Raw genomic sequence first — 144,179 nt, forward strand, 5'->3', positions numbered from 1 at the left:
CCCCACTCCAGTTCCCACCTCACTTACCAAGCTGCCGCCTCTTGGGTTGGCTCCAACGACAGTCAGGGGAGTGCAGACACCTTTTATCCTCCTTGAAGTTGCTTGACATCACCTGGTTCTGCGCTCAGTGACTCTCATCTGCCCTTGCTTTTACGGCCAGACTCTCTCTCTGTGTTACTCTTCTGGAGTCACTTTTGTTTCCCCAGTGTCCCTTCCACTGACTGGAGTCTAGCCTTTTTCCTGTGGCGTTGCTCCCTGCTTCTGGTCCTGGTTTGTCTGGGATGGACGGGGTTGTGCCAGGCACAGGATTTTCAGTGCAAAAATTAAGGAAATGCCAGGCAGAGACAGATATGTTGGCACCCTACCATGAGCCTTGTTCTGCTTTTAGTCCTGCGGCCACCCTGGTGTGTCCCTGGCCTCTCCTGGCGTTCCTGTCTGGGTTCTGCCCACCTGACAGAACATGCAGTTATCTGATCTTCAACTTCTTGCACCTGAGTCATGGCATGTGGCTGCGACTGCAAGAAGCTTAAATGCCCACCCCCTCCTTCTCTTGCAGCTGAACTCAATCTCTTCATCAGCCCCTACAGCTGGATTAGGGAGATCCCGGAGTTTCCTGACTGCCCTTGAGCAGACCGTCCCCATCCTCTCTACCCCAAGAGGACTTGAGCTACCATAACACCAGGTACTTCCACCTTCTCCAAGGTGTGACAGGCATGAGGGTAGCTGAGTGGCTCTCCAGAGGCGTCGCTGTGATAGGCCTGTAGGGTAAGGAAAAATGTCAGGCTTTTCTGCCCTCTCGCCATCAGGAGAGATGATGGATCCTTGCGGTCCTGAATGCATGCCTGATGGCGGGCACCTGGAGTAGGTGTGGGCAGATGTAGATAGGATTCACCTGGGCTGAGACTGGGCTGTTAGGGCGGCGTCACGGGGACGCCAGCAGAGGCCAAAAGAGAAGCCGAGAAAGAAGTAGCAGAAGCCGAGAGAGAAACAGAAGGCCCGAGAGTCCAGATAGAGTGAAGACTTGCTGGGGGCTGGGAGGCCTGCCAGCCTCCCGGCCCCCCAGCACCCCTGCCTGCTGTATACCAGGTAAATCCCAATAAAAGACCTGCAAAGCCACTGAGGACTCTGACTCCTCCTTGACCCAGTCTGCTGGATCCTAGAAAACCTGCTCAGTGTCCTATTCCTGTCCTTAACAAGGCCCCTGACTGAGAGGGATGTGATGAGGCAGGGGCTGCCTGGACGTGTTTGAAGGCAGAGAGAGTCCATGAGCCCAGGGAACAAAAGATGCAGATTCCCAGCCCTCCTCCCATCATGCCACGACGCAACAGTTAGATAGGGTCTAGGGGGTTGGCACCTGGGACCAATGACTGTGTAGGCCTCTGGGCCCCACATGAGTCTGCTCTGATGAATGAGTAGTTTCTGACGTCAAGGGTTCCTTCACTTATCAGAGCGGTGATGAGAGGGCAACAAACGTGTGTGATCAATAGCTACATGTGTCACTGTAAGGGCCGGACCAGGCCACAGTGCAGGTTTTCTGATCCCATGCAGACCGGGTAAAGGAGGAGTCAGAGTCCTCAGTAGTTTTGCAGGTTTTTTATTTGGGGTTCACCAGGCATATGGCAGGCAGGGGTGCTGGCTGGGGGGCTGGCAGGCCTCCCAGCCCCCAGCAAGTCTTCACTCTATCTGGGCTCTCTAGCGTTCGTTCTGCTGCTTCTCGGCTTCTCTTTCGGCTACGGCTTCGGCTGCTACTGCTGCTTCTGCTGGCGTCCCCCTGTGACGCCGCCCTTAAAAGCACAGTCTTAACTCAGCTGAATCCCATCTACCTATGCCCACACCCTATTCCAGGTGCCCGCCATCAGGCATGCATTCAGGACAAGGATCCATCATCTATCCTGATGGCGGAAGGGCAGAAAAGCCTGATATTTTCTTTACCCTACAGTCACAGAAGAGTTGACCGAGTGATTCATCTCTCTCTTATTTTTATTGCAGTAGATATTGATTACTCTTTTTTTTTTCTCCAACTCTACCTATTCCCATGCTCCAGGGCATTTTATGTAGGTCAAAATCAGAAGTTTCTTTGATAATTAAGGCTGTGACTTACTGAGAGATTGTTGTTATTCTGAAAAGGGAATGAATGAGGTGACCTATTGCAGGAGGAGACAAAAAATAGTTATATCTATTTTGGAGGCGGATTTGAACCAGAAGTGGATGTTTTTCCAGGTGTGGTGAGTAATGGAACCCAACACCATCCGCATCCAGGGGTGCTGGACCTTTGATGGACTGATTTGATCATGCAGTAGCCCTGGGCACGAACACAAAAAAGTCATATGCTTATTCTTCTGAGAGTGACTTACTGGATACTTATTCTGTGCTAGATGCTGTTGTAGATGCTGGGATTAAAAAAAAATGAGGAAAACATGGAAACCATTGCTCTTATAGACCTTGTATCTTATAGTAGACAGACAGAAGCCATAGGACAATATTTGGGCTTTAGTCTGAAGTGTTAAGTCCCAAGAAAGATCCGACCAGAGGAGTGGGGGTTTAAGTGGGTCACTGTGGCCTCTGTGTTGTGAATGGAGAGTACAGAGATAAGAGCTGAGCAGAAAGACCTGTTAGGAGGCTGTTTTAAGAATCCAGGGAAAACTAAACAATATGCTGTGTAATAACAACTGGGTCGAGGAAAAACTAAAGTAGAAATTTAAAAAACACATAGAGTCTAATGAAAATGAGGACACAGCTTGTCAGAATTTAGAGGATGAGGCAAGAGTGGTTTTAATAGGGGGGCCTCCCTGGTGGTGCAGGGGTTGAAGACAGCGCTATCAAGCTATGGCCAGCCACTGCAGCATGAGTTTGATTCCCAGCCGGCCAGGGAGCTAACCCACATGGCACAGCAGACCTCTCCTGCCTTGCCCGTTGCTCCCCTCAGCAGTGTATTTCAATAAATCTGCCTGTTCTGCTCCCCACTCTGTCTCTGGTAAATCCTCTCACCCCCCAAACCTCTGGCTCACAACCCAGTTCTTGTGTGCATAAATAAATAATTTTTTTTTTAAAAGTGGTTTTAATAGGGAAGTTAATTGCAGTACAGGCCTGAATTAAGTAACAAGAAAAATCACAAATAAGCAACCTAATATTACACCTAAAACAAGTTGAAAAAGAGCAAACAAGACCAAAAGTTGGTAGAAGGAAGGAAATAATAAAAATTAGAGCAGAAATAAAATGAAATAGAAATCAAAATGTTCATAGAAAGATGAACCTAAAAACTGGTTCTTGAGAAGATTAAAAGAATGGGAAATATTTAGGTAGGCTAGCAAAGAAAATAAGTGAGAAAACTTTGATTTTAAGAAACAGAATTAGAAATGAAAAAGGAGACATTATACAGACAGCATAGAAATGCCAAGGTGACTAGAGATCATTATAAACAATTACATGCTAAAAATTTTATAGTATTGAAGAATAGATACTTTCTTAAAGCAATGATACTTTTCTTAAAGCAATAGATACTTTCTTAAAGAAAATTTGAATAATCCAATCATAATTATGGAAATTGAAATAATAAAAATCTCCTTAAAAAAAAATCCAGGAATGGATGGGTTTATTAATGAGTGTTATCAAATCTTTAAAAAAGAATTTAAGTACACTTTACTCAGATTATTTCAAAAAATTCAAGAAGAGGAATCTTCCTAATACATTCCATGATGCCAAATTTACCCTAATAGCAAAGCCAGATAAAGATAGCACAAACGAAGAAAACTATAGACTAGTATTTTTTATGAATATCGATGGAAAAATTCTCAAAATACTAGCAAATGAAATTCAACAATATATTACAAAGATCGTATACCATGACCAAGTGGACCAAGTGGGAATAAATGTAAATGAAAACAATATACTATATCAACAACAGAAAGGATAAAAACCATGCAATAATAGCAATAGATGTAGAGAAAATATTTGATAAGATAAAACACCTGTTTATCATTAAAATTCCTAACAAGATGGGAGTAGAAGAAACCTACCTCAATATAATATAGGCCATATATCACAAACCCATAGTCAATACTATATGTATGGCAAAAAACAAAACTTTTCCTTTAATATCAGGAATAAGGCAAGGATGCCCATTGTCACAACTCCTGTTTAATCTACTACAGGTTTTAGTTAGAGCAATCAGACAACAAGAAGAAATCAAATGAATCCAATTTGGAAAAGAGGAAGCAAAACTTTCATTATAAACAATTATATGCAAATAATGATTTGCAGATAATGATTATTATATATAAAAACCCTAAATATTCAAAAAGCTTTTAGAAAAAGCAACTGAATACAATAAAGTGGCAGATTACAAAATTAACATACAAAAATCTGTTGCATTTTTGTACACAAATAATGAACAAGAAGAAAAATAAAGAAGAAAATAATTCCATTTACCATTGCATCAAAAAAAATTAAATACCTGGAGCTATTGAGAATTTTAAAAACTAAGGAGGTGAAGGATTTAATACAATGAAAACTATAAGACACCACAAAAAGATATAGAACAGGTCCTAAAGAGATAGAAAGATATAGTGTTCATGGATCGGAAGGATTGATATAGTCAAAATGACTATTTTTCAATCCTTATTAAAATTCCAATGCTATTCTTCAAGGAAATAGACAAAAGTACTAAAATTTATAGCAAATTGTAAAAGAGCTTTAATAATGAAGGCTTCATATTATCTGACTTTCAACTACATTACAAAACAATAATGAAAACAACATGATAGTGGAATAAAAATAGACCTGTATCAATGGAAAAGAAGTCAAATTCCAGAAATAAACCCCTGCATATGTCAGTAACTAATTTATGACAATGAAGCTATGCCAATACTCTGGAGGAGAAAATTTCTTTATCCAAATGAGAAAATTGAAAAGCCAAATGTTAAAGAATGAAGTTGGGTCATTCTCTTTAACCCCATGCACAAAATGAATTCAAAATGGATCAAATACTTAGAGATATAAGATCTGCAACAATAAAATAGATAGAAGAGAGCTTTGGTGATACATTTTATGACATGAATGACCCCTATGCAATGGAAATAAAAGCAAAAATAAACAATTGAGACTACCTCAAATTAAAAAAAGTATTTATACAGCAAAAAAAAAAGATTAGTAGATTAAAAAGACATCCTACTGAATGGGGAAAAATATTCACACATGACACAAACAACAAGGAGTTAATAGCAAAGGAATAAAAAGAACTCGCCCAACTTAAGAAAAACAAAAAAACCTAAGCAACTCAATTAAAAAATGGGCAGCGGATCTGAAAAGATAACTTACCAAAGAGTAATCAGAAGGGCAGCAGATGTATGGAAAAATGCTCATCATCATTTTTGATAGGAGAAATGCAGGTCAAAACCAAAGTGAGGTATTGTCTCACACCTGTGAGACTGGCACACGTTAAAAAGACCTCCAATGGCAAGTGTTGGAGAGGATGTGGAGAAAGAGGAGCCCTATTTCACTCTTGGCAGGAATGTGAACTGGTGCAGCCACTTGGCAAAGTGGTCTGAACCTCTCATAAAAATTAGAAATGAAAACACCAATCTCACATGTGGGCATTTATCTGACAAATACAAAACCATCAACTCAAAAAATTATATGCTCCACAATGTTTACTGCAGAATTGTTTATAACAGGTAGGACCTGGAGCAACCTAAGTGTCCACTGATGGAGGATTGTGTTGATAAGTTGTGGTATATACGCATAAGGGAATACTATTTGGCCATAAGGAAAGATGAACTGTTACCATTTATTGCAAAATGGAAGGAACTTGAGAAATTATGTGTAGCAAAGTCAAAACAATAAAGACAAATATTGGGGGATTTTATACAGAGTAAAATAAGGAATCAAAGCACAAGGTTGACAAAGCAAAATATAAACCAGCCAATATTGACAATCTAAGTGAGGTTTCTGAGGTTAAGAGGAAGCAGGGAGGGAAAAAAGGTCAAAAGGGTAGATTGTGGGGGGAGAAAAAGCCAAAAAGTTTTTGAATGGGTTGTAAAACAAAGGCTAGCAAAGGAAACTGAGTCACCAAGGAATTAGAATTGATGTTTAATCTCTGCTGGGGACCAGTTTGGGACAGTAAACAAAGGACTTCTCTGAATGTAGGGCTGTGATTAGGGGCCCTCAGGGCCCATGCACATTTTCATTATATTTAAAGGGGTGTGAAGAATAAATCAAAATAGCAAAAAAAATTTCTCAGAACCTATATCTACATTCTTATCTTCTTATCTAATAGAACTTCAGGAGCTGGCTCCATGCACTTGTTCCCCCAGGCTACCCTCTGAAATCCATCAAGAAAGAAGTTACCCTGGACAAGGCCCACAAGAAAATTAGAATGAAAAAATACCCTTTTGCAATTCCAGTGAAATAATAGATCTGGAAAATGATTATCAGTGGCTGTTAAAACCATTAGCCAAAATGTTATTTAAATTCTTTTACTTTGTATCAGGTGTAAAAATTAGAAAATCCATACACTGGTGTTGAAAACGTCTTGCTATTTCCCAATATCCAGCTGTTACCCAATGCCCATAATAAAGACTATTTTCCTAGCTTCCTTTGCAATTAGTTGTGGTCATATGACTAAGTTCTGTGAGATGAAAGCAAAAACACGTGCTAACATGTGGTAACCACTACAGCCTTCCTGTCAACTCTTGCAAAAGAAGAGGAAAAAAAGAATCCAGCTGAGAGGTGACACCAAGGGTTTAGATTTTGGATATACTTTGAAAGAAAAGCCAAAGAGAGAAAATGTAGGGTATAAGATTAAGGGGAGGAATCAAGGATGACTCCAGGAATATTGGTCTGAGCTATTGGAAGGATGGAACCCCCTGGAGCCTGGAGCTGAACTGGGAAGGCTGGGGCTGCCTTTTTTAGGAGGAGGGAGAAGTGAGAGTTATGCACAGAAATAGCAGAACTTCTCTGCCCCCCATTTAAGGCAGCGCCACCAGCAGCCCATGAGGGTGTGTGACTTAGAAATGGTGTCCTTTCCTTTCTTGGACATCGTCCCATATTGGGGCACAGCTTGTCAAGGGGAACATTATCTCCGCCAGCCTGAAGCCTTTGTGCTAAGAATGACCTTCACAACTACAGACAGAGCCCTGCCTGAAGCCACTTTGGGCATATCGGAAAGATCCCCAGGCAGGATGGGGAACTGGGGCAGGTCGGTAACTGGGCCAGAGGAAACTGACCTTAAAGAAATAATTATTCACACCGCTATGCCATGCTTTGTAGTTAACTTCATACTTATCTCAGTAGCTATATAGACCTGTTTTCATGAGTTCATTAAAGGTACTAAGGCAGAAAAATGTTAGGGAGCATTGTTGGTTTTAGGATTAAAATGAGAGAATGCTGTTTTGTTTTGAAGTTATATGATCTTCTTCCATTACCTGCTAAGAGCAGATAAATTCTATATTAAACTCTCTTAATAGAGCAAATCAAAAACAGAACAAGAATGGCTTTTATTCTTTTCCAAATGTCTTATGGTGGCACCGGTGTAGGACACTCAATATATCTGCTTTGTTTATCAGTTTTTAAAATTTGTATCCTCTTATGAATTTGTTTCTTTGTCTTAATATTTGCTTCCATACTTATGCTTTTTGTATTCTTTCTTTAAATAGAACTTTAGAATTGAATAAGGCGCCAGATCCCCAAAAACCTCCCGGTCCCCCTGGTCATTTTTCCTCTCTAATGGTCTAATAGAGATCATCAACAAGTTTAACATTATCTCCAACATAAAGCACATTTGTTTTTGTTAAGAGAAAGGATATATTTCCTTGCAATAGTGTCTTACCCACAGTTAACAGCAACATGTTAATGAAGGAATATAAAACAAACAAAAAAATGCTTTGAAGAAATTGTTTCAAATTTAAAGAAATGTTGTATCCTCATTCACACTCATGGTTTTCTTTAAAAGGGAACTCATGACATGAATATTATTGAACTCATGAATATCATAGAGTTTATATTTATAATCCCATTCAAGACTCATAAAGACCCTCTTCAGGTGGTACTGTTATCTTCCATTTTATAGGTGAGAAGATTTATGTGTGCAGAACAGAAGCGAGTTGCCAGAACCCCTCAGATAATATGTAGGAGAGTCTGAATGTGAACAAACAAAAGCTAGTTTGCTTCCAAAATCTGTGCTCTCTGATAAGCAGTGTTCCTTAGACCACTCTGATGTGGAACTAGAATTCTACAATCCAGGCCAATAGTCTCTGAAGGGAATAGGTGTACCATCTACTCTATGTCTCAGTTCCTTCTAGCCCTTCTTCATGACATGTCTTCACCAGTGGTCCTAGATCTGGTACTAGATAAAATGCTACTTAGATAATGGTGTAAGAAAAAGTTTGGGGAACAGGGATTTCTGGGTGGCATCCAAGATCCATTAAATCAGAAAGTCTGTGGGTTAGGGCCCAGAAATATATTGTTAGCAAGTCCCCAAATGGCTTTGGTGTGCAATTAGGGGACCACTGATAGATCCACATTCTAATGATAAGACTAACCTGTCTACCTCACAGTTGGCTTTGTCCACCATTTCCAATCTTCCCAATTTCTTTCCTTTACCCCCTCTCCTTGGCTAGCCTTAGATTGTGCTGAACTCTAACTCCTTGTAGCTTTTACCTGCTGGGTCCCATTCTACACTTGGACTTGCACAGAACAAGTCTAACCACTTGGCCACAGTGGCAACCATATAAGAACCAAAGCCATATATGTCCCCCAGGCTTTTCTTCTCTAGGGACAATATTCTGAGTTCTGTCACCTGCTCCTTGCATTATTTGGAGTCAAGTTATTCTATCATCTGTGTTACATTCTCAAATATTTGGGTGGCCCATATTTCTTTAAAACATCGAACCCGAGATTGCATGCGTTTATCTTTTTTGATTGCTGAGTAATATTCCATCGCGTGTATGTACCACATCTTCTTGACCCAGTCATCTATTTTTGGGCATTTGGGTTGTTTCCATAGCTTACCTATTGTTAATAGTGCTGTTATAAACATAGGGGTGCCAGGTGCCCTTTTGAATTAATGGAGCCGGAAGGGATCATGCTCAGCAAAATAAGCCAGAAAGAAAAAGAAAAATACCAGATGGTCTCACTCATAGCAGGAATTTAGTAAACCTAAATAAGGGACCAGGAAAAAGACTAATTCTGATAAAGTAAAAATCAAAATCAACAAGCAACCCTAAACCAGAAACACACTACGGGGTGGAGGCGGGGGAGAAGGAAGTAGGATCAAAACAAAGGGGGGTGGGAATTGTATGGGGACTATAACCAAGATGAAAATGCATACATTGTGCAAAAATGAAAAATGATGTAAAAAATACATAAAATAAACAAAAGTGCGATATAAAGTACTTCCAAAGCTAATACAAAAAAACTGTACAGTATTAAATTCTCATAGAGCAAGGGGCCTCCCTTGTGGCACAAGGTATTAAGACACAACCTATGAAGCTATCCGCAGCCACTGCAGCATGAGTTTCATCCCTGGCCAGCGAGCTACCCACATGGCACAGCAGACTCTCCTGACTTGCCCGCTGCTCCCCTCAGTAGTGTATTTCAGTCAAGCTGCCTGTTCTGTTCCCCACTCTGTCTCTGGTGAATTCTCTCAATACCTAACCCATACTTCTGGCATGTACCCCAGTTCTTGTATGTATAAATAAATAAATCTTAAAAAAAATTGAACCCCAAACCAAAGTCCATATTCCAGGCATGATGGGGCGGGCGCCATCCAGCGGGGATAATGTCTTTCTGATTCCAGACCCTACTTCTCCTTGCATGCAACTTGAAATTAGATGAGCAGCTGTAGGTCAGAAAAGGGTGGGCTTCTATGGAGTTTGGGCTTCTCTGAGGTCCATAGTTATCCTCAGTATATGACACTGGCAAGTTGGGTCTCCAAAGTCCTCAATTGGCATCATTGTTGAACTGCAGCCAGGATTAGCACCATAGATTTATACCCCCTGGATTCCCTCTTGACACATTCAGCTCTTTGCCCCAGCTTCTAGATATTTTGGATGTTGCCTGTTCCATCAGTAGCTGAGTGTTCTGAGTGTTTCAGACTGCATTCACACCAAATTCTCCAGACCACACAGTGCTTCAGAGTTATTGTTGTTCCACAGATCTTTATGCAGACAGTGCCATAATATATCCTTTGGTAACTGTATGCACAGTAGAGTCTAGATAGATATAATATATAGATGCAATGGACACAATTGATGTCCACCCAAATCTCCTCAACCCTTTTTTGCCGGTTCTGTGTATCTGTCTCCTACTTTTGTGTCCTGTGATTCTCATAGTCTGGACCTGTGACCTTCAGAGGATTTTTCACAGACAGCAAGCTTCCTTCCCTCTATGGAGTGGCACAGTGCCCGAGAGTTAGGGAACACCTCAGTGCCTAACTCTCTACCAAGGAGTGACTAACTAATGTAGGTGCATAAAGACTCAGCTCTTTGTCTGGAGGCAGGACTCACTCTGAGGTTCAGTTTACACTCCCGAGCTGCCCAGGAGATCAGGCAGGAGCTGGAAGGTTTTGTAAGATGCACCTTTGCTTGCTGCTTCCCCTTCCTGCATCCCCATTCCCTTCCTGGTTTCTCCTCAATAATCCCTTACACAGGAGTCCTGGACTCAGAGTCTGCTTCTGGTAGAAGACTGACCTAAGGTGACAGTCTATCCTAAGTAGGCATGTCAGGTATACATGAGGATGCTTACATAAATAGTGCAGAGCTATTTCATTAAAAAAAAAAAAAAAAAAGCAAAACAAAATTCCCTTTATAGATGAGCTATGTACTTTTGGTATAGATTTAAATACACATATTACTAATATTTTAATCAGTCCAAATGGGATTTATTGGCCAGTCACTAACTCAGTAGTTTTGGGGCAAATCTCCTAAATGACTCAAGGAAGCACCTGGCTTACGAAAGGAGACGCTCTTTGTACTCTATTGCTCAGGAAGGCCCTGAATTCCTTTATCATTCCTCACCTGTCTGACTCCTCCCCTTCTGTTATTACTATTGCTATTATTTTTTGACATTGGGTGGAGCCTATTTCCTCTTAAAGACAGTCACCAGGAAGAACTCCTGAAAAAAATAAACAGATGTGATTTCCTCCTTTTACACCTGCTGCAAGTGCATTGAGCTACTTGCAAAAAGTCAGAAGCATGCCCTCGGGGGCTCTAAGATGTGCCCCTGTGCTTAATGCAAGATAAAGAGATCACTTGTCCTTCACTCCCTCCATCTTGACTCCTCCCCTCAGAAAGTATAGAGGTACCAGTTGACTACTGACTAAGGTGACCTACAATTCATATAAATCCTTCAACTTTCAGTTGGTCACTAAGTTATGTTGATTTTCTGCTGTTCGAATGCATCTTTCCCTCTCCTTTACAGCTCCACTTGACTGCCCTAGTTCAAGAGCTTTTTAAGCTCATACAATGCCATTTCAGTAGACCCCAAACTAGTCTTCCTGCAGTCTCTGCTTTCCATCTGTACTCCCCTCTCTGATCATGTCACTGCCCTGCTCTCAAACCTTCAGTAGCTCCCTAGCACCTGCAGGTCCATTCTCAACTTTATTCAAGGCCCCCTGCAATCTAACCCCACTCGACTTTGCTTTTGGCTATTCCCTCCTGCCCTGAAGTTCAAGTTTAACTGGCTAACATACATTTTTCTGACCTCAGTTTTGGCCTCTCAGTCCAGAATGTCTTTATCTTTTGTTCCTCATCCTTCAGGGTCAGTTCCATGCTGTCTTCCCAAGACTTGCTCTCTGCTGCAACAGTAGCTCAGATTCTCTTTTCTTCTTCCCACCAAAGCGCTTGGTCATGCTTCAAGTCTGACTCCTGTCCCAGTGTAGGAGATCAACTATAAGTACACAGACACGAGAGCCATCTTGCCTGAGACTGAAGTTTAGCTCTGCCACTTACTGGCACTGGGAACATGGGCAAGTCACTTCATCTCTCTGTGTTTTGATTTCCTCATCTGCAAAACAGGGATATAATAGAATCTTCCTTATTGAGTTGCCGGGAAGGTTAAATAAGTTGATACATATTAAGCCCTTTGAATACAGCAAGTGCTGTGTCAATGCTATGACTAAGTACACGTCTCTCTGCCCAAATGGATTGTGAACTCTTAGAAAGCAAGGGCTGTCTTACTCATCTCCGTGCCCCAGTGCCTGGCACATGGTGGGTGCTTGGTAGGTATTTGTTTAACGAACTAACTTGCTATTACTCTACCAGTTGCTCATTTGTTCATGGATTAGCTGGTACACGCTGGATTATCTTCAATGAGCTTGTATCCCCTAGAGTGTGCCAGCAGTATGTGCCACCCCCTCTGTCTAGACAGGCTTATCAATTCTGTGTATGTATCTGGGTGATTTGACTTGTGCATGGGTTCCTTTTAGTATGTTTTCCTTATCTTTAGACCCTGTTCTGTGCTTCTCAGGCAACCTGTGAAGTTCAAGTTTAACTGGCTAACATACATTTTCCAGATCTTCTGACCTCAGTTGTGGCCCCTCAGCCCAGAATTGGGCTTTATCTTTCATGCTTCCTCCTTCAGGATCAGTGTATTTCTCCATCTACCTTATCCATAGGGGCTTTGTAATTCAATACCCTTGCCCTTGGGTGGGAAATGCATCCTCTGTCTACTGCAAAAGTTTGGGAGAATATGTCAGGAGGAGGGGGAAAAGGAATGCTTCATAGATCTAAGAATGAGGTGGGCATGGAACACCAGGAAGCTTGGCATTAGGTGGGCTCAATGACCCTGTGTCCTTGACCAGTGATTCAATTCTTGATTGTTTCTGCCAAGAAGTAATGATAGTCCCTGCTTCTCAGGACTTTGCTGGGGAAATGGATCCCACCATAAATCTCTCCATAGCAGATGCTGATAGAGAATTTGGAGAGGGTTCAACAGAGACCAAAAAGGAAAATTCAGAAAGCAGAAGTTGGGAGAATCTGAGAGGGTAGTCTAAAAGATGGGATGGTAGAAGGAAGTACAAATAACTGATTGATTTCAAGAAAATAAAAGGCATTTACACAGATATTAGACTTTTCTACTCATCTGTCCTTCAGCAGAGAAATGTAGCACAGCTCTCAGGAATATGTCCCCATTACTGTAGATAAGAAAGAATCACAAATGAGACAGTGATGTCACAACTCCTACTTCCCTCCAGCCCAAACAGTGATACTGCTCCATCACCAATGCCTAAGAACAGCCTAGAATAGCAACCTTGAAAAGGAATAGCATTACGGTCCACACCAGAACCCTATCTCTGTCCCTCTCACATCTGCCCTCTTCTAACTCTCAAGTGCTCAGACCAAGGAAGACTCCTGGCTGAGCAGAAAAGCTCAGTGTTTGATTTCTCTTTTGAAAAGAGTCAATCCCTTTTTAAAATCTCCTTCTCCCAGAACTCTTCAAAGAAATCTGTGACTGACTTCATTTTTTTACTTTTTTCTTTTATATATTTTTTACATCATTCTTCATTTTTTTGTACAATGTATGCTTTCTCCTTTCTATTCCAAATTCATCCTTCCGTTAATTTCTCAACCCCTCTTGCCTTCCCATGTCCTTGCATCTGCTCCTTTCCCGCTTTCCAGGGGCTCTTCGCTCTCTTCTTTCTTAAAGTTCCTTATGTGTTGACCCGGCAAGAGAAGCTAGGGCATAAGCTGGAGTCTGACACCTGCCCTAGCACACCACCCACAGTCCTTACCGGTTGGGACTTTTGGGGGATTCTGACTGCTTCAGCTGGCAAACTGCTCGGAGACCTAGCCCACCCTAAAAGCTCATTTGGCAAGGATTTTAGTTTCTGTTTTGCTTGACCAAGAGTATGTTGAAATATTGCCCAGTAATATCATTTCTTCATTCATTCAACATTTACTTGCACTTGCAACAAGTCAATTACTTTGTAATATCATTTCTGCACCCATTCAACATTTACTTTGCACTTACAATATGTCAATGACCATATCAGGTACTGGGCAGGCAGACTTGTAAACAAGATCCAGTTCCTACAAAGGGCTCACAAGTTGGTATGCAAATTGCTGCCTTTGTCATGAATCATAAAAAGTGTGAGAAGTATTAAATTGGCAATATGAAAAAGATTCGGGTAGATAGAGGAGAAATGAATCCATGGACTACCTTCTCTCAAATGTTGACTTTGTTTTGGGTGGTCACTTGGGTGGTTGCCATAATATAAATAAACACAGATGATGCCAGTTTGTTTTGACTCTGTCTGAACAGCAGCCCATTTCCTTTCTCTTCTTGGCAATGAAACAAAACAATAATAGTCATTATCTCTTTCTGTTGAGATAACCATGTGTTATCTCTAACTAATGTTGACTTTCAATGGTCACATTTTGATTACTTTTATTTAAAGGTGGTCACAGCTTTTAGTCTTATAAAACTCATCCAAGTAGAGCACTGTGTGGAAGTGGGAAGGGAGGAGACTGCTCAGGAATGATCTCTTTTTTAAAGGGTTGATGGACAGGATGCAAGGAGGGTGTGGAAAGTGTACTAAAAATGCCTTAAACCTCTAGTTAGAAGACTGAAGGTTTAGTTCCAGCTATTAACCTGTCTCTGGGCCTCAGTTTTCTGATTTGCAAAATGCAGATGATAACAATATCCACTTTGTTGGCCATGGTGAGGATTTGATGAGAAGATGCATATAAAGGGTTAGAATTCAGGCACCGCTGAGGTGATGATGCTGGTGATGATAGAGATGGTAATGAAAAGGGTGTGAGACTTTGGAAAAGTCAATTATTTACATTGGCCTCAGTTTCCTTATCTGCAGAAGGAGCAGGTTTCACAGGATCATTTGCAAATCTGTTCAACAACATTCCTTGAGCATTTTCTGTGCTGATGCCACACTGGGGGGTTGAGAGAAGAAACTGCAGAAGCTCACTATTGGGGAAGGAGACACACACAGACATAGATGACTAGCAGAAAACAGGCTCCCAAAGAGCTGTTATGAGCATAAGCAGTTAGGGTAGGGGGATCCTGGAGAGCTTGGTGGCAAGATTATGTTGAACCTAGGCTTTAAAGGGTGAGGAGGAAAAGATTGTCTTTTCCTGTTGAAAACACTTTATCCTTAGGATACTTTATCCAAACTTTATAACTAAGCCCACCAGGTTCTTCATGAGCTGGCTCAAAATCCTGCTCCTCCAAAGGAGGGCAAATCCTCCATTGACACCTGGCACTGTGATATTTTCAGTTCCTAAAAAATACACCATACCATCTCTTGCCTTTCTCCTAACTTTGCATTTGCCAGTTCTTTTGGCTTGGAACTTTCTCCTCTCTCTATTGGGTGAGGGGTTGGGGGAGTAGCAGGGTGAAAAAGCAAGGAGCTTTTCCTTGCTTTCCTTGCTTCCTAGGTCAGAGTGTAGGTTCCATCCTAGCTTTGACACTTACCAATCAGTGGTGTCCCTGCTGTGAGGCTCAATTTCTTGGTGAGTCAATGTTTTTGTCTGCGAAATGGGGATAATAATGTCTGCAATAATGAGGATGAAGTGAGGTGATACATGCAAAGTGCTGGCCAACCTGATCACAGTAATCATTGAGTAAATATGAGCAGTTGTGATGAACACTGTACGCCTGTTTGTCCACTTGTATTCGGGTCTGAACTTAGTCATTAACTCCACTGGGAGTTTTCCTACACTGGGTAACTCCTACGACCACATTGCGTGCGCTCTGTGTGTCTCCTCTTAAAACAGAGCACTGACAGCTGTCATTTTGGGGTGACTTTACCAGACTGCAAACTCCATGAGGACAGGGTTCAGTCAATTGTGGTGGCCACTGGGACTGATACATGGTGGGCACTCAATAAATACTGAGTGAATGGTGGGGAGGGGGGCCTGAAGTTTCGGATTCCAGGGGTGTGGCTAAGTGTCCTGGGGTGGGCCATGAGGCTGGAAAGGCAGGTGGCAGTCAACAGAGGACGCCTGGGAGGCGAGTGGGTTGAGGGCTCCTTCTGGCCCCGGGCACGGATCCCAAAAGGGCTCAGCGCCCTAGGGAGAGAACCGCGCTCAGCTCCAGCGCAGCCTGCGCCCTGGGGGAGAAAATGCAGCCAGACGGGTCGGACGGGCTCGCTCGGGCCCCGCCCCCGACTCCGCCCCCAGGTCCTGCCCCGCCCCCGCCCCGCCCCGCTGGCCCGGCCCCTCGGGCGCCCGCCTTGCAGCAGCCAGTCTCACCGGCCCGCGCAGCCCCCACGCAGGGCGGACCCCGCGCGCTTATTCTGCCCCGGAGCAGCGCAGACACGAGCCCGCTGCCCACAGCCGCCGCGGGATGCTGCGCTCCACGTCCACCGTCACCCTGCTTTCGGGCAGCGGAGCTAGGAAGCCCGGGGCGCCCAACCGGAGGGTGAGTAGCTTGGGGCGGGAGCCGCTCAGCTGCGGGGGTCTTGGGATGGGGACGCAATGGAAACGGTTTCTGGCCCCTGACACTAACTCCCCCATCCCCCCAACCTTGGGCTCAGTTTTCGGATCCTGGCTCAGCTCCGCGAGACAGTGACTTTCCTGCACACCGGCTGGAAGGGCCTGGGGGATTTTCTGGAATCCCCTGAGATTTCCTCTCCTCCCAACCTCCTCTGTTAAGCCAAGTTTATTGATGGCACCAGTTGGAAAAGGAAGGGAGACACTTTTGCAGTGTCCCTATCTTCAGACTCGAAGATAATGTATGTCTTTAACACACAAACTTTCCTTCTTCCAGCGATTGAAAGAAAGAGTCACTTGTGTTCGCAGATGATAGAATAACGAATGCTAAAGTGAACTTAGCCAAGGCAGGCTTCTCCTTACGAGTCGAGATCAGCAGCTGGTCACCCAGGAGCCCAGTTGTGTGGGAACCGGGTTTATGCAAACCACTTTTCTCTTTCTGGTTTAAATATAAGTACCATGGCAGCTGGGTCTGCCCTGGAAGCCCTGGGCACCATCTCCAGGGAGATTCCTTTTTGGAAGCACCTGTTTCTCAGCATCTGTTCTCACCTCTCCAGATGCTCTGTGGAGGAAGTGCTGGGTACACGCAGGCTGCATCTTCTCCTTTCAATGTCTCTTCCAAGATCAGTATCCCAGAGCACACTGCCAGTCCCCGGGGTTGTGGGTTTTTAGTTCATTCATTCGTCATGATATTCAGTACTTATCATTTGGTGCCTCTTTTTGGTGGCTGAGACTTCTCTAATCAAGTTTCTGCAAGGCTTAACTATCCAGCTGGTTAAGGCCAAGCCAAAGCCCCTTTTGGTGCTCCTGTCTGTTTTCTAGTCTTGTAGACTTGTTTGCTTTTACAGACGTCAGCAAATGACTGGTCAATGCCTTGACATGCCATCTTTCTTTAGCTCTAGAAGAAAGGCATTGTCTTTCACTTGGGTGTGGGCCAAGTGATGGATTCTGGGGTATGTGTGTGTGTGTGTGTGTGCGCTTATGTGTGTAACAGACTCAAGGGTCACAGAACCCTGGTTATCTGGTCATTAGCTTGAAAAAGGAAGGTCCTCGTTAGATGTAAGTGTGTTTCTAACCACAGTCCCAGTCTCACTCTAAGATGGACATTTGCCTTTTTTTCTAAGAAATCATTCTCAGTTGAATGCAATTGTAATTGAGAAAGAATTACATGTGTGGTAATGTGTGGTACCAGAGTGCCTGAAATTCTCTAAATCCCACTCCAGCGGTGGGGCTGGTTGGGTGACTAGAATGATATTGTGGGTGAATGCAATGTGACTAGTTTACTAGATAACCTTTCTGAAGATTTTTCTTTTCAAATACTTACTTTTGAGTATTTCTTTAGCTTTTAGTGCTTTGGTTTCTGGCATAGTGGACAAACTATTCAGAAGGCTTTGCCCTTTGAATAGGATGACAGCAATACTTTGGACTGGAGGGCTCAGGGCTCTGATTTGGACCATATGGGGGCCATTCTGAGCACACTGATATTTGTTCTGAAAGATGAATCTAAAGGTTCTAAGTTTCCCTTTATGATTATCAACTCTGATCATGATTTGCAAATGTCACAGGTACTGTCTGTGTGTGGAAGGGCCTGATTGGAAGCTGTGATCTGTAATTGATTCACATGATTGATTAATCATCATTAGCTAACTTATTTAACAACATTTATAATTCTTTCTCTGTGATGCAGGGCTTAGAATTGGGTCCATGCTACCTGTAGACGCAAATGTAGCCATAGATACCATAAGATACAAAATGATAGTTGTTGGGGGTCGGGCTGGTAGAGCGCTGGCAGAGAGAGTTGGGTGGAAGCTAAAAGGAAAGGTTCTTCCCAAAGCTTCTGAAGAAGGCTTTCCCTCTGCAGGTGATACTTGAGTTTAGTCTTGCACGATGAGTAGGAATTTGTAATGTAACTCACCTTATTGTGATACTGAAGAGGGGGAAATCATTAGTCAAAGTGTAACTTGGCATGTATGTGTAACAACAGCCTATTAAACCTACTTTAAGGTAAAGCTCTTATTTTTTGAAAAACAAGAATTGGATCTCTTGAAAGTGAAATGGTAGCCCAAACAAGTAATCATGAAATGTGATGCTGAAGTTGAAAGTTTTTCAGTAAAGCCTGCATTGTTCTCTCTCCTTCCTCTCTGATGTTGGACAAGTGATGGTCTTGAACAATAACATGTTAGCCATTAAAAGAGCATTTCTGTTTCCTTCAAAGTGCTTACCAAATTAGGGGCTGCAGGGAAATCAGGCTGTGTGGGTCTAGATGTTCAAGCCAAACAGAAGTGATGACAGCTGACGCTGAGCAGGGAGTTCTGTAAGTTAGCTGCCAGGGCGGTGTGGCCAGTCCAGCCTGTCACCAGTTACCCTTTGTTCCATGGCTGCCACCTACAATGTGAACTTCCTTCTTATCTGAAATCATCTCTCAAGGGGGGGAAAAAAAAAAAAACAGGTGTGAGAGTAATTTCTGTCATTCGATAAACAAAGCTCCGTGAGGCATTTATGAATACCAACCAGCAGGGGTTGTGAAATTAAAAAACAAAAGTCTCCCTCCAAATCAGTTATGCTCTAAAAATAGTTTTATCTATGGCAACAGCAGGAAGATAAATTGGCTGGAGAATAACCATAGCCAGAATGATGACCTTGAAGAAAAGGGGAAGGGGAGATATTTTAAAAAATGTTGGCATTGCTTCATAATTTTGAAAGGAATTTTGTCAATGCAGTTAATCCCACTGAAAGAGCCTTTCAAGTGAAAGGTCAGTTCTGTGGCCAGGTTGTGTACTTTGGGAGAAAGCACGTGTTGTCTTGTGCAGCAAAATATTTTTGGTTGAACTGTTCAGCCCACATGGTGTGGGACATAGGACTGTCAAGGGTTTCCTCCAGCACCATGCTCTGTTGATCACAAGAGACTATTGGCTGGTGTTGCTGGTATTGGGGCCCCTCAGTGGCATATAAAAACAAACAAAGCCCAACAAGGCCACAAGAATAGGGCTATCTCCTAGCTGCTCTTGCTGATATTTCTTTACATTTGGCACAGACTTTCATGCGTTAAAAATCTGGAATGAGCCTGCTGGTCATTTGATGCATACTCTCCCACGTCCCATTTCTGTTTGATGGGCTCAAAATAAACAGCTTTCCTTAGTTGGCCTGTGAATGGGGCAGCCAGGTGTTTACCTCATTTCCTTTTCCTTTTCGCAGAAACACCTGTGTGCATGACTTCATATCACTCTGTGGGCTCTGAGGAAGGGACATAGGCTGTGGTGGGACATCAGCACCTGGTGGAAGAAAGTTGGCTGCAGTATCCACCAGGGGGCAGGGAGCCTTCTGCACCCAGAAAACAGGCTGTCTCCTCACCATAGCCCTCTTGAACCAGGCTCTGCCAGGCCAGGTTTTAGACCTACAACTTCAGCTAAACTCTGTCACTAAACAATAGCTTAGAAAAAATGTCTCAATCTTGATGCTTTGATCCTGCTGTGTGAATTATGATGACTCCAAAGGAAATTGGATTTCCTTCCTCAAGACAGAGGGAGTGGAGTGGGGTTCTGGGGAAGAGCTGCTTGGGTGGTCTTGTCCAGGTTTATCTACACTGGCCATCCATACCCAACAAGACACCTGGAGGCTGCTGTTGCACTGAGCTGCTGGTCACTTGAGAAACCCTTCTAATCTCGTCAGCCTCAAAAATTGTTGTCTAACTGAGTTAGGGGGCTGTGGATCCGCGCTACCTAACCATGGACCAGGTGGAGGCGTAACTTTCACAGGTTACGTGCACGATGGTGTCGGAGCTTTACATGGTGCACGCTCTCAGCCTAAAACAGTCCCAGGACTTCTCCAACACACAGAGGAGTAACACAGCGGTGCCCTCTTTCTTTGCACGAGTGATATTTCTTAAATGTCAATCCCACTGTGGACTCTCATTTGTTCCGTGAGGTCAGCATGCTCTTTCTAAAATGCAAAATCTGGTTGGCTGATTTCTCTGCTGTACTTCCCTAGTACAACCAGGAGAAAACACACACTCCGTGGTTCGGCATCCAGGTCCTCCTGATCTGGCGTTTGTCTCCCCTGCCCTACCTACCCCCACATACTCTTTTCAGATATACCAAAGTACTTGCTATTCCCCAAGCTTATGTCGAAGCTGGTTTTGGCTTCTTGCCTTTTTCCATGCTTCTCCTCTGATGACAGTTCATTTCTGCCCTGACACCCCTCCATCGCCCCCACATCTTCCACGTCCCCTTAGAGGGCTGTGTCCTCATCATTGCTTATATCTCTTACGAGGAAAGGTTCAGGGCTCCTCCTTCCCCAGACCTGCTCTAATAGGTGCTTAAAAAGAGTCTCTCGCTGGTCTTAAAGGCGCCATGCTTAACATTGAATTGTCAAATGAGGAAACAGGAAGAGAAGCTGGGGATGAAGCCAGCCATCACCTCTGACCCACCTGGGCAGGAAACAGGTGACAAATGGATGGGAATGCTGGCCCAGGTGAGGAGTCTGACAGTTCTGGGAAGGCCTCCAAATATTCTAGTAGTCTCATCCTGTTGCACAGCTGGAGTTTCCATTCCTTTGGTTTACTCAGTGGTTCTCAGCCCTCCTGGAAGTTAAACTGTCTATGCCTAGGCCCCACTAAGGAAGGTCTCCAGGTCATTCTGATGTGCAGCCAGCATCAGAACTTCTTCCTTAAGCATCACTCTCCCTTTATAGCTTCCTTGAAAATGCAGTTACTTTTGGGGCCATGTTCCAGAAGGTTTCTTTGTGGAGAGGCAGGCTGGTTGAGTTGGAATGGGGTGGGGGAGGGGGTGGAGAGGTGGAAGGTTTTTGGGGGGAGAGGGGGCTGGAAGGAGGAGAGGAAGTCACATCACTGTAGGTTTCACTGCTCGATTTGTGAGCATTCATTTACCTGTGCATTCTCTGTGGACTTTGGCATTCTGTGCCTGGTATAGAAGTGAGCCAGCAAGAGCAGGAAAGAGAGGTCGTTGTCCTCCTACTCATGAATTTTGTCTAACTTTGCACCACCTGGAAAAAGAGCCCAAGTATGTAGATCAGTGTTCCGCATGCTACTGCCCCTGTCCAGCCCTCAGCCTATTCTTGTGCCTCTGAGCTAGGAATGGTTTTTATAGTGACCTACAAAGCCCTTTACAAGAAAAACTTTGTCCTGCCCTGATGTAGATAAGCAGATTTGCTGAGACCTACTCCAGACTCGCCATGCCCTATTTCACACACAGCCTTTCTGTCATATTCTAGAGATTTTATGCTTGGGTTGAACAGATAGTGGAGTGTCTGTCTTCCCAGCCACACCCACAGGGGGCACACCTTCTGTTAGGGAGAGCTGGGCAGGGACCCACTGTCACAAAGTGGGCCAGGCCCAAGAAAATGTAAATGCATTTAGCTAATTTCCTTAGGGAAATTCATCTTTGTAAACTGATTAGCAAAATTTTCCCTGTCACCTCCCTAGGTCACCTTCTCCACCCCTTTTTATTTGTAATGGGTAGATTTTCCTTCAGTGAGTCCAGTTGCCTGAAGCTGAGAGCATGATGGCTCATGGATTGATCCCCAAAGTCCTAGATGGAGGACCCAGCCCTCTGCCTTCACAAAGTGGGTCAGAAATCAGGCCCCAGAGGACCCTCTTGGCTCCCAGGTGCCCTAAGTTGCAGACAAGGGCTTAGTTGTGTGTTTGTTTTTGTTTTTTGTGGAGGAGGTTTGAATGCTATCTGCCCCTCCCTTATATTCCCTCCCATGGGGATTCATTTGAAGAAATGGGAAGTCTGTCAGGGGAGTTTCAGATATATTCTTATTTTGTTTTAGTTTAACCTAAAATGAAACCCATACTGACATTTATTGAATAAGTGCCTATTATGAGGGTATACTAGGCTGTGTACTGTAAGGGCTACAAAGCAGTTGGGGTACAAAGCTTGCTTCATCTTTCCCCCCGTCTTTCTCCTCCTGTCTGAGTTGTTGTGCACAGAATATAATAGGAGGCACTCAATAACAACAATTGAATCATTGAAATGAACTCAGATTTGAGTGTTAGTTTCCTCTTCCAAAAAGTCAAATGGTTCCCTGTTTTCTTGCACTAGTGCCCTTGCTTCTCCATCAAGCATTTGTAGATTATTAGAGTTTGGCCTCCACCTATTTGTCTGTTTTTCTCTTCTACTCTAGCATAGGTAGCAGAACACTTAGCCTTTCTCTGAACACGCCAACATCTGGGCCTTCAGCCACCCTGGGAAAAAAATCTTTTTGTCTGTGATTCCGATGATGGATTCTGCAAACCTCACTGACCTGAAAGATCCCTGCTGTCCTTCTATACCCAGCTCACATGTCATCTCTAGGAACCTTCTCATATACAGTGGTGTGTCACTTATTGATGGAGCTATGTTCTGAGAAATTCATCGGTGTGCAAATTGCATATTGTGAGATTACACACACCGAGATGGTATTGCTGCTACACACATAGGCTACATGGTCCAGCCTGTTGGGACCACTGTTATATATGTGCTCTATCATTGACCAAAATATCATCACGGTGATACATGGCTTGACTCCAATCTGCCACCTCTGATACAGTTAACAAGTTTGTCTTTTCCCCATTTCTTGCAATTCCTTTTATTGGCTGAGGGAAACTGAGGCTGGTGTTTGGTAACTCCTCCAGTTAACAAAATTGTTCTCCTTCCTATATTCCATGGCAATAAAGAATACTTCCAGAGTGCCTAATATGGATTCTAAGCCTTTTACATGATTTACTTATTTAATCCTTACCACAGTCCCAAGGCATTGGCTCTGCAATACTGTTGATTCTATTTTATAAATAGGGTAACTGAGCACTGAAGATTAATTAGTTTTCTAGAGGTTTCATAGCTAGTAATTGTTAGAACCAATATTGGAATCTAGGAATATTGGAATCTAGTGTGGTTCCATGATACCTTAACCACCAAGCTATCCTGCCTCTCAAGGCTTTGTAGTATTATTTACACTGTATTCTCTTTATTTCTCTCTTAAAATAAATTTCTATCGAAGTTATTAAATTTCAGGTATTCAACATTGTAATTTTACATCTGTGAACACCACATCATGACCACCAAATGTCTAATTTTACCCATCACCCTACACCTGACCTCCTTTACCCATTTCATCCACCACCCAATCAACCCCTAGTCTAAGAGTTTTTGTTTTGTTTGTTTGCTTTGCTTCTTTATATTCCACATATGAGTGAAATCATATAGTATTTGTCTTTCTCTGTCTGATTTATATGTTGTTGTTAATTGCCTGCTTTGGGAGTATTCTACATTACGAGCTCCTGGGCACATGGCTGCTTCTTTTTCATTTTGGTATCTTCTTAGTTCTTAAAAGTATCTTACTTTTATTAAGATACTTAATTGGATGCTCAGTGACTGAATAATGAAATACACTGAGTCCTGCTTCCTGATTTTGATCCACTATTGGGGACCCTCACTTGTAGACCAGGCTGGTCCTATAGCAGTTGAGTTCAGGGAAAGAAAAAGTCAGCCCTCCTACTTGTTCAGAACAAAAGGATGAGCCAGATGCTATGGGAACCCTGGGAATAAAGTAGCTTATTTACCTCTCAGGTACTACTTTGCCTGGCAAGCTCTCAGTATTGTGTACCTGAGATTCAGGAAACTATGGAGATCAGCATCATAAAGTGCTCAGAAAGATAAGTGTCACTGCCTGGACCTTATTCAGTTGGAGATTTTCCCATAGGGAGGTTCCTGAAAACAAATGAATAAAGGGAGGTAAACTGTAATACGTCAACTTAATGAGTACATTCAAGGATTACCTTTCATACTGCTTCTGTTAAGGAATTAGCATACCTTCTAGACTGCTGGGATGTTCTCTTTGCTGCTCTTGTGGGTTTAGGAAGGATTGATCTCTCTCTCTCTCTCACACACACATCCATACATATTTTTCTGATATATTCTCTTTTAATCTTTATTATTGCTAATACTACTATTATTTTAATTTAAAAACTTACACATATTTGAAACAGTTGTAAACAATGCGGAAATCCCACTTTCCAGAGATCACCACCACCACCACCACCACCACTTGGTTATGTTTCCTTAAAGACATTTTCCCCCCTAATTATGCACAAATTATCTGGGCATATTTAAACAACAAAAATAGAATTATCCTTAACATGTTCCCCATAGATTCCTTTTTATTCACATGACAGTACTTTGGGTCATCTTATTAGGAAGGCGTCTGATCCTGCTTCAAGCTGGGTTTAAATTGCATCTGACAGTCAGCCTGTCATTGGGGCAACATTGATTAAAGAGAGCTTGCTAGAAGTGCTCCTTAGTGTTTCCATCAAAGACCTCTAATGACAAGAATAAACACGCAGAAAGGTGAGGTGTAGCCTAAGGCACTTGCAGCAACTGTTTATATTTACCGCTTCATTTGACTTTAATTCATTATCTATCTTGGTAAAGCTGATAATGGCTTAGGGAAATGCATTCTATTTATCCTGTGGCTTTGTGTGCCCAGGGGTATATCTGCAGATAGTGTGTTGAGGAATATCAGAGAATTCTGGGTACACTAATAAAGAATGGGCTTATGAAAGGGGAGGGGCCATATCACTTTTGGGTAATTGGACCCATGGAGTTCCCTCTGGGCCTTGTCTCCTCTTAAGTCTTTTAGTTTGCTCTGAAATTAGGGCTTACCCCTTTAGGGCAATCGACCAACCAGAGGCTGCTTTTACAGTGCTACTGTAGAAGTAGAGCATTGACCAAATTGTTATTATTATGGGAAGCAAGATTATGAAGCCAAGTAGGCTGTTTCATTTTGGAGATTGTAGTGGTGATCACATCTAGATAATATTAAAAATTCAAACATTTGTGATTGTTTTGCTGTGTGCCATGTGCCTTCCTCTTATCTTTACCTTTGACGTTCAGAGAGATTTGGTAACTTGTCTATAGTCACATAGCTAGTAGATATTGGAATCTTTGTATGTGTGCATGTGTGTGTATATGAATATTAGTAACTGATATGTGCATGTGCATGTATGTATACCCTTGTGGGGGAGATGAGAATTTCTTTTCTGCAGAATTATGCTGGGGGTTGGATCCAGCCTTTCAGAGGAGATTATTGAGCCTCACCAATTTATATTACCTACTTGGTGTGAGTTACTCTTTGATGATTGTACAAATGTCAGACTGGTTTCAAGCAGTTCAGGTGACTTCAAGTCAGAGGATTACCTTTTTCTGCAGGGTCTTGGGTTCCTGTCACTGTTGTTGCCTGTCAGCTAAGAGTACTGCCTCGTGGAATGGCTTGGTTTCTTTTTGGTCGCCACAAGTAATGGTGAACTTTAAAGGTTTAGTGTGAAGTTACCACATAAGAGGCAGCGATGGAGAATCAGGTTGCATCTGACCCTGCAATCACTGGGGCACTAAACTTGCCCAGAGGAGGATGAGGATGAAGAGAGAGCTTTTCAACCAAGACATGTGGTTGAATGGACTGGGGTTGTTTCATCTAGAGGAAAGCAGAATCAGCGCAGGAGGGCTGTGTAGAGAAAGATGAGTTCTGTTGTGGTCCCCAAGGGCAGCCCTGGGTTCATTATGTAAGTTCATTATCTGGAAGTTAGAGGTGCCTAGTAGGAAAGTGGGATGCCTTAGAGGGAGGTGACATTGTGGAAGAGCTAAGACATGATGTAAACTTGGGCTTCCGCTCATGAGCATGGAAACATCACCCTCAAACATCACCCTCAAAGTGGGCAAAATACCTGCATGGTACTTTGTTGGGCGTTGAGGTTCCTCGAAGATTAGACTTAAAATGTCTTTTACAGTCCCATCCTTGTTTTCCAAGCTAAACAGTAGTTTTGCTCAGAGTCTGCTCTGTGGACCAGGGCAAACCAGGTTGGGGACTGTATTAGTTTGCTAGGGCTGCTGTAAGAAGTACTACTGGTGACTGAAACAACAGAAATGTATTGTCTCACGGATCTGAAGCTGAAAATCTAAAATCAAGGTGTCAGCAGGATTGGTTCCTTTTGAGGGCTGTGAGGGAGGGATCTGTTCCTGGCCTCTCTCCTTGGCCTGCTTACCAGGCATTGTCCCAATATGCACATCTGTCTCCACATTTCCCCTTTTTGTAAGGACATGAGTCATTTTGGATTGGGGTCTATTTTAACTTGATCCCCTCTGTAAAGATTCTATTTCTAGATATGGTAACATTATGAGTTGCTGGGGTGAGGATTCAACATATAAATTTTAGAGGGGGGGATACAAGTCGACCCATAATGCAAGGAAAGCAGCTCTCTAATCAGGCCCATGTAGCTGTGGGATGGGTACTCTAGGCGCTACTTAGTTTTACTTAGTTTTCTCTAGGCCCTCTTTAATTTTCTTTTTTTAAATGGTAGGTTTACTTCTTCCTGGGAGCTGTCACAGCAAGACCAGGCTGTGACAACATAGCATTCTTATTGCTGTGCAATGATTACCACCATCCATTTCCAGGACACTTTCATCTTGGAAACCCAATATCCATTAAATAATAACTCCTCATTCCTTCATCTCCTCAGCCCCTGGCAATCACCATTCACCTCTCTATCTCTATGAATTTGACTATTCTGTGTCTCTCATGTAAATGGAATCATAGAATATTTGTCTTTGTATGATTGGCTTATTTCACTTGGCACAATGTCCTAAAGGTTTATCCATGTTGTATCAATAGCATATGGCGGGATGTCCTTTTTAAAGGCTGTATGTTGCAACAGGAACTTTGTTGCCACTTTGTGGAGAACTCAACTTGATGAGGGACAGAACAGTTGTGGAGCAGGTGTGCAAGGCAAGACTCTGCTATTTGAGCAGATGTTCTTATGCCATTTATTGAAAGCATACAGGCTAGTAAAAGCTGATCATGTGACAATGGTATGAAGAATAAAGTCTGGAGGTTGGGATAGCAATGGGGGACAACGTTTTACATGGGACAGGGAAGGGGTCATTGCGACCATACGTCAAGAGCCATTTGCGTCAGCAAAGTATTTGATGTTATCGCAGGCAGAGTTATCCTGGGACCACCGTTGAGATAGGCACGTAATCAGGTCAACAGTGGCCTAGGTGTCCTCAGGCCTGCCTCCTGATATGAACTATACTCCGTAGGTAGTCAAGGAATTCTCTGCTTTGATTTGTAGATAACAAATAGGTCACAGTTGCCCATGAGTGACCAGCTAGTAGCCATCTCATAGCAACCCACAGCTGTATAGTATTCTATTTTGTGTATATAACACATTTTATTTATCCATTTCTCTATCAGTTGGCATTTTTATTTCTTTAGTGTTGTAACATCCATTTATAACACTGTACATGATTCAGGGGGATAAGTCCACACCTCCTCAGATGTATGCAGCCACATTACCTCCACCCTGATGGACATTTTGCTTGTTTACACCCTTTGGCTATTGTAAATAAGGGTACATATATATGGGTATATAGACTTAAAAAAAAGGACTTTGGGGCTTCCCTGGCGGCACGAGGGGTTAAGACGCAATCTATGAAGCAATCCGAGCCACTGTACCATGAGTTCAATCCCTGGCCAGGGAGCTACACACAAGGTGCAGCAGACCTCTCCTGTCTTGCCTGCTGCTTCCCTCAGCAGTGCATTTCAATCAGTCTGCCTGTTCTGCTCCCCACTCTGTCTCTGGTGGATCCTCCCACCCCCCACGCCTTTGGCCTGTACCCCAGTTCTTGTATGCATAAATAAATAAATCTTTAAAAAAAGACTTTGTTATAAAACATCTACAGTTCTGTTGTAGAAAATGTCAATATATAACCAAGTGGAAAACACCCTTAAGCCCCAGTCACTACAGTGTACTTTGGCCTCTGACCCTCCACCTGTATTGTGTTGTGTGGTATATGAAATAAGGCCAGACTGTTATGGAGCCTGAGCCATTGAAAAAGTCTTTGAAATCTATGAATATTTTCAGTAGTTTCCTTGTTTTGAACAGTAATTTTTTTGTCTTGAGCAGCAACAGTGCCTGTGCTGGGCCTGGCTAAGGCTGGTCGACCCTCAGCGCTCCTGGTGTGATTGGCACAGTTCTTGCCATTGCTCAGGAGGCTCTGAGAAGCACAAGACCGCCTAGCTCTTTCTACCCCAAAATGGTTCCTAACTGGCTTTTGCTCTCCATCTCTCTTAGGCAAATGTCTGCAGATTACGGCTGACTATACCTCCGGAGAATCCAGTTTCTGAACAAAGTGAAAAGAAGCTTGAAAGAAAAGAACAAGTAAGCTGTCTCAAGGCATATCTCTGCCAAGTTCTAACCTTTATATTCTTTGAACCCGTCCCCTCCCGTCCCTCGGCTAGTCACAGGGCCTGAGTATCGGCAGTCTGTGGATGAAAGGCCCTCTCCACCTCATGGGCCCTTCTCCATCTTCCCCGAAGTCAGACGACTTTGCCCACTCACTGTGCTGGCCTCACACCCTGCTCTTGTTTCTTGCTGAACACTGGCTCTGTGTTGCCTTGAATCTGAAGGGACAGTAGTGACAGGTGCAGGAGACACGTTTTTATTAAAAAAGCTCTGTCCAGTAGAGTCAAAGGACCCATTGTGAGCTGTTGGCGGAGCCAGAGCCACTCTGAACTGCCCCAGGAGGCCCAACTCTTGCAGTGAAGCGGCTGCGTGGAGTGGAAGAGCCCGACAGGCAGCCCTGTCATGGGAAAAGGCTCTTGCTGGAGGGAGGAGGTGTTCAGTAGACATCTTTATGTCAACACTGTGCAGAATTTCTGGGCCATGAAGGTAAGTCTGACCTCATCCCTTGTCTTAGAGGAACTCCCAGTTTTTCAGGTGAGACTGACCTTTAAATGAGGATGGGACAGGTCAAATATTTGGATCCAGAAGTGTAAGAAGGGCTCTGGGAACAAAGGAAGGAAATGACTTGGGGGTAACATTAAAGGATAAGTAGGAGGTCCTGCTCAGCTCTAGGTCTGGTCTGGGGCAAGCCATTTTTCTCATTCATGAAAAATAAGCAAGCATCTACTGTATCCCAGGCACTGTTTTATACTCTGCAAATATAGTAGTCAACAGAGCAGGGCATGGAGAAATGCTTGCCATACATGGAATTTATATTCTAGGAAAGGAGAATGAAAATTTCTAAAGTGTATTTTACAGAGTTTAGAAGGTAGTAAGTGTTAGTAGAGACAGATAAAGCAAAAGGAAGGGACAGGAATCCCAGAAGGTAGGCAGTGTGTTTTATGACACACATATTTTATATAAATATAAAATAAAATAATAAAATGAGATAGAATTCATAAGTGGAATCATGAGACGACTTCTTGAGATACAAATGTTGCTGTGGAATTAACCAGTTATGTGGTCACCTATTAAAAGGAAGCTTTTCACTGACCAGTAAATGTTTGAGAAATGTCCCAAAATTTACTCTAGGTCTTTGTCTCTCCCTTTTACTGATGACCTTCTTCCCATGGACAGAGTATTCCCTGCTAATGCAAATGATGAGTGACAGAGAAGGAGAAGGGTGGAAAATGAAGTTATGACTGGAGTGAGGTGAAGGAATGTGAAGTTGCTTATCGGCTTAAAAAGAGAGGATAGTCCACTAGCAGGATCCAAGAAAAATGACTGCTTCTAGGTTGGAGCAGAGGAAGAACAAGGTGGGCTGGGGCCTGTTTGTGATGGAAAGCCAGGGAGTGCTCAAACACAAATGGGATCATAGCAGAGCACCCAGAAGTCAGTTTGAAAGGTTCTCCTGGCAAAATTAGAGCAACTGGAACATCAAAAAGAATAGTGACGGGCCTCCCGGTGGCGCAGCAGTTGAGCGCTGGGTTGTGAAGCTGCCCGCAGCCTCTGTGGTGCCCGTTCGATCCCCGGCAGCTCCCCGGCCACCGGAGGAGGGTCCCACATGGTGCGCAGACCTCTCCTGGCACCCGCTGCTCCCCTCAGCAGTGTACTTTGGTCCTTCTGCCTGCTCTGCTCCCTGCTCTGGCTCTGGTGAATTCTCTCACCCTCCCACGCTTCTGATTGTACCCAGTGCTTGTATAAATAAATAAATCTTTAAAAAAAAAAAAAAGAATAGTGACAACAATGTGTTACAACACATTGAATAATATAGAAAAATCCATGGGTATATAGTAATAATCTGAAAGAGAGAATAAAAACTAGAAAGCTCTTTTTTATAGAACATCAGCAAATACATCTCGAGAATCTCTCTTCCTGTAATCCCTGAATAAGTTGATGAATGGGTGCAAAAACTAAATTGGTAATAAGTTATCATGGGACAGTATGCTCACATGGTCTCAAAATATCATCTCAGATTATTTACTGATTTTAAAAGTACAGAGGTGTAATCTGACAGTCAGCATTTCAACCCAGGATCCAATTTAACATGACAGTAGTGGGACAACTGATATCATGTGACTTCCAAGGTGATTGATTTTTTTTTCAAGATGGATTTATTTATGCATACAAGAACTGGGGTGCAGGCCAGAGGTGCAAGGAGGTGAGAGGATTTGCCAGAAACAGGGTGGGCAACAGAACAGGCAGACTGACTGAAATACATTGCTGAGGGGAGCAGCGGGCGAGACAGGAGAGGCCTGCTGCGCCATATGGGTCAGCTCCCTGGCCAGCCAGGGATCGAACTCGTGCTGCAGAGACTGTGGCTAACTTAACAGTGTTGTGCTTAGCCCCTCGCACCAAAAGGGAGGCCCCTAAGTTGATTAAGAAGCACACATTATTACCCATGTACTACTCATGCCAAACTTATTTAACCAAATCTAATAATAAGGGAATTAAAAAATCCAACATTAGATACTCTGGAAAACAATTGCCCAGAAAACCCTCAATAAATTCAGTGTCACTTAAAAAAAAAAAGATAAGACTCTATTGGAGATAGAATACTAAAGAGACTGAGTATAAATATAATGTGTGAACCTTGATTAGATCCTGGATCAAAAATAAAATATGAAAGATCTGTTGGAGTCATTGTACAATCTTGAACAGGAATCCTCTATTGGATCTTATTGAATAAATGTTACTTTCCTTGCTTGTAATAATAGGGCTTTGGTTATGTAGTTGAACTATTTTTTCAACTTCTCTGTAGCTTTGAATATTGTCTAAAGAAAAACTGAGGGGTAAAAGCTCAACCAGAAAAAGTGGGTGTGGTCAGACTTCGGCTGCTGTCTATTGATGAGTGGGATTGAGCAGAGCCCTGGATTGCTTGGGGAGGTTCCCTTCTGCCCTCTCCCCTCCCTGTCTATCCCTTTCAGAGCTGATAGATTGGTTGGAGAAGTGGGCTTGGGGTTGTCTAGGCACACATGGGCAGCTAAGCACACAGGGACTCGGAATGAGCATTTTTTGAAGGAGATGGAGTTACAGGAATAGAAGCCTCGGTAGCTGTCCCTCTATGCATGGTAGAGGAAGTGGGGCATTCTCCTCTGGAGTAAGACCCAAGTTGCATACTTAGGAGATATTTGTGAAGGGTTTCTGGCTGCCACCACTGAGACAGTTGATACTGTGTGGCACTGAGGGCCTCTCATGGCTGAAGAGAACCCAATTCCCAAAGACAAAGGTGCAAGTGTTCCATGTCAAACAAGAGTTGGAAGTAAAGTTGTGGACCGGTTGCCTATTTGTCTTGAGCAGTGCTTTTTAAACTCTTTAAAGCAATAAGACTTTTTATGTTTTCCTTGACTGGATGAAATATGTTATCCTGAATCCTCATAAACTAGGCAAATGCTGGTGGGAGGCAAAGTCTTCCCAGTTTCCCTGTACCCCTGCACCCCAGGCACCCTTCTGCAGGTGCCTGTGAATTCCAGGATGGTGGGGCCAAAACCATGTGGGGAGGGCATGTGCCAAGATGCTTCTGGGGTGGTTGGGTGTGCTGGCTAAGTGAACATCTAGGATGGTGGTGTGACTCATTGCAGAAGAACTGGGCTAAAGAAGAGGAGGGCAGGGCTGGCTATTTCCTCAGGACTGAAGTCCTTGGGTGGTGGCAGCACTTGAAGGTATTGGTGTAACTGTGAGGTTGTTCTGTGTGATTTCGTCATTATGTCCTGGCTGGATTCCTGGGCTTGAGTCATTGGGAACCAGAGGTTGGACATGAGCAAGGAGCCCCTGGAGGGGTCCCCTCTGATGCTGCTTCAGCTTGATATTGTTCTGTGAGGCACCGTAGCCTGCAAAACTGCAAGATGCCAGCAACTCTGGACGATTCTCTCTGGGAAGATGACATTGACCCCTTTTGAGGGGGAATGGAGGCTCTGCCAACTAGGGATTGGAGTGAACTCAGATTTAGAAGCAGAATAATGTAAATGACTTCAGTAGCTTCTGATAAAGCAATATTTCTCAGGGTTTCCAGGGCCCTGTTAAAACTACAGCTGACTGAGGGCAGGGCTGGTCCTAAATCTTTGGCTATCATGGAAGATGCTTAGTGTATTTTGAGGATCCCCCTCCCTGGAATGTCATGGGGCACCTGGCCTGTAGATACTACTGCCAGTTGGGCCATTCCTGTGTCCACTATTGTCAAATCATTGGCGGGAGGAGTTACTCACCGTGGAGGGGTGTGGCAAGGGTACAGTTTACCCAGCTTCATGATGGTGTGTTTGGAGACAATTACAAATTACAGCAGAGACCACGTCTTTTCATGGAGTTTCTTATTTATGAGGTATGCTGGCTCGGCTTTCTTCCTTAAGGCAGAAGCTGTGACTCTGTTGAGCCTTTCTGTCATGGAGGTTATTAGCCACTCTGAGACTGTTTTCAGCAGGTCACAGATGAAGCCCTAATACTTTGCTTTCCCTGCTACTGTTTCATCTTTAAAGTAGATAAAGCAAAGAGTAAATGAGCTAGTGTATGCCAAGTACCCACCACAGTTTCTGGTCAAAATACTTATTAGGAAGTCAGTAACTAAAAGCCTAATCACTTCCCTTTGAACTCCAAAGCCAGGGACTCTGCTCCTCACCTTTCTCCCTTTGACCCCCCTGGAACCATTCCCTTCCTGAAACTTCCCATCCTGCATCTCCTCCATCCTCCTGGGCTGTGCCTGCTGCATCTTTTTTTTTTTTTTAAGATTTATTTATTTATGCATACAAGAACTGGGGTGTAAGCCAGAGGTGTGTGTGTGTGGGGGGGGTGAGAGAATTCACCAGAGATAGTGGGGAGCAGAACAGGCAGATTGACCAAAATGCACTGCTGAGGGGAGCAGCGGGTGAGACAGGAGAGGTCTGCTGCACCATGTGGGTTTTTCCCTGGCCTGCTGGGGATCAAACTCCTGCTGCAGGGCTGGTGATAGCTTGATAGCGCTGTCTTTAACTCCTACTCCACCAGGGAGGCCCCCCCCCTTTTTTTTGATGTCATTGTGTGTAGATTCTGCTCCATAAATCAGAGCATCCCTTTGCCCATGTCCCAGGCCTCACCTCTTCTCCACGCAGACCTCAGACCTCACCTCCGAGAACTGCATCCTTGCATGTTCTGGAGCCCCCTCTCTGGGAAGGATGCCCACCAAAACACGTCAGCTCTCCTCTCTGAGTCCTGTCCTGCTGGACCAGGAGTGCTGGTTTTTAGTATTCTTCACATGATGGTATTTTGATACACAGAATACAGATAGTTTACTGTGTATGTGATCATTGTTTTAATGTTTAAACTAAATGGGTCATTATATAAATGGTAATTTCTAGGCTGCATTAAAATTTTGCCTGGAACACAGGTGCACTAATTTAGAAAATGTTCTCCCTCCTGTTTAGGAGCCTCCCAAGGCAGCACCCATTCCTATTTCCTGATTGCCAGTGAGAATGGGTGCCTTATCTCACATTTGTCTGTCATATGTATTTCCCTCAGAGTCATCTGGGTCCCATTTGCTTTCAGAATTCCCTTATAGAATCAACCTGGAAATGGGGCAGGAACTTTAAGAGGACCACAGGAGGGTGGGTGAGGGTTTGAGGGGAGAGCAGGGAGGGACTGGGGCCGGCAGCTTCCTGTGTCTATTCCCTGCCCTTCACCAGTGTCTGACCATCCCCCTTCCTCATGAAGACTCCATTTGCCCTGTTCCTCTTATTTCCTTCTTCTCTTTTAGAGCCTGATCCCTCCTTGTCTAAGAAAATTTATTTTTACTAGGACCTTCTTCCTCAGACAACCTACCTGAGAGGTTCAGATGAAAAGGCAAATGAGGACACAGGGCAAAAGAAGTGGGAAATACTGATTAGTTTGTGGACACAGCTTCCATGTTGAGAAATTGATAAGTATGGAATACCATGTATTTAAAATGGTTGAATATTAAAATTGGTTAGTAGGTATTTTTCAAATCAAGACTTTACCATTTTCAAAGAACTTCATGAATGTATTCATATTCTTATCCAAATCTATACGCAGAATGTTCTTATGCACACACATACATAGAAAGAAGAGACAGAACCAGTACCAGCTGCTGCAGATTCATCGTGTTGGAGCAGGGACTCACTGCATTGTTGAGACGATTATCTGAGCTCTGCTGATTCTGAATCTGTAAGGTAGTGAAGTCTTCTGCAAACTGACATAGTGGCATGAAACTGATAATATATTTTTTTAAAGATTTATTTATTTATGCATACAAGAACTAGGGTACAGGCCAGAGGTGTGGGGGGGTGGGTGAGAGTATTCACCAGAGACAGAGTGGGAAACAGAACAGGCAGATGTACTGAAATACACTGCTGAGGGGAGCAGCAGGTGAGTCAGGAGAGGTCTGCTGTGCCATGTGGATAGCTCCCTGGCCGGGGATCAAATTCATGTTGCAGCGGCTGTGGATAGCTTCACAGGTTGCATCTTAACCCCTTGCACCACCAGGGAGGTGCATGATAATATTTTTTATTATACTTTATTATTGTTTTATGCTACATCTTGTGTGAGTGACAATGACTAGTAAGTTTGTAGTTCGTGGGGGCTAGGTGGACGCAGACAGCAGTGGTCTGGGATGACCTGTTTCCCTCCGGTCTGGGAATCAGGCAGATCTGAGGTCGTATCTATGCTCTGTTCTCTCCTAATACAGTAAGCATTTGTCCATTTTCTTTAGGAAATACCCAGCACCTACCCCTGTGATTAGATGGGTGAGCTGTGTCCATTTTACCAGATGATGAGACTGTGGCTGTGCCTTTTCTCCCACCCACCCCTGAAGACAGATGCTCCCTCTTTGTCACCCGACAGCTCAGGAACACAGACTTTGGCAATAGCCACTCCCACCCAGGACTTAAACTTGGACGAGTTGATACAAGACTGTGGGGGGTGGGTATAGCATGGCTGTGTACAATGAAACAGAACTAGATTATCAGTAGATAATATTTTAAATAACTAATAGCATTTACCATGGTAGGTGTCCTTTAATGCCTGTGTTTTAAAGAAGCTATTTCTCTCTAGAGCTTGGAGAACCCCGAAAGAGAGAGAACAGATATGTGTATGTATGAAAAGGTGGGGACTTTCACAGCCCAATAAAATATTTAAAAGGCGTAAACCTTTGCCATTTGGTTTTATAGCCCTCTTTCCTTAAAAGCCCTGGATGAATAAGCCTTGGGTTATTATAATAAGAACTTGGGTTCTTGTCCTTGGCGTCAGTGTTTACACAACATCACGGTTGTTGCCAGGTGAGGATGTGCTGCCATGATTCAGACTGGGGCCAGGGCTGCCCTGTGTGACATGTGCCTTTCAGAGATAGCAGCCCTGGGAGGGCAGGAAGAGGCCAAGGTTCTAGGCCTGGTCTCCTCATTGACTGCTGCCCTGGTCGGGCTAGACAAGTTATCTCTAGGGACCTTAGTTTCCTCTTGGAAACATTGCCTAGAGACAGCATTTTTCCAAATGTGGAACTCTATTCAAATGAATATATCTGGAGGTGCCATTGGTAAAACAGGGAAAATACAGTGGCTTCAAATGAGCTTACCACCATCTTGGCTGCCCCTGCCATGTCCCCTACCTTCTGCCCCACAGTCTTATCAGACTTTGAGAAATGGCTGCGATATTGTTAACAACCCCTCTGGAAAACAACACTTTTCTAACCTCCTCAGACTTTCTGGTTCTTCCCATGAAGAGAAACCGAGGTCCAATGAGGGGTGAGCATTTCACTGTCAGAGCAAATCTGATGACTGTGATGGAAACAGCAAAAACAAACAAACAAAACAAGGAGAGAGCAGGGGACAGACAGACAGATGTATCCAGACGAACATGTAGAGTTTAGTAGGAATTCAGAAATGTAAAGAAACCATATCAGTATATCAGTAATCGTAGACTCTACCAGTATCTACCAGCAGGCCCAGCAGCATACTAGGTGTTTTAGGTGTATTACTCCATGTATCACTCAGAATAATCTTCTGGAATATGTGGTTAATCTCATTTTGCTGTTTAGGACTCACAGTTCAGTGATGTAAGTAACTTGCATAGGGCCAGGCAGCCAGTGGATTTGCAGTTCCGGCTCAGGCCTGTGATTTGGCCATGTTGTCATGAGAATGCCACTTGCATGCTCTCTCCTAAGGGAAAGTCTGTTGAGATATTCACATTTTTCCAGTCCAGGTTACCTAAGCACACTTATAATGTGCTATATACCTGATACCTCTCTCCCTCCCCCAGCTAGTCTTCCCTTTTCCCCTTGAGCTGTTAGGCCTTAGCAGCTATGCACTGGCTAGAAGCTGTAAAGTAACAAGTTTAAGAAGTTAACTTCTATCAGGATACTGTCGTTAGAACTGTCACTTTTTGGGATTTCTCCTTGGCTAGAAGTTTTTTCTTTTTTCCCATCTTTAAACATTCAAAGTGTAATGGTCTTTTTCCAAGCCTGGGTTTATTTAGGAAATGATCTCTATCCAGTCTGCGAGATAACCAGAAATAACAACTATCTTAATAGGCCAAAGGTTTCCATTTGTCTGTAGAGCCCTGCTCAGGCTGTGGAAAGCCTCCTCAGGCTCAGTGGTAACTGTTCATTTTTATCACAGGAAGGCAGGCCCTTGTTCAGTGTGAGTAATGAACAGGGAGCAGTCATGACTGAGATGGACACACAGACAAGTCAGAGCACATTCCTGAAAGTGACACCTGCAAGGCTGTAGGATGCCCAGGGACTCAGCTCCACAGTCTCTGGGACGGCTCTGCCCTGAGACTGACAGAAGAGGTCAAAGCAAGGAGTTTTGGAAATAACTTGGCTTCCAGTTTGCAAGTCTTTCAATGCATGTCATAGTCCATCTAAGTCAGAGGGGCACAGGACTTGTGACCAGCAGCCTGTCCACCACTGTCAGTTTTGATTTGTGTTAAACTATCTTTATTCTCCGAGAAGCCTTCTTGACCAAGGAGTTTTCTCTCTTTGGGCAAATTATCCCCCATTGTCTGAGGTGAACACATACTCCAACTATCCAGTTTATTGGGGATACAGCACTAGATATAGTCTCTGCCTCTATAGAGTTTATTTCAATGTAAGGTTATATATATATATTACTGGCCTCACTAACCCTAACTTTATTTTTTATTTTTTAAAGATTTATTTATTTATGCACACAAGAACTGGGGTATAGGCCAGAAGTGTGGGGGGTCAGAAGAGTTACCAGAGACTGAGTGGGGAACAGAACAGGCAGACCAACCGAAATACACAGCTGAGGGGAGCAGCAGGCGAGACAGGAGAGATCTGCTATGCCATGTGGGTAGCTCCCTCGCCAGGGATTGAACTCGTGCTGCAGTGGCTGCCGACAGCTTCATAATGCTGGGTCTTAACCTCTTGCACCACCAGCGAGGCCCCCACCCTAACTTTAATAGCACTCAAGCCGTTATAGCAGGAATTTAGGTTAAGTTACTTTTCGCCTAGCCATTTCTATTGGGAAAAAAGCCATAGCATGAGTCTGTTACTGAATTTTAAACTCTGTCTATGTCGCAGGAAGTAGTTAAATTGAGAGTTTCTCTGTATGTTGTACTGATTAATGCCTGGAGTTACTCTTCTGTGTTTCATGCAGGGATTACAAATGCCCTTTCAATTGGTTGTTTCCTTTCCCCTTCTTTGGAAATAACTTTTTTTTCCATTCCATTCATTTTTTAGACCTTTTGTTTTCAAGGCAGTTTTGTGTAGTATTGTTTCATGCCCAGGAGGCTATTAATATGTCTAGGGTACTTTTTTTAAATTTGATTTTTTTAATACCAAGCAGCATTATAAGGAAATTAAAAAAAAAACAACAAAAAAACCTAACAACTAAATTGCAGAGAATTTCAAACAAACACAAAAGAAAAATGAATCGTTTAAGGAATCATTGACCCTTCACTTAATTAACAACCCTCAACCCACAATCATTCCTTGCCCTGTGTACACCTTCACCCTCTAACTCTACCCTGTATCCCAGATATAAATATTTAAGTATGTTTCTCTAAAAGATAAGGACTATCTCATAATCACAATGCTATTATCTTGCGTAAAAATGAATATTTATCTTACAGGGAAATATTTCAAAAGATAAGAGGAGAAAAATCCACCTATAAATAGTACCAAATGTTTTTGCTATTTTCATTTTTTTCCCCTTTCCTTCAGGTTTGACCATAAGTATACTGACATTTTGTAAAAATATTAGCAGTCTTGACTTCTTGCGACTTTTCTGGATATCAAATTTATGAGATCCTGGCCAATATCACCTCCTTGTCCTATCTAAGAGGAACAAAGCCTGTTCCCTTTAGCTGGACCATTTTGGACTCTGGATCATTCCCCTCTTCTAGCTACTGAAACTCCCTGTTCATTTAGTCATTGTAGGATCGTCACTGTTAGATGCTGCAGATTATAGTGGAAGAAAAGACAAACAAGGACCTAGGTTTTTTGGTTCCATTTCATAAAGAAGCAGGCGTGACATACATGGTGATACTAAAAGTCATTCCATTCTGATTGTGAAGGTGACCTTGAGGGAGGGACCTTTCAGCTCAGTAGGGAGGCCTTGGGCAGAGGGAAGTCTGTGGCATGATGGAAGCTGGCTGATAAAGGAACAGAATGGAGACAGTGAGGCTGTAGTAGGACCCAGAGGAAATGCTGAAGGGGAGATGAACCAAAGGAGGCTAGAGAAAATTCCTCCCTTTCTAGGCCTGCCTCTTCCCAACAGCCTTGGACCAGCTCCCTGGTCTGACTCCTTGGTCTGACTCTCATAGGAGTGAGTTCCAGTTCTGCTCTTGACTCTTAGCTACCTTGAAGTCATCGTGGTCAATGACTTTAATCTAAATGAGAGTTTAGATTTGAAAAGATGTAGACAGATCCTTGAATGCTGCCATCTTGGAAGAACTAATGATATTTATATAGGAGAAATAGGATGAAGATTAAAGAAAATATTACATCATGAAATAGCAGGACAGGAGTTTTTTCTCTTCTCTTTCTTTTCATAGTACCCTGCCTCATGCTGCCTCAGGAGTCCTCTCCTTGTGATTGGTCCATGCTGCTGTTGCTACTCCAGTGCAGAGCCCTGTGGGGGGCCCCTCCCTGCTGGTCTTTTATTTAGATCCTGACTTTGTAATAAGTTTTTAGTTTTATGAAAATTGAGATAAAAGTTAATTAAAAAATAGTGCCTATTTCCCCACCCCCATCCCTCTAAAAATCAGAGTACAGATGAGCATAAAGAAAAAAAAGAAATCCCATTTTACTGAGGAAACTATCTTTATAGTTTTGTATTCCATCTTCTAGATGTTTTACACACATATTTTTAAAACAAAAAAATGGGCAAATTACTATTTTTCATTTTCATTTAATGGCTCTTTAATACCTTTCCATATGTATGACTTTAGATCCACAACCTCTTAGTTTTGCAGAATTTTCCAATTGGTGGTGGTCCTCACCTTCCCGAGTGGACAAGGAGGCAAGTCCTCTGTATCCGACCACCTGACCCTTTTCCTGCCAGCCAGTCTGCCTGTGAAAGCCTTTGCTTTGCAGAAGTGTACTTCACCAAAGCCATATATTACCATCAGCTTGTTTTTCAGGAACTGGGTGGAGTCTGTGACTGAGAGAACATGCTTTTGTTTCTGGTATGTGGGGAGTTTCATTAGAGCTTTTCCTCTTCCTAATTATGTGACTATTGCTTCAAGGGTATCTGCTCCCAGCTTGTCACTCCAAGTTAGAGCTATTGAACAGTATGTTCCCCTAACCTGTGTGCAGATGTGCAGAGTTTTATCAGTGTCTGTTGTACTCAAGTATGAGAAACTCAAGTGGAAGCATTTTCTGGAAGCAAATATTCCATGTCTTCCCAAGTATGTACAGAAGGGTGGGAAGCAATGGATATTTTGTTTTCTTTAAAAACAAAACACATTGTCAACAAACATTACAAAATGGCATAAAAAAAGTAAAAGATCTCCAATACCCCTCTCCCAAACCTCCTCTGTCTCTTCTTTGAGATCATTATTATTATTAATAATTTATCATGTCTTTTGCCTTTAAAAACTTCTGATGAGTGGGGTCATAAAGTACTCATTGTTCTGTCACAAATGCAAACTCCAGTTTTCTTTGTCAAAAATGTTTTGTGAGTACATGGAAAGAATTGATATAAAAGTGGTTTAAAAATTAGTGGGAGGGGCCTCCCTGGTGGTACAGGGGGTTGAGCGCAGTGCTGTGAAGCTGTCCGCAGCAGCCTCTGCCGCGCGGGTTCCATTCCCCAGCCGGCCAGGGAGATATCCCCCTGGCAGGGCAGACCTCTCCTGTCTCGCCCGCTGCTCCCCTCAGCAGTGTATTTCAGTTGGTCTGCCTGTTCTGTTCCCCGCTCTGTCTCTGGTGAGTCCTCTCACCCTCCCGTGCCTCTGGCCTGTACCCCAGTTCTTGTATAAACAAATAAGTCTTTAAAAAAAAATTAGTGGGAGACCAGAGTTGCCCTTAGGGAACTCAGGCTTCTGTACTGTGGTGTTGTTGGGGTACCAGGGTCAGCAGCAGCAAAATTGGACATTGTTTGGTTTGTCAACAAAGTCTGAGTGCCAGGTTCTGTCTGATTTTTCCCTTGTTCCTTCCCTTCCATGCTGTGCAGGCCTATGTTCTGTCCCCTTTACATCTAACAAAGCCTGCAGTATGGGGATGTATTTAATGCCAGACATAATTGGGCTTGACTCTAGGCGTATGACTGTATGTAAGATACTTCTATGAACCTCTCTTTTCTCGGCTATAAGGTAGGGAAGGCAGTCACTGTGTCACAGAGGGAACGTGAAGATGAAACATGTAAAGAAATAGTTCTCACTTATGACAGTGACCAAAAAATCTCCATTTCCCTTTCTCCTAGTTCTTGAGCCTGCCTTCTATAAAGTTGTGTTAGGACTTGTATATGTTGCCCTTCCCAAGGGTATCTGCTTTTCAACACTGCTCAAAGCTTTAAATGAAGGAATTAAAGAGAGATTCTTTCAGAGTGAAGTCACACCACTTCTCCTGGCTTTTCATGAATGGTCATGACACGTTGTGTATTCACCCACGTCCTTTTCTCAGAACTGGTCCCAGAGTCAGCTCTAACCTCAAGACAATTTGGCCAACATTCTTCCTCTAAGTATCTCAACCTCATGCATTTCAGGCCACGTTTCAGTGATGAGGTTGAAGTCATATGGAAGAACTAGTATAAGGAGGAGAAAGCATTCCCGAGAATATGAGCATTCAAACACTCTGCTTTTCAGGTACAACATTAAGTCCATCTGGTAGCTTTGTGAGAATTAGGAAAATTCCCTTCTGGAAGATGGGGCTCTGCAGATGAACTCCTAGGTGAGAGGGCAGTGTCTTGGTAGAAAGTAGAGAAAGGGGGCCTCTCTGGTGGTGCAAGGGGTTGAGTCTCAGCACTGTGAAGCTATTGGCAGTTACTGCAGCATGAGTTTGATCCCTGGCCAGGCAGCTGACCCACATGGCGCAGCAGACCTCTCCTGTCTCGCCTGCTGCTCCCCTCAGCAGTGTATTTCATTCGATCTGCCTGTTCTGCTCCCCACTGTCTCTGGTGAATCCCCTCACCCCTCTTCCCTACCTTTGGCCTACACCCTAGCTCTTGTATGCATAAATAAAATAAATCTTTAAAGGAAAAAAGAAAGTAGAGAAAGGTACATTTCCTCCAAGGTAAGGCTGCCTCAGTCATGGCAGGTGCAATTTGATGAGCAGAGACCAGGCTGACTTTCTGCCCACCTCTCTCCCTGCTGCCAAGTACCCTAGTACTGGGCGCAACCTGTATAACCAAGTACATGGGGCCCATTATTATAGTTATTTCCAAAAGGCTCATTGTTTTTTCTCTTTTCCTACCCTCTTTTAGCATCCTGACCTAAGCAATGGAGAATCGACTAGGAAACTTCCTCAAGGTGTTGTCTATGGTGTGGTGCGAAGATCCGATGAAAATCAGCAGAAAGAAATGGTGGTGTATGGGTGGACCACCAATCAGCTGAAAGAAGAGATGAACTACATCAAAGATGTGAGTCATTTAAAGATTATTTTTCTGGTGTCTACTCTTTTTATAGCATGTAATAAAGAGGGTAGATGCAAAAGTATTACTGTGAATGTAATAATGCATTTTGGAAGATTTCTTGGTGTCATTTTGGATGATTTCTTGGTGTCATTTTGGATGGAAGTGTTTCTACAGATCTGGATGGTTATGCTGAAACACAGATGTAATTGACAGTGAGGTGAACTCTAAATGTTACCAAGTTGGGTTACTCAGGAGACCAAATGGCTTCCTTCTTTTATGTATTAAGTGGGACTCTAAGTGGAGTTGCTTATTATGTTGCATCCTCCTGATGTATGAGATTGAACCAGTGTAAACATTTGAGTGCTCTTGGCTGCAAGTAACAGAAAATCCACTTCAAAAAGGAAATTTGGTCTTGTGAGGATAGTCTAAAGGTAGGTGGGGCCCAAGCAGGTGCTTCCAGGCTTAGTTTTACTTCTCTGAGTTTCTCTGCTTTCTGTCCTCTTGCAGCCTCAGGCTCACAGCGTCAGCTGAAAATATGCAGCATCTGGAGGAAGCAAAGACACTTTGCTTCATTTCTGGATATTTTATAGAGATTCTCCATTAGAATTCCCCTGATGTTTATTGGCTAGGATTGGGCCACATGCCCATTCTTAATCACTTTCAAGGGGAATGGGATGACCTGGACGTTTAAGGCCAATCAGTTGGGTTGAAATGGATTCTGGGAAGTCAATCAGAATAAACACTGTCCAACCCAGGCCAATTGATGCTGTTTCTTTGTACTTAATATTACATTTTTAACCTTTATCTTATGTTCTTTTGATAAAATTGGAAAATACAAAAGTGAATGAAGAAGAAAATAAAATCACCCATAATTCCATTGAACAAGAAGACTTATTAACATTTTAGAGCATTTCCTTCTAAGTTTTTTTCATTTCTTTTTATCCATCTATCTATCACACCTACCTCCATTTCTTTTTGATTCTCTTCGTCTCTCTATATTCTTTTTGCCCTTCTTATAGGCCCCTGTCAATCAAACTGAGTGATTAGAGGTGAAATGATACTGATGGACCCAAAATGCTGCCTATGGTTTATCAAAGCAGAACTGATATGGGGCAGTGGAATGTCTGATGGACTTTGATTAAGGGTCCAAAATTGGGATTCACTTTTTTTATGTATAGGTAGTGGGGGTTAGGAAGGGACCCTAAAGTCAAAACATTCAGTTCTGCATGCCATTTTTACTTGATGGGCTTGCAGATAAGACACAATGGGTTTGTATATAACTTCTGTATTTTGTTGTTTTTTTTTTTAGAGTTTCTTATTAAATATTAAACATATATGTGCTTTTAGGCAGCTTCTTTAATGTGTCTTGAAAGATTTGGATACTTGTGTAATTTTGAGGCACAAAAAATAATATTGTTTGATTAAAAATAATAATAAATGCTTAAGAGAGAAAATTAAGAGAAGCCAGAAATGCTATCCTTACACACAGACACAGCGAACACATGTGACAACCACAAACCCCCAAAGATAATTTTTAACCATTCAAAGTATTTCAACCTGATTTTCAAGGAGGAGCTTGAATATTGCTAGCCTTCTTGATTTTTTAAAAAAAGATTTATTTATTTATACATACAAGAACTGTGGTAAAGGCCAGAGGTGTGGGGGGGTCAGAGGATTCACCAGAGACAGAGTGAGGAACAGAACAGGCAGATTGACTGAAATCTACTGCTGAGGGTAGTAGCAGGCGAGAGAGGAGAGGTCTGCTGCACCATGTGGGTAACTCCCTGGCTGGGGATCAAACTCATGCTGCAGTGGCTGTCCATAGCTTCATAGTGCTGTAACTTAACACCTTCCACCAGGGGGAAGGCTCCCGCCTCCTTAATTTTTTCTCATGGAAATACTTAGACCTACCTAATGCCCCAGATAGCATGGCACTGCTTCAGAGGTAGATATTCTAAACAGAGTGGAGAGTTTCAAATTGCCCAAGACAAAGATCAGGCTGATTGCAAACCAGTGACGATAAATGCCCAGATCATGGGGATGGTTCTGACCTGAATTGCCAACCTCCACTGTGATCTGCAACTTAAAATGAATTTCTAGGTCCCACCTTCTGTAGCTTGCTTCAAATCTATTGCTGGCCTGTTCATTCCTGAGTCTGTTCATGGGATTTTTGCCCTCTCTTGTTTGTGGGAGACTCTGGCCCAGTTGGATTCCTGCAAGTTTTACCAGTGGAAGTGACACCCAAATCAAGATTCCATGCACACTAGTGAGCACAAAGAGCCGACCCAAAGACATGAATGATGGCTGTTCTACCTATCCAGGGGAAAAGTTGTATTTTTGACTGTATGTCTCTAAAATATTTGCAGCTAACAGCAAGAAAGTAGACTCTACTACTAGAATTCATCTGGGGAAGGCTTGGTGTCTTGACTTTTCCTGCTCTCTCCCTGAAATCTCCACCAATATCTGGTCACCCTAATAAATATGTAGTCTAATTTATAACAGTATGCAAACTCTGTAAATACAGCTTCAAGATTAAGTCTCCCCCTGCTGTCCCCTACTTACTGATCTTACTAACCAAAATGATAAGGCCCCCACTAGCCTAGGCCTGATGTTCTGCAGACTTGGACTCTTTCCTGCCTTATGTTCTAGACATTAAAATGTTCTCTGCCCATTTTAGCAAAGACAGAAAATTAGAGGTTAATTTTGCTTTTTGTTTTTTGTCCTTTTAGTCAAGCCTTTACAGAATCAACTTGTTAAAAATTTTCTGTTTATAAAAATGTGTAAGAAAAAGGACAAACCTTGCTCAAATGAGGTTTGGACACCTGTCAGTTTCAAAACACATTTTTTCTTCAGAGATACTTATTAAGATAATGAATATTTGCTAATAATTATATATACTCACAATGACTCCATTAGTTTCTAAGTATATATCAATAATGATCTTCTCCCTTTATTTCGCAAATTCTCTTATTTTTGAGATTGTTTTTTGTGTCATTAGGGTTTCTTAAAAGTATTGGAAATCACACATGAAAATGTTATAGTTTGATCTCTCACTGGTATCTTTGTGGGCTGCAGGTGAGAGCCACTTTGGAAAAAGTAAGGAAGCGAATGTATGGAGATTACGATGAAATGAAGCAGAAGATTCACCAGCTCACACAGGAACTGTCAGTAAGTCAATATTTCAATGACCTGGATATATGGAAGGGTGCTAAAACATCAAACTCCCTCTCAGCACCTACTGCCTGAAGATATTTCTGTTTATGATGGTCATTATGAATAGGGTCATAGTTTAAATGAACTGAAGGAATTTTATCATAGACTGAGTTTGTTGATTAAAGGAAAATTTTTGTGACAAAAAATAGTTTTCCTTCCAAAGTCAGCAATAGATAAGAAAACTGGCTATCACCATTATGATTTAACCTTGCAACTAGCCAATGGAATTAAATAAGAAATAAATGTAGAGATATGAAAACAGGACAGGTAGATATAAAACTATCACTACTATACTATACTATACTATACTATACTATACTATACTTTAGTATACTATACTATACTAAACTATACAACTATGAAGTATATCATTAGATTCCCAGATAGCCCAAGTGAACCAGTGAGGAAAGCTACTGTAAACAATAAAAGAAGGTGTGAACTTGATCTCTGAATCCTATATGGTGTTGTAAACCAACATTACCTCAATAAAAAAAAATACAAAAAAAATTCTATAAGGTAGCAGGGTAAAACATTTATAAATATAAACAAAGAAGTTTCAATATACCAACAGCAACTGGCAACAGTAAAACTGCCCCTTATCTAGGAGCAAACTTTAACAAATAGAAAGATATGTCATGTGGTTAGAATAAATCAAACATGATATGATGTGAGGACTATCCAAGTTACTATATAGATTTAATATAACCCCAAAATACAACAGCTTTTTATTATGTTGCACTTCCATAATGGGACGAAGTGATTCCAAGGTCTGTAGAAAATAAATACAAAGAGTTGTGGAAATTCTGGAGGGCAAAAAGCAATGAGAGTGGGTAGCCCTATTGCTATTATAAGAAACTGAAAAAAGAAAGAACCCTGAAAACTCCGAGATTGGAATAGTATAGCATTGGCATGTTAATCAATAGATATTAGTGAAAAAAAGCCAGAAATATATTCTAATATATGATGAATGTAGCCTCTCAAGTAAGGTGGGGAATAGGAGTAACTATGTAAGTTGGGAAAATTTATATGCCTTTGAGACAGACTTAATCCTGGATAAATTCCCAATAGATGAAGACTTATCCTAAAAACCAAACTTAAAAGGATCAGAAGAAAATATGTGAATTCTTTTATATTCAGGGCAGAGAAGAACTTCTGTGAGTGTGACATGCATTCCCAAAACCACAAAAGAAAATGTTGATAACTTTGAATGCATTAAGATGGAAAATAGTGCTGGCAAAAGCGCCAGAGTCAAAGTCAGATGACAGACCAGGAAAAATATTGCATCATACATAATAGGCTAATTTTCTGCATATTTAAAGAATAGCCATGATTTAAGAAGAAACAGGCTACAACGCATAATAAACCAGATGTTTGTAGCAGATCATTTATAATAAAGATGAGGAACTCTAAAATGTGTAGTGAGATGTTCTACCTACTCTCAATAAGAGAAATTGAGATTAAAACTGATAGGATATATAATTTTTCTCTATTAGAGTGGAGACAAGATACTATATGAGCAGTGCGGTGGAGAAACAGGCAGACTGATGGTTGGAATGTCATTTTATACTACTCATAGGGAGAGCAAATTGGCAAAGTCTACCAAAATGATAAATGCATTTCTCTTGCTCCAGCAATTCTATTCCTAATAATTTGTTCTTTACATAAAATCTCACATGTATGAAATGACATTGTATCGACTTAGTTATTAAAGCATGGCTTGTGATAGTAAAAAGATTGGGAATCTCAATGTCTATCAAAATGGGGAAAGTAAGTTTTATTTCTACAATAGAATATATGGAGTAGTTGGGAGGAAGGAAGAAAGAAACAAGGGAGGGAAGGACGAAAAGAAAAGACCTATTAGGCACTTCAAAGAGATACAGGAAAATTTCAAAGATGTAGAGTAGATGGTGAATATACAGGAAAATATGTATAAATGTTCCCGTTTACGTAAACTAGGAGTGAGATATAAATGTACCTAAAGTGTTTTTTTTTTGTGGGACCCTTGCCAGTGGCTGGGGATCGAACTGGCGCTGCAGAGGCTGCAGGCAGCTTTGCAACCCAGGGCTCAACCGCTGCACCACCAGGGGAGGCCCATACCTAAGGTGTTTTGTGTGTGCACTAAAGGAAGTAATTAGCAGTGGCTCCTAATTGAGGGGCATGGGAAGGGGGCAGGGTGATTACTGAACAGGTGGGACAGAAATGAAAGGGAGATTTATTTTCTTGTGTACCAGTCATACTTTTATTTATTTTTTATTATTTTTTAAATTTTTTTACATCATTGCTCATTTTTAAATAGTATTTGCTTCCTCCCACCCCCTCAGGTATAGTCCCCATAGAGTTTCCTTCACCAATGCACCCGTGCACCATCACCTCAGTCCCCTGTGCTCCTCCCTCCCTCCCTCTCATCCCTCTCCCTCCTCCTCCTCTGCAGGATGTCTCTGGTTTATAATTGTCTGTTTTTGCTTTGTTGTGTTTTGTACTGTTATTATTTTTTTACACTGATGTCTTATTTGGTTTCTCTATATTCCTGCTATAAATGAAATCATCTGATATTTTTTTTTCTCCTTCTGCCTGTCATACTTTTTAAATCTCTGAACTATGTGAATGTATTCCCGACTCAAAAATTGAAGAAAAAAAGTAACTATCCTCTGTTTTAACCAATCTAATGCTTGTGAGAAAAAGTTTCGATTTTTTTTTTTAAGAAAAAATGCCCATGTGTAAAGATATTTTTCAAAAGTCTGTGTATAAGGACATACTTTCCATTAGCATTAATATCTGCATGAAAGAATCACAGTTACAGCAGTCATAGAATATAACGTAGTTTATGGCTGAGTTGGGAGATTATCTGCTTAAGTAAACTATACTGCCTTGATTATAGGGTTTGTGGTATATAAGCATATCCACCTAGCTTATTCTCACTGGCATGTAAGAAGAGATGTGAAATTCTCACCTACTTATGGAAATTTGCTTTGCATCCACTGACAATCACTAACAATGGTAATTAAAGCCATTGATTGCATTTGCAATAGATTTGTAAACCAGTTCTGTCCCTTGTTTTCTTTCCATTGCTATCTCCTGCACACCCTCATTTTCTCATGCTAGACTGGTCAAAGAAACCCAGCCTCTCTGGCTGCATTCTCTTCCTCCCCCAGGCCACACTGCACATGACAGCCAGATTAAGATTGCAAAATTATTGCCTTGTCAACAGGTCCCTAAGCAAGAACATGCCACTTGTTCCCCTTCCTATCCTGTTGTTTCAGCTCTCTTTTCCACTCCCCATGGTGCACGTCCTCACTCTGTCATGCCTGGCTGTCTGTGTGGCTCCCACACAGGGGTTTTCCCTTGAGGAAAGTATGCTTGTCTTCCTGCAATCTGGGTCATGCAGATGCTGACTTTTACATTTGTTGATATGGATGTGGCTAGTATCAAGAGAAAGTTCTAGCCTAAGCAGAGCTTGTTAAAGATGTGTTTGGTTGGTTTTATATAACCATTTCCTCAATCTGTCTAGGTTTCCCAGGCTCAGCAGGACTATCTAGAGAATCACATCCAAATGCAGTCATCAGCGCTGGACAGTTTTAATGCCATGAACTCAGCTTTGGCTTCAGACTCCATTGGCCTGCAGGTATTTGCCTATTTGCTGTTAGACTGGGTGCCTGCAATTATAATGCAAGCAAGCCTAACAAGGAGTGGATCCTATCCTAGCCTTTGTAGAAAGGCCCCTGCTCATTTTATTCGTAATCCTTTTACCATGGCCCCTGTGAAGACTGTAGGCAGAAAATGGTAAAGGAAGCTGAAGGGTGTGCTTCCAAGCTAAGACTGTAACCGTTGGAGTTGCAATTGTGTTAGCCCTTGTTAAAAGGGGGACTTTAGAGACTGATTTCAGTGCTAGAGATGTCAATATCCTTGCTTCATCAGCTCGCTTTCCCTGAGCCCTGGTGTTATAGGAAGTTCCTCCCAGTTCCAGCAAAGATAGACTTAACCAAAGGCAATCTGTATTCATTTATGGCAAGTAACTCCTAAAGGCTGTTAAGTACCTTTTCCTAATCTAGAATTATTTTGCATGAAAAGAAGTTAGTCCAAGGAATATATTGTAGTATGAGACATGCAAGCCAAAAGACCCAGGATCCTTAATTTGTGCAATTGTCACTAATCTACTTCAAGAGGACTGGTGTGCTGATTGATTTGATTTGTTAGGAGTTAACCACTCCAGTGCTGTCCACTGTTATTATTCTAACTCAGCCCCCATGAAACATGCAAATTAACTTGAAAATGTTTTTTAAAAAGCGTATTCACCTGAAACAGCTACTCTCGACTTTTGTTCTCAAATATGCAAACAATAGTTTCTGCACACTACTCCAACTTTATTTGGCTCTTTCTTTTTACCCTCTTCTGGAAAGTTCCACAGCTATTTCAGTCCTTTCTGGTTCTGTATAAATAATTTATTAGATAAGCAAACAAATTTTCATGTTGGGATTACCCATTTCCTCTAGAACCTAGTTGGCAGCGTTGCCAACAAAGCTAGGCCCCTGTCCCACAGTGCGTCTGGGTGGGCCTGGTGTTTGGATTTGTCTGGGAGACCCATTTCTGGTTAGGCCTCGGGTCCCACCCTTTTCCTGGCTCTCCTTAGTGCATGCCAGTTTTCCCCTGGCTGTAGGCCAAACTCTGCTTTAGGTTAGGCTGAGTCAGTAGCCTTTGTTACCCCTTCCTCCTGCCATTAAGAGGTGGACAAGGCTCTCTTTCCCTTCTCTGTTGGACATCTTCTCACACCCACCAGGAAATGCTATACTTGCCCTGATTTCAGACTTGGTTAGTATCTGTATGAAGACTTAGGTTTTTCTTCCTTATCATACTTCTGCTGATGTTCCAGGTATTCACCTTCAGGAGTCAGCTTTTAGAATTGGGTCATACCTAATTTGGGGAACCTGACTGATTTCCTACTTATCATCTAATCTCTTGGTCCTGGCCAGACAGAGGAGCCTTATAACTAAAAGATTAAACCATTGTTTATAAAGAAGAAGAAAAGAAAGGCACCATCTTACAACTGAACTAGTCTGGAGATTAGTTAATTGACTTCTTATTTCTGCAAGGCCCCAACCTCTTCCATTGTTCCATTTTCATTATTATTGACAGCAAGATCTGACCCTTGGTTTGATTTGATAGACTAGCAGAGCTGGAAAGAATTGTTGAGATGGTCTCCAGTCTCCTTGTTTTATGGATAAACATACTGAGACCAACAGAGAGAAATGACTCGAACAGGTGTCTCTCTAGTGGCAGAGCGAGACCTCAATGAGCACTGGCCTCTTGGACCAGATTGTACCTTCTTTGAGCATGAGTATCTGTAAATCCAGGGGGGCAGAAAGGGGTTTTAAGGCCAAGTAGTTTGTAACCCTTTGTAGCTCGAAATAGTCTGTGATTCCCTGCTTTAAATGGCTTCAGTATTTTTTCTAGTAACTATTTCCTACCACTGAAAATTCTTTTTCCTGATTCAAGTAGGTTTAGGAATGAGAGTCTTCTTATCCAGTGTGAAAGCTAAGGAGATGGAGAAGCTTCAGAGACTCATCATTTACACAGAGGACAATAGTGTTAGCAAATATTTTCAATACCAGAGTTTCCAAATCTAATTTGGAGTAGTATATGACTTGGGGAGGTGATATAAGGTGACCATAACCAGTGTGCAGTGACAGGAGTTCTAGGTTATAGAAGCTATTCCTTGTAAGGAGAATAGAAACCAAAGCATTAAATAGCACAATTTTAATGTGAACATTCTTGGCCCAGTGGGTGGCCTGTAACAATAATCAACAGGCTTTTGATACTTGTCAAGACACTTGTCTGAGTCACCTAACTCCATTCCCTGGCACACCTTCATTACCACCCTTCTCTGCCTCAGGGAAAGGTTATTCTGGCAGGCGATCTAGAAGTACAGAAGTGACAGCCTCTTGAAGAAAAAAGGGGACTATTTCCATTCTATAAAACACATCCTTTGTTTTCTGATTTCATTGTGGGAATGTGGAAAATATAGAAAACACAAAGAAAAAATATTCTCCATAATCCTATCACATGGTGACAGCCATTATTTGAATTTTGGTGAATTTCCTTTGAGTCTTTTTTTCCCTATGTATAAATATAATTGACTAAATGCACTCTTTTTTTTTTTTTCCAAATGGGATTGTTCTATGCTTACTATTTTCAAGTCTATTTTTTTTTTCATGTGAAATGATGTATTATGAACACTTTTCCTTGGAAAGACTCCATTTTAATCCATTCCCATCCATCCTAACCTGTGCCATGTGATATTGGCAACAACTGTGGGATGTGTTATGGGCTCAGCTTACAGCCCACCCACTCACCCGCGGGGCAGTAAACCCTGTGGTGATCACTGTGTGAGCCCTCAGCCCTGCACACACCTCAGGCATGCAGGTGCTGTGTCCTAACATCCCCTCTAGTGGTTAATGGCAAAATGATGCCCCAGTACATAGACCAGGCTTTTGCTCACCACTAGATGAGTTTTGTTTTTCTTTTTATCCCAACAGAAAACCCTTGTGGATGTTACTTTGGAAAACAGCAGTATTAAGGACCAAATCAGAAATCTGCAGCAGACGTATGAAGCATCCATGGACAAGCTGCGGGAAAAGCAGAGGCAGCTAGAGGAGGCAAAAGTGGAAAACCAGCTGCTGAAAATGAAGGTGAAGATTCCTTTGTCTTTCCTTCTTTTCTTTCTCCTCCCATCTTCAACTCTCCCCTTTACTCTGTGCTCTCCTCCCTTAGATTTTCTCTCCCTTGTGTGGCCACCTCCATACGGCTTGGCATGAAGGCCCTTCTGTCTCGTAACTATCAGTTCAGATAGGGGTGCCACATAAAAGCCCAATTTGGGTACACCTTCCTTGACCCCAGGGGCATCAAGAGCTGCTGAGACGTCATCATGGCACTGCTCTTATGGGCTGCCCACAGGTCTGGACTTCAGAAGCTTCACTGTTTAGATTTTCTCTAAGGTCCAAGGTCTTTAGGTCTTTCTATTTGGTTTGGCAAGAAAGCTGCTGAAGGGCATGCAGGAAGAAAATAGGTGGGTGACCAAAGACTCTGGGGGAGTTCCCTCTAGCCCCCCAGGTTGTGCTTATTCCTCAGCCAGGCTCCCAATGCCCCTTCTGTATTTGAAAAATGGATAGATTTCCTGCCTAGTGGCAGGAGTAGACCCTTGAATGCTCACAGAAGGCACACAACAAATTATTTCCTGATTGAATTCACTTTTATTTAAGTCTGTGGTTTTCAAATGATGGTCAGCACAGCTTTGGGCTGTCCTAGAGGAAAGTGTCTTATGGGTAGTATATCCATGTAATTTATTGCTCAAATCAGAACATGTTTGATAGTAAAAGGTGGTGTTATTAATAGTTTAGTTAAGAAAACAGACTTGACATGTGGTGCCCCCAATGTGCTGCCTCAGGGCTGACTCAGTGGGGAGAGCAGCTGCCACACTGTGTGCTTAGTATTTGTGATAGCCATCTGTGGCTAGCTGTGCTAGCCCAATCCAAACACAGCCACCCTGGGAAGGGACCAGGGGGAGATCAGCACCTCTTTGCTTTCACTTCAAATAGGGCAGTTCATCTCTTTACTGTTTCATATATCTATTTCTGAGTGAGTTACTTTGGAGGAAAATAAAGGGGTATGTTGCTGAGAAAGGTCTGACATGACACTTTTACGTCTTTGGCTTTGGAGCTTTGTCCACCATTCAGTCCACACATATGTATTGCGTGCCTACTCTGTCTCTCCTGTGCATTCTTGTCTGTTCCAGAGGTGGCATGGTGTCTGGTGCCCAGGGACATTACTAGTTTGATAATCTAACTGTTTCCATGGAGACCACACCCTTAACTCCAGCCTATAATTTCCTGTTTTAGAGACTAATATTTCACTTTACCCCCAAAATAAATAACAGTTATTTCATGTGACCTGAATGCAGAGTAGTAGGATTGAGGGACAGAACCCTTTCTAGACGTCTACATAGTGGAATGGGGTGTTTTCTCAGCTGATGACAATTTCTGATCAGGGTTTCCCCTTTCTTGGCTTCTTGGTATCAAAATTTGCCAGTGATGAGAAAGAATTGGCATCAAGAGACACTTTTATCAAATCTTTGACGTAAATGTAATGTAACCTACTGAGGTTGACATATACCTCACTTACCTGGTGGTGCCATAGACAGCAAACTCAGCTCTTTGGAACAAACAATAACCTGGAAGGAGTGCATATAAACAACCTTCCATAGCTTGAAATCAATGGCATGTGGTTCACAGGTGAGGATGGGGCCTGGGCAGAAAGGAAACACCAGCTGCCTCCACCTTAGTCTCTGGCACACAACTCTGCTGACTTTCCCTCATCTCCTTGCTGGGCCCGTGCAAGCCACCAACTTAGTGTTCCCCAGATCTGCATGGAAGGTTTCCAGATGTAACATTAGAGAGAGCATGAGTATAGAAAGAATGAGACCAATTATCCTTTTTTGGATGAGAAGATTTCTTATATCGGATTAACCTAAGTCTTTCCTGGAGGCCCATAAGCCAGTGCAGCTGATGGGACAGCTTCCTCATGACCAGCTTCTCTTGCAAGGCCTTCCTTCTTTTCTCACTTAATTTTTTTTTTTTTTAAGTAATGCATGCACATAGAGGGTGAGGGGAGCAAACAATGTGAAGGTAATTGAGAAATACACCTGCCTCCCTTTACACTCCCACCAGCAGCGTGCAGATTCCAATTTTTCCTCATCCTCACTGACACTTGCTATTTCCTTAGTGATTACAGACATTCTGTACTGTGAGGCAGCATCTCACTGTGGTTTTGTATTTTCCTGATGTTGAATGATGTTGAGCATTTTTCTTGACCATATTGGTCATTTGCATGCATTTTTTGGAGTGTGTCCATTCAGATCCTTTGCCTATTTTTAAATTAGTTATAGTTTATTATTGAATGGTAAAAATGACTTACCTATTCTAGATATGCATTCTTTATCTTATGTTTGGTTTGTCCATATTTTCTCTCACTCTGGGGATTATCTTTTTACTTTCTTGATGGTCCTTTGAAATATAGCTATTTTTAATATTGAATATGAATGAAGTCTACTCATCTCTTGTTCCTTGTGATTTTTGAGTCATGTCTAAGAAGCCATTGCCTAACTCAAGGTCACAAAGATATGCCTTCTGTTTTCTTCTAAGAGTTTTACAGTTTTAGCTTTTTACATTTAGACTTTTTATCCATTTTGAGTTAAGTTTTGTGCATGATGGGCTAGGTGTCTCATTCTGTTCTTTCCCATGTGGCCAATCCAGTTGTCCTGGCACTATTTGTTGAAAAGACTATTGTTTTCCCATAGAATGGTCATGGTAGCTAATTATTTGAAATTTGATCTTTTCATAACAAGTTAATTATTTACTTGGTCCAAAGTCAGATTTATTTTATTTTTTTAAAAAGATGTATTTATTTGTGCATATAGTAGCTGGGGTGTAGACCAGAGGTAGGGGTAGTGGTGGTGAGACGATTCACCAGAGACAGAGTGGGGAGCAGAACAGGTGGATTGACTGAAATACACTGCTGAGGGGAGCAGCCAGCAAGGCAGGAGAGGTCTGCTGTGCCATGTGGGTAGCTCCCTGGCCCGGGATCTAACCCAAGCTGTAGTGGCTGTGGATAGCTTGGTAATGCTGAGACTTAACCACTTGCACCACCGGTGGCCCACCAAAGTAAAATTTATAAAGCAATGTATAGTCAGAAACATAATATCTTAATCTGTAATATTCCCTTTCCTTTCTTATTCTCTCCTTCCTCCTCTACGTAACCTTTTTATTTTTCAACTTTATAGTTGATCCTACTCTGCCCCAATTTTAATAATGTAGTATTCTTACTTTTAAGTCAACAACAAAATACTCAAGAATTCAAAAAAATTCTTTCTTTGACCAGTTAGGGTGTGGACATGTTATTTATAAAGGTTTGTTAAACTGATAGAAGAAAAAAATAGAAAAAAAATGATAAAATTTCAGGATCTTAAGAACATTAAACAGGAACAGGTAATTGAAGAAAGGGGTTAAGAAGGCAGTGGAGCTGGGGTACATTATAGAGTGAAGTCAGTTTAAAAATGGCTAAACTTGGGAAACAGGCTTGAAACAGGTTAATTTCTGATTTTTGAAACTTCATTTATGTCAGTCACTTTTGTCTTGATAATGTTTTGATAAATTAATGTAAAGTACATTTTTCTCTCGGTGTTACCCATTCACCTCTTTTCCTTCTTCCTTCCACCCCTTTCCATTAATTAGTCCAGTGGCTTTTCTCTACCTCAGAGCCCTCATGAATGGCTTCGCTGTGGCTGTGTGTCCAGACATTGCACATAGGAGCATAAAGTGCTGATTCCCCTGAAATCAGCAGAAGCACTTAAATGAGTCTCTTTGTAGGTGGAATGCTCTCAAGAAGCCAATGCAGAGGTGATGAGAGAGATGACTAAGAAGCTGTACAGCCAGTATGAAGAAAAGCTGCATGAAGAGCAGCAGAAGCACAGTGCTGAGAAAGAGGCTCTCCTGGTGTGTATGCTGTAGCCGAGTGCTTTCAGTTCACTGTCGTTGGTAAGGTTTCAGTAGTATGGCTTCTGCTTGGAGGTGAGCCTGTGGACGTCAACAGCATGAGCACTGAAGGAATGTATCCATTTGCTCATTTATTCCCCCCCCTTCCTTTATTCATACCCTTGGAACAGCCCCCAATCTCTCTCTATAGATACTCCCCTCTCTTTGTAGCTAGTCTGCCCATTTGCCAGCACCCGAGCATATTCTGAATTTACCACTTTGCCCTTCCACATTCCATTTACTCCTCTTTCCCTGAAACTTCCTCTTTCCCTGAAACTTCCTCTTTCCCGTCCTTGATCTGAATGTAGCTCCCTAAAAGCCTTGAAAATGCCACCCTCTTTGTGAATAACGCCCTTCCCATTCACATAGCTAGAGGCGTCTGTCCTTGGCAAGCCACAGCCTCTCTTTCCACTCTTTTGCTGTGGACTCTGTTGTGCTTTTATTAGAATTGGGCTGTGTGCTTCACATGCTAGCGTTCTTGGGAGACACCACCCATTTCTTGAAGCCATGCCTCCATAGCTGCTGTTCTTGCAGGTCTAGCAAATGTGCTGACTACATGGCTTGGTTTTCTTCTTAGGGGTGAGTTGGTGCTTTGCAGTAGAGGAGATAGACCTGGAGTTTCTGCATTCATTTACAGATCTGGCCCTAATTCTCTTTACATTGTTGGCAAATATAGTAACACTTTGAGTGTTAGTCAAGGCTTAGATAACATTTGCAGGTTCTTTTTAGACAAAAGGGCTCAAGGGGGAAAAGGAGAAAAAGAAATTAACTAGGTCCACTAAAAAGTTATACACTGTGTCCTTATCCTCAGGTGAGAAACAGAATCATGGAAGTGGAGCTCACCATCCGTGAGACACTTTTAGGCCCCCAGGTTGTGCTTTTAAAGAGACATCATGCAAGGCAGGCATCAGCAAGGCAGAGCACTCAGACCCTAATTGGTAGCCTTGGGACCCCATGGCTGTGCTGAGAGGAGTGTGTTTCTTTTGCAGGAAGAAACCAATAGTTTTCTGAAAGCGATTGAAGAAGCCAATAAGAAGATGCAAGCTGCTGAGATCAGCCTAGAGGAGAAAGATCAGAGGATTGGGGAACTGGACAGGCTGATTGAGCGCATGGAGAAGGTAATAATAGACACAGCTTTGGGCCCTTTGCCCATTTGCCCAGATGCCCTTGCATTTCTACAGTTCCCCTGCAGGCTGTCTGAAGGAATGAGAAGTCCTCAGCACTATCCCTCTTGTGCCTCCAATTTATGATAAAAATATAAAAAGTCAGAGTGTAAAATAAAGTATGAGGAAGTCCCACAAAGTTCTGTCTTTTCCCATGGTAACTATTCTGATGTCTTAAGCAATATTAGTTGTGAAATTATTTACAAACCTTAATATTTGGCAGCTGACTTTGCCTACTTGGGGTCTCAGGCATGAACTTAATTTATAAGTTGAGTAGTGAGGCCCTTCATAGATGTTACATCAGTACCCCAAGCCTGTTGTTTCTGGGGCAAGTGCCCAAAAGGTTTGCTTTCTCTGACGCGTCCGGGGGGGACGGTGCATTTCTGTGTGGATGTGGATTCAGATGGGAGGGTGGGGATGGGGGGAGGTGTGTGGAAGGTAGGAGCTTCGCTGGGATAATGAAGCCCGTCCAGAGAAAGGGAGGAGGCTGGGAATTATGCAGGAAGTGAGGAGAGGGAAGAAAGCATGGGAGAGAAGAAAGAGGAAAAAGAAGGAAGCAAAGGAACAAAAAGGAAGGTGACCTTCATCAGGTGACAGCTGACTTCTGGGGGATGAGAGGCGGTTTAGGGCCAAAGCTGTGTTTGGTTCCTGGAAAATGGCTCTCTAGTACTGTATGAGTTTGTAGAACAGCAGTGACCTGCTAAGGCTGTGACCTGTTAACATCCTGTAACTCCTGCTGATGCAGAGACTTTTCCAGGCTGATGATGGAGGAGGGGGAATAACCATGTGAGCAAGGTCAACACCTGGGCTTCCAAATGGTTCTGAGAAGAGGTCTCCTTCCCCTGATGTCTGCAACATAAGCCCCTCTACAGCCCCCTGTCCAGGCGAGGTGTAACCAGGTGGGACCAGCATTAATCCAGTGCTGTGGAGTTCCAGAACCTATTGGGCACTCCTACTTTAAATAGTATCTTTATTTGAGAGGACTTGAGCAAACTGAAGAGTCAATTATAGTTGCATCTCTAGCCACTGGGGATATAGAATCCAATCTTTTATTGAAGAGGGGGAAAGTGGCATGTTAAGGATTAATGTCAGTGTTTGCAATGGTGCTGGAAAATCCCTAGAACTTGGATAAACTTTCTCCCACCTTCTGCTCTCCTGCAACAGCAGAGCATGCTGGTTAATGCAGACTCCCTTTGAGGGACAGATTGTCCAACAGCATAAAGAAGCAAAGTGAAAAGGCAGCATGGGAGAGGTGTTTTGGGCAGAAAAGTCTCTTACAGAGACTGTCCGTGTATTGATAGTGGTTAAAATACAGGTTTTCGAACCATATGGACTGAGGGTGAAAATCTTGCCTTTCTAATTGCAAGTAGTTACTTGACTTTTCCAAACTCAGTTCCCTCTTCTGTAAAAGGGTGATAATCATAATTCATACTCTTGAGGCTTTTGTGAGGAATAAATGAGAAAAACCCATGCAAACTGCTAAGCACAGCCTGGCATAGAGCAGGGACTCAAAAATGGGTTGTGTGGCTCAGATTTTTATTGTTCTTATTACAGACTTGTTACATGTCTGTCCCCTCCTCAGCTATTTTGAGCTGGACCTGTTTTATTTTTTATCTTCTTTGTACCCTGGGGATTTTGAAAGTTATAGTTCCCAGCTTTGGGCCTCTCTGGTGGCACAGGGGTTAGGTCTCAGCACTATCAAGCTATCACCAGCCACTGCAGCATGAGTTCGATCCCTGCCAGGGAAGCTACCCACATGGCGCTGCAGACCGCTCTTGTTTTACCTGTTGCTCCCCTCAGCAGTGTCTTTCAGTCGATCCGCCTGTTCTGCTCCCCACTGTCTCTGGTGAATCCTCTCATACATACACACACACACCCCACCTCTGGCCTATACCCCAGTTCTTATGCATACATAGATAAAAATAAATCTTTAAAGTTCTCAGCCTTTTCCCATTGATTTCCAAATGGAGTCTGAAAGAGAGGCCAGTGCCTGGGAGGTAAGGGAGGTGTGAGGTGACCCTCCCCACCAGTATTTCCACACATAAAACCTGCCCCAAGTTGTGTTGCTTTTTTCTTTAGTAATCGAAAGTCTCTTGTCATTTCTTGTCCATGTAGGTTAGAGAAATGCTTGTTTTCTTTAGCTAAGTTTAGGTATACCAGTTTACTGCTCTTTCCACTTCAGGGATAAATCTGTGAGAACAGGAGTCTTGCCAGGTCTCTAATACACACTGTGTGGACATGCTGTCCACACAGCACGAACTGTCCATGACCTGTGGCAGTGCTGGTTCCTGTTCTCAACTATTTGGGGATTTTGTTCCAGGACAAACTGCACTTTTGAATGACTGCTCTACTGTATATCTTTGTTTACTGTTTCTCTTTTTGAGTGTTATATTGGAAACACTCTTTTTATGATCAGTAAAAATCTTTTTTATTTATTTATTGTTTATTTATTTTTAAATTTAAATCTTATTTTTTATATTCCCCATACAATTACAACCCCCTTATTTTGACCCCAAGCCCTCCTTTCCCTGCCTCCCCCCACCATGATCAGTAAAAATCTTTAAGGAACCTGATTTACCAGGGTTCCTTCTACAGAACAGAATAATATTTTATGACTTGATCTAGGTGGTGGTTTCACAGGTGTATACAATGTAACAAATTATTGTGTGGTGTGCACTTAAGATTTGCTATACCTCAACTTAAAAAAAAAAATAGAAACTTGAAGTGTGCTGTAAGTTAAGCCTTGCCTCACTTTATGAAAACTATTATTTCAGGGCCAGTGTAAACTTGCAACCAGTGGCAAATGACAGGTGGACAAGGGGAACCGTCTGCACAGGCCTGGCAGTAAGATGTACAATTGCTCCCTGTGGAGATCAAAAGTAATAACAAGAGGGTCTGGGGAAGGGACTGCAGGTGCCATGTCCTATGTGAAGGTGACAAGATGTCGGTGAGGTAGTCCAAGAGGCGATACAGCGTTCAAGCAGAAGCAGAAAGAGCAGAAGAAACTTAGAGCCAAAAGTGAAGACTTTGGGGAAAAGCTCCCCCCTGGCCACAGGTGGAATTAAGAAATCTGACAAAAAGTAAGCTGTTCCTGAGGCAATGGTGATCCTTAATTCCATTTGTGTTTAAACATCTGGATTTTCTGCCATCACATTTGTTATCAATAGCTAGAGTTAAGAATAAACTTTTGTAAAAAAAAAAAAAATCATACACTGGCTCATCTTCTCTTGTTCTTCTCACTCAGCCATTTCTGTTTTAGCTGTGAGGTCAGAGTCAACCCAGCCCAGATTCCTGTCAAAGTGTGCTTGTGTTCAGTCTTTCTTCTATTGTGAATTCTATACCACCTGGTGTTAAACCAACTCATTTGAAATGGGGAAACCAAAAACCCACCCAAACTCACCAAGAACAAGGCTCCACTACAAGTCTTCTTTTATGGGTCTAATTACATTGATCATAATAATACCTTGCTGCCAGGGCAAGCTGCCCCTCTAACTCTTTGGTCTACTCTTAAGCTTCAGAATTCGTGGGAGTTAAATTTTCAAAGATTTGCTTTCAGTAATTTGGAGGAAAAGAGGTTTGTCATCTGTATAATTAGTTGAGCTTTTTTGGAGACTTTCTGAAAATAAACATAAGGCACTGTGCTACTTAGAAAAAGACATAACATAGACTTGATCAACTTCATTTTAACGAAATGATTACACCAACATCTGTAGTGTATTTTTAGTACAATTTCAGATATGATAGTTACTATGCTTATATTAACATTTCCACTTTGTTCATAGAAATAATTTTATAGTTTATTACTTTTTTGAGTAAACTTACATTTACATATATTATTTGAAGTATACAAATCTAAATGTCCAGTTTGATGTATGTATTAATTTCCTATAGCATTCTGGAGGTCAGAGGTTCTAAGATCAAGACAGGGCTGGATTTCTTTGGGAATCCCTAGAGGAGAACTTACTTCCTGACCTTTTCTAACTTCTAGGGATGATCTATACTCATTAGCTTTTGGCCCCATCCTGTAGTTTCAAAGTAAGGAGTATAGTATCTTCCAATCTGCCCCTTTCTTTTTTTAAATTTTATTTATTTATGCATGCAAGAGCTGGGGTATAGGCCAGAGGTGCGGGGTGGTGAGAGGATTCACCAGAGACAGAGTAGGGAGTAGAACAGGCAGATCTTCTGAAACACACTGCTGAGGGGAGCAACAGGCAAGACAGGAGAGGTCTGCTGTGCCATGTGGGTAGCTCCCTGGCGGGGGATCAAACTCATGCTCCAGTAGTTGCAGACAGCTCCACAGTGCTGAGGTTTAACCCCTTTCACCACCAGGGAGGCCCAATCTGCCCCTCTCTGACTCTAACCATACTTCTTTCTTCTTGTAAGGGCCCAACTGGATAATTCAGGATAATTCCCCCATTTTAAACTCCTAGACTTAGTTATATTTGCAAAGTTCTTTGTAGGGTAACATTCACAGAGATAAGGGGGTCCATTATTCTGACTACCATAACAGTTTTCGTACATGTGAATACTGCTGTGTAAATACTACCCAGGTTACTTTATAGGATATATACAACTTTCAGAGCTCTTTTTTTGATGATTCAGAGAATAATCAAGAATTTTGCAATACCACAGGCCACTTTAGAGTATTTATTATCGTTTAGAACTATAAATTTTCACAAGAGGTCCCCAACAGGGTATTTTTTAAAAAGGAAATCTTCAGTGATTTTATCTAGGATATTTGTTTCTCATTCATGAATATATAAATTTGGCAACAAGTTTGGCAGTTTGAGCTTTGTTTGGTCTCTGGAGAGTGGGAGTATAAAACCCACCGGTTCTCTATGGATTTGAACTCACTAGTACTGGAATTTCTTGATATGCTCTGTCCAACTTGGGACCCATTGATTAAAATGTCAGTTTCCTTTTGTCTTAGGAACGACATCAACTGCAACTCCAGCTCCTGGAGCATGAAACAGAAATGTCAGGGGAAATCTCTTATTCTGACCGGGAAAGGTAAGATATAATGTTCACTGTCTTGTGATGTATTTATTTATTTATTTTTTTTAGTGCTGTACTCAACCTGCTGTGCCACTGGTGAGGCCCTAATTTTTCTACTCTCTTTATTTATTTATTTATTTATTTATTTATTTTTGATAATAAATTTTATTGTTATATTCCCCATACAATTGCAGCCCCCCCATTCTGACCCCAATCCCTCCCCTCCCGCCCCCGCCCCCCTAAAAGTGTCTCTGGTTCATAGTTTTTTGTTGATTTTGATTTTCACTTTCTTATAGTTATTCATTTTCCTGGTCCCTTATTTAAGTTTTCTAGATTCCTGCTATGAGTGAGACCATCCGGTATTTTTCTTTTTCTTTTTGGCTTATTTCGCTGAGCATGATCCCTTCCAGCGCCATCCATGTTGCTGCAAATTGCATGTGTTTATCTTTTTTGAATGCTGAATAATATTCCATGGTATATATGTACCACATCTTCTTGATCCAGTCATCTATTTTTGGGCATTTGGGTTGTTTCCAAAGCTTAGCTATTGTAAACAGTGCTGCTATAAACATAGGGGTGCAGGTGTTCTTTGGAATTGATGTTTCTGTGTCCTTTGGGTAAATACCTAGGAGTGGAATTGCTGGATCCTGTGGAAGCTCTATGTTTAGTAGGTCCACAGCTTCCCACAGTGGTTGGACCAGTTTGCACTCCCACCAACAGTGCAGAAGAGTTCCTTTTTCTCCACACCCTCGCCAACATTTGTTGTTGCTAGTTTTTTTAATATGTGCCATTCTCACTGGTGTAAGATGGTATCTCATGGTAGTTTTGATTTGCATTTCCCTGATGACAAGTGATGTTGAACATTTTTTCATATGCCTGTTGGCCATTTGCATTTCCTCTTCAGAGAAGTTTCTTTTTAGCTCTTCTGCCCATTTTTGGACTGGATTATTTTCTTTGTTGTTGTTGAGTCTCATCAGCTCTTTGCAGATTTTTGTGATCAGTCCTTTATCATTAGTGTTGGGTGCAAAAATGTTCTCCCAGTTGGTGGGGTTTCTCTTTGGTTTTGTTATTGTCTCTTTTGCTGTGCAGAAGCTCTTTAATTTGATGTAGTCCCAGCTGTTTATCTTTGCCTTCACTATCACTGCTTTGGGTGATGTGTCTGTAAAGATGTCTTTGATGTGCAAATCACGTAGTGTTTCGCCTATATTTCCTTCTATATATTTTATGGTTTCAGGTCTTATGTCTAGTTCTTTAATCCATTTTGAGTTGATTTTTGTGTATGGTGTGAGGTAGTGGTCAAGCTTCATTCTTTTGCATGTAGCGACCCAGTTTTCCCAGCACCATTTATTGAACAAACTTTCTTTGCTCCAATGCATAGTCTTTGCTCCTTTGTCAAAGATTAGTTGACCATAAATCTGTGGGTTTATTTCTGGATTTTCTATTCTATTCCATTGGTCTGTATGTCTGTTCTTGTTCCAATACCATGCAGTTTTGATGATTATGGCTTTGTAGTATAGTTTGAAGTCTGGGAGTGTGATGCCTCCATTCCCTTCTTTTTTTTTTCAGGAGAGCTTTGGCTATTCGGGGTTTTTTGTGATTCCATATGAATTTCATCAATAATTGTTCTATTTCTTTGAAGAATGACATTGAAATTTTGATTGGAATAGCATTGAATCTGTATATTGCTTTTGGAAGGATGGCCATTTTAATAATGTTTATTCTTCCAATCCATGAGCAGGGGATGTCTCTCCATTTCTTTGTGTCTTCTTCTATTTCTCTTGTGATGTATTTAGATGGTGTCTGCCTATGGTTTTGTGGGCTCACTTGGCCCTGGCATTTGCCTTCATTTGGTTATCATATATTGCAGACTGACTCATACAAAACATTGAACTGAGAACTTCCAGTATGAAGCCAGTTTCTTTAGGAACTTACCGGCACATCTTATAGTCCATAGTTGGTTTTTAGTGCCATGGAACACATCAAAGATGGTCAAAAGTGCAAAAGTTCATTCTATAAATGTTCTTCCATAAACTGGAACTTCACAGGATGCACCTTGTTGATGAGAAAATTCATCAACGGTGACTAATACCATTGCTGTGGGAACTAATTTAAGATAGTGTTCTTTGTTTCCAAATTCTGCTCAAACTTCGTCTTGTTCTCTGGCTATGTGCACAGAAAATCCTGCAGGAAAAATGCAGAAGTAGTACAGGGTTTCTTCTATAAATCAAGAGGTCGAGAGGCCATGTAGGGGCCCTTTCAAGAAGGAAAATTGGTTGGGATGATTTTAGCATTTTGGAGCAATTGCTTAACCTCCCTGAGGTAAAAGGGGATTCATTTTTAACAGAGAGAAGGATTATGATGATAAGAACAGCCTGTCTCCTTGGGTTATTATTTTGAGGGAATTGTTGGGTATTGCCTGCCACATAGTATATGTTGAAAAATATCTGTTTTTCCTTCCTCTTAATGCAACTATAGCAAAGCTATAGGAATCTTCCCTAGTTTTTAATGCACTGTGGGAGGGACTTGGCAGTGATGGAAGTGGTAAGTGAACCACCCCACTCTTGATCCAGTGCTCCATTCCAGTGCCCACACAACTGTAGGGACCACCTGCTGCTTCCTCTGGTTTCTTTGAACCAGCAAAGTCAGAGGATAATTTGGCTGTTTTAATACAAAAGTATAAAATGTTTTATGTGGTGGTCTGCTTTGTTTTGATACAGAGAGTTTCTTTCAACATTTATCCCATTTTCCCAAAATAAATGACATGTAGAATAACAATAATTCTACGCTTCCCTGGACTCTGCCACTTGATTTCAGATTTTTTTGTGTGTGTGTTGTTAGGCACCTTTCCTTCTCTGTTCTCCTAATCAATGGAATTTACTGGATGTTCCAATATGTGTTAACCCCCAAACAGAGAGATCTTCATACTTATATATGATGTTAAAAAAGCTTCTCAGTCCCTGGAAAATATACTAACTGGCCCTATACAGAGTCAAACTTGCAAGAGTCCTCTTGCAAGATTCCCTCTATGGTGGGGTGGTTGACTGGTAGTTAATTACCTAGGACACACAAAAAATAAGAAGAGTGCATCTTGGAATTCTTTCTTGTTCCTGGCAACATTCTTTTCACACAATTACTGTCTATTCTTGTTTTGCTGCTTTGGTTTAGGACTCAGAAGCTTATTCCTCTCTTTGTGTTAGGTATCAGCAGTTGGAGGAGGCGTCTGCCAGCCTCCGTGAACGTATCAGACACCTGGATGACATGGTGCATTGTCAGCAGAAGAAGGTCAAGCAGATGGTTGAGGAGGTAAGCCCTTGTAAAAGATCATGGGCTCCAGATTGCTTCCTGTGAGGGGACAGTCCAGCCCCAGAACCAGACCAAACCCTCTGTGAACTTGCTCAGGCCACCACCAACTTGTCTGGGAGGGGAATTCTCATATATCCCCTGTGGACTAGTGATTATCCCTCTAAAAGAGGACCTTCTCCAGCTCTAAGGGTTACTGTTTAGAAATCTATGAATTGCAGTTTACCCTCTTTCAGATGACTGTGATACCCTGTGCGGGTGTCTACAGCTCAGGAGCAAAGGGTGTAGGCAGAAAAGTTGACCGTAGATCAGGTCTCTGATCTCCCCAGAATCAATTAACCACTCTTGTCCTTTCTTTACATCTGGGAGTTCTTATATTCTTTCCCGCTGTTTGTTCCTCTCTTTTTTTTCTCCTTTCCTTACTGTATTCTCCCACTTTTGTTTCTCATTCATTTTTTTTCTACCATCCTTTCTCTTCTTAATTTCCTATGTAATATGAAAACAGTTATATGTTTACTCTATGCAGGACATAGCTTAATATTCTGTTTTTGTAATTAAAAAAAGCAGGTAAGTGGAACATTGATTAGAAAACTTGCTATTATAATTTTTCTCCCTTGTGGTATTACTCAATTGAAGAAAGTCCGTGTTGTAGTAAAGTTAATCCTGTAGCATTGAGATTTTTTTTTCCTATGCTATTAAAAAATCAGGTAGGAAAAAAAGGACAATTAGGACTAATCAGGTTATAAGAATTCTCTAGGGTCTAATTCTCTAACTTACAAAGTAGAGAAAAGGCTTCACCTTAATTAAACATTTGATTGACAGTGGAAAAACTGAAAAAATTTCTTACATTGAATACTGTTCTGAAATGTTATCTATTAATGAAGTACAAGTTTATTAATGAACTAAATTTAAGAGTATATCTACTTTTAATTAAGAATTCACACATGACAGACAAATAGAAGATTAAAAGTATATCTTTTATTAATCCATAAAATGTTGGCGAGATTAGTGGAATAGGATTAAGGTCAGAGAACTGTGAAGGATGCAGAACAATTGCTGGTCTTGTGAGTAAGACAATCATATACATTAGATAAAATCTGTTCCCTAAGTCCGCTCATACTCTGTTGAATCTTGTGAACCCTATATTGGCTTAAATGCAAGTATTGGGAGTAGTAGGATAAGAGAATGGGGAGCAGAAGTTCAGTGGGAAACCATGCATGCAGCCCCTCTGCTGCCCCTCAGGCATGCTGCCAGCAGCGGGATGGGGAGATCCTGCCCACTCACCACCACCAGAGCACCCTCAGAGTGTGTTTCCCAAGGAAATGCATTGGTTTGTCTCAATTAGTGTTCCTGGCAACCTTGGCCATCCTATCACAGCTCTTTCTGCTTCTGAATGTCCCACACGTGAGTCTGGGATAAGGCTCTCCCTTTTTAAAACCCCATGTGGCTCCTTGACCATGGAGTACATCTCTCCTCCCTTACCATGAGCAAAACCTTATACTGTTGTTTCTGATTCAGTTATTACCTATAGGAATTTAAGTTTGGTACCAACATCAGAGACACTTATAAAAGACACTTTCCCAAAAAGTTTAGGGTTCTTTGTGTTCTAACTTACCTCTGTACTATGATGAAGAAATATTTATATATGAAAATAGGTATGTATGTATGTATTTATTTATTTTTTGGGGGGATAGTTTTTTTATTTAAATATTTTATTTTATATAATTCTTACATCTTTTTTCTTTTTTTATCATAAATGTGTTTTTTTAAATAAATTTTATTTTTATATTCCCCATACAATAGATGTGTATTTAAAGGTCACTGTCCATGTTTTACCTTTCTACCTGTGATTTAATAGCTCCTAAATAAGTTTCTCCAAGTCCAGAGGATGTAATGCGGAGGACCCAGTCATGGAAATGAAATCACAAGCTAAATGTCCATGTCCTCATCAGAGTTAGCGCCATCTAGTGGTTGACTGTTTCAACAGTGGATGAGCAGAGAGGGCACACACCTTTTTCTGAATTTAAACAACTGCCTAGGTCAGGTAGTAAAAATTAATGTGTCCAGTACACCATGTTAACTTATACAACCAAAAAATGCTTTGAAAATCTTAGTTGCTGTAGTAATTTATGTGAATACATTTTTTAAAAACATTGGAAACATGGAAGAGGGACTTCAAAAGAATAGAATCAGTTGGAAAGGAGTTAAGTGCTCTAGAAATTCATGCATCAATTGAAAGAAGTGGGGAAGAGATGGCCAAGGAGAGATGTGAAAGTTGAATTCACATCTTTGAAAGTAATCATTGAGAAGTATTTTTATTTTGTATTGTAATGCAAAGCCAGGCTAGAACCACTGGGTGGCACTTGCAAAAGAGGCAGATCTCAGCATTTCATTCAATATAAAGAAAACATATCTGGAAACATATTTAGTCCTTCATCATGGGTGTCATTTTGGTCATACCATCTATGAAGAAACTTAGTTTCTGCAAATGATAGACTTCTTTTCTCAACTCAAAACATCCAGGTAAAATTTCTGAGTTCTTAGAATCCATAAACATTAAGCAATGTTTACTTCCGCCTCTGTTGGATGTATTTTAATCATCATCATCATCAACTGAATAAAAAGTTACTGGCTTAAATACTGTAGTCCTTAACCCTATAATGACTTGGTTTTCAGGACATGTGCACCTAGGAAGGACTAGTGGTGGACAGAGACAGGATAGGCATTTTGAAATGAAAGATTAATATATAACTCAAAAATTATTTATAAAAAATTATTTATAGGCTCAAAATTATTTATAAAAATCAACACAAAATGTCTTGTGTGAAGTGTGGCACCAGATACTCCTTCCGGCTAGATCTTTCTGCTAAAATGTCTCTCTTCATAGTGGATGACTAGGATTGGTTATCTCCTTGGCATCACAAGGTCTCTAACTAATTCTGACTGACAAAAAAAAAAATGAACAACAAAAGCAAAGTAGAAGAACCCTACTGTCCCCCTTTTGGACTTTAAAGGGTTTGCCAGAAAATATAGAGCTACTGAAAAAAAAGCACTTGGGAAAAAACCGCATCCATCCATTCACCATGTCTGTGCCCAGGCCGTGTCCATGTAGGGAACAGTTCAGATGTGGTCCTGCTCTCCTGCTTCTTACCATCTTGTATTACTTGACTTCTGGAGTAATCCTTGCCTTTGGGCTTCATTCTTCTGTTGAAAAATCTCCTTGGCATTAGGTCCCATTGTTTAGAATCTGCCTGCATTATTCAGCTTACCTTTAAAAGAACCAGATCAGGGAGGAGCAAGTCTGGGAGGAACCTGAGGACAGAGCAGTGACACACCTTGACACATCTTTAATTGCTATTTCTCCATCACCAGGGACATGCACTCCTCTCTATTGGCCACTAACCATTCCCAGTCCCCTGTCAACCAAAGCAGCTTTCCTGCAAAGGGGAAAATTATCTGGAGGAAAAAACAAATTCTTATTTGTCCTCAAGAATGGTTGATTTACATTTTTGACAGTGGAAATGATAGTACTCAACTGAATAAATAGTAGTTTAATAAGAGTTCCTTTCCCTTTTGCAGTCAATCTTAAGTATCCTTTTGTTTTATCATTTCCTTCTTCAGATTTCCCATTGCCATTTGGAATAAGTGAAATGCTTCTTCCAACAGAAAGTGTCTGAAGGGTTTCCCTTCAGTTGCAGAGGAAGCAAATGTACTGCCCCCAATTCACCCTCTATAATTTAGAATTTTAATTTGTGCAAAGAGGTGAGAAATTTATTTTCTTATTAATGCCTCTCCACCCAGGCTGCACTTTAGAATCATTTAGGAACTTCAAAAAAAAAAAAAAAACCAGAGTCATTTAGGTGACCATGGAGGGAGTGGGGGGAAATGGGTTTGGGTTTTTCGGTTGTGTTTGTGTTTTGTTTGTTTTAGTTCATATTTTAAGTTCCACAAGATTCCAATATGCAACTATGATTGAGAACCCATGTGCTGAAATCTGTCAGCACAGTGACTTGGGTCTTGGTTTTCCTATGTTAGTATATTCATCCAGCCTCCCTCAGAAACTGCTCTACCTGAGGTGGAAAGCTGGTGGTGAACTTGGAGTAGGAAGACTGTAGGGAAGAGACCCAGGAAGACCAGTCAGCAGGGCCCAGGAGCACTGACACAGGAGACCTGGTCCGTGTCTATGGCTGCCGACGGCCCTGTCAGGGCCTCTAGCGTCTCTTGCCAGCCCTGTCCACAGAGGAGTTCATGACAGCTGGCTCTTCATAGCCATCCTGGCCTGGTAGTATCCAGGTAACAAAAACTGCCCAGAGACTGTCCAAAGCTACCTAAGGAGAAGTTGTTACTAAGGCTGATAGATGAGGCTCACTTGTTTGACAGATACTAGAATCTTAAAGGGACAGAATCCAATCCACCTCATGTCCTTGACAGCTGAGATCCTCCACTAGTAAACCAGACATGGTCCTTGTGACCCTCTTCCCATTGTGCTTGTATGTGCATATGTGCACTAGCCACTTCCTTCTATACAGTCGACCTCACGCTTGGCCACGCTGCACCTCTGTTGTAACAAAGAACACAGTACCTTGCTGAAATGATAGTAATAACAATGACCACTTCTTGAGTGTAAGATGTAAACCTACACGCAGCCCCCGCAGCTAGAGGCCTGAATGGATTTCAGTGGAAGGTGGCCAAGTGGAGAGGAGCATGGACTTTAGAATCAGGAAGGCCAGCACTTACCAGTTATGGGACCATCAAAAAGTGTTTTGTTGTTTGTAAGCCAGGACTGCTAACAGTATTTATTTGAATACTATCATCAAAGCTGAACCTTTTTGCAATTCCTGAGAAATGGTTTCGAAAGTATTTAATAATCATCCCTAAGATTTTTTGAAGAGTGATGCAATTATCATAACGCAATAGTGTTTTTGGGAAAACAAACTGCATCAGGAAGAACAGAGGATAAGTTGAGTTGAGGCTTTCAGTTTCTGAGTTTTGTCTCATGAGTCAGTCAGCAAAGCTGGGTTTCTCTTCTCTTTTTTTCTTTTTTAAGTCCCCATCACTTACTCCCAGGCCCTGAACCCACACGCAGCCCCTGCAGCTTGAGGCCTGTATGGATTTTGTGGAAGGTGGCCAAGTGTAGAGGAGCATGGTCGTTAGAATCAGGAAGGCCAGCACTTACCAGTTGTGGACCATCAAAAAGTGTTTTGTTGTCTGTAAGCCAGGGTTGCTAACAGTATTTATTTGAATACTATCATCACAGTGTTTTTGGTAAGAAATGAGATGAAGTATATGAAATACTCATAGTTTGTTAATTGGAACATAGGGTCTATCCAGTAAGTACTAGCTGCCACCCTTACTGTTGCTGATGGATGGGTAAGTTCCTGCTATGCGTGTATATTCAAAGTAAACTTGAATGAATTAAACGCAAAAGTAGTTGGGTTGTCTTCTTAGCTGAATCACTTCTTGACTATCCTCCTCTTTTTTGGGAGTCTTATGGGCCAAATGGGATTTTGGGGTAAGTTTCTCTCTTCTGTGCTCTGCACTGTTTTCTAGCTTAGTCATCAATCCTTTGAATAGACTATGCATACAAAACACAATTTAAAAATTTTAAGTTTTCTCGATCCCAAAAATCTTCCATTTTAAAAGGATCAATCGTTTGTTAGCGTGCAGTCAGTTTTGTGTGGTGTGCTGAAGTATACAACACAAAGTACATTTTTTGCTATTGTGTGGTATGCTGAAGGATACAACACAGAAGTTTGTTTTTTGCTAACTGCTCTAGTTTAGAGAAGGTAATTTACACTGCTAATAATTAGCCAAGTGGGAGTAGGGGAAACAAGGCATAGCACTGAGCCCACCACCCTAATCTACTCAATTGAACTGTTTCTAGATCATGTCACATGAGCTCTTCTCCGGATTTAGTCTCCGGCTCTTTGGAAGATGATAAAATGGTAGCCTGTTCTGGGTTGGAAGAGATTCCTTTTATTGTCCGTGATTACAAGAAAACTTGCACCCTCTCTGCTGGGAAGAGGTGGCAGGTGTCTGTGATGAGCCAGTGAACAAAACAGGAATGACATGCTATTGAAAGCAAAATGGCCTTGTAGGGCTCTCGTTTGTGAAAACACCCCTTACTGTCACCTCAACTTGTACAGCCTTAAACTGCAGAGTCAAGAGAATTCAAAGATCCACAGAATATTTTTAAAAACTTGGGTTCTTAGACATCAAAGAAGGAACTGCGGTGAAAAAATAATACTAAAAACAAATTCAGAAAATACCAGGTGGCAGCTGGTCCTAATATTTTGGAAAATGGAGTCTGACTTATGGAAAAACTACTACCAGCACTTGCTAAGGTAATGGAAAGCAGGCTTGAAGACCTTCAGTGTTCCGGGAAGGAAGTGCTGCCTACAGCATCACACCCCTGAAAATACAGAAGCAGCCAAGTGTCTGTGTAGTTTGATTACATTTGTATGTGGGAGGTGGCCCTGAGCCTGGCCCTTCTGGATGGAGATCAACAGTTGTAGTCAACTTAGTCCTCATCTTGTTTGTTTAAGAGAAATTGGGTTTGCTTCTGTTACCATGGGCATCTTGCCTGAACAGATGGTCCAACTAACTTCATGACAAGGAGAAGTATATCAGCAAAAAGGAATCCATTCAGCTGAAATATATTGAAGTTAAATGTCCTTCATGCATGTTTTATTTTTATATTGGTCTTCTTGAGACATCCCAGGTGCTGGTATTGCATCAAGAATTAACAGTGTTGGTGAAACTAGCAGTGGCAGCGGTAGCAGAAGTGGTGGTGGGAGTTGAGTGGTGTTAGCCTACGTCAGCCAATAGACTAGGCTAGTGGAGGAAGTTCATTAAGGTGCTGTGTGTCACTCTGATGTTGGTTCTCTACTCCCATCTCTTCTCTTTGGCAAAGTGGGCAGGTAAATGGTTTCTTGTCAGTATATGTCTTTGGTCTTCCATTTAGATACTTCTCCCAGCTTAAGCAAGTGGGGAAGAGTGGGGAAAGGGAGCAGATGGATAATTTTCCACATTTGTAAATGAACTGTCATTGCATCTAAGTTATGCCAGTATTCAGCTTAAATGCTGGTCCCTGGAGACCCTGATAGATATGACAGACTTCTGTGGAGATTCAAGAATTGCTAATCTAGATGTCACTCTAGTGTGGTGACCTTTGGCTTTCTAAGGATACCTTTACTGCATTGATATTTTTTTAAATCCCTGGTGGACATTTGTTCTAGTGGAATAGATTCGTTACCCAACTTCAAAAAATGAAATAATGTGAAACAAGGGACTCTAATAGCTTGTAAAGAAAGTGGGTCACCCATGGGAGCTGCCAGGATGTCATGCCCTTCTCTACCCTTGGAATTTTTCTCTCTTTTGGGCTATAGACAGTTCCTGGAAGTCAAATAGCTCTTATTTTGTGGGACAGAGAGTGAGTGAGATGCCAGTGTATCTGTAGCACCCCAAGAGTGCTTCCTATGTACTTGAGGCACCTCCCATAGGCCTGGCACTGGGTCTTAGGTCACTTGGTAATTTCCTGAGATCTGAGTCCCATGCTGACAGGACCTTCCTCAATCTACTCTTCCCTGCCTTGCTGGTGTCCCTCAGTCTATCCTTTCCCGCCTTGAATGTGATTTGTATGGACCTGTCAAAATGGAGTTAGGTGCTCAAATCCTGCCCTGTTCCCCACCTCCTTAAGAATGACCTCTTAAGATTTATAGTCACTCACACCCCCACCTGAAAGAGATGCTACTCAAAATTTGAGGCAGAATTTATTTATAGTAAATGAAAAAAATGTTTTATTCACTTATTTATTTTAAACTCTTAGGCACTTTATCTGAAATGTATGTTTTTGAAAGGCATTGGAAAATTCCCACATGTATGTATACCTTTTTTTCCTATGTAGTATAGAAATATGGCAGATTCATTCGATGACACATATTGATACCAATTGTCCTCTCAAGGGAGAAGTTCTTTGTAAATGTTGTTGAATCTGTGTTCTCTTTGTTGAGTTGGTTATTAATGGACTGTAAACTCTTTCTCAGAGCTAGGTGTCCAGTGCTGACCATAGGGAACTTGTGAGGCTGTGCTCCTGCTCCAGTTAACTACCAATTATTGAATGTTTTTCCTGATTCAAGGCTACACACATAGGCCTCACATCCCCACGCTAACCTTCTATGGGAGGATTACTAATGGAATTTATATTTTAGCACAGGAAACCAATTAAGAATCCTCAAAAAGTAGTCACAGTCTCTCAGCAAATGACTCTGATGCTGGGTCCACAGCCATCTCTTTGACGCCCAGGCCAGTCTTGATGCTTTGCTTCTTCTTTTTTATTGGAAAAAAATTTGAATTATAAATTATAGAGACTGATTAAAACAAAACCCTACTCTCGAATTAATAAGCATTAACATTTTGACATATTTCAGATTTTTTCTAAACAAACAAAAAAACATAGTAAAGAAGAGGTCTTTCTTTTACTCTGCTTCTGACTTTTTCCTCTTCCCCTCCCTCTGTCTCAGAGGCAATTGGTCCCTATCCAGGCCATGTTTCACTGCTTTCACTATGTACATATTACACATAGATATGTATCTGTTGTCAGCATATAGCTTAGTTTATGTGTTTAAAAAATTATGTACGTTTTTATTTAAAACATAAAAGAAAATTGTATATATTCTACAACTTACTCTTTTCCTCTATTTTGTTTTTGATGTTTTATATATAGATCTAAATTATTCATCTTTATGACAATCTAATATTCCATGTATTCTATTGGTGGACATTTAGCTTGTTTTCCAATTTTTTTCCTTTTACTAATAATGTCAAATATGTCTCTATCCTTCTATCACTTGGGAATATATTTGGAGGAGGAATTTCTAGGGTTTGGGGTGGGCACAGTTTTACCTTTATCATGTATTGTCTATTTGCTGTTGAAAGTCTATATACCCTTCTACCAGTCATGTATGAAAGACAGATTTCTCCACATCCTCACCACCTATTGGCACTGTTGAACTATAATTTTAGCCATTTGTAAAATAACATCTTTTGTTATAATTTGTGTCTGCCTGATTATTGCTCGTTATGACTAGTGAGGTGTACCTTTTCATAAGCTATTGACCATTTGGGTGCCTCCTGTATGAATTGGCTATTTTAGCTTTTGTTCGTTTTTCTGCTTGGTTGCTTATCTTTTTTCCTCCTGATTTATTGGAATGCTGTATGCTATCGATAATCATTTTTTCAAAAAATATTTGTATGTCATTTTCTTTTCCCAGTCACTGGTTTTTGTTTGTTCGTGATGTATTGTGTAATATACATGTTTTGACTTTTGGTGTAAAGTTATGTATCCTTTTGTGCTGTGTTGTTTGTGTTATTTGTCACAAGTTATTTGTACTAGTCTTAGAGTTTTGTTTTTCATTTTTGGTCTTTAATTACAATCCTCCACACTTACTCTATTTTTATTTGTAGTACTTATCATCTTACAACATGTCCTATACTTTACCTATCTATTTCACTTATTTATCTGTTGTTTGTTTCCCTCCACTAGAATGTAAGCCCCATGAGGGCAGTGGCTTTTGTCCGTTTCGTTCATGGCTGTATCCCAAACACCTGGAACAGTCACTGGCATATAGAAGTGCTCAATAAATATTTGTCAAACAAATAAAGAATAATCTATGCAGACGTCTGTGTGTGTGTATATGTGGTATGAATAGGGCTCTACTTGTTGTTGTCTCAGAAAGCTTGTTCTTCTCCCAGCACTTACTGAATCATCCACTCTTACCCTCATGATTTTTTCCCAATCCACCTTTATCAAGCTGCAGTTGTTTCCTGTGCACCACCATCTTTGCTTACCCCCCTTCTCCTGCCCTATGCTGAAGGCTACACGAAACACAGTCGTCTGGCTTAGGTATGGGGAATATGGGTGATGAGGAGCCAGGAACAATTTATTGGAAGCTCTTCTCTCAAAGGTCAGTCAGTAAACATTTAGGGAGCATCATATAAGAACTGAATGCAAAAATGGATATGAGTTTCTGCTTTCAAAGGACTTTCTGGTTGACATTAAAACTTGTTAGAACTCAAGGCAGACTATGGTTAGAGTTAAGGAGAGTATGAGTTGTGCATAAGGGACACTGAAGCTGGAGACAATAGTGGCTTTGCATTCTGCTGCTGCCCTGATGGACTTTATATCTTGAGCAAGCAACTTATCCTTTCTTAGACTCAGTTTTCTTACTAACAAAATGGGAATGATAATTATATCTTCAGAGGTTGTTGTCAGGACTGACTGACATAATGTATGCTAGGGACTTGGCACAGTGCCTGTAAATGTTAACTAATTCTAATGTGGGTGGAGAATCTTTAGGGAGGAGGTGATATTTAACTGGGGCTTGCAGGATGGATTAGATTTTTCTAAAAAGGAGTTGAATGGGTGGACAAAGGCATGTCAGACAAGAGACAGAATAAACAAAATATAAAAACATGGATACCAGAAATTATAGGGTAAGTTCAGGGACCATTAATCTAGTTTGACTGAATTGTAGGAAGGGATGATAATGAAGTGGCTAGAAATGTCAATTGAGACCAGTTGCGCTGGGTTAGCACCAAGCCAAGAAAGTATCCTTTGTGACTTTGCTTTAACTTCTTAATGGTTCCCCATGGCTTGGACAGATCTCAGCCCTAGAGTGATGCCTTTGGCAGGAGGTGCTGGGCAAGTAGGAGGGGAGACAGGTAGGAAGGGCAGCTAGTTAGCACCTAGGCGAGTCCTTGCTGATGCAGGTGAGGTCCCATATCCCAGGGCGCTTGAATTTTAGGAATATTTTTTTAACTACCAAATTTCCTCACACCAGCTCTTGCCAGGTGTGGAGTTGGGTGCTTCCATATACATTAACTCCTAACATTAGTCTCAAATGGTTCTCCCCCTGGATATTCCTGTCCAGTGTAGGGCCTTTGTCCCTGAGACTACATCCACAGAGGAAGACAGAGGGATAGAGAAGCTTACTGCACCCTTTTCCTTACTTCTGCATTCCATGGTCCTGTTCTAAAGTCACATAGGAGAAAAGAATATTCTAAAGAATTAGGGCTCCAACCACCCGTTGTAAAGGGAGATATTGCTGCCAACATTCTTCAGTTTTGCCTAATCTCCAAGTAGCATTGCAACCATAGATTGTCACTACTCTGAACATCATGCGTGGTGGGAATGAGAGGCCTATGTCTTGACACCAGAGAGGCTTGGGTTTAGATATCAGCCCTGCTAGCATCTAGCTCCTGATGACCAACTCTCCTGGTTTACCTGCTAATAAAAAGATTCCTCTGCACATGAAACTTAAGCACTAAAACCTGGAAAGTCCCAGGCAAACTGGGATAAGCTGGTCACTGTCTTTGGCCATGTAGTCTGAAACTAGCCCCCACCCCAATCAGCCATCAGCAAATGCGCCCTATCTTAGGGGTTCCAAACATCACTCTGCCTGTTTCCTTCATTGCACATACTTGTGCATTTCTCAATTTACTGCCTGTTTTTCTCACTGGGATGCTTGTTCCATAAAGGTGGAGGCCAGGACTATCTAGCTCTCTGCTGTGCTCCAGCCTCTAACGCTGTGCCCAATGCAGAGGTGGTCATAGGTGATCGTAAAGGAAATGAGCAAATGATGAAACTAGGAACCACACCTATGGGAATAGCCACACTTAGTGTTGTTTTTGAGAATAATGAGCTGACACAGCAAAAGCCCTTGTACTCAGCACACCCTTCTTTCTCCCTTCCCAATGCAGGCACACTGGCTAGCGAGGCAGTTTACACATCCTTCTCCAATGTTTATGCAGCCTAGTCATATACAGGCACCAGGAGAATCAGGGTGCTATTGCTATCCTTAAAGGGTAATTGGCTTGTCTTTCATGTAAGATAGAAATCAAAACAAATTAGATTATTTTTACCTCAGAAGCCTATTTCAACTGATCCTTTAGAAGAGTATAGTTCTACTGTGTATTACTTGAAACTTAATAGAAAAAATTGATTAAAATATGTGCCCTGCTCATATCTAGCCTGGCTGAATGCCACAAGACACATTAATTGAAAATGAATTTCCACAAACCCAATCAAGAATCATGAAGATGAAAAATGTACCTTTTCCCTCCGTCCCTTCATTGATTTTTCATTTTCCCAACTCAGGGCTACATTTAGCAATTTTTCAGTTTCGTTTTGTTTGGCCTTAATTCATTCCCTTTGCTCCCCCCCCAAAAATGAGATAATGTACCATTTTCCTTGTCCTTTTTAAAGTGTCCTTTCATGCTGCATTAGTGCAGGGCAGAGTCTGGTCTGCCATTTTTCCCTTTACTTTATTATACTTTAGGAAAAGAAGGTAGCCTTATTATTTTTAAAATTTCTGCTGTGGCTTTTTTTCTATTAAGGAAACTGCACTTTAAAAGTACAATAACTTTGAAATTACAGTGTTACAGAGTACTAAAATGGAATGAAGAGACCATAGTAAAAATTAAATTAAACTCTAGCAAAAATTAAAACATTATTTTCAGAAGAACAGTATGAAAAATTAAGTACTCTCATTTTTCACAGTGGGATATAGGGGGCATCAAATTTGGCTCCTATTTCTTGAGGTAAAAGGAGGCAATTGCCAGATCACACAGGGAAGAAGAGGTTGGGTTGACGACAAGACCCTCTCGGAACTAGAGGAAGCAAAGGGAGGAGGTGACGAAAGCTGTGAGGAACCTAGAAGGGTCCTGCCAGGCCTGTTCTGTCTCTGACGTGGTCAGTTGACTGAGTCCCTGGGTCTCGATGGTGTTTGAAGACAGTGGATTTTCAAGCTATTTTCTTTTGGAAATTTCAAATAATCCAACACCATAAATTTCCCTTGAAAAGTCTTTGAGGGCTCACAATGAAGTGTCACATGGCTTTAGTTTGACCGAGCATTCATACCCCTAGTGATCTCATTTTGACTGGAAACATTGATTGACAGTTACTCATCTTTGGCATATTTTTCAAAGGGAGAATGAATTATTCATCAATGCAGTTTAAAGCAGGAAGTCTTTTTAAATGAAGGTCTTTGTGAAGGAGACGCAAAGTAGAAATGGTGATGATAGAGGCGGGGGAACATCATTTATTATCGTGTGTAAAATTCCACAATACATATGTGTGCACACACACACAGCCCTCACTTCCAATTTTGTGTAAATGTGCCTGTGGGCTTAATTGGTTATTCCTAAAATGAGAATGAAAAGAAAGTGAGACAAATTTCAAAGAAAATAAATTTAAGAAAATCTAATTTCCTTTCTCTTTTTAGACAATTTGGTTCAATTGACCATCAGGTTTTTTTTTTGTTTGTTTTGTTTTGTTTTTTTGTGGGACCCTCGCCGGCGGCCAGGGAACGAACCGGCACTGCAGAGGCTGCAGGCAGCCCAGCGCTCAACTGCTGCGCCACCAGGGGAGGCCCGTGACCATCAGTTTTAACTCACATTCTAGTATCATGCACTGATCCATTGTTTTCCTTGTTTTATTTAAGGCATTTTTCAAGTTACATGTATATTATTTGCCAGCTGATAAAAGGAAATACCCCAAAGCACACTTTCTTTAAAAACAACAATGAAAGTCATATTAAGTGGTGTCTTATATTTAATACTTATTTGTTGTTGTATTTCATGTATTTATTAATTTTTCCTTACATCCCCAAGCTCAATATTGAGTAATGTTGCATGAGTCTTGCACACTTGAGTACTATTCATATAATTCTAATTATAGGGCTGTGTCATATTCTGACATCTAACACAAAATGACCCATGTTCTACCTGTCTGTCACTAATGGAAAAAAGTTCCAGGAAGCTTGGAAGCGTTGCAATCTCCAGGATTGCTATGAGCCCTTAACAGGCTCTTAGTGAATTTTTGTGCAATTTCATTATGGTCTGGTTGACATACAAGCTCCTTTCAAAACAAATTGGGAGGAATCCTTTCACGGTAGTCATCTGTTTTCAAAGCAGTTTATAAAAATGTGTGGATTGATAAGGGTGATTTCATCTCCTAAGATAACCGTTCTTTTATGTAAGATAATTGATACACTAAACATTTGTTCTCTGTGGGTTTGCTATGTGGCACAAGGGAAAGGTATAAAGAAAGGATGGTACTGGCGGAGATGTGTCTTAATAGGTATTTCACCAAAGGGCTGAGGTAGGGCAGGAGGGAGACATGAAGTCAACCTGGAGAACTTGGGAAGAGCTCGTCGGGTGGTGACTATTAGGGTATTTTGTGACAGCAGCAGATTTCCTGGTGGGGAACGGTCTGGGGGGTGGAAAGCCATTCCTGGTGGAGTCAACATCTTGTGCAAAGGCCCAGAGGCAGGACCATTGCATGTCCACTGAGTGCTAAAAGGATGGAGTGGCTTAAATATAGGGTTCTTTGTTGGCCAGGTTAGGCATGAAATGAAACTGGGGAGAAGGTTCTCATGTCCATGTTAGGAATTGGGAGGATTTTTTAAGAAGGAGAGGGACATTTCTGGGGATAAGGCCTGAAAGTCAATGTTTTATAAAAAGCTCCCACCAAGTGATTCCATTGTGTGACTGTGGTTTAGGAGGGACTGCTCGCTCCAAACACCTATGCATGTGACTCAGTTGTGGCTAATGTGAAGAAAGTCATTATCAGTTTTAAGATTCAAGAAGGTTCTCTCCCCTTAACTATCACACTGGCCTTTAGTCTTAGAGACTAACATCTGTATCAAGTAGGCTGCAAGGCTACTAACTCAATTAGTTGCTAATCAAGACAAAAATAAGCCAAAATTGTTTTATAATCAGTTAAAAGGCTAATTACCGGGATGAATTTCTTCCCTTTATTGTATAAAAGTGTCAACTATTTTATATTGAAACTTCAATGCTTACAATAAGATTAAGTTCTGGTGTAAATAATTTAGGCAAGATCTAGAAAATTAGTGCCTATAATTTCTCATTTCTTAGTATCCTGACTTCAGCCTGGTAATTTGAGTCATTTATCTCCACCTGGTGACAATTAGGCCAAAATGCAGCTTCACACATTTAGAGTTTATGAAAATTTAGAGATGAAATTTAGATTGTAAAAAAGAACCAAACACTTGGAAAGGAAAATTTACACTTAAAATATGCCAAAAATTTGAGCAAAGGTGTCAAATAAATCTCACTTGCATGCCAGCTGCCTAGTACCTTGTATTTTGGAGTGGCCCTTAGTTTGGGGGAGTAATATTAACAAGTCCATCATGGGTCATTTGGATCTCCAAGAGTGTGATCTAGACAATTTCGCCCCTGAAGTCTAAGGGGTGGATTTGAGATTTATTCATTCATTGTCTATGAATATAAAAATGACCAAGCTCTACTCTCAAGAACTCCAAAATCTAGGGAGAGAGAAATGCCAGTATTAACATAGAAGTAGTTGATTTTTGAGTATTTATCTTATGCTAGGTATTATACGAGGCAGTATTTCAAGGCTCTTTGAAAGCTGGCAATCTGAAATAGTACCATTATCCACAAAAATGTGTGTTTTAGAGATGAAAAAGAACCAAACACTTGGAAGTCAATTGCCTAAAGCGCAGTAGCATGCAAGTTTAGTTTGCTTGTTTTAGAAAGTCGGTGCCTCATTTGGGAGAAGATGTGGGATGTAGTCCAGTGGCAGACCTCAAGGGAGACTGTGCTGGAATTCAAAATGAACAACCCTTGTAGGGTATGAGGCATCAGCCATACATTGCCTGCTGGTCTTAGCATTCCTTTTTCTTGAACCTGAACATTTCAAACCTGGTCACAGAATATATAGCAGGTCCTGGAATTATGCTGTTTTGGTCACCGCCGTATCATCCTAATGTTGATGAGGAACAAAAAGGGTTCCAGCCAGAGCCACTGTCTGTATGAAGTTTGGTGTTCTCCCCATGTCTGTTGGATTTTCTATAGGAACTTGTTTCCTGTCACAATCCCAGGATGTGCACCTTAGGTTCATTGGCACATCTCCATTGTCCAGTATGTGGGAGTGTGTGTGTGTTTGTGTCTGTGTGTGTGTGTGTGAATGTGCATTGCCATATAAGGGCAACTGTCCAGGTTTAGGGCATGCCGTACACACTGGGTAAATTCTGGCCACCTGAAACCCCCAAATGGAGTAAGCGGGTTGAATGAATGAATGCATGAATAGAAATGAGTGTTTAATATTAAAAGTTTGGGTCTTTATTTAGAAGTTTGTTGATGTTTTTTAAGTATTAGGAATATGCCCTAGGAACTTAACTGTTGTTTATATAATTAAGGTATGTTGTTTATATAATTAAGGTTGTTTATATAATTAAGGCAAAATTGTTTTCCTTATAGTGGTTTGTCTTGAATTTACACTTCTAAGAACCTATGGAACACATTAAAGACTACAGTACTGAGCAAGATGCTTCTGTAAGAAATGCTCAGTGGTGAAAAGAAATGTTACATGCAACATTCATTTAGCACAATAGCACAATAGCACAATTGCTTTTTGAAACATCAGTTGCTGAAAAACATGATCTTTCTCGTCAGAAACTTCAATACCTCAGATCCTTCTCACAGCCTGATCTTTCTCTGCAGAACAAAGTGCCTCTTCACTCTAGCATAAGCTCTCTGCTCCCTTGGAACTCCCAGAGTTCTCCCCGCAACTCTCTCTCCAGATCTGCCTTGTATTTCTTTCTTTTTGGATGAAAACCTAGAGGACAAAGATCAATAGAATCCTCTCTGTCTTTCTATGAGCTGTTCATTAGGGTGTCCTTAAACCACATCACTGGCTTCCTTGACCCAAACCACTCTGATTACTTCAGGGAGAGTAAAACTCGTGTGAATAAAGTTACTTGGTATGGGACTTGATTAAATATTACCCCTAAACTGCTTGGAATATTTTAGTTAATTTTATTATCCATTTTGCCTATCATTTAAAGATTTTAAAAGGAAAACCATAAGGATTTTTTTGAAAATCATATCTACAAAACCTGAAAGGAATTCAACAAAACAACTTTTTTTGGCTCATAATCCTACCCCAAACCCAGAACAATTTCATTTCTCTAACTTCTCATTGAGTTTTTACCTTCAACTTTATAAAGTTTTGTTTTTCTATCCCTTGAGGCTTTTTGTAAATACTTTTACAATTTGCAATATGTTTGTTTTTAGTGTTTGTGTAATATATTCCATCAAACTGATAGTCTATAATTTATTACCCATTCCTTTAGTGCTAGACATTAAGGTTATTTCCATTTTCTCTCTATTATAAATAATAGGAGCACGAACATCTTTGTATATATGGCTTTTTGCCTACGTCTGAATTATATCCTTAGGATAAATTCCCAGGAGTGGGATTAGTGGGTCAAAGGGCATGAACAGTTTTATGGCTCTTAATATTTATTGCTACATTGCCCAAAGGGTCATTGTAATTTACAATGCCACCTGCAACACACGAGAGTAACTGTCCCGAGCCCTTCCAATACTGATTTCTTCAGTTGATAGTTTTGGGCAAATTGTATTGATATAAAGATGTAACTAGTTATTGTTTTTAAATGGTAATTTATTATCAGCACTGCACATTTTTTCTTAAGTGTGTTTCTTATTCTATTTTATATGGTATGCTTTTCAGGTTGGGGGTTATTTTTCTTGATACCAGATGAATTAAAATATTTTAGAATGAAAATATCAAATGCACTTAGGAAAGAGAATAATTGATGAAGCACCCTAGACTTATTACCCAGATTCAACAAATAGCAAGATTTAGCCATATTTGCTTTATCTACTTATTTTTTTCCTTTGTGCAATTATTCTAAAGCAAATCCCAGATATTCTTCTTCTATTTCACTCTGCATCTCTAAAACATATGGACTGTTTCTTATTTAACCATAATTCCATTGTCACACTTAACAAAATTAATTTCCTGATATCATTTTATGAGTCTATAATAAAATTTTCTGAAATGTCTTTTTTATTGATGCTATCAGCATAAAGAGACAGTCCACAATAGTTGGTCATTCTCTTTCTAAAATCTTTTAATCTTTAGTGTACTGTTCCCTATGAATGTCCTGCCACCTGCCCCCCAGTTTACACCCACCCAGTAACTTATTGTAGGAACTGAATCAGTTCTACAGAAGTTCCCACATTCTGGATTTAACTTTGTTTTTTTGTTAGCCCTAGAAGCTTGATTAGACTCAGTTTCAACTTTTGTGTGTGTTTGTATAAGGATGAATACTTTTTGATGGTGCTATGTGATCCATTTTGTGTCACACCAGGGTCACATAATATCTGGTTGTCCCACTTTGGGTGATGTTAAGTCTATGATGAATTTAGTTGGTGACAGTCACAAACACAGCTGTAAAATTCCTCATCGGCTTTGTCCCTCACTGTTTCATCTGTTCATGATGGCTGCTTGAGTCAGTTATTTCATAGAGATTGCAAAATGGTGATATTTCTAATTCTATCCCTGATTCTATTATTCCTTCCCTATTTATTAACTGGAATTTAGTAGAGTTAAAGCATTTTTTGTAATATTAAAATGCAGGTGTATAAGGAAGGCAGGGGAAATGCTTTATGCTTTACTCTAAATTGCCAAGTTTCTAAGTAAGGAGTTAGTTGGTGCTTTTGTTACTTCCAATAGTATTCAATGAGTTGTCATTGCCTTTTTTTTTTTTTAAGAACCATAAAATATTCAAGGTTTTAAAAATGCATATATTCCTTATGTTTTACTCACTTGCACTTATTCTTTCTGATATAAGTGATCCCATCCTTGGCCCAAGGGTGATCTTTCTTGACCCTGTTTGCAGGCATGACAAGGTATCTCAGATTCATCTAGTAATTTTTGACCCCCTGGAGTGGCCCATTCCTCCAAGATGTTCTGTATCTGATTTTTTGGGTGGCGCAGGATGTTTAAGGCTACAAACTAGTGCTATTGTGTGCTTACTGTTATTGTTTCTAAGTTTTCTCAGTGGATAGAGCTAAGAATTGCATATATAGCAATAGTAGATAAAAGATTATGCCTTCAGGATTATGCTCAGTGAAATAAGTCAGAAGGAAAAAGAGTACTACATGGTTTCACTTATAGGAGGAATATAGGGGATCAAGGACAAAAAATGATAATAACAAAAAAAAACCCACAACAAAACAAGAATAAATAGACAACTATAAATCAGAGACATTCTACAGGGGAGGCGGAGGGAAAGGGATCAAAATGAGGATGGAAAGAGCACAAGGGACTATGATGATGGAACACGGGTGAACTGGTGGTGGAAATTCTATGGGAACTACACCTGAGAAAAGAAAGCAAACATTGTAAGAATTAAAAAAATTAAAAAATTAAAAATTTTAAAAAGATTATGCCTTCATACTGATATTTTCATTTCAAATGGAACAAAAAATAATTTTTAACTTCTTTGTGTTCACACTTCTATGTCTCTTCACTAAAAACCTTGGTTCCAAAATATTAATACCACAACTAACTTATTGCCCTAGTAACTGAGACATTTCTGTTTATCTTTAAAATATATTCAGTTATATATATACAAATTCCTTGTTCTAATACTTGAATTAATTTCTTTTACTATTTTGATGTAAACAAACTTTTCTGTTTTCCAATTTTAGGATTCATTTTTTAATTTTTTCTTTATTTTTATTTTTTGAATCTATAAAATGTGCTTTCAAAGTTAAACCTGTGTAACAGGGTATTTTCAGAATCACTTTTCTTGATAAGAAGGAGGAATTACACAGATAAGACAGAATAGTGTCAGAATCGCTATTATAATAGCGACAGAATCACTGCTCTGTCTTATCTGTGTAATTTCCTTCTCCCTATTGGTACCCATTTCTTAGTAATTAAGGTTTGTTTTATCTTTGCAGTGCTGCTTTCTGTAAATATGTATGCATCATAAGTTCTCATTTATTTTACATAAATGCTAGCATATCATGTATTTCTTAAAATACACCATACCAGCGTTTTGGAAATCTTCATTTTTTTTTTTTTGAAGCATACATAGATAGCATATCCATTGTTAGGATGTCCATGGTTTATTAATGCCACTATTGATGGACTTCTGTTCTTTCTGTCTTCTAAAAAAACCCAAACAATCCTGTGCTCAATTTCATATTTTGGCCAACATGTCTTTGGGGTCTGGTTTGTTTATGAAGACATGATATGTGAATGAAAAATAAAAAGCAATACAATACAGAATGTATTATAAAAACAAAAGTAAAATCCCAGCTCAAGTCTGTGTGTTTAAGAAGACTTACTGGCTTACCCAGGACTCCTAAGTCCTCAATCCTTAGAATTTCATTTCACATCGCTTTTAGTGATAGTGACGCTTTTCTCAGACCCAGACTTTAGACACATGGTTGAACAAATATGAATGTGCTAACAGGTATAGTAGAGCTGAATGTTTGAACTGTGGGCTGCCTCATAAATTCAGGCTGACTAATTATTTCACAGAGTTGTATCTGCATTTCCGAAAGTGTGCTCTCTGGAACATCTATAGAATATCAATAAGGGTTACATGGTAAAATCAGAATGGAAATGCTAGGTTAAACAAGCCTAATGGAAATTAACTCCAGAATCACATCTGATGTCTCCAGCTTACCTGGAGTCTCCCTTTCCATGGGGAAGCTCAAGTTAGTGAACATTGTGCCATAAAACCCCAAAACCAATGTATACACTCTGTTTAAGTGAAAACCAAAGGCATCCTTTGTAGTTGACTAACTTGTGACAATTGTACATTTTTGATTAATAATTTTCAATTTTTTTTTCTAGATTGAATCGTTGAAGAAAAAGGTGCAACAGAAACAGCTCTTAATATTGCAGCTTTTAGAGAAGATATCTTTCTTAGAAGGAGAGGTAAGAGGCTGTGTTTAAGTGTGTCTTCCCTACCATTAAATTTTATGTTGCTGAACTTACCACTGACACTTAATTAAAAATATGGCTATTTCCTGGCCTTATAAAATTGATTGAAGGTTAACTGGCAACACTGAAAATGAGGTTGTGACAGCTATTTTTTTTTTTTAACAATCTGACTCTCCTCTGTCTAGCTTGCTGTTCACCTCTGATTTTGACTCTCATTTTTCTTGTTCAAAAATTTTCTTAGTGATAAGCTGTTGCTTAATACTGGTCACTTCCCACAGTCATGGAGTACTTTATAATTTCTGAAGCATTTTCACATACATTCCTCACAGAATACTCTCTGAAACTCTTAAGACAAGACGTGGATTATTGTCTCTGTGTTAATAAATTGAATAACAAAGGCACAGAGAAAGCAGGTGGCTTTGCTGAAGATTGCCCAGCTAGGTAAATACCAGAGCCAGCCTGAGAAATGGACTCTGAATCCAATGCTCTTCTAATACAGAAGGAAGTTGTGGAGTTGGAAGGACCTTTAAATCTTAGGTATTAATAGAAGGAGACGCCAAAATCTATTTGCTCTGAAGGTTCTTTATTAAGAACTTGGCATTGAGCCTCCATGAATCTCTCCTTGTCTGTCCTTCTCTACATTGCAGACCTTCTCTGGAGGGGAGGATGATGGCCCAGGAAAGGATGATGAAGTAAGGTGACAGGGAAGAAGACTATTTATTAAGCACCTAATGTGTACTGGGTACTGTTAATTACTTTCCGGATCCTTTGTATAACATAAGAAGTCAAGAATGGCATTATATTTGCCCAAATTTGAAACTTGGATCTGCTCCTTATTAGCTGGGTGACCTTGGGGAAGTTTCTTATGATTAGAAAATGAAAATGCTAACTGTGTCTCCATGTGGATGGCCACACAATGAGAATGCATAGAAAGCGCCTGGTATGTACTAGGCTCTTGGTAAGTCTTAGCTTATTAGTGCACTCCCTTTATCGGGAATGTCCAGTAAGTTAGATTATATTTTCTCCATTTTGTGGGTGGGGAAACTGAAGGTCAAGGCTGTAAGAAACCGGCCTAAGTGGACACTAGGGATGGGTAGGCCTAAATTTAAAGTCTGTGATCTTAACTGCCATCTTCGTGGGAATAGCAAGCTGGGTCCTCGTTTACTCTATTTTAAAGTGCTGCTTGTGAAAGTCATAACCAGAAGTCCCTCCTAGCCCATGGGGACCTGGTAGCATATTCAGGGCCAAGAGATTCAGTTTCCTGACAGTCACCTGTGTCTACTCCTATATTCTTCTCCGCAGTTGCTAGGTCCAGCTCTAGCCATATGGGTGGACATTTCTAAGATTGCCCTCTGAAATTGCAGCTCCCTATGGGAGGAATTACCCCTTCCCCTGTGAGAGTTAGAGTGTGAGTGTCCTGGGTGTTGGCAGAAGAGAGTTCCAGGAGAGGAAAGGTGCTGACAGGAGAGGAAGAAGGTCACTCAAGACAGTAACTACCTCCTTCCCCTGACTGTGCTATCCTATAGATTATTGGATGTCTGAGAGGATATTAAGCATGAAGAAGAGCTTTCCAAAGGTTTTCTTTATTTAATGCTCAATTTGGTAAACTCATGTCTTCTTTTAGTTTGAATTGCCGTGTAGTTGAGGGGATCCCAAGAAACCCCAATAGAGGACTGGAGAAATGAGTAAGGGAAGGGACAAATGCCAGTAAAGTTGCTGGGGTCTCTAGGCTTCTGAGTTATTCCTACCAGAAAGTCAGAAAACAGGGGCATGTGTCCATTTCCTCCTACCCATCATTAATTGAGGCCTATTCCTGGGGGTTGTGGCAATTCTGAACTGTCCCAGGCAGGGCCAATTGACCTCTGGTAGTCAGAGGGAGTTAAAGAATGCTGAGTATCATGTCAGGAAATGGTAAGTCCAAAGGCAGTAGGTGGAACTCAGAATGTCCACTATTCTAACAAGCAAGTTTTTTTAAAAAACCACCTTTTCTTGAGCATTTTATACATTTATTATATATTTGATTGATTAAATTTTCCTTAAACTATTTAAATTCAACTACAAATGAAATATGGTTAATTCTTTCACACTTCAAACATCTGCTTTATTCAGCAGACTAAATATATGTAAAAATCAGTTACTTAATAAGAAGATTTAATAATACATTCCTACTCCTACCTCAATCTATTAAAAATATGAAATATGAAGAGATTAACTTATTTCTTCATTGTTTCTCTTATATGTTCCCCAGGCTATTGTTTTACTTCTTTCAATGTTTTCTTAGTATTACTATCATTTTGACCTTTCTATATAGGTAGAATGACCTTTTAAGGCCATAGAAAATATATTGATTTACAATACAGGATTCTGTTGGCCACTAAGCATTTGTTATGTTGACTTATGCTAACGCCAGTAACTTTTATACCACTTCCTTAAACTATAGTGATACCAATGGTGGTATTTCAGATATCTTTGAAAAGTTTTGCTGGATAAATCTGGTAACCTCCCACATTCCATCATATTAGGAAAGTAGCTACCTTTTATTGAGGGCCTAATTGCAGACTCAAGCCTGCCTGCCTGAATTCAAATCTCAGCTCTGCTACTTATGTGATCTTAAGCAAGTTGCTTAACTGCTCTGTGCCTTAGTATGCTCATCTGCATGAGAATCATCTCTTTGAAATGGTATCCTCTCCATGGAGTTGTTACAAGGATCTAATTCATATTAAGTGATTAGAAAAGCATATGGTTCATAGTAAATGCCGTATGTGTTTATCATTTCTTCAATTGTGTAGTTTCAGGGCCCTCTTTCATTGTCATTGACATATATTTTTTCCCTTCCCCTTCAACCCTCTCTCCATCAACCTCCTTCTTTTAAATAGAATGTGGATTATTTTGTTCTCTGAATTAATTATTAATACTTATGCTTAAACGCTTTAGATTTGGCAATCTTCATCCCCACAAGATCCTTAAAATTTGATCTAGCCTGGTCTCCTCAGACTGTATTTACAGCGACCAATTCAGTATTTTCTTGATACAAATATGCTTATTTTTTCCTTTTTTCCACAAGCAATTTTTTATTTGCTCACCTCTTGAAAAAGAGTTATCCTATTCATCTATTTTCAATATAGAAAAGTTATTAAATTGAAATTGCAAGCATATATCTTCATAAGGTTGATAAGCTTCCTGAGACTCTGAACAGATTCCATTCCACTTTCCTCTGATGAAAATCCTAAACTTACAGCTAGATTCAAAACTCAGAGGAAAGGAGTCAAATGTCTTGGTTTTGTCCATCCTGCATTTAATGTGTGTTGTGTGGTACATAAACCTCTCACCGTGTCTGTGGTGCATTCCAGGAACTATTATTAATTTTCCTGTAATATTGGGGCAGCAGCACCAGGCACCAGGGCTCCACATACACATTTTATTGGATGCATATTAGTGTGTGTGCTCAGCTCCAGCTGCTCACTCCCCTGGGCCTGGGGGAACAGGGGGAGAAGGTGATTGCCAGACATTTTGTGACATAATTTCCCAAAAATGCCAAAAGGTGCCATACCAGGTTCTTCCTTCCTGGCAGACACAGAGTCTCCCAAGCCACTGGATAGTATGCATTTCACATATAAACACAAGGTGGTGGTATTTGAAAGCAGGAAAACCCCAGAACTTGCGTCTCACTCCCAGAAGCAATTTTTTACAGACCACAGGACTGTCTGGACTGCTCTTTGCCATTCCATATTAGATATGTTCTGTAAGAGGGAGAGGTAAAATAGACTTTATTTTCCTGTACTATGTCCTACCCACTTTATTTTTAAATTACTTCTTAAATCTGTTCCTTCTACTTAACTTTCCTCTGCTGCCCATGTTCATTCTCTCACCATCTCAATTTATTTTTGTAAACCCTGTTGTGTATTAGTTTAAATAAGTAAACTGCTGTTGCGTCAGACAACACCATTGACAAGCCAGAGTCGTGGAGCAGGCTGCACAATGCAGGATGCTGCTGAAGAGCAAGATCCTGGCCCTTTTATTGACACACGTAATTGATTGTAAGGAAATTAAGGAGATTAAAGAAAGAGGAAGGGTGTAGAAGATTAGGGATTGTGCATCTGCCCTCCAGGCACTTCTAATCTACTTGATGATACACCCTAATCCCCAGCCATGGTTCTAATCTTATCAACAAGGCGCTCCACTGATACTGATCAGCTTCTGGGGTCCCTTGTCATACATCGGTCCTCACCACCCCCCCACCCCCCCCCCCGCCCCGGGCATTCCCGGTCATACCTCGTGATGTATAAGTCGGGAGTATGTGTTATGCATCGTTCTTCAGCTCATTGGGTGTTCAGGACATATCTCCTGATGCACATGTTATGCATCAGTCCTCAGCCCCCCCCGGGCATTCTGGACTTACCTTGTGATGCATAACCTTCCCAGTGTGATCCAGCTTTGTGCTCTTGTTTGATTTGAAAGCCTTAAGGGTTGGGCTCCTGTTCCTAACTGGCCGGGCCACTTTGACCTTGTTTAAGTGACAAAATGGCGGCCGAATAGGCTGCCTAGGAATAGCAGACCCACAAACTGCTGTATTTATTTTTGATAACTGAAGCTTATTGAAGTTAAAAACTCTGCTCTATGAAAGACACTGTTAAAAGAATGAAAAGACAAGCCACAGTCTGAGAAAATAGTTGTAAAACAAGTATCAGTAGACTTATATTCAAAATATAAAAATAATTCTCAATAGTCAACTATAGGAAAACAAATAACCCAAATAGAAAACAGTCAGAAGATTAGAATAGATACTTCATCAAAGAAGATAAACAGAAAATAAGCATATAAAAATGTGTTCAATATGATGTCATTAGGAAAATACAAATTACAAAGAGATACCACCGCACACCTGTTAGAGTGACTGAAGCCCAATACTCTGGTCAAATGTTGTCAAGGGTGAATAGCATCAAGAATTCTCATTCATTGCTGATGGAAGTGAAAAATGGTACCACTACCTTGGAAGAGAGTTTGGCAGTTTTTACATAGGTAAATCTCATCCTACCATAAGTATGCTTCTAGAAATTTATTCAATGGAGTCTAAAACTTAAGTCCACAATGTGCATATGTAGCAGTTTTATTCATAATTGCCAAAACTTGAAAGCAATCAAGACGTCCTTCAACAGGTGAATGAATAAATAAACTGAGGTATATTTAGACAGAGGACTATTATTCAGTGCTTAAAGAAATGAGCTATTAAGTCATGAAAAGAAATGTAAGAACTCTCAATGTGTATTGTTAAGTAAAAAGACCATTTTGAAAAGTCTACATCCAATGGTGGTGACGAGGAAAAAAGCAAAACCATAAAGAGATAAAAAGATCAGTGGTTACCAAGGGTTCAGAGGAAGGGAGATAGACAAGTCTAGGTGAAGATATTTTTAGTGGAGTTAAAACACTTCTCTGTGGTACTGTAATGGTGGATACATGACATTATGCATCTGTCAAAACCCACTGTACAACACAATGAGTGAACCTTGGTGTCAACTATGGACCTTTATAAACTGCTTCTATTTAAAAAGTGAAACTCAAGGAGTCTGACAATTGTCTTTGCCTTGGAACTGCCATCTCAATCAAGATACAGAACACTTCCTGTACTCCTAGAGAGCTTCTGTGGCCCTTTGCATCCATCTCTCATGCACCGCCAAGCAAATTCGGTACTTTTTTCCAGGGGGAGGAGTGCCTTCATGACCTTTGGTCACTGTGCACTTGTTTGTACTTTCTGTAAATGGAATCATTAAGTATGTACTCTTGTGCCTCGTTTTCACTCAGTGTAAGGAGTTGAGGTTTATCCATAATGCTCTTTATGCATTCCTCTTTATTGTAGAATATTTTCCATTGTATAAATACAATTTATTTATTCAGGCACCTCTTAGTATCCATTTGAGTTATTTCAAGTTTGGGCTATTGTGAGTAAAGCTGCTACATGATCTTTACTGTGCAAGTCTTTGTGTGGACAGGTATGGGTTTTTATTCCTCTGGTGTAAACTGGTAGTGGAATAACTGGGTTGCATGCATGACAGATGTAGCTTTTTTAAGCAACTTTTGGGCAGTTTATCAAAGGGGTTATAATATCTTACATCTCCACCAGCAGTTGGGATGACTTAGTTTTTCTGTGCCCTCACCCTGACTTCATATTGTCTTTTTTTTTTTTTTTTTTTTTTTTTTAATTTAGCCACTTCAGATGTCGGGTAATAGTGTCTCATTGTGATTTTTATTCGCATTTTGAGGTCATTAGTGTTGTCGAGCATCTTTTTTGGGCCTTTTATATTATCTAGGTTTTTTTAAAAAAGCATATACAAATCTTTTGCCACTGTTTTAATAAGTTTGTAGTTTATTATTGAGTTGTAAGTGTTCTTTATGTATTCTGGACACCAGTTCTTTTCCAAGTAGAGGTATTTTCAACATTTTCTCCATTCCATGACTTGTTTATCATTTCCTTAATATCTTTTCAAGATAGTTTTATTTTGGATTTCATTTTGAATACAGTTTAATTTATCAATTTTTTTTCTTTAATGGTTTATGCTTTTTGTGTCCTATCTAGGAAGCTTTACCTATAACAAGGTCAAAGAAATTTCTCCTGTGATATCCTCTAAAATAAGTTTTTGTTTTCTATTTAGATCTTAATCCATTTTGAATTAATTTTTGTGTTTTGTGTATTTACAAGAACTGGGGTACAGGCCAGAGGTGTTGGGGGTGAGAGGATTTACCAGAGACAGAGTGGGGAACAGAACAGGCAGAGTAACTGAAATACACTGCTGAGGGGAGCAGCGGATGAGTCAGGAGAGGTCTGCTGAGCCATGTGGGTAGCTCCCTGGCTGGGGATTGAACTCGTGCTGCAGTGGCTGCGGATAGCTTCATTGGTTGGGTCTTAACCCCTTGTGCCACCAGGGAGGCCCCTGTTTTGTGTATTTAAGGATTGATATTTTTTCCACATAGCGATCTAGTTGTTTCTTTTTAAGGCATCTTTACTTCCTAATATTGATGACCTGCACCCCTTCCTCAAACTTTCTTCTTTAGTCCGTCTGTCGGGCATGGGGAGGGGCACCAATTTCATTGATTTTTTTAAAAAATTAAAAGTTTTTGGCCTTGTTGATATTCTCTATTGTCTATTTTCTATTTCATTTAGGCTTATAACAATACTCATTATTCTATTCCTTCTAATTATTTTGGTACTAATTTGCTCTTTTTTTTAGTTTTTTGAAGTGGAACTTAGGCCATTGGTATAGACATTTCTTTTTTAATATAACCCTTAAAACTGTAAATGTCTCTCTAAACTCTGTTTAAGTCGCATCTCACAAGCTTTGATATATTTTCATTGTCATTCAGTTCGAAATATTTTCTAATTTCCTTTGAAATTCTTCTTTGACTGATGGATTATTTAGTACTGTGTATTTTAACTTCCAGATATTTGAGGTCTCTTTAGATATCTTGTTTTTGATTTCAAATTTAATTGCTATGTCACATAACATACTTTCTATGGTTTTAATTATTTTAAATTTATTGAGACTTGCTTTATAGCTTAGCATATGGTTTCTCTTGGTTAAATATGAAAAAATGCATATTCTGCTGCAGTTATGTGTTCTACATATATCAATTAAATGTAAGTACTTGATGATATTATTTAGATTATTTGTGTTTTTCCTGATTTTTGGGCAATACTAAGAGGAGTGTTAAAATCTTTTACTATGGTTTTAGACTTATTTCTTCATATGTGTGGGTTTGTTTTTTTTTTTTTTTACTTCACATATTTTGAAGCTCTTGTCATTAAGTATATACATACCTTTCATTATACCTTGGTGATGAACTGACCTTTTCATTATTATGAATATTAGTCACTACATTATATACTCTTTGCTTTGAAGACTTTTATCTGGTATTAATTTGGTCATTCCAGTACTATCTTTTCCTGTCCTATGTTTATTGTTTGCATAGTATACCTTTCTTCATCTAGGTACTTTCAGCAGGTCATATTCTTTATATTTATTTATTTATTTTATAAAGATTTATTTATTTATACAAGAACCGGGGTACAGGCCAGATGCACAGGAGGGTGAGAGTACTCACCAAAGACAGAGCGGGGAACAGAACAAGCAGACTGACGAAATACACTGCTCAGGGGAGCAGTGGGAGAGACAGGAGAGGTCTGCCGTGCCATGTGGGTTTCTCCCTGGAGGCCGGGATCAAACCCGCGCTGCAGAGGCTGCAGACAGCTTCACAGTGCGGCGCTCAACCTGCTGCACCACCAGGAAGGCCCATTTCTTTGTATTTAAAGTGAATCTCTTACAGACAATATTTAGCTGGGCCTTGCTTGTTGTTTCTGTTAGGCCTTGCTGGTAGTCTCGTCTTTTACTTTGAGCGTTTAATCCATTGACATTTAATTATTATTGATATGGTTGGATTTAGGTCTACCATTTTATTAGTCATTTTACATCTCCTCTAAAATTTGGTGGTCCTCATTTAATGTCCAGACATCTCAGTAATTGATTTTTGTTTTTTGTCCAGAGTTAATAGCTATATTTGCAGGAGGATCTGTTTGTTAAGTGCTTACTCCTCTATATTAAAGTGCAGCTCTCACTTTGAACTAGAAAATTGCAATGACCTTGACTAATCTTCCTGCCTATAGTTTTATTTTCTCCCAGTACAGTTTTCGCTTAGCAGCCCAAGTGATTGAAATAAAATTTAGTGTTGACCTTGGTTTTCTAAGTTTAGGAGTAAAGGGTTGTAATGGTGTATGCATGTAGCCCTTTGCAACTAACTCTACCTATATACTGCAGTGTGGTGCCTGTTCTCAACCTGGAATATTGAAAATGTTGCTTTTACTTTTCTTACTCTCTTTCCCTTGCCTAACTCCAGAACATTTTCATGGACAGTTCAGTTCTTCTCTCCATCTTGTGTTAGGCATTTTCTCTGACTCCCCTTTAATATTCTGTGGGTCCCTCTGCATGGGGCTTACTACTTTGTTTTGTTATTTTCTTCTTAGCTGTCTATACCCTCAAAAGATTAACCACTGCAGGGATTGCAAATCATGTTTTATTTCTTTAACTTCACTTAATTTTACACACTGCCTCCATATGTTGCAGTAACTAATTTTTTTTAAGATTTATTTATTTATTTATACAAGCACTGGGTACAGTCAGAAGCGCAGAGGGATGAGAAAATTCACCAGAGCCAGAGGGGAGAGCAGAGCAGGCAGAGTTTATGAAGTACACTGCTGAGGGGAGCAGCAGGCGCAGCAGGAGACGTCTGCACGCCATGTGGGACCCTCGTCGGCTGGGGATAGAACCAGTGCCACAGAGGCTGCGGGCAGCCTCACAACCCAGCACTCAACCTCTGCGCCACCAGGGAGGCCCAGTAACTAATCTTTTTAATAATTACATTGAATTTTTAGTAGTATCTGCTTTTCCTTTCAGGGCTTCAATGTGTATTTACATCAGTTACTCATAGAGTTCCTATGAAATAGAACAAAGGATTTGGGGCTACCACTCCTCACTGTGTGCCAACCAAGGCATATTTGCTGTGTTTAATGTTCACATCCTGTGAAATATTTGAGGTTAAAGTTTACACTGAGAAAGGATAAATTGATGGGATTGTTGGAACTTATTAAAGGACAGACCTCTTCTGCCTTTCTCTTTCCTTATGAATGGGAGAGTTCAACTATGTCAGAGGATCTGTCTCTCTCTCTCTCTCTCTCTAAGACTCTCTTTGTTTTTTTTTTTAAATAATAAATTTTATTTTTATATTCCCCATACAATTGCAACCCCCCCTTTCTGACCCAATCCCTCCCCCCTCCCGCCCCCCACCCCCCCAAAAGTGTCTCTGTTTCATAGTTTTTTGTTGATTTTCATAGTTTTTTCTGATTTTCACTTTCTTATAGTTATTCATTTTCCTGGTCCCTTATTTAAGTTTTCTAGATTCCTGCTATGAGTGAGCATGATCCCTTCCAGCGCCATCCATGTTGCTGCAAATTGCATTTGCTTATCTTTTTTGAATGTTGAGTAATATTCCATGATGTATATGTACCACATCTTCTTGATCCAGTCATCTATTTTTGGGCATTTGGGCTGTTTCCAAAGCTTAGCTATTGTAAACAGTGCTGCTATAAACATTGGGGTGCAGGTGTTCTTTGGAATTGATGTTTCTATGTCCTTTGGGTAAATACCTAGGAGTGGAATTGCTGGATCATGTGGAAGCTCTATGTTTAGTAGGTCCAGAAATCTCCACACAGCTCTCCATAGTGGTTGGACCAGTTTGCACTCCCACCAACAGTGCAGAAGAGTTCCTTTTTCTCCACACCCTCACCAACATTTGTTGTTGCTAGTTTTTTTAATATGTGCCATTCTCACTGGTGTAAGATGGTATCTCATGGTAGTTTTGATTTGCATTTCTCTGATTACAAGTGATGTTGAACATTTTTTCATATGCCTGTTGGCCATTTGCATTTCCTCTTCAGAGAAGTTTCTTTTTAGCTCTTCTGCCCATTTTTGGACTGGATTATTTTCTTTGTTGTTGTTGAGTCTCATCAGCTCTTTGCAGATTTTTGTGATCAGTCCTTTATCATTAGTGTTGGGTGCAAAAATGTTCTCCCAGTTGGTGGGGTTTCTCTTTGTTTTTGTTATTGTCTCTTTTGCTGTGCAGAAGCTCTTTAATTTGATGTAGTCCCAGCTGTTTATCTTTGCCTTCACTATCACTGCTTTGGGTGATGTGTCTGTAAAGATGTCTTTGATGTGCAAATCACGTAGTGTTTTGCCTATATTTCCTTCTATATATTTTATGGTTTCAGGTCTTATGTCTAGTTCTTTAATCCATTTTGAGTTGATTTTCGTGCATGGTGTGAGGTAGTGGTCAAGCTTCATTCTTTTGCATGTAGCGACCCAGTTTTCCCAGCACCATTTATTGAACAAACTTTCTTTGCTCCAATGCATAGTCTTTGCTCCTTTGTCAAAGATTAGTTGACCATAAATCTGTTGGTTTATTTCTGGATTTTCTATTTGATTCCATTGGTCTGTATGTCTGTTCTTGTTCCAATACCATGCAGTTTTGATTATTATGGCTTTGTAGTATAGTTTGAAGTGTGATGCCTCCATTCCCTTCTTTTTTTTTCAGGAGAGCTTTGGCTATTCGGGGTTTTTTGTGATTCCATATGAATTTCATCAATAATTGTTCTATTTCTTTGAAGAATGACATTGAAATTTTGATTAGAATAGCATTGAATCTGTATATTGCTTTTGGTAGGGTGGCCGTTTTAATAATGTTTATTCTTCCAATCCATGAGCAGGGGATGTTCTAAGACTCTCTTTGTGTGTGAGTGAGTGAATGTTGCTGTAGTCCTGGCAGTAAGCCAGCATCAGTCTCCCATACTGAGCATCAGGTTAGAGTGGGAACCCATAGCTCTGCCATGACTTGTCAGCTGTTAAGGACTCTGGAGCGCTTTCTCTTCCTTTCCACCATGTCCCATTCATCAGAAGAGATCCATAGACCTATAGGTCCTGCAGAATATGAGTTTGTCCTGGAGCTGCTACTTTGCTCCTTGGTATCTCCCATTCAGAGCAAGAGTTACTGAGCTGTAACCCATATTCTTCCTTTCAAAACAAATAAACTTCTGTTCCCATAGACAACTCTCATGTGTTATCTAGTATCTTAGAATACTGCCTTAGCTGCAGCTCCAACTTAAAAGACAAATGCTTTAATTTTTTCGAGTTAGACAAATAATGTGCTCCTTATAACAGCAATTATACATTTATTTATTCAATAGATATTATCTTATATCTCCTACATGATTTGCTTCAAAGGTACAGCCAGGAAGATAGATAGGGTCATTGCATCATAAAACTTCAGTCAAGCATTACAAAAAAAATAAATAAACTAGAAGAAAATTTAAAAAAAAACATCCAAATCTCAGTACATGGAGATAACCGCCATTAACCTCTGTCTGAAATTTTTGTGTGTTTTTGTCCTTTAGAGTCCAGGCACCATCACTTCATCTATTTTTCATTCCAATATCCTCAACTCTCTTGCACCTTTGTCCTTCATTTCCCCCATGGGGCAAATTTCCAATTCCTGAGCATCATAATCATCAATCTATGTAATGTTTGGCTCTGGGCTGAAAAAAAAAAACTATTTAGAATGCTAATTTTAATCCCAAGGAGCTTGTTTTACTTTATATGTTTAAGATTCTGAATTTTCCACACCTATGAAATACTAATTATTAAGTTATAGAGGTATTTCTCACTAAATTAAGTTAACAGACTTACTCATTTTATAGTTTAATGAGGGAGTATTAAAAGTTGAGCTGTACCTTATTTATAATTGAAAAAAAGTGATAAATATGTAAATACCCATCAATAAGGGACTAGTTAAATAAATAACGTACATCCATTCAATGGAATGTTATGAACACATTAAAATAGTTTGTTGACATAAAAAAACTAATAAATGTGGGAAGGTATTCACAACAAATTGTTCAGTGGAAAAAGCAGATTGTAGTATAGGTTAAGAAATTCTGCTTATTTTTTATGTAAGATTCGAAACATGTATTTACATCCATAGAAAGCTCTCTCTATGGATTCAACCCATGATTTTTTTTTAATTCCTACTGTGCAAGAGATGCTTGATAAACACATTGTGATTGTTGTCCATGGCACTGGGGAAAATCAGATAAATTATACTATGCATATTTATGGGAGAACATATTTGCTTTCTTAAAATTATTTTTCCCCTCATCTCTAGAATAATGAACTGCAGAGCAGGTTGGACTACTTAACAGAAACCCAGCCCAAGACTGAAGTGGAAACCAGAGAGATTGGAGTAGGCTGTGATCTTCTACCCAGGTATTTGGAATTTCCTGTTTTTCTGACTCAAATCCCCCCCTGACTTAAAATGCTTTACGGGGCTATTATTATAAGAAGTGCATTCTTTCCATCAGAAGTATTTCTGCAAAGATAAGTGGTGATTGTGATGGAGTCTGACTGGTTTCTGTGGGAGCAAGGACATTTTGTAGGGCAGGGGAATAGCAAAGGAGAAATGCAGGGAAGTCACTTCAGAGAATGGCCTTATCATTGAGTGCCTACTCCGTCATCTCCTCTTTGTTTTCCTGTTCTTTCTTCTCTTTCTTTCTTTCCTTCCTCCTTCCCTCCCTCTCTCCTTCCCTCTTTGCCACCATTCCTTCCACAAACATCTGTTGACTCCCTCTCTTGTGCCAGACAGTTTTGATATGGAGGGGAATGAGATCAGGTTCCTGCCCCAGAGCATAGTCAGGAAGATAGTTATATATGTAGGCAGACATTTATTTATTTATTTTTTAAATATTAAGTGTTTTTATTTTTTAAATTTTTAAAAAATATTTATTTATTTATGCATAGAAGAGCTAGGGTACAGGCCAGAGATGCGGGGTGTGGGGGGGGGGGCGGTGAGAGAATTCACCAGAGAGAGAGTGGGGAACACAACAGGCAGACTAACCAAAGTACACTGCTGAGGGGAGCAGCGGGCGAGTCAGGAGAGGTCTGCTGTGCCAGGTGGGTTGCTCCCTGGCTGGCCAGGAATCAAACTCATGCTGCAGTGGCTGCGGATAGCTTCATAGATTGCATCTTAACCCTGAGCCACCAGGGAGGCCCTGTAGGCAGACATTTATAATAGATGAGAGGTACCTGCAAGGTCCTTTAGTAATACAAAGCAGGGAGAGTCCAAATCTGGAGCAAAGTTCCATCTGTTTCCTAATACCACAACAAAGTATTTTCCAGCACTAGATCAGATTCATGAATCGGTGATCCACTTTAGTCATGAGCTGATATACAATGGCTATTGCCTGGTTTCTGTAGCTGCATTTCTGAGCTAGAGGACTGACCCATTTGTTGTTAAGCTGCTGCTCCACATGCCCATGGCTGGCCTCTCCCCACTAAGATTAGAGCCTATCATCTAGTAACCCATCTTTGATAACTAGCCTACCACCTCTGGGTGCTCCAAAGGACATAAAAAAGTTTGTAACAAAGACACTGATGGCATGTGGTTTGTGATTTAGGTAATTGGAGTTACAAGGTGCCTTGTGTACTGAGTGTAGGAGGGTGTATTCTTGTGTAATCAGGGACATTTGTATGTGAAGTGGTAGACATTAATAGGCCCGAAAAATGTAGAAGCCTAGTTAAATGGTGACATTAGGTGGGAAACCGGCTATACCTCCCCAGGCCGGGCAGCAGAGCACCCGGTTCTCACCTTCCTTGATGGCAGCAGGTTGCCTTCAGGTCAGGCTGGACTCCATTTGCTGGAGCTTCAGTTTCCCATCGGTGAAGTCAGGGGTTTGACAAAGTGACTTCTCTGCTTTCACCACCTCTGTTGTTTTAGAACAAGGCCTCATCTCCCTACCTATTTTTATTCATTACTGATGTCTCTGTTTGAACTCATAAAATAAGCCACTTACCCTTCTCAAAGTATTTACCAAAGGCAGCACTAAGCTCATTCTTTGACAGTGCATTGCTTGTTTTCTGACAAAAACAAGGCAATTTTATCATACTGATGTAATTAAAAGAAAGTATTGTCTAAAAGGAAAGGAAAAAGGGGAAGGATTATATAAGTAGATGGTAGGTGTCATCAGTGTGGGGTACAAAGTACATGATAAATAGATAGCCAAAAAGAATGATTGCTCATGTCCAACAACTCCTTTTCAAATATAAATAGTTTGGCCATTCCCTTCTTTTTCATTTTTCAAGAACCAAGTGACTTAGTCCACTCTAATTGCCCACATAATAAATCTTGTTTGGCTAAGACGGATACAAAACTATGTCTGAAACCAATAAATTGTTTGTTTTCTAATTCCCACATTTTGGCTTGAAATAAGCTTTTCAATTTGTATGCTGAAGGATAGCCTGAAGCAAATTTTTATGGCTAAGTTATGAAACCACAAAGCGGTTTTCATAATGGAAGTGCTGACAGACCCTTAACTTATGGCCACGGTGAACTTGGAAGCCACTTCAGTATCTAAAAGCAGCTTTTCCATAAATGTAGCATTTGGTTTCCCCCAGGATCCATCTTAGCACTTTAACTACCTAGGTCAATCAGCAGAGGAAATGAAAACTACATATCCGCATTTCCGAAAAGGCAGAATAATATTTCATTCTTTTCCTCACAAATATTTATTAAGAGCCTACTATGTGAAAGGTGCCATGCCACTCAAGATAGTGAGGCACATGGGATGTTTAGAGATCGTCCAGGGCAGTGATTTTACACCTGTGCTTGCTCTGAGCTCTGGCTCCTGGAGAGGCCTCGTGATGTCTCAGGAGCTTGACAAGGAGCTGGACTCTGGGAACCCTTTCCCCAAAAACAGCTTGACAAGCTTAGCTTTTAGTGTGTTTTACATGTTGAATTCCAGGAAATTTTTATTTGAATAAGCAGTTCTATGATCAAAAGTAAATTCAAATCCCTCGCATTTAATCCTCTTGTCCTATAGATATCAAAATTGGTGCCCAGAGAGGTCAAGTGATTCACTGGAAGCCACACAGTCAGCATTTATTAGAACCATTAGAGTCCTGGTGTGGTACATTTGTAGTTTTAAAATACTCGATAAGTAGGGCCTCCCTGGTGGTGCAAGGGCTTAAGACACAACCTATGAAGCTATCTGCAGCCTCTGCAACACAAGTTGGATCCCCGACCAGGGAGCTACCCACATGGCGCAGCAGACCTCTCCTGACTTGCCCGCTGCCTCCTTCAGCAGTGTATTTCAATCAATCTGCCTGTTCTGTTCCCCATTCTGTCTCTGGTGAATCCTCTCACCTCCCCTGCTCCACACACACACCTCTGGCCTATACCCCAGTTCTTGTATGCATAAATAAATATATCTTTTAAAAAAATACTCAAGGGCCTCCCCGGTGGCGCAGTGGTTGAGCACTGGGTTGCGAAGCTGCCCGTAGCCTCTGCAGCGCCAGTTTGATCCCCGGCCACCGGGTGAGGGTCCCTCATGGAGCGCAGACCTCTCCTGTGCCCACTGCTCCCCTCAGCAGTGTACTTCATCAGTCTGCCTGCTCTGCTCTCCGCTCTGACCCTGGTGAATTCTCTCACCCTCCCACGGTTCTGACTGTACCCAGTGTTTGTATAAATAAATAAATAAATAAATAAATCTTTAAAAAAAATACTCAGTAAGTAGAGAGTTTCTAAATTGTGTTGTGTATGTTCTTTAACAAAACACGTAGTTCTTACATGGACTTCAAACTTGAATCTAACTAATAAAAGAGTGCATGGTGTTTTCCAGTATATTTTATAAATAGGCTCCTCCAGAATGTTTTGATCAAGAGTAGTATTGAATTAAGCCTCATTTATGCAGAGGGGTTTTGTTCTTACTTCCTTTTCTCCCGCAATGTGGGAGCAGTGTGGTCCAGGGGAAGCCCCAGCCCCGCTCCTTGCTGGCGTCCTGAGGCCTCTTCAGTGGGATGGGAAGGGGAGAAGCTGCTGGCTGCACACAGGCTTGGGCAAGTTACTTATTTCTCTTAATTCTGAGTTATTTCATCCGTAAGATGGAAATAGGACAATGACATATCTCATAGCATTGTTAAGAGGATTAAATAAAGCTTTAACTTGGTAACTAGTCCAGAGTTAAACAATACATGATAGCCATTATTACTGTTAACTAAATGAAAACTCTGACTTCACATGTATGACACTCTCAAATACAGGTGAATTTGGTGTACTGAGACAATTTCATTAACTGAATAGTTACTGGTCATTATTAGTGGTTTAGTAAATGGATTGCTAACTTAGTCATGGGTGCACTCTATGCATTGAGCTCTTTGATTAAACTGTCACAGGTTTGAGACCCTCTAGATACCATGTGAAATGCTGAAAAGCCTTGTGATTTATGGTACATCAGAATGGTCCCAGTGTTCTAGGCACTGGGCATGAAGTCTCACAAAGTAGCACAGCCCCGATGACTCATTTCTCCTTGTACCTGCAATTATGTGCTTTGCTACTGCTAACTTCATTTACCTTATAATTAGAGCTGCTCTAATTATTATTATGATGCTGAAAAATATTCAGTGTATTTTTGTGTATGCTGAAAAAATTTGAAGCCAACTTTTCTTTTACTTATAGCACCATTAAGCCCTTGTTATTATTTACCACCCAATCTGCCCCACATCTCCCCTGTCCCTGCCAACACTTTCCTCCTAGGAAAGCCTAGGAGGCTCCTGTCCCCCAGTCTGACACTTACTTGATGCTTAGTAAATATTTGTTGGCTGAAATGAAAGATACTCACCAAGTGGGGATTTAGGCAGCTGATCTATATTATAATATGATTTATTTATTTAGAAAAGGGCTTGAAAAAAGCATTTCTTGCTTATGTGTTACTTCTTTCTGTTTATCATCTTTGTCCTCACTAGAATATGTTAAGTTCTATCTGGGCAGGTATTTTCACCCATTTCATTAACTGCAGTTTTCCTAGTCTTACTTAGAATAGTCTTGCATACAGGTAATCAATGTCTGTCGCATTTGCTGTCCTTCTGAAGCAGCAGAATGTCTGCTTCCTGGAGGACTTTTCTGGTTCTCTCTCTAATTCCCTGGCCTGCCCTCCATCTCTTTTGATTAGTCCTCTTTTTCCACCAAGATCCCCATTGTGGAAACTCCTCAGGGTTCTTCTTGGGTATAGTAATTAGTAATTTCTGCAAAGATGGCATCCAGTCTCCTAGCTTCTCCTCTAGCCGCCCCTGTGACTGAGCCATCAGTAGTCCAACTTCTCTCTTGAATACAAGTCTTCCTTCTAAGGTTGCTGCTGTGCATTTCCTACTGGTGTACACTTGATCTTCATTCACACCCACTCTATCCATAACTGAGAGCATCTTTTTTTTTTTTTTTTTTTTTTGGTCAAAGTCATTCCTATTAGTAGTGGTAAAGAACACTGGCTCAGAATTAGAACTGGCTTTTGGTCCTGGATCTGCCTCCTGTTACAGCTATAGCTTTGGACACATTTTCAACCTCAATGAGTCCCAATTTCCTCGCCTAGAACAGGAATATTTGATATAAATCCCTCAGAAGCTTGCTTTGAGTCTTTGAAGGAAACTAAAAAGTTTTAAGAACAGGTATTCTGATTGATAATTGAATGAAATACAGGCATAAATTGTCCAGTTGCAATAACCACATGTTCCTATTTCTGATAACATTGCCACTGTTGGGCCTCCCTGGTGGCTCAGGCCGTTGAGCGCAGTGCTGTGAAGCTGTCCACAGCCTCTGCAGCGTGGGTTCAATCCTGACAGGCTGGGGAGATACCACATGGCGCGGTAGACCTCTCCTGTCTCGCCCACTGCTACCCTCAGCAGTGTATTTTGGTCAGTCTGCCTGTTCTGTTCCCCACTCTGTCTCTAGTGAATCCTCTCACCCTCCCGCGCCTCTGGCCTATACCCCAGTTCTTGTATGTATAAATAAATAAATCTTTTTTAAAAAATTGCCACTGTTTCCCCAGCTTCCCAAGCTCAGTATACTGTAGTCACCTCTGAATCATGAACTGTTATGCTCCTAGACTCACTCACTCATGCAGGGCTGTCTTTGCTTCATGACTTGCTGTATACACGCCCCTTCCCAATGCTACCAGCTGCTTGATTCTGGTGTTTTAACTGTGTCTAATCTGCATAGCACCATTTCTCTGCCTCCACTTTCTCCTCAAATTCTTCCCCTCTTCCATCTAATCTCCATCTCAAAATAAATTGCCGCAAAGTAAGGATCTCATCATTGGGCACTGATTTCAAGGTCTTTTAAGCTCCTCTTTTTTAAAAATAAAAGACTAAGGAATTTTATTTGAAAGGTTTGATATTAGTTAATTAAAACCACTGAGCACAATCTTAGGCCATCTAGCCTTCATTCACAGAGAATTGTGAAAAACAAAAAGCCAAAAGAAAAGAGACTGCTCTTTCTCTTGCCCTTAGTGAAACCTGGTTTCCAGAAAAGTCATAAATTATATCATAATAGGTATGATTTAATGAAAAATATTCCCTGTGGTCATAAGTGCCTGGCACATAGTAAGCACTTTAAAATGCCTACATTTTCATATTTCTGTTGTGGAGACCAGAGCACAAAATAACTTTTTGTCAAAGCTGCCTTTGCTGATTCTGCTATTTTCCCCCCTAGGGGAACAGCCCCTTTATGGATTAATAAAAGGTTAACAATAGCCTTAACGTGGTAGAGAAAATGGTTGAACTTCAATTCTGGGTTGACATTCTTCATGTTCTTGAAATCCTGTTATTTCCTAGTGATCAACTAAATAAAATACCTCAATTCTTTTTGAAAGATTGGGATATGAGATCCTTTTTTTTTTTTTTTTTGAAACTCAGAAGGCCTACCTTTATAAACATTTCTGACTTTATGGCCTTTTAGCATATTATCACCAGATACCATTTCTGCTATGTGGGATTTTCATAGTAGTTGGCACAAATTGCCATCTGGCTTCTACTCCACTCCACTGCCTACTCGGGGCACTGGAACCCCAAGTTGCCAGATTCTGTGGCTTCTTTTCTGTGACAGGTGACACTGACCACTTGTTCATCGAAATCCCTCTCCCTTGAAATCCCTTGTCCCTTGGTTTCCTTTGTCATTCATATGTGGGGTGACAGCTCTGTGCCTGGCTTTTTATGAACTGCTGGGGTCATGAAGATGAGTAAGATGTGGTTGCATCCTTCAAGAAATTAGAACTAGCAAGAATGTGTACAAGTACATTGGGCACAATGAGATAGTTGCTTCCAGTGGTGTGACAGTCATTTCCAAGGTGGGTATGGTGACAAGGTGAAAGGGACATGTTGAGTCTCTTGGGAAAGATGTGTGGAGTTTAAAATTACCCCCAAGCTTCTAAAATCCCTGTTAAAAAACGGTCTGCATGTGACACTTCAGTTGAAAATCCTTGTGGAATAATGGAAGTTATCACTCATGGGAAAGTTTAGCAAACTGAACCTGTGGCAGCAGAAAATTGAGCAGCACTGCTCTAAGAAACTGAGCACATAAAGAAAGGAATGGTCATTTCTACCACTGTGGGGGCGGGGGCGGGGGAGGCATCAGGGACCTTGTCATACAGATGATGTTTCTTTTGAGTCTTGAAATATTGGCAGCAATCCAGCAGCTCGATTTGATTGGGGAAACATTCAAGGCATGGAGAATAGCAAGAGAATGGCTAAGACGTGGAAGTAGTGTGGGAAATCTAGAGAACTGTGTGTTGCTTAGCAAGGCCAGACAGGAGATATAACAGGAAATGGTGGATGACCTATAAACCATGCAGGGAAGGTTGGATTTCATCCAGGGTGCAATGAGGAGACTTTGAGAAATATTAAGAAATTTTTGGGAAATATCTTTGAAAACAGAATGGATAGTGGATTCAGGGAGAGAGAAGACTGCCAACACTGAAAGCAGTATTCAAAGATAAATTATGAAAATCTGAACTAGGCCAGTGATGGAAGGAATAGAGGAGACAGAGGACAAAATAGTCGTTAAGAAGGTGGGAAGTTAGACAGAATGGAGTTGACTCATATGTTATATATGCAAATGGTCACTGCATTAGTCAAGATGAGGAGGGTAGCTGCCCTAACAATCCATAGATCTCAGTTGCTTAGTGCAATTAAGATTGATTTCTCTTGCTAGAGTTCAGGCCAGATTGGGCTTCATTCTTCAGAGTCATTTGGGACTTGGCTGCTTCACTGTATCCTCTGTGTGAAAGGAAAGAGAGAGACCACAGAGGACTGTCTTGAAGGTTTTTCTACTCTAACTCTGGAAATAATATATATCATTTCTGCTCAATTAGTCACATGCCCCACCTAATTGCAGGGGAATTGGGAAAAGTAGTTAGTTGAATTATGTATCCAGATAAGGACGTGGAATATCCCTCCACTTTAGTCACCAAATCCTGCTAAATCTGCCTTCCAAATAGCTCTCTCGCCTTTCCTGAAACTTTACCTCCTTTGCTACTGTAAGAACTCAAGTTCCCATGCTCTCACTCACCAACTAAATACCAAAAATCTCCCAACCTTCTATTTCTAGACTGATGCTTCTGCTGTCAACCCTTAGCAGTGCCACAAAAATCTTGCTAGAATAAAAATATGGGCAAATCATGCTTGCCCTTAAGAACCTTTAGGAGCTCCGTGTTCTTCTTTGAACTTCATAGCAGTGCATACAGGACCCTTTTCCTGGCAGGCCTTCTGCAGCTTTCCATTATGAACTTTTTAGTCCAACTGTAGAGATTGTGTCTCTTTTCAATACCCATAGCCTTTGCATTTACCCTTCTTTGCCCTTTTGCCTAGCATTCCCATAACCTCTTTGCCCACCTGAAGAATGCCTTGGGTTCTTCAAGAGCCACCTTCCCATTGGAAATTTCCAGATGCCCTTCTGCTATGCTAACTTGTTCTGCCTTCTGCTTGCTCATAGTATGTTCATTCTTATATTGTCAGGGTCCTCACAAGAAGAGAAAATGGAAGAGACTTAAATGAAGGGACTATTTACAAGGGTTTGGCAGTTTTAAAGGGAGTAAACATGCGACTATGGTGCATTCTGGAGCTAGCAACAGTGAAAGCATTACCAGCCTGGAGCAGCAGAGGGAGAGCTGTAACTATGGCCTTGGCTGGGGAATGTAGCCTGCAGGCGTGCTAGGAGGGAAATGTCCTGACCCTTCTGTCTTTTATTTTCTTATTCATTGCCACCATCTCCCAAATGATCAGAACCAATTGGAAGCCAAAGGGTGAGGGACCCCCACTGGTGCTGACTGTTGGTTCAACTGCCCAGGGCATAGAGTGAAGTGGAGAAGGGAGGGAGTACATCTGCAGGGGCAAGTGGAGACTATCCCGCACAGCTCTTCATGTCTCTCTCTGTCCTAGTAGTCACCAAATCATCTGCAATTCACTTATGTGCATATCTTTCTCACCAAATTTGAGTTTCTTTTTTTTAAAAAAATATTTATTTATGTATGCATACAAGAACTAGGGTACAGACCAGAGGTGTGTGTATGGAGGTGGGGGGAGGCCGTGAGAGGATTCACCAGAGACAGGGTGGAGAGCAGAACAGATGGACTGACTGAAATACACTGCTGAGGGGAGCAGCGGGAGAGACAGGAGAGGTCTGCTGTGCCAAGTGGGTAGCTCCCTGGCTGGGGATCAACCTCAGGCTGCATGTCTGTGGATAGCTTCATAGTGCTGTGTCTTAACCCCTTGTGCCACCAGGAAGGTCCCAAATTTGAATTTCTTGAATGCATATCTTCTCTTTTCTGAATCATTGCTACCTGGCACTGACCCAGCCTTTAAAAAATACTGAAAATAGGGCCTCCCCAGTGGCGCAGCATTGAGCGCTGGGTTGTGAAGCTGCCCGCGGCCTCTGCAGGGCCGGTTCAATCCCCGGCTGCTCCCCAGCTGCTGGAGGAGGGTCCCACATGGCGCGCAGACCTCTCCTGCCACCCGCTGCTCCCCTCAGCAGTGTACTTCGGTCCTTCTGCCTGTTCTGCTCCCCGCTCTGGCTCTGGTGAATTCTCTCGCCCTCCCGCGCTTCTGACTGTACCCAGTGCTTGTATAAATAAATAAAATAAATCTTTAAAAAAATATTGAAAATAATGGTCTCTTTTGTAACAATTAAATAAAATATTAAACTGTGTGATTATAGTCTATTTTTAAATGTGTAAAAACCATTTCTTAGCATTATTTTACCACACAAACAGGATAAAGAGCTTTTCTTCCCCTTCCTGACCTGCCTTTTCTCATTTTTCAGTCAAACAGATAGGGCTCGTGAAGTCGCTGTGCCTTCCAGAAACTACACTCCATACACAAGAGTTCTGGAATTAACCATGAAGAAGACTGTGACTTAGGCACTCAGAGATGTGCTCTTTGCACAGAGAGATGAAAGCCCTGGAATCCGGTAGGTTAACATCTGGAAAGGAAAAGCAAAGACTGTTGCTTCATCATCTGCACAGTTTCAGCCAGAATGGAAATTGCTGAGGTCTGAATCCATTTCTAAAACATGAAGGCAAGTGGAGGCAGAGGGGGAGGGTCAGATGGAGAAGTCTACAAGGTTATATTTCAAACCCCCAACCAGCGTGCTCTGCTGTACTGGGCCATCTTTAGCTTTCCATGTAGATGTTGCCATCCTATCAAAAGAACTCCTTCACATTTTATCTTCTGTTTTACTAGACTTTGAATGGAAGGAAAAGGGGCATTCATTTAAAATTTCATGTTATTCACACCGGGATCATTTGTTACAGCATGAAGATTTTGTTTACCCATAAAAGTATTAGAGGCTATGTTTCTGTGAGACAGAGATATCTGTCCACTGGAGCTTGGGCACCTGGGGAAACTTGAGCCTGGGGGGAGGATCCCCTCATGCAGGTGTGTCTCCTCATGGTGCCGCAGATTCATGCAGGGTTTGGGGAGCCAGGCACCCTTCATTCTGACGTGCTAATCCCTGGGTTTAATTTGTGCCTTATGCCTTTATTGGGCCAGCTGAAATCACTGTATTTTATTCCACCTGTGATATTTTTCTTTCTCACTTTAACTGAAAGAGAATTTTGTATGTTGTGGAAATTTAATCATTTAATGTTTTCAATATTGATCGGTGTTTTTGCTAAATGAATGGGTAATGTGTTCATGCATGCTCTACTTTGATATTATAACCTATGTCACATGTTTAATAAAAGCCATATATTTTGTTCTACTGATGTCTCTGTTTCATCCATGACTATGTGGAACCATGTAGAAGGAGTAAAGAGAGCAGAATTGGGCCCTGGAGTGAGTGTCCAAGTCAGGGCACAGTAATCTTTCAATTGGTACAGTCCAGAGAAATATTTATAAACTGTAAGATAAGATGTATATGTGTGTGAAGGAGGTAGGGGTGGAGGTGGAGAGAGAGAGAATTTTTAACTCTGAAATTATCTAGTTAACCCCACTTCTGGAAAGAATGAGGCATATTCATGGTTATAAAGTACAAAAATAGCTTTTACTTAAAAAAAAATCACTGTCCTGGGCCTCTCTGGTGGCACAGGGGTTAAAGACAGCGCTATCAAGCTATCGCCACCCACTGCAGCATGAGTTTGATTCCCTGCATACCAGGGAGCAACCAACATGGCGCAGCAGACCTCTCCTGCCTCCCCCGCTACTCCTCTCAGCAGTATATTTTGGTCTATCTGGCTGTTCTGCTCCCTACTCGGTCTCTGGTGTATCCTCTCACCCATCACATCTCTGGCCTATACCCTAGTTCTTGTGTGCGTAAATAAATAAATCTTTAAAAAAAAAATCACCCTCCCTTGTGCCCAAACCCTCTACTCCTTACACGCCCAATTCGAAAAGAAAAAAAAAAAGTCCAAGAAAGAAAGATAGTGTAAAAAAGGAAAATGCTTATTTTGAAAATTCATATTTAAATGGTTGTGGAACCTGGGGCAAGTTGTCAAAATTATTTGAATATCAACTTTATCTTCTAAAACCTTGTAGTAATCACACCTGCTGGAAAGGTGTTGAGAGTGCCACACGAGGTATGTGATACAGTGGGCCTGGCTGGTGCTGGACATGGTGGGGGGTTGGCAGTGTGCGGTGGCTGCTATCATGCTGTAGGCTTGTTTTAAGGCTCTGTTGACCTCTGGGGTGTTCTTTTGAGAAACTTTGCTGGGGGGAAAAGCTGTGGCACAAAGAATGGCAGTTTTAAGGAGACCAAGCAAAAACACTTCTGCGTTCCCTCCTTTCTCTTTTTCTTAAAACAAGAAAAGAAAAGGGAAACAAATAATAATTTTAAATTTAAGCAATTCTAGAGCTTATTTTATTAAAGTTCCTTTATATTTTGAACTGTCTGGGACCTTTGTATTCTTATTTATTTTTGGCCATTTGTAATTTTAAATATATATTCAACATGTGGAGAACTATTCAGAAAGACTATTAAAGTGATTTCTTAAGTGGTGTAGACTGAAACTATAAAAAGAACAAAACAAAAAAGATAAGCCTTTTTGATCCTTGGTCAAAATTAACTCTAGTGACCTCCAACCCACCACTGGAAAAAGCTACACTTTTCAGCCTCCTCATGAGTATAGAATTGGGGGAATGAGTTCTAATATTACATATTAGATTCATCTCACAAATTAAAAACAGCAGTGTATGTAAAGTTTTTTTAATAAAAAAATAACAACATCCGATAGTAACACCTCAACATTTTCATACCAGTCCTTCTAGAGTTTAAGACACACACACACCCCATTTATTTTGTATTGTTTTTAAAACAAATATAACCCTATATGGTTTTAGAGAATGTGGCTCTAGAATCTGTCTGAGCTTAGTCATCAGTATGCACCTTGGGCAGGTCACAGAACCTCTTTGAATCCCTGCAAAATGAACAGTGATAGCTCTTTCCTAACACAAACAATTGGTGTGAAGATCGAATGAATTAATATCCATGATGTTCTTAGAATAGTGCTTGGCACAAAGCAAGCACTTAATAAATGCTACCTATTATTATGTGCTGTTGTAGCCAGTCTTCATTTAGTATGATTGTTCTTTATACACACACACACACACATTTTTATACCATTGTTTCTTATAGTTAATTGGATTCCATTTTATTGATGTATTACCTTACTCACCAATCACATCATACTGGAATTTTGAAGACTGTCTTTATTCTTTTTTGAGGAATACTCTGTTGAACTATCTTGTACACACCTCTTTGTACATTTGCCTAATTATTTTTTCAGGATAAATTCCTGGGAACTTCAGCAATTCCTAAAGGAGGAATTGCTGTACAAAAGCATGCATGTTTCAATCCTTGGTACCTATGTCCATTTTGTTCTGTGGAAATCTGAATCCATTGAAATGCTCACCAACAGGATGAAAATGTGTTTTCCTCATCTCCCTGCCAACACTCGGAAGGAGAAATGAAATATGTAAAGTTGCCTGTTTTAGGCAGACCAGTCCTCTAACCAGGCATTGAAAAAAGTTTTTTCAGGATATTGCCTTTGGATACCTGAGCTCAGGGGCTGTGCAGGTGTGAGCTGCAGGACTATACGCATTCCCAGGGCCCAAAGAATGCTTGGGCAGCAAATAGGAAACAGGATGGGGCTCAGAAGGAGCAGGTGTCCCCTAGCATCCTGGTGTCAGACTGAGCAGGTGCCCAGTGAGCGAGAAGCGAGAGCCAACCATGGTGACAGAAAAAACTCAGCCCTTGTGCCTGACATGGGGTTTGAATCTAGGTGGGACTTGCCTCGAGTTCAGATTTCAGAGCTAGCCAAGGAACTTTGGGAAGTTCTTGAAGTTGAGCAACATAGTTCCCCACTAGAGGACACACTGACCAAGGCTGAGCTGGTCCAAGTATTTCCCTTAGACACCCACTTTCTTCCCAGTGGGTGCCATCTGCCTTATCCAGAAACTAACTCCAGGGTGGTCCCCAGAGCAGGGGTTGTGGTGGAGGGTGTGACAGAAAGGGCAGAATTCCTTCCTGTCCTGGCACAGGCCATATCTGCCCAAGGTGCTCTTCCGGACATCCAGTCTCAGTGGATAACTGGATTCAACAAGTGCATAACAGGGACTGTGGAGCCACTACGTGCACCTCAAGACCCTCCTCTTCTTCAAAATTGTTCCTAGTAAGTCTGTCGCCTCCTCACCTTTGCTATCTCTGAATCCCTAGGGTACTTATCTTTGGCCCTCTCTTTTCAATTCTTACATCCAATTACTGGTCTTCATATCCATTTTCTGTCTCTCCAATGATGTATATATGTTCCTACGGGGGTAGTTTCCCATAAAGGAGGGGAGCCTTTTAGTAAATATGAAGAAGTCTATAAATGAAAAGTATTCTAGAAAGAGCCTTGGTTGAGAGAGTAAAAGAGACTAGGTTACTAAGCTGGACACAGTTTACATGCACTGAGTCATTGTAATAGTTCTCCACAGAGGATGTAATACCACCATTTTTGTAGAGAAGGAAATTGAAACTCAAAAAGGGATGAAAATTGCCTGAAACTGGCGCCTCCCTTATGGCGTGACAGATTAAGCACAGTACTATGAAGCAATCTGCGGCCTCTGCGGCGCAAGTTTGATCCCCGGCCGGCCAGAGTGATACCCACATGGTGCAGCAGACCTCTCCTGTCTCTCCCGCTGCTCCCCTCAGCAGTGTATTTCATCAGTCTGCCTGTTCTGTTCCCCATCTGTCTCTGGTGAATCCTCTCTCATCCACCACACCTCTGGCCTGTACCCCAGTTCTTATATGCTTAAATAAATAAATCTTTTAAAAAATTGCCTGAAACTACCCAGGCCTGACTGATTTCAGAACATGGGTGGGATGCAAGAGCACAGGTCTGCCCCCGAATACGAATACTACCCTGGTCAGCCCAGTGCCCCGGTAAGCAGCTCTGCCTAGGAAGTTAGTGCAATGGAATTGTATCCCTCACAAAAGTTTGTTGTGCAGATCATGTGAAACAGCATGTAAATATTTCCCAGCACTGCACCAAGATATGCAAATAATTGGTTAACTGCCATCATTACCATTAATGTTGCACAGTGAACATTTGTAAACCCAAGAATTTCCTCTTACTAGTCACATATTAGAGACCTGAAGAATACTAGTGAATGGGGTTGTACAGAAGAAAAGTAGGGCAGGAAAAAAAGGTAACTGGATAAACAGAAGATTAAATAAATTGCAGTCTCCTTTTCCTTATATACAAATGTGAAAATAACTGATTTGACTTTGTCAGGGGAGGAAACGCCCAAAAGGAAGGATGGAAATGCACTTCTAGAAAGAGAGACTAAAGGCAAAGAGACCAAAGGAAGACTGCTACTAATTTGGGGGTTAATTTATTAGGCAGGAATAGATTACTAATATATGGTGTGAAGTATAAATCAAGGGGTTTTTTTGGCACATGCATATTCGATTGTTCTAACACAATTTGTTGAAAAGACTACCCATTTTCCACTGAGTCATTGTGGAAAATCAATTGTTCATATAGGCAAAGCTGGGGCCTTCCTGGTGGTGCAAGAGGTTAAGACGCAGCACTATGAAGCTATCCGCAGTCACTGCAGCACAAGTTTATCCCAGGCCAGGGAGGTGACCCACATGGAGCTGCAGACCTCTCCTGACTCACCCACTGCTCCCCTTAGCAGTGTATTTCAGTCAGTCTGCCCGTTCTGTTCCCCACTCTGTCTCTGGTGACTCCTCTCACCCCACCCCTCACCTCCGGCCTGTACCCCAGTTCTTGTATGCATAAATAAATAAATCTTAAAAAAATATATCTAGGCATAGCTTTCTTTCCTCACTATTTTGTTACATGGCTCTAGTTGCTGATCTTGACACCCCTACCATGTTGATTTAATTGTAGTTTTATCATTAGGTCTTGAAGTCAGGAATTTTGCTCTTCCTTTAACAAGTAGTGTTGGCTATTCTAGGTCCTTTGTGTTTCCATATGAATTTCACAGTCTGTCTCTACACAGAACTGTCAGGACTTTTACTGGAATTGCACTGAATAGACAAGCAAAGAGGACATCAAAACCTCTTGTGAGTGTTCGTCCAGCTGGGAGCTAGAGGATGGCGTGACTGGTAATGCCAGGTCAGCTCCTGAATGTCAGGGGCTGCTTCTCTATTGAGGCGGGAAATCCTAATAAAAACATCCATAATTAATTTTGATAAAGTTCGGTATAATCTGAATTCTGGACAAAGTATTATAAGAAATATTAATTTGTGCCTAAGGGCCATAAAACTGATGTAATTTGAATGCAATAAAATATAAGTAAATGGCAAACAGTTCTTGGGGGCTTTCTCTTAATTTTTCAACACATACTTTAGAGTTTTAACATACAGCATTTACAGCATTCACCTTCCTGAAGTAGGGGTGGGAGGGGGGGTTTGAGAAATAATTAGTAGGCAATTTTTTGGCCCTGGGACTTTTCTTGTAAATGTTTTCTTTGGCAGTCATGCTCTTGAGAACAGGAAGTTACTCTCTTGTTACAAATTTAAGACTTTTCTGAGCCAAATAACAGAAAGCTGGATTAATTCTGAAATGAAGGGGGGAAAAACAACTCTAGGCCCTTGTTGGAGATTAATGGCATCTTACAAATATTTTAATTCTCCCCTTCCCTCTTAACTTGCCACCTCCTAAACAAAACACATTCAGCCTGAAAACACTTAACTGGTCACTTTGTAGCCCAACCCTGAAATAAAATAGCTTTATGGTACCCACAAATTTATTTAAGCATTTTGGGGGGCTGGAAGGAAGGAAATTGGGGTTGTCTCAAGTTAACCTTTTTCTGTTTCAAAATCCCCAATATGGAATTTAAAATAGAAAATGTAGTTGTAAAGATGCTATTTTTTCCACAGTGTTCATAAGGATTCATCATTTTCTTTGACCTTTTAAATTGGCTTTTCTTATAGATAAGCATGCTATATTAAGTTTTGTCAACAATGCCTACATATTTGGGATGCTTACAAGCAATACATTAGGAATTGTTCAAAATAGCTGCATTATGTGCTTTGACTCCAGCGCTTATTATTCTGATGATAAAACAAGGAAACTGGTTTTCCCCCAGAAAAGGCATAGTCCTTTGGAATTAAAATTCACTTTTTACATGTGATGCTTGTAGGGGGAAAAAAAAAACCCTGTAATTTCAATACAATTGATATTCTATGAACTATCTGAGATTCCTTTGTGGAGATTCTTAAATGATTGAAAGCCTTAGCAAAACTTTGAGATATATTGATAAAGGACAGTTTGCTATAACAAGTACCTATCTTCTACTAGTGATGTAGAAGTTTCCATGATATTAATATCCTCTCAGAAGAGAAAGGACTGGGCTACATTTTTCATTTACTCTTCTTTATTTTAAAGGTTTATTTGTTTATACAAGAACTGGGGTACAAGTCAGAGATGTGGGAGGGTGAGAGGATTCACCAGAGACAGAGTGGGGAACAGAACAGGCAGAATGACCGAAATGCACTGCTGAGGGGAGCAGTGGGCAAGACAAGAGAGGTCTGCCGCACCATGTGGGTATCTCTCCAGCTGGCTGGGTCAAACCCACACTACAGAGGCTGCAGACAGCTTAACAGCTCTTCTCTTAACCACCTGCGCCACCAGGGAGGCCCATTTTTCATTTACTCTTAACACACACTCAAACTCAAATGCCATGTTGCTTGGAAAGTTTGCATAAAGGTTGCAAGGGTCTAGGGTAGGATAATGGGCGTGAATGGCTGGGGGCGGGGTGGGGGGGGAGATGCCCATCTTAAAGCCACTCAAATTTATCATTTTGAAAAACTTTGTGCTGACAAATCTATCTGTAGATTGGATGTGGCTAACCCCCACAATCCGCAAACCCTTATTTACATTACTTAATAGTTTTCTTCCTGTGCATTAAAAATAAAATATTCCTTCAAACTACCTTCTCCTTCAGTCTGCCAAAAGTGATGTTATTTCCACATCATTCATTAAAGTTTGCTTGTCTTCTGCTATTTTGACAACTTCAGGATTCTTTAACCTTATAAACAATCTTATATTACTCAGAGCTGTCATCCACTAGATATAAAATTAAATTAAGTCCAAGAACTCTAGGTGATGGGAAACATTATCCAGTCCCACAAGATATGGGCAACTATGGGAGGACAGAAACGGCTGATAAAACCTGAAACTTCATCAATGTTGGGTGAGTATTTATTTAAAGGGAGCTACCTGCTTCCTGGTTTACTGCATACCAAATATTTCTTTTCAACATTTATGAGCTTAAATAGATGCAGATGTTGCGAAAGAATGTATTATAACATTAATCATCCTAAAATCATATAATTTAAGCATTGAAAGGCATCTTGGCATTTGCTGAGTTCAATAACCTCATTTTTTGCAGGAGGAAACTGAGGCCCAGAAGAGTTGATTGACTGGTCATAGTTAGTGGTAAGAGAACACTCACTCCGAGATGACACAGATGGGGATTAACAAATTTCCCCACCATTCTCTGAATTGGATCACCTTGATTGTCCTCATTCTAAGCCTATTTTCTCCTCCAGAGTTTTGGAGAGAAGAAAATCAAGGACTTTTCCCCCATTAACTCTCCCAGCTTTTGGGAGAGTTTTGAGTGTCCTTTGCTCCTCCCCTTCTAATCTGCTTTGCTAAAGCTTTTCAGAGCTGTGTTCTTTTTCATGTAAGACGAAATTGAAGGTGACCTTGTGACTCGATTCTGGTCACATCTGGTGAGAGGAGAAGGGTGGTCAGTTTTCCCTAATCCATCCTGCTGTTGAACTGACCTAATTCTTTATTTCATGGCTTCTAAAGTACATAAAACTGCTAAGAGTGAGACATTAGGAGTGCCGGCACTGTTGAAGAGATCTGGTTCTTCTTTCTCTCCACTAAAGGGACAACTCCCTCCCTCAGTGAAACTTGAAAAGAGATTATGAAATTTTACCTTTTAGTGACTGCAAATTACCTCTCTTACTTTCCTTTTCTGTTCTCTGACAAATATCTGTGCAAACCGTCTTATCTTAAGCACAAAAGAAGTAGAAACATATTTATCTGAACATATTTGATTCATGAAATAATTTTTCTTGAGCCATACTTGTGATACACACAATATACTGGATGTCTTATGAAAAATCTTAGACAAGATTCATTTAAGTATAGAAGATATGTATTCCATGCCCTCCAGAATGGAATATAAACCAATTCTATTGGTTTTGTCTTCCTTTTTACCTGCCCTAAATATTTTCCAAATATTGGAGAGAGGGTCCCCTGGAATTTCCCTGCTGCCTAAATCTTGTACTGTAGTACTCTCTCTGGTCCAGTTTTCCTCTCAGATTGCTCAAAATTCTCTTCATTTTCCCCTCTTCCCGCCCATAAAATTTTACTCTTTGAATGTAGGGTTCTTATTTTAGCTAATCCTTTGAATTGAATTAATTTGAATTGAATTAGCGAAAAACCATCTGGAGCAAATTCATACTCATATGTAAGTGACTGATAGGCCACACTCCTACTAGAATATCTATGATCTCAAAAGAAGGCCCTTGTTAACCAAATAATCTTTTATTGGTGGAATTTCTGTCAATGTGTCAAAGAGAAGTGAAATGCATCAAGGAGGGGAAGAAATTTTAAATAGTGCTTAAGATTCTGTCTCCTACACAAAGAAATGGAGAGACATCCCCTGCTCGTGGATTGGAAGAATAAACATTATTAAAATGGCCATCCTTCCAAAAGCAATATACAGATTCAATGCTATTCCAATCAAAATTTCAATGTCATTCTTCAAAGAAATAGAACAATTATTGATGAAATTCATATGGAATCACAAAAAACCCCGAATAGCCAAAGCTCTCCTGAAAAAAAAAGAAGGGAATGGAGGCATTACACTCCCAGACTTCAAACTATACTACAAAGCCATAATCATCAAAACTGCATGGTATTGGAACAAGAACAGACATACAGACCAATGGAATCGAATAGAAAATCCAGAAATAAACCCACAGATTTATGGTCAACTAATCTTTGACAAAGGAGCAAAGACTATGCATTGGAGCAAAGAAAGTTTGTTCAATAAATGGTGCTGGGAAAACTGGGTCGCCACATGCAAAAGAATGAAGCTTGACCACTACCTCACACCATACACAAAAATCAACTCAAAATGGATTAAAGAACTAGACATAAGACCTGAAACCATAAAATATATAGAAGGAAATATAGGCGAAACACTACGTGATCTGCACATCAAAGACATCTTTACAGACACATCACCCAAAGCAGTGATAGTGAAGGCAAAGATAAACAGCTGGGACTACATCAAATTAAAGAGCTTCTGCACAGCAAAAGAGACAATAACAAAAACAAAGAGAAACCCCACTGACTGGGAGAACATTTTTGCACCCAACACTAATGATAAAGGACTGATCACAAAAATCTGCAAAGAGCTGATGAGACTCAACAACAACAAAGAAAATAATCCAGTCAAAAAATGGGCAGAAGAGCTAAAAAGAAACTTCTCTGAAGAGGAAATGCAAATGGCCAACAGGCATATGAAAAAATGTTCAACATCACTTGCCATCAGGGAAATGCAAATCAAAACTACCATGAGATACCATCTTACACCAGTGAGAATGGCACATATTAAAAAAACTAGCAACAACAAATGCTGGCGAGGGTGTGGAGAAAAAGGAACTCTTCTGCACTGTTGGTGGGAGTGCAAACTGGTCCAACCACTGTGGAGAGCTGTGTGGAGATTTCTGGACCTACTAAACATAGAGCTTCCATATGATCCAGCAATTCCACTCCTAGGTATTTACCCAAAGGACACAGAAACATCAATTCCAAAGAACACCTGCACCCCTATGTTTATAGCAGCACTGTTTACAATAGCTAAGCTTTGGAAACAACCGAAATGCCCAAAAATAGATGACTGGATCAAGAAGATGTGGTACATATATACCATGGAATATTACTCAGCATTCAAAAAAGATAAACACATGCAATTTGCAGCAACATGGATGGCGCTGGAAGGGATCATGCTCAGCGAAATAAGCCAAAAAGAAAAAGAAAAATACCGGATGGTCTCACTCATAGCAGGAATCTAGAAAACTTAAATAAGGGACCAGGAAAATGAATAACTATAAGAAAGTGAAAATCAAAATCAACAAAAAACTATGAACCAGAGACACTTTTAGGGGGGCGGGGGCGGGAGGGGAGGGATTGGGGTCAGAATGGGGGGGCTGCAATTGTATGGGGAATATAACAATAAAATTTATAAAAAAAAAAAAAAAAAGATTCTGTCTCCTAAGCTGAGGGACCGAATCTGTCTCTCAGTCTATAAAATCTGTATAGTCAGCACATGTGGTCTTTCAAGAACTTTTTCTTTCTGATTTATGAGTTTATTCATTTGAAAAAACTTAGAAAGTTGTTATTCAATCACAATTTGTCACATATCTAACCAATAATTTTCATCAAGTTTGCTACGTAAAAAGTAAAATTACACATAATTTTAGAGACTTAAATATTTAATGACTTTTTTTCCTAAATTTTCTCTTCCCCCATGATCAAAAGGATCATAAAACACTGGTGGCCTGAAATGGGAAATTTGTCACTAAACAACTCTCAACCTGTGACAGTCTGAAGAGAAAAGAAAGTTTTGCTCCAATTTGAACCTTAGTTGGTTGGGATTTTTCTCACCAGAACCTTCCTATTTTTTTTTTTCCATGGGCAACTGCCCTCTTGATTAATCTCATTTCCCTCAGTTTTATTTTTTCCAAGCAGCTGAGCAAACAAAGATGCAGGCAGCCATTTTGCGTGCTTCCTCCCCCAAGCCCTCTGGGATGGGCGGTCTGTTCATCCTGTTCATAAACCAATGGCCTGAATGTGCTTGGAGAAAGCAGCAAGGATCTTTTGTCAGGATTAATTTTAATAGGCCACAGTCTGTCATTCAGGAACCACAGTTCTAGCAAATGACTTTAAATTACTATTTGCTGATAAAGAGGGATATATGAGCTGAAAATTAAGTTTCTCCTTGCAAATAGTTTAGATAGCTAATGCAAGAATTTACTTTCAGTGTGGAGTAAAAGTATTTTACAACCTAAACCCTTGGGTAGCTGAGGGAAATCTTGTTGCAATGGGATCACAGTGAAATACAAACAAGGGAAATGTGACATTATGTACAAGTACAGCATATTTTAGGGAGGAAAGAGAAATGAATTTATCTGTGAGTTCCTCAGAAAAGCCCTTCTGATGAAACTTAACTGTTTCTGATTTCTGTGCAGAGAAGCATTATCCCTCTTACTGTCTTGTCCACTTTTTTATTGTCCTCCTTACCAGTTGCTTGTTTTTTATCTCCCACTTTTCTCTTTCCTTTCTTACTGTTTTTCTCATACCCAATTCCAATTCCCTGTTTCTTCCCTTACTTTCTATTTCTTAACTGGCCAGGCTCCTCTAAGTTACTTTTAAAGTTCTGTCCTGAGGGGCAGACAAAGGAGGTAGCGAAGCTGCAGGGAGATAACACCCCATAGATGAATGAGTCAGGAAGTCCTAATACTTGTTTCTCCCTCTGAAAGTGGGGAAAGTCCTGTTTTGTTTGGAGAAAACAGTTTGGGGAACTTACTGGAAGAGAAATTTTGGTAAATGATACACAGATTTTGGTAAATGATACATTGTTGTTCAATAAAGTCAGGTTTATCATTGTTTTGCTCTGTATGAAAGTTCCAATGGATGCTTCAAACACACACACACACACGTGCGTGCACATGAATTTGCTTCATACTTGCTTATGACTGTGATTCTCATTTTTATGTAAATGTAATCATACAGTATATATTCTTTTTGTCCTGGCTTCTTTCACTCAGTACAATGGAGATTCATGAAGTTGCTGCCGGGACTGTAGTTTTCATTTGTAAGGATATACCACCTTTTGTTTATCCATTCACCTATTGATAGATATTGGCTGTTAAATAAAACTTCTATGAATACTTACCATATACAGGTCTTCAGATGAACATATACTTTCATTTTTCTTAGGTAATTATACTTAGCAAAGGCATGGCCAGGTCATAAGGTAGATTTTAAGAAACTACCAAACTAGTCCAAAGCAGATATGCTCTTTTGCTTCCCAATAGCAACATACAGGAGTTCTAATTGTTCTGCATCCTTTCTAACACTTGGCCTGGTAAGTCTTCCTAATTCCATACATTGATACTGGTATAGAAGTATCTCATTGTGTTTTTAATTTGCATTTTCCTCATGGCTAATAACATTGGTTGGCTCACGTGCTTATTTTTATCAGTACATTTTCTTTGATCAAATGTCTGTTCAAATCTTTTATAACCTTATCTTGAAATTTATCCATCACTTTTAACATTTGTATCACTTTACCACACCATAAGAAGCAAGTCAATATGCCTAAACTTCATTCAATGTCAATGGGAGGGAATTATTAAACTGAGTCCACTAGGGGCTGTCTAACACAGCTGGCTCTCCATTTTTCTTGGAACAAAATTTAAACTCTACATTCTGGTCTAGAAAATCCTGACAGATCTGTCCTGTCTTTGTCGTTGTTATTATATGAACATGCTGAGCTCTTTGTCATTTTTGGATCCTTAATATTTGTTCTCTCTACTTGGGATACTTTTCCTTCAGATTTTCTCAACGTTAATTCTTTCTTCTTTCAGTTCTCAGTTAAGTTACTTCTTCAGAAAAGCTAGCTCCAAGAAGGAATTATGCTTAGTGAAATAAGTCAGAAGGTAAAAGAAAAATATCGCATGTTTTCACTTATAGGAGGAATATAGGGGAACCAAATAAGACATCAGTGTGAAAAAGTAATAACAGTACAAAACACAACAAAACAAAAACAGACAATTATAAATCAGAGACATCCTGCAGGGGAGGAGGAGGGAGAGGGATCAGAGGGAGGGAGGGAGGAGCATAGGGGACTGAGATGATGGTGCACGGGTGCATTGGGGAAGGAAATTCTATGGGGACTACCCTTGTGGGGGTAGGGGAGAGGGAAGCAAGTATTGTTTAAAAGTGAACAATGATGTAAAAAATAATAAAAAAAGGAAAAGCTAGCTCCAGTCATCCTCCATAAGGTAGTCTCCCGATCACTCCTTACCACGTCACCTATATTAATCTCTATGTATTCTCTGATGGAACATGAATTTCAATGTGACAGGAAACTAGTCTTATTCATTACTATGTCTCCCAAAGCCCAGAATAGTGTCTTTTATATGCTAGATACTTAATATTTATTGAATGAATAAATGAATGAGATTGCCAAGGAGGCAAAACAGATAGCATCCAGAGCATAGCTGGAGGAATTAAGCATGGATAAACTTACTAAACAGCTCCTATTACTGTTGTTAAACAAAAAACCCCAAACTTTAAAGCATAAAATAACAACCATTTTATTTTCCCCTTGGATTCTATAGGAATCCAGAAAGAGCTTACTGAGGATATCTGCTCCACAATGTCTGGGCTGCTAACTTGAAATTAATCTAATCAGAATGAACTAGACTGGGAGGATGCTGGGAGATGTCAACTGTGTTTCCCAGAGAAGCAATAGATTTTATCTAGAGCTTCTGTCTGGTTAGGAGGGATTGCTTACATTTATTGTAGCAATTGACGTAGGATTGAGAAAATTAAGACTTTTATATTAAAGAATGGGGAGGCAGTGTTGGAGGTTATGTGGTCATTCAACCCCCCCAACTGATATCTATTGTGACATACGTACTTTCTACTCTTTCCTGCAGGACATAGCTCTGGCAGCAGAACTATAAAGGTAAAATGCTATTATTTGCCTTTCTATTCTCAACAGTAGGAAAAGAACTTTTCAAAAATTTTATATTTTTAGGATTAGGCATAAAGTGAAGAGGGGGATTTTTAAATGGTGTGGTGGATAGAACAGCTGGGCATTTGAGTTTGAAAGCTGGTGCATCACTTACTAGGTTTGTATCCTGGAAATACTTCTATTTTTGTGACTGTTTTTCCATGGGCAAAATAGTGAAAGAGGTTCTCAACCTCCTTATACAAGCACTTCCCTCTTTCTCCCCTATTCCCCATCACTTTTTGTGGACCTTTGGAAATGTGTGTGTGTGTGTGTGTGTGTGTGCGTGTGTGTACGTGTAGGAGGGAGGGGATTGCATTGTTACATTGTCTGGGGAGTGCCATAGCAACTAGTGGGTCGAAACCAAACACTGAATGTCTTGCAAAGTCTGGCAGCACTGCAAATAAAAGTTCCACTCCGAATGTCATTAGAACACCATTAAGAAGTGTTATAGAGCAGCCCCGATATTGAACGGGTTCCTGGCTGTGGGTCCTCACCGGCGCGCTTAAAAGGGACTTATTAATACTCCACTACAGACACACACAAAAGGTTAATAAAAGGTTTATTTACAAGGGAAAAGGAAATAAGGAAAATGTACAACTCAGGGAGAAAATAGGGAAATAAAGTCTTTAATGCGTCCTACCGGATCCGACGACCTGGAAACACAAAGTCACTCTTAGAGCTGGCCTGACGCTGCGAGCTGGAGGAGAGCCAAAATGGGGGAACCTCTCCAAAGCCCACGTGTCTGCTTTTATACCAACCTGGCTGCTTAACCCCACCCTCAGGTCCCAGCCACCTTCCCTGTGGTGGTGATGGGATTTGGAGTTCCCAGTGTCTTTGGCTTTGACCTGGGGTGGGGGTGGAGTCCACAAAGCCTGTATGGAATTAGCTTTAGGACATCCTTTTTCCCTTAACAATTCCCCCCTTTCACTTTTTGCCACCATTTCCATGGTGATGAAGATCGAAGGACATCCTTTCCCCCTAACAGAAGTACTGATGGTCCCTTAAAATCCTTCCAACTTTGAGGATTTCACTAAGCCTTGGGCTAAGAGGCGCTACACAATAGGCCAGGGATTCCCAAGTGCTGCACTCTCGCCCTACCTCACAAATACCCAACTAATTCATCAATCAGGTTTCAATTTACATTTCATTTCTCAGGGATAACCTTCCCTGGTGCCCAACCCGATCCTATTATATTGTATTATTGTTGATTGCCAGCCCTCCTCCACCACTCGAGAAACCTCACAGCAGAAGGGGACACAGCTACTTGTTAAAGCTACGGTGGCTCTCAGTAAATACTTGTGAAATAAACAGAAAAAAGCGCGGACGAACTTGGGGATGGACAACCGAGCAAAATCGGACCCAGCCCGGGTGCGGACGTCAAGACAGTAACTTCCGCCCCTGCCCTCTCCCGCGTGTCCTTGTCCGTGTTTGTTTCCGGCGTTTCAATAAAGCTCGATTGGCTTCGAAGAAGACCTGCTCTTCCGGGAAAATGGCGGCCCCCGCGCGCGCTCCGGAGTCCCCGCCGGTCGCGGATCCGGCGCTCGCAGTAGGGGCTGCCGCGGAAGCCGAGTGTCCCCCGCCTCGCCAGCCTCAGCCCCCGCAGAATGTCCTCGCTGCCCCGCTGCTTCGAGCCCCCAGCTCCCGAGGACTTGGGGCAGCGGAGTTTGGCGGAGCTGCGGGAGATGTTGAAGCGCCAGGGGAGACTTTTGCGCAACGAGTAAGCTGGGGTCCCGCGAGTCACCGCCGGGCTCCTCCGGTTCGGGCTCCTGGAACGCGTCCCTCCCCTCCCCCAGAACCCCTTCCCTGGAAGGTGACCTTGCCCGGGCCATGTTCCTTCCGTTCCCGGGGCCAGCGGGCGGCCTGCAGCCGAAAAAGCCGACCGTGCCCTGGCCTGACACCCACCGCCGGGGGTTCTGGCTCGTGTGCCGAGCGGCTGCTTAGCGTGTCAGCTCCCATCAGTTTCTCTTTTTTTATTTACTCCACTTTTTATTTTTATTCTACCATGTGGATTCCTTGAAGGGGAGGTTTGTGCCACAAATCTGTCCCCCACCCCAAACGAATTTGTGATACAAATTGTGTGCATCCTGTCAGTTTCATCTCTAGACCCAGTTTTTACAGGAATCATAGGAAATGCCAAGTGGAATAATACGAAGAGTAGTTTTTTAGGCTGAGGAAATCTGACTCTCATTCAGCTGGCAGATTTACAGATTTTAGCAAGGAAACACTGTAATTGTAGCAGGGTGGATGAAAGTGATTTTTATCTTGGGAAGCTTCATTTAGCAGCTTGTTGCAGGGTGGTTTGGAGGAATAAGAGAGAGAAGACAGTAGCTGAGAATATTTTTTTGAGTATTCCAATAAAGGGGTTGTAAGAAAGTTAGCTGGAAAGGTAGTTGTGGAATTGGGAAAATTTTATCAGTGGTGAAATATTTGAGTATGTAGTTTACAGAGATGACTGAAGTTTCAAGTCTATCAAAATAAGAAAAGTGGGAGAGGGGAATTGGGCCCACTTTGATTTTACTTATGGGTGTTGAGTTCAGGGGCCAGTTAATTATAACTAGTTAAAAAACTGGAGGAGACGTGGTCATGAGGCTCCAGAGAGAATGGAAAGCTGGGAAAATACAAGAATCCCAACCAGAGAGGGACGTTAATAGTTGAAATTGTGGGAATGAATGTAATTCCAGAGCAAGAATAGAAGGTCTGAGAATAAACCTGAGATTAATATGGCTCAAGAAAAGCTGAATCCGAATAGGAACTTTTATCATACAGCAGAGGGACAAAGAATCATTTGGAGGCCTTGTAGTAGACACAAGTGTTTTGAGTTTGTGAGAATGGATTTTCAGTCTGTAACAGTGAATTAACTTTGGTCATTGGACCCCTTTATACTTTTAAGAATTACTAATCATCTCTGGAACACATGATTGTGTGTTTTATATATACTGGTATTGATCAAGTGTGTTTAGAATAACAAGTGAGAAATCTTTAAAAGTACCCACATTCCATCAGCAATTAGAACAATTATATCATATGTAATGGCATCTGAAACACTCCTTTGTACCCAATGAGAAAATGATAGTGAAAACACCAAATATCTTAGTATTAGAAAATAGTTCAAACCTTGCAGACCCGTCGCCCTGCCCTCCCAGTAAGATCTTGGATATAACACTTTAAAAATTTCTGGTGTTTAAATGTCTTAAATAATTATATGCTTTTCAAAAATGCTTTTGCTGGACCTCCCCTGGTGGCGCAGCGGTTGAGCGCTGGGCTGTGAGGCTGCCTGCCGCCTCTGCAGCTCCGGTTCATTCTCCCGCCACCGGTGAGGGTCCCACCAAAAAAAAAAAAAATGCTTTTGACAAATTTTTTATTTTCCCAATTCCCTGTATCCCCTTATTTTTTGAAGAGTATCTGCATAGTGACTTTCTTACTTCATTCCTGTTTGGGGGCAGTTGGAAATCAGGTATTTTTTGATTTAAAGGTTGATGTTTCTCCTTTTGAGGATAATGCTTTGTCTTTATAACTCAAGCTTTAAGACATGACTCTAACGTACACATGTTCTTTTTCCACTTGACAGAAAATTCATTTGCAAATTGCCCGACAAAGGTAAAAAGATCCTGGACTCTGTTGCCAAACTGACAGCTGCCATTGCAGAACGTGAAGAGGTTAGAGAAAAAAGTGAACTGTTTCATCCTGTTAGTTTAGACTGTAAGCTAAAGCAAAAAGCGGTTGCAGTTGTTGATGTGGACACACATAAGGTCAACAATCCTGACAAGATACTTGATACTCCCTCTCTGGTTCCTGGCTGTTCCTCAGAAGATTACGTTAAATCATCTAAAACAACCTCACCACAGGGACTTGTGCATCCTACTCACAAAAGAGAGGAAGAGGCTCCAGAGGTTGAGGACACAGTGAACCAGAGTCCAGCTTCCGGCAGCAGAGCCAGTGCACCTTCCTCATCTGAAGCTTGTGAGCCTCTCCCTCAGCATCGTGTGTCAAGTCAAGCAGAAGATAATTCCAGCAGCTCCGACAACCTGTCTGATAAGTTACAAAGGATCACTATTGCAGACCCAGGTGAAGACCACTCAGGAGAAAACACAAGCACTGAGAACTTGACAGGCCTTAGTAGTGGGATTCAAAAGAAGCCTCATTATATGGAAGTGCTAGAAATTCGAGCCAAAAACCCAGTGCCCCCAACACATAAATTTAAAACTAATGTGTAAGTACTACCCAAAATAGGCTTTTCACAGGGATATTACAAAAACTGGGCTCTAAGTTCAGTGGGCTTTGTATGAGAATTACTTGTAGTTAGGATTGAGCATAATCTGGAGACACTAGCATGACTGGAAGGAAGGATTCTTGTTGAAAAATACTTTAGTCTTTTTAGCCAAAAATTTGAAAAGATTTTAAATAGCACATGGAATATTAAATTTCTGGATACTTAACCAATATTTCATAATAAACATAATAAACACAAAAAGAAGTTGTAACTTTTTCAGACCCATTTTTTCCAGAACCTCTTTTGTTGAGATGATAATCTAAAGGAAAAGCAATTGTAGAGGTGATGGGCTTCTTGACAAAAAATACCTATGTGTGCTCACGTAAGTAGCAGATGCTGCGCTGACACTAGATGAGGCTCACACACTTGGAAAAACAAATTACATATGAACAATTTCGGAGGAAGGCAGCTGGAACAGGTTATTAAAACAGATTCAGCAGGATGGGCAAACTAATCCTACTTCCAGTCATCATCCTTTTGTTTCTGAGAATGCTCTTTGAAGAGAGAAGACTTGTCATTGTATGCAAATGTGGCATTCAAATCCTGTACTAACTGGTATCTGCTTAGCTTTATAAGTATGTAGAAAGATACAAAATTGGACCACTATTGCCCTTCTTTGAAAAATTGGAAGTAGTTTTCTATTAAACCTATTTGTTTTTATTTCTCTAGCTAAACACCTAAATTTTTTAATTGTTAAGACTTAAACTTTAAAGTTCATTCATTATTTAAACCTCAAAACATTTCTTCGTATAGAAAAGCAGCATTGTATTAATTTTTTAGGTAGGAATAAAATAACTTTTGGATCAGGCCATCTCTCATCTTGCGTGCAGTGAAGTATCTTTCCTCACTTCAAGGAAGACATTTTAGAAAATCATAGGCCTCATTTAGTCAATAAATACAGCAGAGAATACACTGATATCCCGGTTTTGAATTACCATCATTTAGCTGGAAGTGGGATGAGATAAGGGACCAGAATGAGGGATGGATATAAGGGTTAAGTCCTAGTTTAAGAGAGAAAGCCTTGTGTGCATTTAGGCAGATCAGGAAAGAAGACTTTAGGCAGTCAGTAGGCCATAGGGATTGAAAGGAATTGAGCAGCAGGAGGGAGTTGAAAAGTAGAATGAGGTGTAGTGTCCCTTGGTTTCTTTTCTCCCGGCTCCTTTCATCACCTGGGTGCTAGGGACCGGCCCTCATCTACCTCAAGGCCAGAACTCCCCAGAATTTCAGATTTGCATTACTTGTGAAATGTGGCATATGGGTATTCCTTGGCCCCCTGAGGTTTATCATGTCAAAGATTGTGTTTCCTAATTGACTTTCTCTTACGTTTTATCATGTCAAAGATTGTGTTTCCTAATTGACTTTCTCTTACGTTCCTTAGTTCCTTAAGTTAATAGTGCTGCCACCTCCTCCCCCCCACCCCACCAAGGGTATCTTTCTTTTCCCTCATCTCCCTTATCTACTAGCCATGAAGACCTATATGAAATATTTTGACTCTCATCTCTACTTATTCTTCCTCTCTACTGGCAAATTGAGGATTCTCATTCCTCTTTTGGGCTATAACTATGGTCTATTCTGGCCTATAGTCTTTACCAGTCTGTCCTCATTGCTGCTCAGTGAAATTTGTAAAATGCAGGTCTGAATTTTGTAATACAGAATAGAACTCTTCACTGTCATCTGGACCCAGCCTACTTCCTAGCCTTTTCTGTCCTCTACCTCATGTGCTGCAGCTGTGTTGTTCCTAATACCCTGCTGGGATGTCCTTCCCTCATTTACATGGTGGCCACTTCTTATTCCAAGACTCCACAACTTTCACTCTTTTTGAAGCTTTTCTGACCACCTTTTTGTCTCCCATTAGAACTGGCCCCTCTTTATGTTCCACTGTACCATGCACAGATGTATGTCCGTCCCTGTGGCACAAGGCACTGAAACTTTGCAAGTTTATTTCCTTCTAAGCCTCTTTGCACGTGCTTTTTGAATGAAAAAAAAAAAAAAAAGATGATCAGTTTAAGTCAAAGGTTTAAAGAAAGAAGGAAAAGGCAAAGAGCTTATCTATATCTGTTATCTGTTAGAGCAGTGAAGGAATTGTTAAATTGTTCTCCATAAGGATGCCAGCTTAAAAACAACTGTTTTTAATGTAAATATGTTATAAAAGATTTTATTTGCACATGTAATATTGGTAAACTGCTTACTATTTTGTAGAAAACTGCTAAGTCTTTTTTATGTGTGTGACAGTTGGTCTATAAAAAGAAAAAAATCTGTTGTTATAACTTAAGTTTTCTCTTCTTCAGATTGCCTTCACAACAAAATGATTCATCTAATTCTCATAGAAGAGGGTCTCCTATTTCCTTAGAGGAAAGACGACACAGGGATAAGAAGCATCTTGATGATATCACAGCAGCTCGACTTCTACCACTTCACCACATGCCTGCACAGCTGCTCTCCATAGAAGAATCTTTGGCACTTCAGAAACAGCAGAAACAGAATTATGAGGTATTTAAAGTGTTAATCGCTTCCCTTTGGAATGTTGATTGCTTATATATACCCCAGGTAGTAATAGGAGGAAAGGATTAGGTGCCAGATAAATGATTGCTTAATGCCATTGGCTCTCAGATGTGTGCCTCTGGTTTTCAGAGTGTCTCAGAGATGCTGGAACTGTAAGAAACTGCTGGAGATGAGCGTAGCTATCTGCAGTTTCAAAGTGGTGATTTGCCAGGAAATGCGGGGAGACTAATGCTGAATTTCACATCCTTTCAAGTCTGCTGTTTGGGTAGCAGTAGTATTGCTTTTTTCTCTCTGCCACCTTGTAAAATGAAGACTTTTCAGTGGGAAATGTAACCCAGAATCTGCTGAGACAATCAGAATAATGTGGTCTCCACCCTTCTATTTCCTTATAATAGAATATAAACAAGTGGGAGAATAGTATTGTGTTGCCAACAATTAGACACTAGCTTCGAAAGTGTAGTAATAGTAATAGAGGAGACTCTTATTTTCGGTGACTTAATCAATATATTGTATGGCACTTTCTCCAAAGAGCTGTGTGTTCTGACACGTTTGTGTCAGCCATTTGTAACCAGAATAATGGGATGTGCAAAAATAAGTGTGAGGCCCATAGGAAGTAAAGGGTTCTTTATACTTAGTAATAATTTAGACCTCCAGGAAAATAGCAGCCTGTCTTAACTTTCTAGGAATTGCTCAGCTAGATTTTTGTCAGGTATTATGCACCAATTAATAGAATACTGGGCATTTTTTTTCATAACAGCTCAGTTGGCATGGATTGGCATTTTCAAGGCACATCTTTTTTGAAAGTGTTTTTTTTTCCTTTCAGTTCATTAAAATTATTGCCTAGTTATGGCTACAGCTTTGAGAAATTGTTTTTTAATTGCCTATAGGGTCTTAGGTTGAATTAAACCCTTCAGTTTGAAACTGGTTTTCTTAGCAGAGAAGTAGTACCAGTGCTTTAGTCCTATCTGTAATATTTGTGGCCTATGGGGAAGGATATAAAGAAGTTGAAGTGATATGGGAGAAAGCATGAGAAAATGAAAAGAGGAATTAGAACTGAGTATTTCCAGCTGCCATCAGTTGGGAGATAATGTATATACTTAGGCACATTACCAGTGTCTGAAAGTTAGACTTTTTGTTGTGTAATAATTTCTGTGGGACACTTTTGGAGAGGTCTAGTCAGCGTTTCAGAATTAATTTCTTAATTTTCATTGTTGCATAGAAATGTAACTCTCAAGCCTAGTGGTCATGATTTAATCCAAAGAACAACATTCCTAATTTCTGACGTTTGATAGCTCAGATTGCTCTGTGTGTGAGTACATACATATATGCATCATGTGCCCATCCATGATGTGTTGTAACTGTTGTGCTTATTACAACTGTTGTAGTGCTAAACTGATTACTGTTTTTTATGTAGAGCTGGGTTATTTCAAGGCCTTGTTGTTTATTAATGAAAGTCTGTAAAACAACTATGACAGGCCTGTAGCCCTCACCAGTATTGCCCTATTTTTTGTGGTAGGCAGAGCCATCAGACTTAACATGTTGCTACAGAGTACACCAAGTGGCATGTTAAGTCTCCTTTATTTCTAATTTTGTTTAAATGACTTTCCATTGAAAAATTGTAGTGAAAAGATGTAAATATGTTCTTTCTATTTTGCCTTTCTTTTAAAGGAGATACAAGCCAAGCTCGCAGCACAAAAACTAGCTGAAAGACTGAATATTAAAATGCAGAGCTATAATCCAGAAGGAGAGTCTTCGAGGAAATACCGAGATGTAAGGGATGAAGATGATGGTCAGTCCTCTGATGATGAATTCTGAAGATGGGCATTGGGATAACCTCCTATATTTCTGCCTGTTGAGATGTTATCATCTCACATCACTTTTCTAACAAGTATCAAGATTGGTGTCAGATATTGTTGAGGGAGAAAATTTTATAAAGTTATACAAAAACAGCTATAAAAATAGCCCAATTTATCTTTCAGAAGATAACTTTGATGTGCTTGAAAAGTTTAATATTTCAATATTGTGTTTAACCACAATTGTATTAAAGTTTTGCAGTATGTTGTGTGTTGGTGTGATATTTTAGTATAGTAGAGAACATTTTCTTTTCTTTAAGCCAAATGAAAGCAAGTAACTGGTTTTCCCCTTGTTTTTACCTCTTTCAAATTACTTGTCTTTCAGTGAAATATTTACAGGCATCACCTACAAGAATTAGAAAGATATAGGTCCCTCCTATTTTGAATAATGTGGGAGCAGTCTGGAGGATTTTATGCATGTTTGCATGGGATTATGAGGTATTGGGCATGAAATCTAGGAAGACACTCAATAGAAAACTGCTTAAGAAATGTTTGTTTCTCTGTCTTCCCTTGGAAAAATGCTATCTTCTGAGTAGGAATAAAGAATGCTTTTAATAGATGCTGGAGGGTGGGTAGTCTTTCTAGATGAATAGATTTGCCCAGAGTAACTAACATAAGGTATAGGTAGTCTGAAGATGACAGACGTAGGCAAAGGGAGTAGTTAGTCTAGTGTATGACCTGACTTGAGTTCATAAAAGAGAAGTTCACTGACAGCACATTGTAAAATTGATAAGCCAAAGTTGTTTAGAACTGCAATTGGTAATTGTTAAAAAAAAAAAAAAAATACATTGCTTTTTTCCCCCCAAAAGAGGCATATGGAGGCTGAGGAAACCTCAGTCTCCTAAATATACATGTTTATGTAATTTTAAAGGATTATATGGTTGTCTTCAGAGAAATTAACACGTTATCAAAAATTTCTTTGTCCAATATGTTGGAGTTTTTAAAAGTGTTAAAAGAATAAAACACTAATTAGAGCAACTTCAAAATGTTAATGGTTATGTTTTACTGTTCCTTAATTAAGCTGCTTTAAAATAGACTGTCCACATATGAAATTTGAATGAAAATACATTTAGGTAAGATGTACATGTGATAGGAAGACTCAGTTCTATATCATCTACTTCCAGGTGTAGCCACTGGCTTCCTACTCCTCTTCCCAATGCCCCTTTCTCCATCCACTGAAAGCAAAATTAAAAGTAGGCTGAGCTAACATTTTCTTGGATTTTAGTTTAATACTAGTGTTAGTGAATTTCACAAAATTATTTGATACTCTTTATAGAATGAAATAGTTCTGGAAAGCTGGATAATATGAAGGGCTCACAGTCCTCTATAATCCTACCACCTAAATCCATTCTTCCACCCAGAAAGAGCTTCCGTTAACTTTAGGTGCACGTCTTTTTACTTTCCTATGTATAACTATACATACGTATGTTTTTTTTAAGATTTATTTATTTATATAAGAGCTGGGGTACAGGTGAGAGGCATGGCAGGGTGAGAGGATTCACCAGAGACAGAGTGGGGAGCAGAACAGGCAGACGGCCCGAAAGCACTGCTGAAGGGAGCAGCGGACGAGGCAGGAGGGGTCTGCTACGTTATGTGGGTATCTCCCTGGCTGGCCGGGAATCGAACCCGTGCTGCAGAGGCTGCAGACAGCTTCACAGCGCTGTGCTCAACCTGCTGCACCACCAGGGAGGCCCTGCATATGTATTTTTAATAATGCAATCATACATTGGTGTAGTCTGTTCTATATGTTGTAAACTTTTCCACATTAAATATTTTGCATTTTAGATGTTTGCAGAAAATTCCATTATGTGGGTATACCATAACTTACTATAACAAGGGTATGTAAGCTTTGAGAATGTTTATATTCATCACTAACCTCAAGATCATATCCCTTTACATTCTCACTAGCAATATATCAAACTCACAAATTGAAAACTGCAATTTAAATCCTTTACAAATTGAATAATTACAGGAAAGGATGACATTAAGATTAGCATTTGATTACTTAGGGAAGATTGGGTGTTTTTTTTTTATATACATTTGCTTTTTTTAAAAAAAAAAAAAATCTATTTATTTATTTATACAAGCACTGGGTATAGTCAGAAGCACAGGAGAGTGAGAGAATTCACCAGAGCCAGAGCAGGGAACAGAACAGGCAGACCGACAAAACACACTGCTGAGGGGAGCAGTGGGCGGCAGGAGAGGTCTGCGTACCATGTGGGACCCTTGCCAGCGGCCGGGATCAAACTGGCGCTGCAGAGGCTGCAGGCAGCTTTGCAACCCAGCGCTCAACTGCTGCGCCACCAGGAGAGGCCCCTACATTTGAACTTTTATGTTTATTTGCCATTTTCATTCTTTTAAGCATTGCTTATTCTTATCTTTTCTGTATTCTCTTGAGAGGTTGCTATTTTTATGAATTAAGATGTTTATTTTTTTCATGTGATATATTTTTAGTGTGCCATTTGCCTTTTAATACAATTTGTGTTTTGGTCTAGAGGCGGTTTTCTTTGGCAGTCAACTTTGCAGAGGTGTGGAGCTTGCCTTCTTTATCCCAAGGATAGGTACATAAATAATCTTTATATTTTAATATTGAAAAAATCATTTTTACACTTATTGCTAATTCAAAAGGTAATTTCTAATCCATCTCAGATTTACTTGGGGATATGGTAATAGGTTAAAAATTAAACTTAACCTCTTTCCTTTTGTGTCCCAGAAGTAACTACTATCCTGGCTTTATGGTAATACCTACCCCCCCTTTAAAAAAGTGGTTCTACATTACACTAATACCAAAACCGAACAAGGACAACACAAAAAAGGAAAACTACAGGCCAATCTCCCTAATGAACACTGATGCAAAAATCCTCAATAAAATTTTAGCTATCAGAATCCAACAATGTATCCATAAGATAATTCACCACGACCAAGTAGGATTCATTCCAGGGGCACAAGGATGGTTCAACATCCGAAAATCAATCAACGTTATCCAACACATCAACAAAAAGAAATATAAAAATCATATGATAATATCAATAGATGCTGAGAAAGCTTTCGACAAAGTGCAACACCCATTCATGATAAAAGCCCTTGAAAATCTTGGGATACAAGGAACATACCTCAACATCATAAAGGCCATCTATGACAAGCCAACAGCTAGTATCATTCTCAATGGTGAAAAGCTGAAAGCAATTCCATTAAGATCTGGAACAAGACAAGGATGTCCACTCTCACCACTGCTTTTCAATATAATACTGGAAGTCCTAGCCAGGGCAATAAGACAAGAGAAAGACATCCAAGGAATACAAATAGGAAAAGAAGAAGTCAAACTATCACTATTTGCAGACGATATGATATTATACATAGAGAACCCCAAAAACTCCACAGAAAAACCAACTCATCAATCAGTTCAGTAAAGTGGCAGGATACAAAATCAACACGCAAAAGTCAGTAGCCTTCCTATACACAAACAATAAATCTGAAGAAGAAGAAATTAAAAAAAACATCCCTTTTGTTATTGAAACAAAAAAAATCAAATATTTGGGAATAAATCTAACAAAAGAGGTAAAGGACCTATACAAAGAAAACTATAGAACACTGTTAAAAGAAATAGAAGAAGACACAAAGAAATGGAAAAACATCCCCTGCTCATGGATTGGAAGAATAAACATTATTGAAATGGCCATCCTTCCAAAAGCAATATACAGATTCAATGCTATTCCAATGAAAATTTCAATGTCATTCTTCAAAGAAATAGAACAATTATTGATGAAATTCATATGGAATCACAAAAAAACCCGAATAGCCAAAGCTCTCCTGAAAAAAAAAAGAAGGGAATGGAGGCATCACACTCCCAGACTTCAAACTCTACTACAAAGCCATAATCATCAAAACTGCATGGTATTGGAACAAGAACAGACATACAGACCAATGGAATCGAATAGAAAATCCAGAAATAAACCCACAGATTTATGGTCAACTAATCTTTGACAAAGGAGCAAAGACTATGCATTGGAGCAAAGAAAGTTTGTTCAATAAGTGGTGCTGGGAAAACTGGGTCGCTACATGCAAAAGAATGAAGCTTGACCACTACCTCACACCATACACAAAAATCAACTCAAAATGGATTAAAGAACTAGACATAAGACCTGAAACCATAAAATATATAGAAGGAAATATAGGCGAAACACTACGTGATTTGCACATCAAAGACATCTTTACAGACACATCACCCAAAGCAGTGATAGTGAAGGCAAAGATAAACAGCTGGGACTACATCAAATTAAAGAGCTTCTGCACAGCAAAAGAGACAATAACAAAAACAAAGAGAAACCCCACCAACTGGGAGAACATTTTTGCACCCAACACTAATGATAAAGGACTGATCACAAAAATCTGCAAAGAGCTGATGAGACTCAACAACAACAAAGAAAACAATCCAGTCAAAAAATGGGCAGAAGAGCTAAAAAGAAACTTCTCTGAAGAGGAAATGCAAATGGCCAACAGGCATATGAAAAAATGTTCAACATCACTTGTCATCAGGGAAATGCAAATCAAAACTACCATGAGATACCATCTTACACCAGTGAGAATGGCACATATTAAAAAAACTAGCAACAACAAATGTTGGCGAGGGTGTGGAGAAAAAGGAACTCTTCTGCACTGTTGGTGGGAGTGCAAACTGGTCCAACCACTGTGGAAAGCTGTGTGGAGATTTCTGGACCTACTAAACATAGAGCTTCCATATGATCCAGCAATTCCACTCCTAGGTATTTACCCAAAGGACACAGAAACATCAATTCCAAAGAACACCTGCACCCCTATGTTTATAGCAGCACTGTTTACAATAGCTAAGCTTTGGAAACAACCCAAATGCCCAAAAATAGATGACTGGATCAAGAAGATGTGGTACATATATACCATGGAATATTACTCAGCATTCAAAAAAGATAAACACATGCAATTTGCAGCTACGTGGATGGCGCTGGAAGGGATCATGCTCAGCGAAATAAGCTAAAAAGAAAAAGAAAAATACCGGATGGTCTCACTCATAGCAGGAATCTAGAAAACTTAAATAAGGGACCAGGAAAATGAATAACTATAAGAAAGTGAAAAAAAAAAAAAAAAGTGGTTCTACCAGTAAATATGCAACAATACAGTTAGTTCATTTTGCCTGGTTTTGACTTATAAAAATGAGATACTAGACATTGTGTCTGGTGTCTTCCACTCAATATTGCTTATAAAATTCATGTCACATGTAGGTTGTGCTTTATTCATTTTCATTGCCGTGTAATATGCCATTTCGTGAATACCACCTGTTTGGCTATTCTACTGTAATGGGCACTTGTGTATTTTCACTTTTCGGCTTTTAAGACTGCAGTGAGCATCTTTGTGTACATAAACACATTTCTGTAGGTTATTTGCCTAAGAGTTTAGTTGCTGGATTATAAGATATGCATATCTTTAATATTTTACATTCCCTTCTGCCCCCATCCAACATGTAAACAATACCAACACTTGGTTTTACCAGACTTTTAGTCAATGTGATGTTTTTATAGTTGACAGATGTTTAATTTTGCATACCCTAGTTAGGAATTGCATTGAACATCTTCATATGTTCATTGTTACTAGATTTCTTTTGAAAATTTCCCATTGAAATCTTTTGTCCATTTTTCTGTTGTGTTCATATGTCTCACTGATTTGTAGAATGTATTCGGGACACTAATCTAGTTGGTTATATTTATTGTCAATATCTTCTCCCTCTGTTTTATGTTTCATTCTCTTCATTGTTTTTAATGAACAGATTCTTAATTTTAATGGGAAGTATATCTTATGTTTAGTGTCCTATTTTGAAGATTCCTGTCCTGAGGTCATGAGGATATTTTCTCTTAAATCTTTTTTGTTAAAAATGTTTTGTAATTTTGCCATTTCTGTCATGTCTGATTCCTGTGTGAGGAAGGGTTTTTCTGGTCGGCTACTTGTCCAGGTACTATGCAGTGCAACTTCTGCCATCTGTCAAGCCTCTGTAAATACCTGTGTTACTTTCGAGGTTCTCTCTTTATTTCCATTAATCCATATGGGCTAATATTATGACACTGTATGACAGCTGTATATTAAGGCTGCAACAAAACCTGCCATCCTTTACTTTTAGAGTTGCTTGACTATTTTTGGCCCTTTGCATTTTCATAAAAATTTTTGAATTAGTTTGCCTTATTTTACACAATAATGGTAGTACAAATTTCCATTCATTTTCAAAAAGATGTTTCATATTTTGACGTTTACTTCAGTGTAAAAATCTGTACTTTAAAAACATCAATTCCAAAGAGCACCTGCACCCCTATGTTTATAGCAGCACTGTTTACAATAGCTAAGCTTTGGAAACAACCCAAATGCCCAAAAATAGATGACTGGATCAAGAAGATGTGGTACATATACACCATGGAATATTACTCAGCATTCAAAAAAGATAAACACATGCAATTTGCAGCAACATGGATGGTGCTGGAAGGGATCATGCTCAGCGAAATAAGCCAAAAAGAAAAAGAAAAATACCGGATGGTCTCACTCATAGCAGGAATCTAGAAAACTTAAATAAGGGACCAGGAAAATGAATAACTATAAGAAAGTGAAAATCAAAATCAACAAAAAACTATGAACCAGAGACACTCTATGGGAGTGGAGGGGAGGGATTGGGGTGAAAATAAGGGGGTTGCAATTGTAGGGGAATATAAAAATAAAATTTATTTAAAAATAAAAGTAAATAAATAAATAAAAATAAAAATCTGTACTTTGAAATTTTGGTGCAATTTGGAAACTTGCCAGATATAAACTAAAGCATACTTACTCTGTCAATAATATGAGTCTTTAGTTTACAAATTTAAGAAGTTCAGAAAACTTAGTGTGAATACCTAAGTATTGTGTATTTTTTTTAAAGTTTTATTTTATTTTATTTTTTAAAGATTTATTTATTTATTTATACAAGCACTGGGTACAGTCAGAAGTGCAGGTGGGTGAGAGGATTCACCAGAGCCAGAGCGGGGAGCAGAGCAGGCAGACTGATGAAGTACACTGCTGAGGGGAGCAGCGGGCGGCAGGAGAGGTCTGCGCGCCATGCGGGACCCTCCTCTGGTGGCCGGGGAGCAGCGGGTGATTGAACCGGTGCTGCAGAGGCTGCGGGCAGCTTCGCAACCTAGCGCTCAACCGCTGCACCACTGGGGAGGCCCAGTATTGTGTATTTTTGACTTAGAATATTTAGCAAATATGGAAGAATTTTTGAAATATCACATTTAGGTTTAAAAATGGGACAATGGAGTAAATGTGCAGTCTTGAACTCATTCAATTTTCAAGTGTTTGTATGAGGAGAAGGAAGTGCTAAAGTTTGGGGCTTAACCTAAACTGTGGAGGAAATTATGAGGATTAATCTCATTGTACAATAGTCATCTACAGAATAATATTTTTTTATTTTCATAGGACCTGTCTCTAATCCATGTCACATTCCTTGGGGAGACAGGAGCTGTGAGTTGATGTGGAAAGTAGATAGCTTTTGGGATCTATTTCCTCAAATTGTTAAGTTGAGATGATTTGCTCAAGGTCACTAAGAAGCAGCCCAGCGCTCAGGATTTCTGGGCACTGGACTGCTTGGCCTTGCATGTAAATGTCACAAATCAAGGCTGAATTTGGACTTTAAAAAGTGCTAATGCTAGGCAAGAACTCAGGATACTCTGAGGGTATTTATCATTTCCTTTTGACTTAATTCTACAGAAGAGCATTTGTTCTGACAATGTTTGTATTTTGAATGTTTTGTTTTTAGAATCACATGTTAGAACTATGTGACCCTCTAGGCTACTGCTAGTATCTTCTCTCCTCATCATAGTTGTCTGCATAAACTTCTCAGGAGAAGAGAGTCAAGGAAAGGTGACATCAGGTTTCATAGGCTTTAGCCAGAGAATGAAGTAAAATCTGACAGTTACCCTTTGTGGGCAGAATGACAGTTTGAAAAATTGAAAGAAAGTAAAATTATAAGGGGGAAAAAAAAGATTCTTTGTACAGGAAAAGTTGAGAGTGCATGAGTTGTATAAATAAAAGGATCATATATCTAGCTTTTTTTTTTTTTATGGGGAGCACGTAGAGTCATCTAAAAAAATGTGGCAAATTGCATTATTGACTAGCTTCTTGACAGGGAGGGGAAACTTAAAGCTATTATTTTAATTTCTGGCTAAAGTGAGGAAGCTTTGATATTGGGCTGATGAAATAAACTTAGTGTTGGATAATACTGAACCAGAGCCAGACCACAAATCAGAAGTGATTCTGAAAGCACAGCATAAAAGCCTGAACAATTAATTATGATCTATTACTTCCCAGATGATTTTAGAAAAGTTGGAATTAAAAAAAGGTGAAAAAGAGGGAAAGCCACTGGAATAGCATTAGATTATTAGATTTAGGATTTAAATGCCACTATTTCCTTTGAATCCAGTGGGAAGTCATGTACTCTCATGACTATTAAGTCTGTAAGAGGAGGTCAGCGACCCCTTATCTAATGTAAGGAGTATGTTTTGAGAGAACAAAATTTCAAAGTGGTCTTTACAGAGCACTTCGAGGTCTAAAAGAGATGCTGTATGAAAACCGTATTGTAACTATGGTAACAATTATGAGTGGAGCAGTTTAAGGAGGTACCTTTGGCATGTGAAGTAAAATCTTTTAAAATCACCACCATATGAACTTTTAGTGTTAAAATTAACTGAGAACAATAGCGAGTCCTTTAAAAAGCTATTTTGACAAGGGGAAATTAGGACATAGCGCTAAGGAGAGACCTAGCTTCATATGGAAGAATTTCACATTATTGAGGCTAAAGAATGAAAGTTGTAAATCAAGCTCATATTCAGAGTATATAGAAATGCGCCTTTAAAAGATGGAGACTCAGCTTGGTGCTTGTAAATTTTGTCTGAAAATATTGCCAGTAAATATATCAGTTCTTTTAATCAGTACCACCTATCTTTGTATTGAATTAGTTTTTCTGGGGCTGGTGTTGTAAAAATGAAACCATGCCTTCTATTGATTATTTAGATTTTTAATAAAGAAGATGTCTTCTCCCTTCAGGTACTTTAACGTCAAAATGAAGTACATTAGGAAACTGACTATAGGAGGCAAATCTTATCACAAATTAGCATTTTTAGGTCTTAGGGAAGGAAAGAAACCTACTTATCTCGTTCCACACTCTAAGTAAGAAAACAGGCACAGAGAAACGTGGAGACTCACTTATGGTTGTGCAACACAGAGCCAGCCTTTTTGAACCCTGAGCTCTTGCCTATGGTGGAGTCTACTTATACATTAATTCTTCCTAACCAAGAAACCTAAACCTGGTCAAGCTGGAGCAAAGAAAAGGAATTTAGGAGCCTCCCTGGTGGCACAGGGGTTAAAGACAGCGCTATCAAGCTATGCTCAGCCACTGGGGCACGAGTTCGAGTTGGGTCCTGGCCAGGAAGCTGACCCACACGGCACAGCAGACACTCTCCCGTCTCGCCCGCTGCTCCCCTCAGCAGTGTGTTTCAGTCAGTCTGCCTGTTCTGTTCCCCACAATGTCTCTGGTGGATCCTCACACCCCCCACCCACCCCTCACTCCTCTGGCTCGTACCCCAGTTCCTGTATGCATAAATAAATAAATCTTTAAAAAGAAAAGAAAAGAAAAGGAATTTATCTGAGAGTGAGAACTCAAGGAAACCCTGGAAGTGGGTTCAGAGTTGCCTCAAGGGGAGGGCTTATATACAGAAAGCACAGGTGGGCCTCAAGCACAGCCGTTATGCCAATTAGGCTTGAGGTTTCTCTAGTCGGATTGGTGCAAATTAGGTAGCCAAGCAGTGATTGGTAGAATTTCTTTTTTTTTTTTTTTTTAAATAGAGGCATGTTTTATTTATATATTTATTTATTTGTTTGTTTTTTGTTTATACATGCACTGGGTACAGTCAGAAGTGGGGGAGGGTGAGAGAATTCACCAGAGCCAGAGCGGGGAGCAGAGCAGGCAGAAGGACCGAAGTACACTGCTGAGGGGAGCAGCGGGCGGCAGGAGAGGTCTGCGCACCATGTGGGACCCTCCTCCAGTGGCCGGGGAGCAGCCGGGGATCGAACCGGCGCCACAGAGGCCGCGGGCAGCTTCACAACCCAGTGCTCAACCACTGCGCCACTGGGGAGGCCCGATTGGTAGAATTTCAACCCTGTTCTGTGGCTCTGGAGACTGTTTTCTGGAGGTTTCTTTCTGGAGGTGGATGTGTCTGGACACGCCTGCCTGGATATGCCTGGGTCTGACTAAGCTTTGTTTTTAAATTTATTTTTAAATTAATTTCTTAGCACCCTTAACACGTTCCCCCCCCCCCAAAAAAAACACAGAAAAAGCACTGTGCCAGAAATCTATTTTCTAATTTCAAAACTACAGAAATGTTTATTTTTTTCCAGTCAACGATTGCAACTAGGCTCATTTAATATAATCTTCTTGAAATACAAATGGATTATGTGCTGTTCATTATTTATAAATGTGGACCTATTTTCTCTTTTCACTGCTGGACTTGGTCTAGTTTTTAATTTTGCCCTATAGATCCACTGTAAGTTCTTTACCACAATCATTTTTACCACATAAAACTAATTGGCCCTAAGACTGTTTTACTATAAAAAAAAATGCAAAAATCACCAGATTCTGTGTCAAATACCAAAATGCTGCCTATATTGAATAACTTTTTTTTGCTGTTTTCAGGAAACACACTCATCAGGAATAATATAAATATTTCTTTTGGTGGGAAGGATAGGAGGAGCTTGATTCTTCTTTTGCCACCGGTTTCTAATACTGGTGATATTTTGGTAACGAGAAGGACCTGTTGAATATGTTAGCAGTCACCCCGGGACCCCCAAACTTGTATGCTCTAAAGGGATTCTGCTGTCTGCCACATAAAGACAAAGCACATTATCAGGGTGCAAGAGCTTTGATAGAACATGAGTAGAGAAGACAAAGGATAATAGTTTCCCAATGAAAACACTCAAAATTACCCATTCCTGCTGCGTAAATGATCAGCCAAACAGGGTTGGCCCCCAAAGCAGGGCCACTGAGTCCCGAAAGCCTGCCACAAGCCTAAGGCACCTTCTGGCAGGGACACATAAGAAAAGGGCAGAAAGGGCCAGGCAAGCCTGGGAGGGAAGAAACAAAATCCAAGTATAAATCAAGATAACAACTGCCATTGTCAGCCTCCCTGCCTGTCTTTAACCCACGTCTCTTCCAAGTCCCCCAAGTTCCTGGTGCAAGCCCCCAAGCTGAGAAGCAAGCACATCCTTTTTCTTCACAGGCCCCCCTGTTTCTCTCCAACTAGCTCCCCTTCCTGTGTTTCTTGTGGGTTTCAAGCTTCCCCTCCCTGCTCAGCTGCACCGCTCATTAGACGGAGCAGGGGACGTGGAGCCTCCCTTTTTTATGAAATGCCTCTCATATATATTAAATTAGCTAAAGAATCGATAAATTACGCTCTCAAAGACTGTTGAGGATC

At 40.6% G+C, this 144,179-nt stretch overlaps 2 protein-coding genes across 3 annotated transcripts; both read left to right on the top strand.

Moving 5' to 3' along the window:
• Positions 1 to 16,296: 16,296 nt before the first annotated feature.
• MYZAP (myocardial zonula adherens protein) lies at positions 16,297 to 109,622 on the top strand (the record flags this gene model as incomplete). Of its 2 annotated transcripts, XM_084240988.1 has the most annotated exons (13): positions 16,297 to 16,371; positions 28,567 to 28,653; positions 42,579 to 42,734; positions 45,804 to 45,896; positions 49,450 to 49,563; positions 52,472 to 52,624; positions 56,357 to 56,482; positions 57,511 to 57,639; positions 62,615 to 62,694; positions 65,877 to 65,982; positions 86,708 to 86,791; positions 99,554 to 99,654; positions 109,526 to 109,622. In XM_084240988.1, 13 exons carry the CDS (start codon positions 16,297 to 16,299, stop codon positions 109,620 to 109,622), a joined length of 1,401 nt encoding a protein of 466 aa, XP_084097114.1. The 2 variants fall into 2 exon arrangements, with proteins under 2 accessions (XP_084097114.1, XP_084097115.1); XM_084240989.1 differs by lacking the exon at positions 86,708 to 86,791.
• Positions 109,623 to 125,645: 16,023 nt separating this feature from the next.
• POLR2M (RNA polymerase II subunit M) lies at positions 125,646 to 132,628 on the top strand (the record flags this gene model as incomplete). Its single annotated transcript, XM_084240990.1, has 4 exons — positions 125,646 to 125,758; positions 127,610 to 128,251; positions 130,600 to 130,801; positions 132,482 to 132,628. The coding sequence occupies 4 exons, from the start codon at positions 125,646 to 125,648 to the stop codon at positions 132,626 to 132,628; spliced, it is 1,104 nt and encodes a 367-aa protein (XP_084097116.1).
• Between the last annotated feature and the right edge of the window lie 11,551 nt (positions 132,629 to 144,179).

The sequence above is a fragment of the Talpa europaea genome, assembly GCF_964194135.1.
Source record: "Talpa europaea genome assembly, chromosome: 8".
Lineage (NCBI taxonomy): Eukaryota > Metazoa > Chordata > Mammalia > Eulipotyphla > Talpidae > Talpa > Talpa europaea.